At 30.9% G+C, this 108900-nt stretch overlaps 3 protein-coding genes across 3 annotated transcripts; all 3 read left to right on the top strand.

The window, feature by feature from the left end:
* Positions 1–13338: 13338 nt before the first annotated feature.
* LOC135951620 (uncharacterized) lies at positions 13339–71573 on the top strand. Its single transcript, XM_065501302.1, has 10 exons — positions 13339–13466; positions 62200–63864; positions 63927–64205; positions 67669–67842; positions 67917–68076; positions 68148–68289; positions 68355–68510; positions 68572–68733; positions 69163–69986; positions 70052–71573. The coding sequence occupies exon 2, from the start codon at positions 62424–62426 to the stop codon at positions 62853–62855; it is 432 nt and encodes a 143-aa protein (XP_065357374.1). The 5' UTR covers positions 13339–13466; positions 62200–62423; the 3' UTR covers positions 62856–63864; positions 63927–64205; positions 67669–67842; positions 67917–68076; positions 68148–68289; positions 68355–68510; positions 68572–68733; positions 69163–69986; positions 70052–71573.
* LOC135949864 (uncharacterized) lies at positions 63270–70448 on the top strand. The gene is made up of 9 exons (XM_065499311.1): positions 63270–63864; positions 63927–64205; positions 67669–67842; positions 67917–68076; positions 68148–68289; positions 68355–68510; positions 68572–68733; positions 69163–69986; positions 70052–70448. Exons 1-9 carry the CDS (start codon positions 63270–63272, stop codon positions 70446–70448), a joined length of 2889 nt encoding a protein of 962 aa, XP_065355383.1.
* An 11198-nt stretch (positions 71574–82771) lies between the features above and the next one.
* On the top strand, positions 82772–104983 carry LOC135949863 (uncharacterized). The gene is made up of 15 exons (XM_065499309.1): positions 82772–82866; positions 91063–91247; positions 91307–91764; positions 91833–91925; positions 91970–94075; positions 94206–94408; positions 94948–96212; positions 97847–98042; positions 98112–98246; positions 98921–99121; positions 99207–99619; positions 99695–99900; positions 99961–100124; positions 100188–100329; positions 103922–104983. Exons 1-15 carry the CDS (start codon positions 82839–82841, stop codon positions 103971–103973), a joined length of 5847 nt encoding a protein of 1948 aa, XP_065355381.1. The 5' UTR covers positions 82772–82838; the 3' UTR covers positions 103974–104983.
* The last annotated feature ends 3917 nt before the right edge of the window (positions 104984–108900 follow it).

Raw genomic sequence — 108900 nt, 5'->3', positions numbered from 1 at the left:
CTGTCTGAAGTGTCTTAGTCTTAAGCAGAGATAAAGAACCCTGAAATATACTACATAGCCTCCATGATAGCCTTCATTTTATCTGCATACATATGTACAAATTCATTATTAGTATCATAAAGTGTTCTTATACATAAAACCAGTTGAAAGCACCTGTTTCCAACGAAATAATCCGATGTCTAGAACCTAACAATGACTTCCTCTCCATTGTGAAGTATAAACACCCGAAATTCGGGAAATTGTAATTATGTCTTACAACAACGATGAGTTCATAGCTCATAGAAAAGGAGCTCGATCTGTGATCATATGAGTGATCACCAGGGAAACCGAAAATATGCTCTAAAAAAAGCGTTTTAAGCGCTTTAAATATGCAGTAAAAACTTTAAAATATGCTCTTTAAATTTAAAAAAATATGCTCTTAAAAAAACAAACTTAATTGTTAACCAAAAAAAATTTACTTAAATTTTCAAATAAAAATCGTTGTCTATTGGATCTGAAAACATTTTTATACATAGAAAATGTTCTTTCGACATCAACTAATGTTACAGGAGCAAATTTAAAAGACAATATTTCTTTAACACTTACAACGGTTAAGTTTGAATTAGAACTAAAATTTGATATTTAGATGGCGCTATTATTAAAATAGTGCTTATTTTTTATTAAAACAAGTAAGAGAGCTATATTCGGCAGTGCCGAATCTTATATACCATTTACCAAATTATACTTCAAAATAAAAAATTTAAATATTTTTAGGTGAACAACATTTTTTTCAGTTCTTTCAATTTTTGGAAAAAAAAATTTCGAATTGTTTTTTAAATTTTTTTTTTTAAATTTTAATTTTTTTTTAAATTTTAAAAAAAAAAATTTTGTTTTTTAAATTTAAAATGGTGAAAAGCCATATATTTTTCAATTTTGAATTTTAAAGAAAGGAGGTAAAAACCTGTAATATAACAGCGAAAAATAAGTAAGACCAAACTTGTTTTTGAAAAACTCAAAATATGCTATTAAACAGTAAAATATGCTCTAAAAACGCAAAAATATGACATAAATATGCTCTTAAAACAAATATATGCAAAAATATGAATTTAAGGCTAAAATATGCAAAAATATGCACTAACAAATCGATGCCAAAATTCTTAAATAGTTCTGAAACGTGTAAATATCTTATCCATGTGCTCATTCGACTCACCAGAAAAAACATGCATTTGCATATTTTGGTTTCCCTGGTGATCACATTAGACCAAAAACCGATCTATGATCACTCATATTTCAGACCAAAAACTAAATATTTTTATAAAAACTAAAATCACAAATAACTTCGTATTCAAGTTTATTCAAAAAAAGGAGCTCGATCTGTGATCACTCATATTTCAGACCAAAAACAATTTTTTTTATATAAAAACTCAAAATATCACTCATATTTTAGACCAAAATCCAATTATTTATATAAAAACTCAAAATATCTGAAATAACTAATAACTTGGTAAATAAGCATTTAATCGAGAATAAAAGAACGATCTGTTATCACTCATACTTCAGACCAAAAACTTGGCAAATAAGTGTTTAATCAAGAAAATGAGCTGGATCTGTGATCACTCATATTTCAGACCAAAACCCATTTTTTTATATAAAAACTCAAAATATCTAAAATCATTAATATAACTTGGTAAATAAACGTTTAATTGAGAAAAAGAGCTTGGTGTGATCATCTATATTTCGCGTTTGAATATGTTGTTAAAGCTCAAAATATCTAAAATAACTAATAACTTGGTAAATAATCGTTTAATCGAAAAAAGGAGCTTCATCTGTGATCAGTTATTTTTCTGACCAAAAACCAATTATTTAATTGAGAAAAGGAGCTGGATGTGTCATCACTTATATGTATATCTGAGGAAAAAATCGATTTATTTTTTATAAAAAACTCAAAATATCTAAAATCATTAATAATTTGGTAAACAAGCGTTTAATTGAGAAAAAGAGCTCAGTATGTGATCAGTATGTGATCAACTATATAAAAACCTTTGTGGGTTAGTATTTAACCCTCCGTTACTCGCAACTGGTGTAGTTCATATAGGCAAAATTTTATTTCTGTAAATTTTGTTAAACAGTTTTAAGCTTTTTTTTGATAAAAATATATTTTACTGCAATTTTATTGCTATTATTCTTTTAAATACTTTGGATTTAATATTGTTTTTATATTTTCGAAATAAAAAGTGAAGAGATTATTTTAAAACGCGCCTTTCTTTTATTGATATCAATTTGATACATTGAGAGCCAGTTTTTGACTTCGTATTTAAATATGAATTATATTTAAATTCTATTTAAATGCGAAAATGAGTTTCTCAGTGCTTTTTTAAATGATACTTAAGTGGCCGACGTTGGTCATTTAAATTCTATTTAAGTTTCATAAACTACCATATGTTTTTGACAGCTGACTTTTGTTGTTTGGTTTTTTTTCACTCTATTGTAGTAAAAAAAAAAACAAACAACAGCGTCTTGCTAAAAAAAGCGTCTTGCAAAAACTACAATTCCGATGCGGGGCAATTGGAGCTTCTTTTGTGCATTTTCCTACCAATCATTTTATTGTTTAATAAACTTTTATTTCTTATTGGGCAAAATGTATCAATTTTTGTTTTGGTTGAACAGCTGTTTTAAGCAAAACTATCGATAAATTTTTGATATTTAGTAGTGCTACCATACTTTTATCTTATTTAAATAAGACAAATTATGTAGCACTGAAAAACTCAAACTGTATTTAAATACAACTTAATTTTAAGTTAAAATTAACTAAATACGTATTTAAATAACAAGTCAAAAACTGGGCATGAGACTAGTCTCGATTGAAAATGATTGCGACTAACGGAGGGTTAAGTGTCTAATGATCACTAGGCAGGCGCGGATCCAGGTCAACCATTTGGGGAGGGAAAAATTAAAATTTGTTCTACATTTTCCTTTTTATTCCTTTTTTTATATGAAAACTTTTCAGTTTTTTGGGGGGGGAATTTTCAATTTCACCACCTCTGGATCCGCGCCTGTCACTTGGAGACGGTGGTATACCATGTAGGCTAACTACCTATCCGTATCAAACATTGTCCTGTAAAATGTATTCGATTTTTTAGTGCATATATTTGCATATTTTATCAATAATGCATATTTTTCTTAAAAATCCATATCTTTTTTATTAAACATTTCTCAATATGATTCCCCGTTAGTTTCATTCGGAATGCAGTCGGAGAATCAATATTTTTAGCACAGTGTCATTCATAACAATACTCTGCAATTCTTATAAAATGTTGTTTTAAAAATTCTACATAAAGTCTATTTAAAAAATTTTAGCATCATTTTTATACATGCAAAGTTTTAAAATCAATTTTGAGAAAATTTCTATTAGAACTTTTAGTTTGTATAATTTACTACTTTAGGCTCTGGGTTGTAATTCTCATAATAAAACATTTTAGTCCTAAATTTTTCTTATTTTTTTTTTAAATTCATAATAAATTTTTAAGTAAACATTTTTTAAAAAATAATAAAAATATTATTAAAAAAATTTATAAAAAAAAAAATATATGAAACCTCAGGAAATTATTAAAAAAAGCATTCACTCTTAAAAAATTAAAAAAAAAAACAAATAAAAAAAGCATAATTATACAATGAGCAGCTTGAGAAATATTTAAGAAAACAAAAAACAAGAAATAAATAACACAAAAGGGTTTATTTAATTGAATTTGGGGGAAATGAACAAATAAAACGTTGAACAACAAAAAAGATCTTAATGAAAATAAAGTTCAAAAATGTCGCTAAGACATTTTTTTTTTATATTTTTAAAGCATTTAATTAATTAACGACTCAACTTTTCTAAATAAAATTTTATTTCTTTTGTTGATGTTCTGCATATTTAACAAGAAAATACCAAAAAAAACAATATTCTTCGCTTACAATAAATTTATTAAAAAATACAATAATATTTAATATTAAATATAAAAAAAATAAAAAAAAAGATATCAAAATTTATGATAAAAAAAGATTATAATAAAAGGAAAAAACAAAAGGCCTTATTTGCTAAAATTCTTAAAAAAAAACACAAAATATTTCTTAAGAAATTTTTTTAAATTTAAAAAAAAAGTTTCCTAAGAAATTTTTTTAAAGAGGTTTTTATAATATGAGGCTTAAAAAAGTTAACTAAAACCAATTTTATTTATGTATAAATTAATAACTATTAAAATATTATTATTATTAATTAATTAATAACTTTAACTATTATTTGTTAATTGGTTTTAATTATATGTTGGCTGTACAACTATTTGTTAATTTTTCTAAACTATAAAATTAGATATTTTTTAAACAATTTTTTCTTAAAACTAAACAAAAAAAAAACAAACAATTGTTCTTTAGTCAAAATATTTCATAAAAAAAACCTTATATATAATTAAAACTAATAATAATAATAAAAAACTTTAAGACGATGATATACATTAAATAATAATAATAAATAAATAAATTTAAATATTTAAAATAAAATAAAATGAAATGTATACTATTAACAAAAAGAAAACAAAGAAAAACTAAATATTTAATAAACCAAAGTAATGTAAAAGAATTGTTTTAATAATGACAACAAGAACAAGAAAAATAATAATAAAAATTAAATGAAATTTAATAAACATTTTATGATAACACCAACAAATCAAAATAATTGCCATTTACTTATGATGTTTTATTTGTCTATTGAAAACTTCTTCGATTTGCAACGATTCATATTTCTAAAAGTTTTAAAGTTTCCATCCTCACAGTGGGACAGACTTGCTCTGGATTTAAATTTGCTTGGGGATTTAAATTAGGGCATATTAGACATGCAAAATGTTTAAACCAAGGCGTATTAACAAGGTGAGTGCATAAAATCAGCTGTTTGTTAATTCGCTGTGGTTTTATGTACACTATATGTCAAACTTTGTTTATGTTTACATTTGTTATTGTAAATAACATAGTATATTTTAATTCGCCTTGATTTTGACATTTACCGTACATTTTAACAAAAACAAATTGCCTATTGTTTTTGCATTGTTGTATTTGTTGCCGGGACGCACTCACCTTGTTAATACGCCTTGGTTTAAACGATTGTGAATTTTTTGTGGTTCGTCAAAATCAACGATTTTTATATATTCTTAAAGCTATCTAATCGATATATGGGTAATTCCACGAGAATGACTACCGCGTCTGAAAACCCAAAAACCCTTGAAACTTTTTTTCAAGATGATTTGAATGGATGAAAATAATAAAATGTTACTACGTGAAAGTATTTAGATCATATTACAACATTTTAAAGACAAAAATAATAGTTTAAACTGATTATATTTAATTTTTTAATGTTTTAGGTATGTTTTAGGCTAAAATTGCGGCGAAAACTAGGCTGTCAATTCGCTTGTAGTATGAAATGAATTTGACTCTGATTGTTTTTTTGCTATTGTCTAATTGTTTATTGAAACCGAATGTATATTTTCTATTCACTTTTTTAGTTTTTGTATACATATACTTACAGAATATATTGTTACGTTTTAACCTTTTCAAAACGTAAGTTTATTTCCTTTAAATAAACCGGATACTTTTGATTGCAAATAAAAGCCGTTTAGTAGTTTGAAAATGGTAACAACTCTTTATTTATACAAATGTACAACAACAACAGAATTAAATAGTCACTCAATGTTTTTTATATACGTTTGTAAATTCCCAGAAATACAGACACAATTTATAATGTACACGAATTTACTTGAAAAACACAACACACTTTAAGGCACTCAGTTGAAGTTTATTCGAAAAGCGTCTCTGATAAACTTACTCACGACTGCAACATCTGCCACTATTTATAACACTGCATTACCATCTAGAAAGCTCCATTTCTACAATGTTCTTTAACTGAATATTCGAATTCGAATATACGGTCGCAGCAAACAGCGTTGCCAACTTACGATCAATGGTCAACTGAAAGCTTTTATTCAATGTTAATAATGCCCACAGATATGTTACAGTTTGCTATTACAGCACTGTTATTTGAAAGCATTATGCTACTTTTAAATCAGCCCTTAAAATCGTTATATTTGAATTCAAGTACAATTTCGTAACAATATATTGTTTTGTTATAAGAGAAAAATCTGTCACGTACGATATTAAATTTTATTTATTATAAAATCATCCAAATATTGTTTTTGTTTAAATATGATTGTAAAGGAAAAATATTTCGTTTAGTGTAAGAAATTAAAAGAAAACATAACATTTTTTGGACAACAATATTTCGAAAGAACTTTTTATTATTTTAAAATATTGTACCCTCTGAATGGAATATAAAGACCAAATTATTTTTCAGATACTCTTATTTTTGCAAAATCTATTCCACTCTATAGGCGTACAAATGTGCGGGAGTTTTTAAAATGTTTAGCTTTTATTTTGAAACATTTGCACACAGAAAACAGATTCGTGTTCACAACCGAATTTGGCGCCAATCGAATTTTGTCGGTTGCATGTACTATCGTTCTATTCGGTTGGAATTACTGAATATATTAGTATATACAATATTCTTTTGCTGAATTAATGGTACTCACAACTGTTTTAAAAAATTAATTCGGTGAAGAGCACCAATATTGGAAGTTGGAGTAATTAACTACAATTTTTGTTTTTTTAATAATATTCTATTCAACAAGATACATATATTTTTTTCATTTTATTTAGCAAGAAAAATGATACATAACAAAATAGAAAGATCAAATACATATGTATGTCTTGAATCTTAAATTAGTCCTGCATGTACACTTAGGTGGTGGGAGAAAAAATGTTAGCTTGACTAGAAAAACTGGAGATATATGTTTCATCATATCAGGCAGCACATCATATATATGTTAAGCTTATCAAGGATTCTTGTATTTATCTAACAGTTATTACAAATATGTTCATTCTAATAGTGGATGAGAACCAGAATTGCTACTGAGACACCTACATATAAATACACATATTTAAAAATATCTTTAGTGCAAATATTTTTGAATGGATGTTACTTACATATTCTTACAAGTGACGCCATCAAATGTCCAATTGTCCAAAGCACTACTACCGTTTAATGTCCATTACCCAACATCTTTTCTGTAGATTGTTTATGTTCTTTGAAATATTTTTTATTATTTTGAATTTATTTTTTTGAAAAATATCAAAAAATCTAAACCTTCTATTGATTGTGAACACCGAATTGAAATTATTTTCTATTTGAATAACCAATTATCAATTACTATATCCGAAAACCTTAAGTGAAAGGTAGTAAAGACACAAACCGCATCAATTAATAACTTTTACGGTTGTTGGAACCTCAGTTCGATTGTTATTGAGGTTTTATTATTCTAACCATTAGAAATCGTTTAAGTATATAGAATTTTAATAATTACAATCGAATTTCTGTCATGCTTATTACTTATTTATAATTACAACTGATTTCCGATCGATCTTTTTTCTGTGTGTGTGCAATATTAATTTATTCAAAGTATTGGTCATTGTTAGCTATAACCTTTTCCCATCTTTCTGGCAAAATCTGAATTCCGAGTGAAGCATATCCCAGAGAGACCGTGTTCTGCATCGATTGAAATAAACAGCAGTCGGACGGGGCACGGTCTAGATTATAAAGCGGGTGAGTCAAAACTTCCCAACCACTTCATTCTAAATACTTTTTAACAGATATTGTACCATATCTTGTCGCATATTCTGGGCGTTTTTCGGCCAATGCTCGCATCAAACAAATTAGTTGCGTTCGGTACAGGTGCCCTTTTGGATAGGACATTTTGGCTCCCACTATATACAGATAATTACATTAGCGACATGGATATTTCGCTTTGCTGTCAATTCGGCTGGGCCTCACTTACGATCTCTTACGATCCATCGTAATGAATCCATTTTTCACCGCAAGTAAGGATTCGGTGCAAGGATGATTTTCTTTTATAGAGTACAAGCATCATTTCGGACATTCAAATTCGTCTTTCAAGGTCTCTCGGCTTCAATTCGTATGGTACCCAATTAATCTGCTTTTGTATGAATTCTTTGAACACTGCTCCTATCGACAGCATCTGCCAGTTGACTCCTGTCAAAATTTGAACCAGCTACGTCATTTAGTTTGTGTTTGACAGTCATTGATAGCAGACTGCCGCATAACCTGAGTAGAAAATGGAAAAAAGTGAATTTCGTGTGCGTTATTTTTTGCGGAAAAAAACTATCACTGAAAGGATAAGTTTGATAAATACTAAGGGAACATCTCCACCATCAATTTCAATGGTAAAAAAAGTGATTTACTGAATTTCGTTGTGGCCGTACAAAAACGGAAGATGCCGAAAATTCTGGATGCAAAGTTGAGGTCTCTCCAGCCGAAACAATTGAAAAAATCTCGATATGGTGTTGGCCGTTAGGAGATTGAAAGTGCGAGAGGTTGTGGAAGCCATGGGCATCTCATATGGCTTAGTTTTCCACAATTTTTAATTATCACTTGGGTATGAGAAATCTTTTCGCAAGATGGGAGTTTGTGCACAAAAGGGTGCAGGTTCTATGGTACAGTTCCATGAATTAGCCTACGAAATGATCCCTGTTCCCAACTATTCTCCAGATTTAGCCTGAGTGACTATTTCTTGTTTTCAAAACTGAAGATATTGCGGCGGAAAGAGATTTGACTGCAACGATGAAATCATCTCACAAACAAATAGCCATATTGATGACCTCGCCAAATATGATTTTTTGGAAGGGATACAAAAATTTAAGAAACGTTGGACAAAATAAAATGATTTTTCATCCAAAAACCTTTATGTTCATTTGGTTCGGAAACCATATTTTTCGAGAAAGATGGGGGAATGGTCATAGCTAACAATGGCCAATACTTTGAATTAAGTTTATATTGTAAACATCTAAAAAAATCCCGCATTTTTAAGTCACATATTTTAAGTTTCTCCAGAAACCCCATTTAGGGCTAACTTTTCAGACCCACCAAATTATCTAGGTTATCTGCAAAAATGAATATCCATTGTCTTTAGTTTTAAAGAATTTTAATTTAATTGAAATTGTGTATTTGATGAAATTGTTTGAGAAAGGTTAATTTTCTTTTAAAATCCCCTTTATAAACCATAATACATTAAAATACAATACATAAATTATTCCGATGAAAAATAATAAAGCTAATAAATTTGAAAGTTTTCCTGTAGATTTCTAATGCAAATTTTGTCTCAACTCTAGAAAGGGAAATGGCTTATCATCGTTTATTAATATCCACAGACACAATTCAAATAAATACGATACAAAACTTTCCTTTATTCAATTTAAAGTTTGTGCAACTCTGACCCCCAACGAGCACACAATTTAACATTCGAACTTTGTTGAGAAACAACAACAAAATTATTCATCCATCCATCTCTTTTGCATACCAAATAATGGCAGTTCAGAGACTCATAGATGCGATTGCCAGCACAATAAATTTTATTTTCTTACGTCCTCTGCTTCTTTTTCAGCTGCTTCAACAAATTGTTTTCAATGTACTCGGTACTTGAAATACTTTTATTTTTTTTGAACAATAATGAAAAAAGCTTAATTTAGCTTTTACTCTCTCTTTCTCTCTCACTCTTATGGATACTTGAATAAAAATCATGCACAAAGAAAGTTTTGTTGCTTTTGACTTTTCGTTGTGTTGCTTCCATGGCCGTTCATTGAAAATTGAAAAAAAGAGTATTGAATTCAATTGAATCACAAACACGTTGTAGCTGAATTTAGAGTAAACAAATGGGGGAATAAATTTAAACAAACAAAGAAATAGATTTGTTTTTGAGCAAAAAAAAAAAAAAATCAGCCATTTAGCCATAAACTACGTGGCTAGAAGGAAGCATTTCTTGGCTCTTCTATTTGGCATACATTTGTACGAGTACGAGACGAGTATGCTGGAAAAACCACTTATACATCTACGGGAGCGGAATGTTTCTATGAGTGATTTTAAGGGTTGCCAAGTCATTTAAAATAAATACAATCATTAATTTCTAAGCGTGTGTACTTGAAATCAAGGTTGGCTCCTATTACCCTAAGTAAACTAAAGCCAGTCCCTACCCTGGAAGAACTTGCAATTTGTTTATGAGCTTGATTATTTACATATTTTTTTTATTGGCTGTATGACTTAAAAATGCGGTAATTTTTCAAATTTTTAGTTTTTATTTTGAAACATTTGTACAATATAAATTTATTCACAGTATTGGCCATTGTTAGCTTTGACCTTTTCCCATCTTTCTGATATGGATTCCGAGCATCATAATCGTTTGAGGCCAAGAACGTATCAAGCCAATATCGGATACTCTGTTCCAAAGTGAAACGTATCCCAGAAAAGCGTTCTACATATATCAAAACAAATAGTAGTCAGCAGGGGCACGATCTGGACTACAAAGCGGGTGAGGCAAAACATTCCAACCACTTCATTATAAATACTTTTTAAGAAGTATTGCAACATGTGGCGGAGCGTTGTTATGATGCAATGCTACGGTTTCATGTCTGTCCGAATATTCTGGGCGATTTTCCATCAATGCTCGCTTCAAACGAATCAGTTGCGTTCGGTACTGGTTCCCTGTAATGGTGTGGTCAGATTTCAGCACCTCACAATAGATAGTACCCTTTTGCTGCCACCAAAGATAAGCGCCATGGATTTGTTGGCTTTGGTATCGATTCGACTGGTTGGCCGGGCTTCGCAAGGAATGGTTCGGTGAATATATGATTTTCTTTTATAGCGTTCAAGAATCATTTCGGACATGCAAAATCGTCTTCAATTCATATGGTACAATATTTCCCTGCTTTTGGATGACTCCTGCTGCTCGCAAACATTTTGGTATTGCTGCTTGATTATCTCCCAATGATTTTGCTAGTTCTTACTGAGTTTTGCAACAATCTTAATAGAGTAATGCCTCCAATGGTCTTCTTTTGAACCGCACAAACCAGAAACGGAAAGAAAATCGTGAAAAGGCTATTAGAATAGAATTTTCCTGAACTCCTCACGAACCCATTTAATGATTTTTCTATTAAACTTGACTCTAAAATATCAGGGAATCGGAATCTCTGGATATAGGAACATGTTTATCTATTGTAGCTACAATGCGTCAAGTTTTTCTTATGGATCTCGGATGTACCAACTTCAAAAGTTCCACGCTCCTAATATTTCTTCCGCCTCTTGCTAGGAGCTTGAATTACTCAAGTGACTAGTGTAGTGAACTTAAGGGAGAAGATTCACTCATCAAACAGTCTAGGAACTAGCTCAGATTCTATCAAATACGCACAAAATAATGCTTAATGAGCAGACGAAATTCACTTTTTTCCATATTCTCCTCAAGTCACGAGATAGCCTGTGATGGCTGTCCGACAAAAACTAAATGACGCAGCTTGTTAAAATTTTGACGGGAGTCAAATGACAGATGCTTGTTGACCTTTCAGTTGAGAGCCGGGATATTCAAAATGTCGCGGACTTCTTGAAAGCTTTTTAGTAAGGAGTCAACAAAACCTTTAAGAAGCGAGAATTCCGGGATATCCAGAAAAGGTTCCCTAATCTCAGCTACTATTGTATCAATAGAACAGTGAAACACAAGCCACGATGATGCTTTAGTGAATTAATTATCCTCAACAAGAGCCTTCTCCTGTAGTTGATTTAATTTTCGATCGGATATACATATGTAGGTAGATAGTAAACAAGATCAGATGGAGTGTAAAAAAAATCGAAAGAATTTATTACCGACAGAAAAAGCAATATGTTTCAATACAACTGCACTATTCCAGACTTTATTTATAGTGTCGGACATATCTGGAGGCTCCACTTTAGTTTCTTCAAAACGTTGAATGAAATGACACCATCTTTCCGATGAGAAGACTAGAAAATCTGCCATAGAGAGTACCCTATGGAATCCATACTGGAGTCCCCATACTACCATAAACAAGATGGTAGTTTACCATACCTTCCATAAACTTTAGAAAGTGCAGACGGAACTTTCAAATTTTGTAGATTGGGAAATATAATAAACATTAAAATGTTTGCATGTTTCGGAAATTTTGAATCAACGTTCGAAGGATTCTTAAGAAATAAATTACTCTTCAAGGGAATTGAGCTCAAATCTTCCAACAAAATATCAACAAAGTAGTAACAGGCTGTAATTAGATAGATCCTAGATCTGGTATTTTGTCTTTAAAATTTCAATTCCTTTTGGGCGATTCCCTGCATTCTCAGCAGGAGTTCATAAACATTTATTAAACAGCAAGCCTTAATAAATGGGAACTAGAAAAACCAACAAGGAAAAGCGGCAAAATGTATAGCAACAGTGTGTTTGATTAAAAGTCAAAAGAGAGTTGGCCAATTGGCGAACAAAAGAGAGCATTGTTTTGAGAGTAAATGTTAATTGTGTTTGTGGAGGAGAGGAAAACCGCCAAAAATTTTGTTTAAGGGAAAAGTAAAACAAACAAAGACACAAATGAAAACTGGGAAAAGTGAATGGATACATGGATGGATGCAAAACGACATCCATAGACGACGACTGTTTGTTGGTTGGTACAAAATAATAAAATAAATTTGGCCGTGTTGTTGTAACATCGTGTGTCTTGAGTTGTTTGTAGTTGTTGTTAGTAACTTCGTGTCATACGGCAAGCAACATATGGATAGAGTAGATGGATGGATGAATGGATGGTTGGCTGGTTGAGTGTTTAGTTGGATAGAGTGGATGTTGGTGGATAGTAAAGGAAAAAACTTTGTATTATTGGAAAGTTTGTTATTTTGTTTTTACTTCTTTCGTTCATGTTCAAGCTCTTGGAGTTGTTGGTGACGATGGTGGTGGTGGTGATGGCGGTGGAGTACAAAAATATTTTGTCTTTGTGTCTTTTACAATTTTTGAGAGTTTAAACGTAGAGTTTTTACTTTTACACAATATAAAAGTATCTAAACGAATGAACTGCACGAACCAACAACGGCCGACTGAACGAATGAACGAAAATAACAAACGTTTTGTGAGTGTTTCTGGTATAGTTTTTTTTGGTTTCCCTCTGAATTTCATTTTATTTTCTCGTGTACGCGTACGGAATGGATGGATGCTGTTGTAAGACAAGATTTTTAGTTTGCTGCTGAACGTTTTTTAAAGAAGATAAACGAACGAATGTATTGCAAAAATATTATTAATAATAATAATAATCATAGCAGAAATATTATTATTATTCAAACAAATTATCAAATCAAATATCAAAAATATATTTAACAAACGGTGAAATTTTTACATTAGAAAATCTAAAATAAAAAGTTATAAAATTATTAAGGAAAAATTAAAAAAAAAAATAACCAAATAACAAAATTAATTAAACGCCATAAAGAAATAAAGTAAAAGTTAAATGTAAAAGAAAAATTGAAAAATTGAAAAATAAAATGCAAATTTCTAAGTGAATTCAATAAAATGAAGGTAAATAATCTGCAAATTTGTGTGAAAAAATGTATAACTATTTTGTTTTTATTCCTCAAAAAAAAGTATTTAAAACCAAAATCAAATTAAAAAAGACACCAAATAAGAAGTGTTAAAAGATTATCACCTTATTTATGGTTGGCTATAAAAAACAAGGAATGAACAAATTAAAATTACCAGGAAAAATGGAGAAAGAAGAGCAGAAAAATGTGTAATTCTAGTAACACAAATCTAAGTGTGTTAAAAATTGATTTTGTTTCAAAAGCCTCATAAAAAAGGCTGATTTGAGACCTAAAAACTCATTCAAATACTTTTAATGATGGCTTTTTTATATATTTTTTTTGTTTCTTTTACTATGCTTTTATTAATTTTTTCTTTGGTTTTTTTTTTGTTTTTTGCTACTTGCCAGCCAACCATCCAGCCAGGCAGTCAGTCAGTCAGTCAGCCTGTGCTGTGCTGTGCTTAGCTTTACTTTGCTTGGTTGGCTCTGTGTATTTTTAATGCTGACACTTCATTAAACGTAACCCAGTGGGTGAGAGAAGATGAAGATTTGTATTGAGTTGGTGGTATACACGAGTGTAAATATCACAGTGTAGTGTGTGTGGGTTCGTTTACAGTTTTACCCAAGCAGCCAGCCAGCCATCCATCCATCCATACTTCTATCCATCCATCCATCCATCCTTTCTATTCTATTTTATTTATCTGTGTAACTCTGAGTGTGCTTATTGTTCTTGTTATTCTTGTTGTAGTTGTTGTTTGCTTAAAATTATCCAAAGTATGATGGCTGGGTTATAGATGATTGCATGGTTGATTGGATGGCTGGCTGGCTGGTTGTTGGACATGACATATCCTAGACTAAAGTGTAGCTGAGTGATTGTGGTATGATGGTGTGGTGTGCTTTGGATGGATGGATTATTTGTTTGTTTGTTTTTAAAGAAACTTTTTGGTTTCTTTCTGCCCTCTTCTTCCAGTCTTGTTATTCTGCATAGGGAGACATCGTCGTCGATGGCAGAAAACAAACTATTTTGTGTTAAATTAAGCTAAAAATAGTTTGTTTAAGAAAGAATTTGATCTAAATACAATTTGTCATATTAATGTATTTGTAATACAAAGTATTGCTACTTATTTCCATTACAAGCATGTAAATCGTTTCTACCATACACATGAGTAAGTGAGTAAAGACACTCGGCGAAAAATGTTGGTTGGACATGAACATTTTTAAGAATTTGTTTTCTGAGAGTTTAATTCAAATTGTTTTAAGTGGCTCGAGATCCAAAAAAAATGCTAACGGCTTTTTGACGTCCTCTTAATGATCAGTTATACTAATAAAAATTAATGCAGGGGTTCTCATGTAGCTATTCTGTATTGTTGGAGTTCATAGGGTTCAGAAAAACTTATAGTTTTTCTAGATCATTTAGTTTTAGTGTTATCTCACTAGTACTCTAAAGGATTAAACTTCAAAACATCATAAAATTGTTCTTTAACAACTAATTTCAAAATTGTTTAGTTTGTTTGACAGGTATTAAACAGAGAAAAAATTGTAAAAATCGTTTGAAAAATAGCTGAGTCAATGTAGTTTAAAATGAGAATGATCCCCAACCAAAGCAAATTATTGTCAGCTAAATTAAAAAAGTATTTGTATGAAAAACCCCAAAAAGTCGAAGAACAAGTTATCACAAAAATTAGCATAACTCATTCATTTTTAAATTGATATTTATTTACTTGAGTGTTTGCGAAAGCTATTTCAGTTTTTGAAACTTAAACAACCGTAACTTTTCTCTAACATTTCGTTCTGTTTTTCCATGAAGCCATGTTTACTAATATGTAAAGGCTCTTTCATTAAGCATTTCTCATCTTTAAATTTTAATAAAATAAAGTTTTTTTTTTCGTTTGAAAAGCTATTAGTGCCATTATGAATACAATATAACATCGTGCAATTGGCCGCCGCGGCTTCGATGGGTGCCGCCCATTCCATTTTATCCAATTTTGATTGATTCTGGATGATAAATCAGCCTGAATTTCACCTATGGCATGAGTTATGTATGTTGGGTTTGAGAGCCGATGCGCTTTGGAACTTATTTGTATAGACCTGCACCTTAACAAAACCCCACAAGAAATAGTCTAACGGGGTAAAATCCCACGATCTTGGTGGCCAGTTCAAATCACCTTCATGTGGGATGACCTTGCCCTCAAATCGATCTTGTAGAATGTCCAATGTGGCATGAGTTGTGTGGCACGTAACGCTGTCCTCTTGAAACCGCATTTCGTTTCAATTGAGGACAAAATAAGTTGGTATTCAACGACCTATAGCGCTCGCCATTGACGGTGATGACCTGGCCAACTTCGTTCCTTAAGAATAACGCCGCCAGCCCAAAATCCACACCAAACAGTAATATGTGGATGGATATCGTCCCTGTCTGCATAGACCTTTGACTTTAAATAACCCCGTAAAAGAAATCCATTGATGTTAAATCACACGATCTAGACAATTTTCACGATTTACAAATGCATCAAAAAATGTGTTTCATTGCTTGGGATGATTTAGCGAGAATATCCAAACATCTTGGCTCCTACTCATGCAAAGCATTGTGCTGGAACTAGGAAAATAGGTTATGGGAGGAAGAAAAGAATAAGTATTTGTGGACATTCGATTTGAACTTTCCTACATTGAAAACGACAGGAAAGACGGCTAAGGAATAAATTTTCCTGGTTCACAAAGGGATGTATTCTTGATGAAAAACGTTTATTACGTAAAAATGTGGGGGTATCACACACGAGTTCCCTAATTGCATCAGAACACATTCCATTACAGTATCGTCGGTGCTCCAGTGAATCAATAGAGTTGGATATTCTACTATCACCTACGACCTCTCCTATACGCGGTCGGGAAGATCCAAATTAGACTTTGAATACATAGGAGTTGCATTCCATTTTCGGTCGGATATAAGTAATGTAAATAGTGAGGAGTCAAAAAAGGAATCAATGAATTAAATTAGCAAGGTTCCCCACCACTACACCAAATACATAGGGGGCGTTGTTTATAGGCAACAAGAGATGGCAGCACCATTATCCTAGACCAGCTATAGCAGACCAATCATCTATTTAGTTGGAAAAACCACCGAGTAACGAAACTGACACAAGGCAAAAATAACAATAGGCTGGATCTTATGGCAACATCCTACATGCATCCTTGGACCCGCTGCAGCAGACCAATCACCTATTTAGCAGGAACAACAACTGTTTAACGAAACTGATACAAAAGTAACAACAGTCTGGTTCTAATGGCAACATCGTACATGAAGACGCACGATACTCCAATAACAAGGAGTGCAATCTCACATGGGAAATATGCGAAAAACAACTGCAAACAAATCGTATAAGATGGAGATGCTTTGTGGAAGCCAAATGCTCCCAAGAGGGTTAATTTAGAAAAAAAAACTTCAAAATTGAGTCTTGCGAGCAAAGCAACCCATTCAGGTCCCGATATTTTGCCTCATTGCCCCAATCTCCTACAGGCTTGTTCTATAACTGAATGAATATGAATGGAATATGTTGCTGTCATCTTAAAAATAATAGATAGGGTTGGAAGCTTGACGTAGAAGGTCAAACTTCAACTTGTATGATAAGATCTATAACAGATCGTATAGTGCGATCTCTGAGAAAGTTCGATATAAATTGAGAGATGTTGTTACCGACACCAAAAGTAATAAGTTTTGATAAAATAACACCATGCGACTCTCAACCGAACGCCTTGGAAATATCTAGAGCCACCAGTTTATTTTCGCCAAAATGGTGAATGGAACGACACCATTTTTCCGATAGGACGGCTAGCAAGTCTTCCGTAAAGCTTTATCTACGAAAGCCAAGTAAATTGTTGGAGTCCAAATATTTTAACAGATCGTAGTTTACCATACTTTCAATAATTTTGGAAAGTGTAGAACAAATTGCTATTGGGCGATAATTTTCAGCGTTATTAGTCTATCCCTTTTTGGGAATTGACGTTACATTAGCAACCTTCCAACATACAGGAAATACGCCGTTAAGATATGAAGTGCTGAAAAGGTTAGCTGATGGATGAGCAAATTCCACAGAGCACTGGGAGGATATAGAAATAGTTTATATCCTCCTATCCTACCTTCTTTTAAATAGGGCGAAATTAAAATGAAACTCAGGAAATAAAAATAACATTTCATGAAGAAAATCATTCTGTATTTTGTTGTTTTACATAAAATACTGAACATTTTTTGAAAGTATCAAATCTGTCGCGAGACTTTTACGTTTTTTTTAAATAGAACCAACAAAATTACAATCGTATAAACTTTTCCATAACTGATTCCGGCCCAACCTTGAGTACTTGTACACTTTGAATCATTGCTATAAATCAATAAGGGTCCTCATGTAAACGCTTAAAAGCCTCGCAAACTGTGCAATCTGTGCATTTTTACACTCTCGCAAATGAAATGTCAAAAAATGTATGGAAATTCGTTTGCACAACTCCGATAAGTTTGCGCGACAATTTAGACTCGCAAACCTGAATTTATTGTGCATTTGATGAATCAGCTGCTTTTGTTCACTTTTATTTATAAGAAATAAAAATCAAATAAAATATAAAAATTTTGTGCATTTGAAAATTGTGTAACTTTGGAACAGAATGATTGTATTAAATGACATTGTGTATGAAAACATTAACCAACAGCTAGAACATAAACAAAATCCTCCAAACTATTTATACCACCGTTTGTTCCAAAGATTTAACTTTCATTCAACATTTTAAAATTAAAATTTATACAATTTGAAAAAAAAAAATATTAAAGCTTTTGTTGAATTTATGTATTTTTATTTGACAAATATAAATTTTCTGTATAAACTTGCACAAAATTGAAAAGGTGGGTTCATGAAACATGTCGCGCAAATTTGCCCATTTGCACAAATGGGAAACTTAAGCGTTTAAAAGAGTACCCTTAATGTAAAAATTCCAATGGATTTTGTAGAAATAACAATAAAGCTCACTTTTAATCATTTACACGTTTTATCTTTTGGTCAATTATTGAAAAACGTTATAGCCTTCTCTCGGAAAGCTCTTTAATACATACACCCCCCCTATCGTGAAAAACATGTGAAATTTATGTTCCCATGAAATATCCATTTCCCTCGAAGGGAAAATTGCTATCGTGGTATTCTCCTAAACTTTTCATTCACAATAGTTGATTTTGTTAGTAACAGCTGTTTATTGTTTACAAAATTCCATCTAAAAATTTCACAACATGGGGAATTTTTTCACGTGAACAAAGTTTATGAACGAAAAATGGGAAAAAGGAACATATTTCATGTCGAATATTGATTCGCGATAGGGGTGATAATAAATTCTTCGACCATCCAAAACGATTTGCTTTTGTTTTCCAAATAGATAGACATGGTTGTACATCATCAGTGTTTGGGTGAATTCCAAAATGTATGTATGCAATGCAACCTTAAAAAGTCGAACGATTCTTATCGCAACAGTGTAAACTTTGATAATGTTTCATATCGCAAAATGTATGAAAAAGTAAAAACAGGCAGTATGATAAGTTTTTTTTAAATTTTAACCATTATTTTTCATTCCGTTGCATTATTGTAGATCCACGTTTCATCCATTTTTGCTATCCAACTTTAAGACCACATTGGCTTTTGTTGAGACAACACCAAAGCAAGCATTGAATCATGTATACGTTTCTGGTCGATTGTTAAAGAACGTCCAAGTCATCTTGTAATAATAAAATACTTCAACAATTCTTTTTGTCATCTTTCAGGACCTAATTATTTGCAGATTTTTGTCATATAAATGAGCCATTGTAACGACTTGGATGTTTTTCATATTTATGATGCTTGTGTGCCCATATTTAAATTCAGACTACCTATAATTAATAGTTAACTATAGACTACCTATAAATAATAGTTAACTATAATAGGGCATAATATTTAATTATTGTCTTCGTGCAGGACAAACAATTCTAAAAAATAGTTTTTCTTAAAACTAGCAACATTTTTATGATGGTAATTTTTGTTTGCCAATAAATGAAATCTCATGAATTTTGTTGTAAAAACTAGTAAAGGTTGCCTCTATTGAATAAACCAACAACATTGGTACTATTAAAACTTTTTTTATGCTGAGCCATTAAAAAAAACTTTTTGCAATAAACATATTGAAAAAAAAAACTTTGTTTTAGTTTTACTCAATGCTAGCTAACTTTGCAACAATAATATTCAAATATTAGGGAATGCAAAAAAGAAATCTACATTACAAAATGTTGAAGATACATTGTAAGGATATACAGAGACTACTAGCCAACAGACCCCTCACTAGAATTGTTTCTGTTAGTTGTTGGAACTTGAGAATAAAATAATAGTAAAAATGTTATTTTAATCAAAATACTTAAGTTTTTGATTTCAAAGGAAACTATATGAAGTTTTCTATAGATTGAATTTTTATACAATAACTGGCAAGCTGTTACAAATATAAGCCTAAAAAATTCTTTCGTTAGATCTCTATAATGTTGAACAGTAAATGGTATCTAGCAGTTATTCATTATTCATAGGTGTATTTGATGTAGTTTAGACTTCAGACTTAAAACCCTGATTGATTCAATGTTTGAAATTACATACATACTTTAGGCAAATGTATTCATATTTCAAAATACATAAACATTTAGACTCTGTTGTATTCAGTAGAATCCTTTAATTATTTAAAATACACATACAAACTTGCAAGTAAACTGAATGCTGTTACAAATATTAACTTGTTTTTTTTTACTTTGATTTACACAAATGCAACTTACAAACGGAAATACACATGAACATAAACTTTTGTACATTCATTAGGGTGGTATCATTTGCATGGAACCAATATAAGTAAAATATTGTGTTAAGACTAGCTGACCCAGGTTCGCTTTGTCGCTCAATGAGAAGGAATAAAAAGTACTATTAAGTCTCCCTATGTGTATTTTCACTCTTTCATGTCTCAAGTTTCATGTTTATTGGTTCATTGCAATGTGGATTCGAGTAATGAAAATGTACCATAAATACCATGAATTTCATATTTCATGTTTAAATAGTTGTATTTCTACTACTTTTTAAAAAAGTAGTACAGGCAAATCCCTGTATAACGAACGATATGTTGTCAGGCCCATTCGTTAAATCGAAAAATTCGTTATTACCAAGGATTAATTAAGCCCTCATTGAATGGGATTTCGGTTAAAAAATGTATCCTACAATTAAAAATGTCCATTATTTCAATGAAGATAATTTACGACAACACTTTTTTACGAAAAGAGCGGCGTTTATTTGCCTTTCAATGAAAATATTAAATCATCTTTGTTCCACATTCATTAGCGTTAACCAAAATTGTTAGTCTGTCCTTCGATAACATTCTTCCTGGAGCACTAGTTTATCTAGCGTGCACAAACAAGTTTTCTGGTATCATTTTACAATATATCGCTTTGAGAATAACACCAGGAGTTAGATTGCGCTCAACTATAATTGCTGATTCTTTAAAAAACCTTGATAGTTTGTTATAATTTTCAATGTTAAAAATTGTATCGTTCGTTTGTTTTTGTTTTTTTCTCTATCAACATTCGTTATATCGAGCACAAAATGGTTGAAACGTTCGTTATATAAGGTAGTTAATGTCAAAAATATGGTTGTACGTTATATCGGATTTTCGTTAAAGTGATATTCGTTATACCGGGATTTGCCTGTATATCTATTACTATTTTAAAATTGAAGTATTTCTACTACTTGTTTTAAAATATTAGAATTTCTACTCCTTTTTTAAAATAGTAGTATTTTTACTACTTCTTTAAAGTATTAGTGTTTCTACTAATTTTTTTTAAAATAGTATTTCCACTCCTTTTTTAAAATATTATTATTTTTGCAACTTTTTTTTAAAAACAGTAGTGTTTCTACTTCTTTTCTAAAATAGTAGTGTTTCTACTTCTTTTCTAAAATAGTAGTATTTCTACTACTTTTTTAAAATAGTAGTGTTTCTACTACTTTTTTAAAACAGTAGTATTTCTACTACTATTTTTTAAAAATAGGAGTTTTTCTACTAGTTTTTTAAAATAGTAGTGTTTCTACTACTTTTCTTAAACAAAATAGTATTTCTACTAATTTTATAAAAAAGTAGTATTTCTACTACCTTTTTAAAAATAGTAGTATTTCTACTACTTTTTAAAAAAAGGAGTATTTCTACTACTATTTAAAAATGGAGTATTTCTACTCATTTATTAAAAAAGTAGTATTTTAACTACTAAAAATTGTCACTTTTGGTCACTTTTATATAAAAACAATGCTTATTTTATTTCCGATATTTCGCTACTTCATTGAATAGCATCTCTGGGGAAAAATTGTTTTCATATAAAAGTTATAATATTGAAAAAATTGAAGTACTACTAGAAATACTGAAAAAAAGTAGTATTTCTACTACTTTTTTTAAAAGGGTTTGAATTTCAAAAAAGTACCAAAAACCTGTCTGCCTTTTTATACCCTTCGCCATGAGTGGAAAGGGTATATATAAGTTTGTCATTCCGTTTGCAATTTCTACATTTTTCATTTGCGACCCCACAAAATATATATATTCTGGATCGTTATAGATAGCGAAGTAGATATATCCATGTCCGTCTGTATGTTGAAATCAACTTTCCGTAGCCCCTAAATATCTTACATACATGATTCATACATCGGGAATTCCTCCGGCTTGGTTGCTATTTAAAATCGACAAAATCGGCCCACAAATGTCTAAGATACTCAAGTATTAGGACAAATACTTGAATTTGTTTCATCAACTGAATTTTAAATGCGTTAGAAACAAAATAAAAGAACCTCTAAGGGTATGCAATTTATTATTTATGTTTGTAGTTTCTCAAAAATGTTTGGAAAAATCGGTAAAACATATATGGACAAATATATGTGGAAATACGTTGACCCACCTCAGCGAACATCCGCTGTTAATAACATGATATGACCAAAACTAATGGAACTAAAAATAAAAATAAAATAAAAATGTGAGAAAATATGTTTATTTAAAAAAAAAATTGTTGGTCAAGTTGTAGAAAAATTTTATGAGTTCGTGGTGAATATGTATGAATTGATACAGTCGAATAAAACACACTTGTGTGTTAAAACAGTCCTCATGCATACATATTTCTGGAAATATTTGAAAAAATAATTGACAATTACATGGAATTTAGCAAACAATTTTTGTCTTAATTACCTGGCCACCACTGTATAAGGAAAAAACCGGGAAAATCACGACTTTTGGCCTATTTTTGATCTATATCTGGATTACTTATTCATTAATATAGACAATATAAATATCTAGTGATAGATATTTTAAAGTCCATTGCAACGACCTACAATGGGTCAAAATCGGAAAAAAATATTTTTTAACCCGAATTTTTTTTATCATCAAATTTTTTTTTTTGTTATAAATTATTTTTCCAAAAAAATTTGTTTTTAAAATTAAAAAATTTTAAAAAAAAATTTGGAAAAAGCTTTTTTATAAAAAAATGAAAAAACTATTTTGAAAAAAAAAAAAATAAAAAAATTTTGTTTACCTAAAAATATTTAAAAGAAAATTATTTTTAAGTATAATTTGGTGAAGAGAGCTATATTCGGCACAGCCGAATCTTACTTTTTTATTTTAATATGCCTCTTAATATGTAGTTAAATATTCATTTACAATTTTGTTCGCCTCTTAATAAAGCAATAGTGTATAATTTTTTTGCCATTTCGAAATAATTGAGTTTAAAATTTTTGTGTTAGTAGACATATAGAATAAAAGTAATATTTAAATTGATCTTTTGACCCACTTTGAGGAAGTTGAATTTCACCAAATTTTGACCACATAAAATGGTGTATAACTTATATACTATTGTTTTATTGAGGGGACGATATAAGGTTAACAAATTCTCCTTCTAAACCTTCGAATTTTCAAAAATCCCTTCTTAGTAGATCTACATAGGGAGAAGGGAATCCATAATTTCAGATAACTACCTATTGGCCTTTGGTCTGGGCGATGTTGAATCAGTCAGTCACTCAGTTACGTTACTCTTTTATGTAGACAGATAGCTTTTCTGTTTTAGAATTTTCTGATTTTTATCATATTTGTTTTTAAGAAAAAAATTGATGCAATCTATGATATCATATGAATATGAGGAAGTTCTCTCCAAAAACAACAATAACAACTGATTTGATGTTTAATGTTGAGACAAAATCGTTGCACATAAAAATTAAGGTTATACCTGATAAATATTTCTGTTGATAAGAATACGAAGACTATCATTGCAAAAATATGAGTGACCTCTAAAAAATCGATGTTTCAATGTTTTTTTTTTACCAAATAATACTGATATTTCATTGTGATTAGAGTTGTCAAATATTCGAAATATTCAAAAAACCGGTTTTCGAATAATTCGAAAAAGCGTAATTTTTTGTAAATTTAAGAATTGTGGTGTTAATTAAGCTTAAATTATTTTTTTTATTCAAAATTTATTTGATTAAATTAATGAACAGTAATTAATTTAATCAAATTAATATTAATTTAGTAAAGATCACAATATTAAAATCGATAAAATTGGTCCTCAAATGGAAAAACTGTGATAACCTCAATATGGATATCCAATGATTGATATTTCAAAGTCCATTGCAACGATGTATATAAGGCTATAGTAAGTTGTACCTACAATGAAGCAAAATCTGGAAAAATATTTTTAACCCGATTTTTTTACCAAAAAATTTTTTGTCATAATTTTTTTCCAATAAATTAAAAAAAAAATTTTTTTAAATTAAAAAAGTAAAAAAAATGGAAAAAACTTTTTTAAAATAAATTAAAAAACAATTCCGAAAAAAAATTTAACAAAACAATTTTGAAAAAAAAAATTATTTTTAAGTATAATTTGGCACATCCGAATAAAGCTCTCTTACTTGTTTTTACCACATTGGATACGCTCCGCATACAATACAGAAATTGACGGATTCTAACGTAAAAATGTTGGTAATTGTCTCACATTTTGGCCTATAACTTGTTTTCTACTAAACCCCTTGAGCTGATTTTTAATACCAAACAGCTTAGGACAATAATAAATATTTATGTAAAAATCTTATTAATTTTGATTGTGTATTTTGGACATGAGAGTGTTTTACACACACAGAAACAAGACTTGGAATTTCATAATAATCATAATAATATTTATATTTTATTGGGTTTTAAATGTACATTTATCAAACTTGTAGATTAGTTTAAAGAGGTACCTTAATGTACATACATATGTATGTATACGTATTTTGCATGTTTATATTGATTTGTTTAGTTGTCTCTATACTATGTATAAAAATGTTTGTATGTAAATTATAGTAGCATTTTGTATTTATGTATGTGAAAAGTAATCAAAGCGTATGTAATTTGCAGTATTTTGTAAATTTTTTATACAATATACATATGTATGTGTGAAGATATATATGTAGTTGTTTGTCATTTTGTTTTTGGAACGCTGTTGTTAATTTCTGAAATGACAACAGAACTAAAACAAAAATAAAACACCAAAAATAACAAAAAAGAAATGTGCATAAAATATTGAACAAGAACTGCAAAAAAATCTCTATATTTAGACAGGTTAAAATGAAACAGAAATGCTGTTGGTATAATATAAATAAATAACATACATGCATTTTTACACACATAGATATTTACTTACAACCGATTCAACAATCAACCTCATTTCAAAATACATAAACATCCATACATATTTTTACATACGAGTAAAATATAGAAATTTTGTTGGTACTCAGCAGAATCATCAGAATCAACAGCATCACAACGCCTGTAAATATAACGTATGAGTGTTCTACTAAGTCGATGATGATGATGATGATGATGATGCTGTTGTGATGTTACTCCTGCTATTTCTACTTAACAATTGGGGTACTCGTTTCCTCCCAGTAACTCAAGTGTACAAAAAAAAATAAGTCTGAACAAGAAATAAAATTAAAAAATAAAACCAAGCAAAAAACCAAAATATTTATATACAAATAAAATTATTAATTTTCACAAAGTAAAAAAACTTAACAGCTCATAAAGCTAAAAAGTTAGAATAAAGGCTGCTGTATGGCTAAAAGGCTGTTTGTCAGACTGTTTGTACAGCCAGCTTCCCTGACTGCCTGCCGTTTTGCCAGTAAAGGCGACATGACATCGCAGTCTAACAGCAATGGCTGGCTGGTTCGATGGCTGTTAAGTAAAATTAAATGAACAAAAAATGACAAAACTGCAAAAAAAAAGAAAGAAACGAACTCAAACAGCAGAGGAAACCAGGAGTTTGTTAAAAAAAAGTCTATAAGCAGATTGCTGCTGATTACTTATCGTCGTCATCTTCAATGTTGTTGCTGCTATTGCTGTTGTTGGTGTGTCGTATACTTCTTTTTTTTTATTTAAGTTTTCCTTCTTGTATTTGTAGGTTTTTCTTGCTGCTGTTGTTGTTGTTTTTGTCGTTTGTCATACTTTTTTATGTGTGTTTGTTTGTTTGTTTTCATTCTTGTAGATGTGACGCTTGCTTTAAAACGTGAGTTACAAACACCAATATACACTTGAGCAGCAACACAAAAAGAAAAAGTTCTTAATTTTTCCTAAAACTTTCCCAAGAGGCATTCAACCATAATATTTTAAATAAACCCACAAAATGTCTCATCCTTCAGAACGGAAACGTAAAATAACAAAAAAAACAAACAAAAAAACCAAAGAAAAATAAAAACATTTACACTCATTCACACACCCACACATATGCGCCAACTGATAAACAACAAATAAATAAAAAGCAGCATTAATAGAATTTACAAACACACACACTCATACAAACACCTATTCAACATTAAGGTTGTCTTAACAATATGTCAATGTTTCCAATTTAAGAGAAAATTTACTTCAAAAAATAATTAACTACTGCCTCGCTATCATGGTGAAGCAAAGTCGGGAAATCTGTGATTGAAAAAAATAGATTAGGACCTAAGTAGTAGGCCCTAATTGGGTCCTAATTAGGGCCTATTTCAAAAAAGAATAACAGCTGTTCATAAAGAGTGTTCATCTTAGCAAAATGTCGGCTTAATGCTTCAACTGTATCCTTAATGGGATTTAAACCTCCACTAATATTTGAATCAAACAGAGATATTATAATTAAATGTATTAAAGTATTTTTAATTAATTTTAAATTTCCCGTTTTTCCCGGGAACAAATTTAAATTTCCCGGGAATCCCCGACAATAATTTTACGGGAATTCCCGGACCCCAAACCCTAGTCCTAATCTAATTTTTTTTCATAAATGTTGTAGGTCTCAATAAATGTGAAAAAAATATAAACAAGTTCTAAAGCCCTACTTGAAGAAATTTTTGGGAATATTTTTCGATGGCCTACAATGGAAAACGAGTGTATGATGACGAATAGTTATTTCAGAACAAATATGTATATATGATGTTAAACTCTTTAATATTTGAGTATTTTATTGATTGCTTTGATTTACTCAAAATCAACAATTTGTTGCTTGACTGGTTTTTGAAATAAACGATTCAATTATTGTAAGACAATTATTAATGTTCAAGTCATTTTCTGAGGGCGATAATATGAGGACTAGGGACATATATTGCCCGATTTTATCCATACATTACAGTATAATTTCAGACTTCTTAGAAATAATTTGTGCAAAATTTTATCAGGATTGCAGCATAATCAACATATTTATGACCGCTCAAACAGTATTCCGGGTGGTCGTTTGTATGGGGCCGATGTGAAATCATGAGCCGAAATTGACCATTTTCAATACCAATTCAGCCAACTAGCTGCTTTTGTTTGGACCATATCGTCTTTTCAACAGATAGACAAACGGATGGACATAACGAGATCGTTTTAGAATCTTATGAGCACCCAGAATATATATGCTAATGTGGTTCTGTACGTATTACAAATTTATATAAAAAAAATGTTCATGAAAAATCATTTATCTATTTATAAAATTGTTTTGAAATGTTATCAAATCCACTGAAGATACTCCATTGTTTGTTTTTAACATATTTGTAGAGCATTCCATTGCTATATTTATGTTGCTTCCTAGTGAAAATTGCGTTTTTATCAAATTAGTTCAAATTAATATTAATCATACGTAACGATTAATATTAATTTGAACTAATTTGATAAAAACGCAATTTTCACTAGGAAGCAACATAAATATAGCAATGGAATGCTCTACAAATATGTTAAAAACAAACAATGGAGTATCTTCAGTGGATTTGATAACATTTCAAAACAATTTTATAAATAGATAAATGATTTTTTCAACAAATTTGAAAAACAAATACAGTAGTTTTGACTTACTTAAAATACGATTTTGAATAAAAAATTGTGTTGTAAACTTCTTAATAGTTTTAAAATTAGCTAAAATACAAAATTTGTCGTTATTTTTAAAGGGAAACATCACAAAACTTCATGTAAATTATTTGCCGTTAGCTGCTTTTTTGGGCAGTAAACTTAAATGCACTTACCAGCATCAATGAGCAGGTAAGTTAACTGATGTTAACTGCACTTTTAACTTACCTGCACAAAATATCGTGCAAAGTTGGTTGTGCAGGTAAGTCAAAATTACTGTACAAATGTTCTCAAAGAACTTAAACAAACAATTATATTGTTTATGGTAGACGAAGATGAATTTATTTTTAAAGACCATGGATCGATATGGAGTGTTCTAAATATTATTATTTTCTAAGAATTATGGTTAAGTGCTGCGCACCAAACAGTGAATGTATTTGTTTTTCGAAAACCACATGTGGGATCTCAGAACATCAAATCGATCAAGATGAAAATGTGCTTCAATGCTTATCATGATTTTGAAATATCCTGCTTTTACCTATCATTTAGGGTAACCATTGTTTACAGAATTAACTATGTGACTAGTTATTTTAACATCTAATTGTCCTAAGCAGAAGCTAATTTAGGAGTTAATTGATTTCCACAAAGAGTGTGAAAAAGCTGGTTTAAAATAGTCAAACCAAGATAATTCACATGGTATTTACTTGACTAGTTATATAACTATATATTTAAATATGTAAGGAAATTAATTGATCTCCAATAGTTAGTGTAAAAGGCAGCTCCTAGTCCTTAACCCAACCAGATATTAGCTACTAAGATACAGTATAAAAGTCCGTTCTTAAAAGTTAACTCATTCTTATGGAAACCCTCTTATATAAAATATATAAACATTTTGTCTACTAAGGCTAAATCAACTACAATTGACCAACACTAGGTTACTTGGAGTATGTAACATAACACGTCTGTAAAGTATAATACAACATTAATTTGAAAGCTAATTTTAAGGGACAGTAATATGAAAAATGACTTGGCTAGATAGAATTATAATGAAACTGCAGCTTGATCTTCGAAGGGACAATAAAAAGATAACACACCCAGCAATATGTTGTTTTAAATTCAGAAGAAACATTACAAATATTTTTAAGTGTTTCTTAATTTTTTTTTTTAAATCATTCATAAGTTTTTAAAATTCTTTTGAAAATTTTATACAAATCCACTGATGATATTCCTTAATTTGTTCTTAACATATTTGTAGAATATTTCATTGCTCTATTTATATTGGTTCATGGTGAAAATTTCGTTTTTATCAAATTAGTCCAAATTAATATTAATCATACGTACCCATGAATAATTTTACAAATTTATTAATTTCTTTAAAACTCTTTTTAGATTTATAAATATTTAATAATGGTCAGGAATAACTCATTTGGGTTATTTTACAATTTAAAATAAGATTGGAATTTAACTATTTACTAACAGAGCTGGGATTACAAGACAAATAGTCAACTATTATATCATACTAAAATATAATAACACAATTAAACTTTCGAAATAACTACAGCTTCATTTATAAAATGAAATCAAATTATAAAACTCCCAGCAATATAAATGTTATTCTAAATTCTTTGAAAACATTTTTTAGGTGTGTTTTAAATTTTTGGAAATAATTTGAAAATAAAGGGTTAATTTATTTTTGAAATCTATTGAATATACTCCTTAGTTTGCTCTTAACATTTCTCTAGAATATTTTATTTGTTCTTAGCATATTTGTAGAACATTTCATTGCTCTATTTATATTGATTCCTAGTAAAAATTGCATTTTTATCAAATTAGTCTAAATTAATATCAATCATACGTAGCCATGAACAATTTTACAAATTTATAATTATACCCTTCACCATGAGTGGCAAGGGTATATATAAGTTTGTCATTCCGTTTGTAATTTCAACATTTTTCATTTGCGACCCCACAAAGTATATATGTTCTGAATCGTTATAGATAGGAGTCGATATAGCCATGTCCGTCTGTCTGTTCAAATCAACTTTCTGAAGCCCCCAAATAACTTACATACACGAATGATACATCAATATCTATTTAAAATCGAGAAAATCGGTCCACAAATGGCTGCGATATAAGGAAAAAACCAGGACAACCTCGATTTTTTACCTATTTTTGACCCATATCTGGATTACTAAATCATTAATATAGACAATATGGATATCTAATGATAGATATTTCAAAGATTTGTGCAACGACGTATATAAGACCATAGTAAGTTGGACCTACAATGGATCAAAATTTTTTTTTTTCACCAAATTTTTTTTTCACTAAATATTAAAAAAAAAATTAAAAACTAAAAAAAATTTTTTTTTAAAGTTAAAAAAAAATTTATAAAATTTAAAAAAAAACTTTAAAAAACAATTTCGAAAAAACAAATGGAAAAAAAATTTTAATTCTGTTTACCTAAAAATATTTAAAATTTTTATTTTAAAGTATAATTTGGTGAAGGGTATATAAGATTCGGCACAGCCGAATATAGCTCTCTTACTTGTTTTCTTTACAACTGCTTTTAGACTTATAAATATTTAATATAGTTCAATAATGACTACAGTCTTTTGAGTGATTTACAATTTATAATTATATTGTAATTTAAGTAGTATAATTTCATACTAAAATATAATAATACAATTAAACTTTCCAAATATTTACAGCTTCGTTTACCAAGCGCCAATAAATGTTGCGCTAAGTTCTTTGATAATAGTTTTTAGGATTTTTTTTTAATTTTTTGAAAAATTGAAATTATTTTTTAAAAAAAAATTAAAGAAATCTACTCAAAATACTCCTGAATTAGATCTTAACATATTTATAGAACATTTCATTGCTCTATTTATTTTGGTTCCTGGTGAAAATTACGTCTTTATCAAATTAGTCCGAATTAATATTAATCATACGTAGCCATGAACAATTTTACAAATTTATAATTTTCTTTAAAACTGTTTACTGTTTTGAGGTTTAAATTTTTTTAATTAATTTAAAAACTAATAGAGCTGGTAGTGCAATAAAAAAGACTAAATAATTAGTTTATTGTTTTTAAACAGGACCACCCTAATCTACATACATCTTTTTAAAACAACAGCAGCTCAACCACAAAACACATATAATACCAAAAAAGATGTCTAAACACATGCATATTTACCAACAAAATTAAAACAAAAACGATTAAAAATTTTGTAGTACGTACGTATGTATTTTTGTTTGTCTTCTAGGAACATTTATTTATAAGTGTGTGTATGTAAGGATGTATGTATCTATGTGTGTAATTATTTATTTATGTATGAGAGCGTGCGTGTGAGTTAAGTATATTTTTGGTTGTTGTTGTTTATTTTGTAAAACAAAAATATAAACAAAACTAAATGATTTTTTTCTTTCGTTTAACTAATACAAACAAACTTTACTTACTACACACATACATAGACAGGCACTCTTGAAAAATCACATTTTCTGTTTAAGCTCAAATTTTTACTTAATTAGTTCTAATTTGCTTGTGGTAGTTTTATTTGTTAAACTTTAAACTGTCTTCAGTCAGTCATTCCGTCAGTCACTTAGTCAGTCGTTAGTTCATTCATTTACTTACTTATTTACCCGCTAATTGACAAATATCAATAAAAGTCAAATTACTTAAATTGTTAATAAAAATGTCGTTAGAAAAAAACTTAAATAAATAAGAGCTAAACGAGAAAGTATGATAATGTGAGTATAATTGTAACACAGTGGGGCGTTAAATTGTTGAAAAAAATGGCATCTACTGCTTTATGTTATAATCTGTTTTAAACATATTGTACTTGTTTCAAAATTGATGCTCAGTCGTCCAACACATATAAAATATAGAATCATATTCATGAGAATAAAATTCATACATTAACATTTAACATCGAGGGCAGGTCAATAAGTCGGCGACTTTTTGAATTTCCCGCCTCCTGTCAAAATTTAAATAAGCTGAGTCATATAGTTTGTCGCTACACCCGAAACAATTAAAGAAAATTCACGATATGGTGTTGGCCGATCGCAGATTGAAATGGTTCAGTGGTTTCAATTTTGCATGATCACTTGGGTATTTTTACCCAAGATGGGTGCCGTGTTTGCTCACAATCGGGCAAATATCCATGAATTAGTCTTTTAATTGCTCCCTCATCCGACCTATTCTCCGGATTCAGCCCGAAGTGACTATTTCTTGTTTCCAAACTTGAAGAAATGGCTATTCGGAAAGAATTTGACTCCAACCATGAAATCATCTCCCAAACAAAACCTCGATAAATCTTAATTTTTGGAAAGGATACAAAAATTTGAGAAACGTTGGACTAAGTATATAGAGCTCAAAAAAGACTATGTTGAGTTTCTAACAAAATTAATATTCACTAAAATTAAAAATTTATTAACGAGAAACATTCGATGGTGATTGCATTTTCGAAAGTCGTGGTCAAGTGGTACACAATGCATATGAATGTGTATTTAAAATATACAAAATATTTATTAATTAATAAGAAACTGCACAATTATTAAGTATGCAGGTATATCAACCCCTTTTTTTATCAATTAAGTAGAAGGCATTTTAATGTAATTACCTTTATAAATTACATTCCTTAAATTGTTAAGAATGCAAAAAATTCCTAGTTGCTTATGCATGCATATATGCAAGTGTATCACGGATGGTCTATAAACAGATAATGAGAAAAAAAAAACAAGTAAGAAAGTATGGTCGGTCAAGCCCGACCATATAATACCCTACACTAAGTAAAAGAGCAAAAACATTTTTCTTTTAAAATTTCAATAATTTCTATTTTTGAGTGATTTTCTAAAGTGGGCCTTCTTATATGGGGACTATGACCAATTATGGACCGATCACCACGAAATAGTAGTTGTTAGTAATTAAAATAAAAAACAACATAATAATATTATAACTGCTTTTATTTAAAATAAAAAACATAATTTTGGTTTTAGAAATCAACAATTCAAAATAACGTAAGACACATGGCTTGAAGTGTGCTTAGAAAAAATTAATTTTTTTTATAAAATATATTTCGAGTGTCATTGTAATTCAGATTTGAAAATTGTGTTTTAATATCTCAAGTACATAGTTTTCATTTTATATTGTAATTTGCTTCTGTGATGAAAAGTGATGTTACTTTATTTTGCATTTTAGGTGACGATATATTTTTGGTCTTTATGAAATTGTAATACGATCTAGCTATGTCTGTCGGTCATATAAGGATGCATTACACTCTTGATCAATCCTTCAAAAGGTGCGAGGAGAGATGGTTGTCAATTAATCCGACAAGACCATCCTGCTGCTATGTACAAGATGCAATTGTCTGAGACATAACAAGTCAAGAAATTACAAATGGAATGACAAGCTTAGGGCTATAATGGACTTTGAAATATCTATCATTAGATATCCATATTGTCTATATTAATGACTTAGTTATCCGGATATAGATTAAAAATAGGCCAATTCGATTTTGTTTTTTTTTAAATTTTTTTCAAATTTTTTTTTTAATTTATTAGTGAAAAAAATGTATAACAAAAAAATAAAAAATTCGGGTTAAAACATATTTTTCCCGATTTTGACCTATTGTAGGTTCAAATTACTATAGCCATATATACATCGTTGAAATAGACTTTGAAATATCTATCATTAGATATCCATATTGTCTATATTAATGACTTAGTAATCCGGATATAGATTAAAAATAGGCCAAAAATCGAGGTTGTTCCGGTTTTTTCCATTTGTGGGACGATTTTTTCGATTTTGAATAGCAACCGAGCCAGAAGAATTCCCGATATATTGATGAATCAATAATGTTTGTAAGTTATTTGGGGTCTACAGAAAGTTGATTTCAACATACAACTTCGCTATCTATAACGATACAGAATATATATATTTTGTGGGGTCGCAAATGAAAAATGTAGAACTTACAAACGGAATGACAAAATTATATATACCCTGCCACTCATGGTGAAGGGTATACAAACCAATATGTTCATGCGGATGATTCATAAATAATTATTTATATATCACATTCAAAGCGAGCTATTACTAAACTACAGCTCAGTAATATAGACAGTATGTAGTAGTCATTATAAAGCCCACCACTAATCAGTAATAACATGACATTACCAAGTATCTGCTGCATATGAAAGTTATTAATTTTTATTTAGTTTGTCAATCTATCCATTTCTAGACCAACCGTAGATATGCTTGCTCGCACTCAAATCGTTTCAGCCCCCCAATGAGTTTTTCGCTGTCAACAATGTATTTTAATTTAAATCTAGGTGTTGTTTCATCCAACAAAGGAGCAATAATTTTTTTTAGCTCTTCTAGGCTCGTTACACTTTGCCTTTGGCTTTGCCACTGCAACGACAAGAAAACAAAACGAACGAACGAACGAAAAAAAACAACAAATAGCAGAGGAAAAAGAATGAAAAACGCTAAAGGACATAATTTATACATGCTGGTTGTCATTCGAAGATGTGGTTGATTACATACAAATACAAAACAACATGCAGTCAAACATATATAAATATGAACGTGCATACCTACCTATATTTAAAGGGTGATTCAGTAGATTGTATGGAGAGAAAGATATTTCCTGCTACAGGCTGAAACTTCCCCTGGAAGGTATAAATTTATTGTTGCTGGCGTGTCATAATATTCAGTATTATAATGTAAATGGACAGTGTGTGACACCATAAAGTGGCTAGTGTCCATGATGACACACCAAACATATACATAGTGTCATAAAATTAGAAAAGCTGCTATTCGATATTCTGCAGAGTATTAACTTAAGCGAAGTCGAAATTCAATGAAATGTACTCCATACCCTCAAAATGTTATGAATTATTGTAATGCACATTTTTTAAGTCATGGAAATATAACCATATACGGACACCAGTACGTGATAAAATATCAGAAAAAAAGACCCGTGTCTTCCAGTTTTGCCCACAGTCATGAACTTTTTTTATGGGCCCCCAAAGATTTGGGGCCTCGGTGTAATTTTTGCAAAAATGTGATCATTTTCTCAGGCCTATATCTTGCAAACAGTACGGAATTTTGATTTACTCACTGCGGCAAAGTTGTAGCCCTTGTCATAAAGAACAAAAATTGTGAAAAACTTCATCATCAAGATCAAAATCGCAAAAAACTTTAAAAAATTCGAAATAAATTTAGAAATAATTTTTTAAAGCTGCCTAAAAGTATGCTTTAGTTTATATTAATTTAATACTTTATGGCCGAAAACACTTAATGGCTTTAGTTTTTTCTTACTTAACTTATATTGATCTACCTAAACGGTGTTAAAAATCATTCCTAGGAAGTTCATATGTTCTAGAAAGTTGTTTATTAAGATCTTAGGTACATTTTTATGGTTGATTGTTTCCTTGAATTTTGAACGGTTTGCTACCTATGGACCTGAACTGGGGAAAAAAGGTAAAAAAAATCGATTTTTTTTAAGTTTTCAGCGATTTTAATCTTGAAGATGAAGTTTTTTTGATTTTATATATTCACAATTTTTATTCTTTATGACAAGGGCTACAACTCTCCCTTAGAGAGTAGATCAAAATTCGGAACTGTTTGCAAGATATGAGCTTGAGAAAATTATCACTTTTTTGCAAAAAATAAACCGAAAAACTAGGACAACCTCAACGTTTGGCCTATTTTTTGTATCTATATCTGGATTACTAAGTATATAAGGCTATATATAGTAAGTCGTCAAAATTTTTTTTTCACTAATAAATTTAAATTTTTTAAATTAAAAAAAATTTAAAAAAAAATTAAAAAAGAATTTGGAAAAAAAATTAATTTTGTTACCTAAAAATATTTAAAATTTTTATTTTAAAGTATAATTTGGTGATGGGTATATATGATTCGGCACAGCCGAATGTAGCTCTCTTACTTGTTAAGTATAATAAACCATTCATCAGGAGCTAAGGTCAAAGTTCACCATATATTTTTCTTCGCACCTGCCTAAAAGTTCACCCTTTAAATGTAGATGTATGCCCGTAAGTACGTGTAAATACATGAATAAATGCATGTTTGTTTGTATGAGAGTATGATGTCAGTGAGCATAAAGCAAAGTACTCATCCTAGTATGATGATGATGATGAGTATTTTATGGAATTGCATTGCTTTGAGTTTCATTGCTGATCATGTATTATTGCAGCAGCTTCTGCTTCAGTCGCTGTTGTTTGGATTAATATTGTCCCATCAAGTGTTCCGTGTGTCGTTTGATGCTGGAGTACATAATGAAATGATTATCAGTGCAGATTGTTTCACTTTCCCTTAGCATTAAAAAAAGATGAAATGAAAACAAAAAAAAACACAAAAAACCAACATAATAAATATTAAAAAGTTAAAATAAAATCTTTAAATTCTTTGTGGAAATTTAACAAATTGTAAGATGAGCCTTGCATTACAACTGCAGTAAGTCAGCATTGTAAGGACCAGCAAACAGAGAGTCGAGTAAACACTGCTCGATACATGCTGTTCTGCACTTAAATATTAAATGCAAGTGCTGTTGTAAACGAATATTTATACAATAAAATACTTACTTGCAAACATACATACATTTGTACATACATTCATACATTATAAATATAGTATTTTTTTAAACATTATCACATTTATGCATGTAGACAACGTATTTAAACATTATTTACGAAAATGTTGAGGGGAAAAGCTGCTGCTGTAGCAACAGCAACAACAACGATAAAAATAATAAAATATTGCCTTCAACTCTTTCCTCGGAATTGCATTCATACACACGTACCCTCACACTTTTTCTCTGAACAATAAATAGAACACTTTTGTATGGCTCAGAACGTACGTACGTATGTAAGTACGAGTGTTTATCATCATGGACAATATGCTGCTGCTACAATTGCTACAAAAATAAAATATTTTAAGTTTCAGTTTTTTCGTTTTTATTTCTGTTTTTTTTCTTATTTTATATTTTGATGTATTTGACTGTTTTTTGGTTAGTTTTATGTTTTTTTTTTCATCTTATTTTTATAAAATGCCTTTTAGCTAAATGAGAGTGCACACTATTCTGCGTCATGTCTTGAAAGAGTTTATTCTTTAGGTGTCGGTTTCAGTATTTTAAACACTGTTTTACTATCCCAAATTTTAAGTTGATTCTCTTTTAATCCATAAATGTCATCTTTTAACTTTGAAGACATAAAATGGTACTTTTCTTTTTTTATAGCCTTCACAATATTCAATCGTTACTGTTGAAAACAGATTTCTAAAGTTTAGGAATATGTACATACATTAGGGTGGTCCAAAAACTAAAGTTATACTGTATATGCTACCAATTTAAATTGACTTGGCTTCAGTTTTTGAAGGATATTTTATATATGTATGTGCGATATCATGTTAAACTTTTGAAATCGATGTCTTCCGGGATGAACCAAGGTTAAACCTATTAGACAGTAATTCAGACACAATTTTTTAACAAGATCGGTCAAGAAGTAGGTGGCCAAAATTTGACATTTTGGCCAAAAAGGTGTTTTTTCTTCGGAAAATAGAGACTCTAACTTACTATTTATTGTTCTTAGCAAAAACTTTCGAAAAAAATTAAAAAAAAAATTTTTGGAAATTTATTTTTCCAAAATCAAAAACTTTTTTGACTTTTTTTCAAAATGGGCCCTTTTTTCTCAAATGAAAGCTTAGGTTTTTTCCTTTAAGAGCTTTTTGGTCGCTGAGTGGGGTGCGAGTGCAAAATCAATCAAAATAAATATTTTGTTGATCAAAACATAAAATTTTTTATTTTTTTTTGACAAAATCAAAAATTTTTTTTTTTTTTTCAAAATTGGCCTTATTATGTACATATGTATATCAAAATACTAAGTGTTTTGTAACTCAAGACATACATGAGCACATGAACAAAAAATAAAAAAAGGACCGATCTTGTTGAAAAATTGTGCCTGAATTACTATCCAATAGGACTAAACTTGGTGCAAATTTCATCCCGATCGGAAGACATCGATTTCAAAAATTGGTTCACTTGACATGAAATATCCCCCATATTTCTATTATTACGAGTTGACCGCCCGGCTTCGCCCGGTAGCATTTACTAATGTTAGTTCTTCAAGATTCTCCAACCCACATAAACCTGCCAGTTCTTATTTATTTGCAAATACAATATCTAAATTTGTACTGCATACATTAGGGAGCTTTTTTATTACAGTTTTACCCGGAATTTTTGAATTTTTTTTCTTTTATAAAAAAAAATCAGCCAAATCGCTCCATCCGTTCTCACGTGATGCCATTACATACATGGACCATTTCATTTTTATATATGGGGGATTTCATGTCAAGTGAACCAACTTTTGAAATCGATGTCTTCCGATCGGGATGAAATTTGCACCAAGGTTAGCTCTATTGGATAGTAACTCAGACACAATTTTTCAACAACATCGGTCGAGAACTCTCTGAGTTATAGGGGGTAAAATTTTGACAATTTGGTCAAACAGGGGTTTTTTCTTATCCATGTAACTTATTACCTATTGTTCTTAGCAAAATGTGTTCCAAATAGTATAGATAGCTATTTCTTCGATCTTTCGAAAAAAAATATTTTAAAAAAAAAATAAAAAATTTTTAATATTTTTTTTCCGAAATCAAAAACTTTTTTGACTTTTTTTTAAAATACGCTATTTTTTTTTATTTTTTTTTTTTTCTTAAAATAAAGTTTAGATATTTTCCTTGAACACCTACTTGGTCGCTTAGTGGGATGCGAGTGGGATATCTATCAAAATAAATATTTTGTAACTCAAAACATAAAATTTTTGACTTTTTTTGCAAAATCAAAAACTTTGTTGACTTTTTTTTTTCAAAATGGACCCTTTTTTAATCTTTTTTTTAGGTCAAACAAAAGCTTAGATATTATCCTTGAAGACCCTTTTGGTCGCTTAGTGGGATGCGAGTGGGATATCTATCAAAATAAATATTTTTTAACTCAAGACTTACAATTTTTGACTTTTTTTTTTGCAAATACGATTTTTTTTCCAAATGGGCCCTTTTTTTAAAATTTTTTTTGTAGTCAGAAGAAAGCTTAGGTCCATTCCTTTAAGATATTTTTAGTCCCTTAGTGGGATGCGAGTAGGATGTCTATCAAAATAAATATTTTGTAACGCAAGACATACAATTTTTTAATTTTTTTTTGCAAAATCAAAATTTTTTTCCAATATGGGCCCTTTTTTAATTTTTTTTTTTTGCTCAAAAGAAAGCCTAGGTCCATTCCTTTAAGATATTTTTAGTCCCTTAGTGGGATGCGAGTGGGATATCTATCAAAATAAATATTTTGTAACGCAAGACATACAATTTTTTAATTTTTTTTTGCAAAATCGAAATTTTTTTCCAATATGAGACTTTTTTTTTTAAATTTTTTTTGCTCAAAAGAAAGCTTAGGTCTTTTCCTTTAAGACCTATTTTGTCACTTAGGAAGATGTGAGTAGGATATCTATTAAAATAAAAATGTTGTAACTCAAGACATTCAATTATTGACTTTTTTTTGGCAAATTCGAATTTTTTTTCAAAATGGGCCCTTTTTTAAAAATTTTTTTTTAGTCAAAAGAAAGCTTAGGTCCATTCCTTTAAGATATTTTAGGTCCCTTAGTGGGATACGAGTGGGATATCTATCAAAATAAATATTTTGTAACTCAAGATATACAATTTTTGATTTTTTGGCAAAATCAAAAACTTTTTTGACTTTTTTTTAAAATGGGCCCTTTTTGTAATTTTTTTTTTTTGCTATAAAGAAAGCTTAGGCCTATTCCTTTAAGATGGTTTTGATCGCTTAGTGGGATGCGAGTGGGATATATATCAAAATAAATGTTTTGTAACTCAAGACATACAATTTTTGTGTTAAAACATTTATTTTGATAGATATCCCACTCGCATCCCACTAAGGGACTAAAAATATCTTAAAGGAATGGACCTAGGCTTTCTTTTGAGCAAAAAAAAAAATTAAAAAAGGGCCCATATTGGAAAAAAATTTTGATTTTGCAAAAAAAAATTAAAAAATTGTATGTCTTGCGTTACAAAATATTTATTTTGATAGACATCCTACTCGCATCCCACTAAGGGACTAAAAATATCTTAAAGGAATGGACCTAAGCTTTCTTCTGACTACAAAAAAAATTTTAAAAAAAGGGCCCATTTGGAAAAAAAATCGTATTTGCAAAAAAAAAAAGTCAAAAATTGTAAGTCTTGAGTTAAAAAATATTTATTTTGATAGATATCCCACTCGCATCCCACTAAGCGACCAAAAGGGTCTTCAAGGATAATATCTAAGCTTTTGTTTGACCTAAAAAAAAGATTAAAAAAGGGTCCATTTTGAAAAAAAAAAGTCAACAAAGTTTTTGATTTTGCAAAAAAAGTCAAAAATTTTATGTTTTGAGTTACAAAATATTTATTTTGATAGATATCCCACTCGCATCCCACTAAGCGACCAAGTAGGTGTTCAAGGAAAATATCTAAACTTTATTTTAAGAAAAAAAAAAAAATAAAAAAAATAGCGTATTTTAAAAAAAAGTCAAAAAAGTTTTTGATTTCGGAAAAAAAATATTAAAAATTTTTTATTTTTTTTTTTTAATATTTTTTTTCGAAAGATCGAAGAAATAGCTATCTATACTATTTGGAACACATTTTGCTAAGAACAATAGGTAATAAGTTACATGGATAAGAAAAAACCCCTGTTTGACCAAATTGTCAAAATTTTACCCCCTATAACTCAGAGAGTTCTCGACCGATGTTGTTGAAAAATTGTGTCTGAGTTACTATCCAATAGAGCTAACCTTGGTGCAAATTTCATCCCGATCGGAAGACATCGATTTCAAAAGTTGGTTCACTTGACATGAAATCCCCCATATATATAGATAGAAGATAGAATGATAGAAGATGAATTATTTTTTAAGGTGTTTAAATTTTTTTCTATTCCACGCAAAGAAAAATATTAACGTTTGTGTAGCATGTGAAAGGCCTTTGAAACCCGCTTTCAATCCAGATAATATACAAAAAAAATAAGTTTTATAAATTGTTACATGTCCGTCTGTATGTTGAAATTAACATTCCGTAGCCCCCAAACAACTTACATACATGATTCATATAACAATATATCGGCTACAGGCCCATTCGGTTGCTATTTAAAATCTAGAATATCTTCCCTCAAATGGCTGATATATAAAGAAAAAACTAGGACAACCTCGATTTACCTATTGTTGAGCTATATCTGCATTACTAAGTCATTAATCGGTTAACCGATTAATTTTGGTCGGTTAAATATTCGAATAATTTAAATTTGACGATTTTCAAATAACAAATAAACCGATTAATTTGCGTCGATTAACCGATTAACCGAAATTTCTTTGCACTTTATATAAACACACACATTTTATTTCTTAACTCGTGTACATTCCTTTCTAGCAATAGTTTTTTAAGTATAGTACGAAAACTGAAACTAAGGAATCTGGAAATGATCTTTTTTCTAGAATATTTCTATGATGAACTTTGTCCTAATGAGTCGGATAACGACATGGTAGCAGACGAAACTAAAGACATTACTGACATTATCAGAACTTAACGAAACTATTAACGTATTCAAAATCTAAAAAATCCAAAAAAGACTCCAATAGTATGTTGATAATCCTCCATCATATGTTTAGAAAAAAACTAGAAAAAGAACTGAGAAATTGGATATTCTTTATTATGCCTTTTTTTAGATTTCTCCAACATCTCCAACTACAGTCAGTGAGAGAGTTTTGTCAAGTCTAGTTTTATTAAAACTAAAAAATTCTTCTTATTCTTTTTTTAAAAGATTATTCCAGAAGATTCCCTAATTTTTGTTAATTGTTTTGTTGAATTGTTATGTTTGTTTTTTAAGTACTTTTTCTTTTTTATTAACAAAATACTTATATTAGAACACAAAATTCGTGTTTTTCCTTTCAATATAAAATTAAAATACAAATTATTCGGTTAATCGGTTAAAATTAACCAATTATTAACCGATTAAATCTGAACCCCGATTAATTATTTGTTCGATTAATCGATTATGCCAGAAACCCAATTAATTGAATACTCTGATACCCACCATCAAAAAATATGGTGGTATATTGATTTTATCATTCACTTTGTAACATATCACATTAGTATATGGGGCATTTCATGTCAAGTGAACCAACTTTTGAAATCGATGTCTTCCGATCTTCTTCGCAGCAAGGTTAGTTCTATTGGATAGTAACTTAGACACAATTTTTCAACAAGATCGGTCGAGAACTCTCTGAATTAGAGGGGGCTAAATTTGACATTTTGGCCAAGCAGGTGTTTTTTTCTTATCCATGTATCTTATTATCTATTGTTCTTAGCAAAATGTGTCCCAAATAGCTAAGATAGCTCTTTCTTCAATCTTTCAAACAAAAATATTTAAAACAAAAAATTAATAATTTTCGAAATCAAAAATTTTTTTTTTAAAAGGGCCCTTTTTTCTTAAAATAAAGCTTACATATTTTCCTTGAAGACCTATTTGGTTGCTTAGTGGGATATCTATCAAAATAAAAATGTTTGACTTTGTTTTTTTTGCAAAATCGAACTTTTTTTTTCAATATTTGAGCAAAAAAAAAAAAAATTTGGAAAAAAAGTTCGATTTTGCAAAAAAAAGTCAAAAATTGTATGTCTTGAGTTTATTTTGATACGTCTTAAAGGAATATACCCAAGCTTTTTTTTGAGCTAAAAAAAGGGTCCATTTTAAAAAAAAAGCAACAAAGTTTTTGATTTTGCAAAAAATTTATGTTTTGAGTTACAAAATATTTATTTTGGTAGATATCCCACTCGCATCCCACTAAGCGACCAAATAGGTCTTCAAGGAAAATATCTAAGCTTTATTTTAAGAAAAAAGGGCCCATTTTAAAAATAAAGTTTTTGATTTCGGAAAAAAAATATAAATTTTTTTTTTTTTTTAATAAGTTTTTGATTTCGGAAAAAATTTCATTCCGATCGAAAGACATCGATTTCAAAAGTTGGTTCACTTGACATGAAATGCCCCATATACATTCTGGGTCCTGATAAGGTTCTAAGACGATCTAATCTTTTGTAAACCTTCTAGAAGCCCTACAAGAGAAAATGAGTGCGGAAGGGCTTGACAAGCAATGACAATGCGTTTAGAAAGTATATGAGTATGGAATGGAACTTGGAATCCTTGTGTTTGGTAAATAAGACCGTAGGTATTTTGCTAATTTGCTAAGCATTTGTTCATGCACTTACTCACATACATATCAGCACATATTTAAGGAACCCACTCCTTAAGATCACTGCTCTGCACTCCTTGTATATATAGAATTTCATATATTTATTCATATGCCTGGAAGCAATAGCATTTGTGAAAACAAAGAAGAAGAAATCTACTCGTAACACTGCTGCTATACGAAATATTTTTATAGAACGCTTAGGAAAGCTAGTCCAAGTATGCTGCATGAAAATAGTATGATAAGGTGTGTGAGCGCGCGAGTGTGTGTGTTTGAATTTATGGAAAATGGAGAGTGAGTAACTGAGTGTGGAAGCTTAGTTGGTTGGTTGTTTGTTTGTTTGTTTGGATGACTGTTTGTTGGGTACGTCGTCGTCCGTGGCAAACAAACAGTTTGATATGGAAAACAATTCGAACGAACGAACCAACGTACCTGTTATTTACAGGCAAGGTGTGTACAAGTAGTGCGAGAATAGTGTAAATGAGTGTTTGTTTGTATTCATGAGATTCCTTTTTGTTTCTGGTGCTGTTGTTGTTGTTTTTTGTTATTTAGTACCTTTTTTGTCGTTGCTGTGTATTTTTTGTATACATAAAGTATAATAGTATTATTTGTTGTCGTTTGCTAGTTATTCTACGTTTTCTGCATTTTATTGTTGTTGCTGTTTGGGGAAAAAGTGCTGAACTGAACTGCAGAACAGAGCAGGGCAGAGTCGAGTTGGGCTGGGTTGAGTTCAGCTGAGCTAATGCATATTATGTGCATTTGCCACAAACAGGGATACCAAACACTATAATGTTGTATACAAAAAATAAAAAAAAACACAGAAAAAGTGCACAATTACAGCAGCAGCAACAACAATAATAAGAGGAAAAATGTTACAAAAAGCCAACATAATTTGCGTGAACTTTGTGGATTTCTAATTAACTCATTTATTGTGCGTGCCTTTGTTTGAACTCATTCTGTGAGATGCTTTCAAAAGCATTATCTTCATGCCGAAACCATAACCGGGCTGCATTAAGTATAAACATAAATATTTGAAGAAATGTTGCTTTTCCCTATTTTTTTTCTATCCTGCTCAAACCAAAGTTCATAAATGTTTCATTCAATAAAGGGGTAAACTATGGAACAGTAAAGAATAGGAAATAATTAAAATTTAATTGCTTTTTTTTTTTTGCTCAACAGCTGCCACCACAATCAAAAGTTGGCTCTTTCAGATGTGTAATAAATCTTGACAAAGATTTTAATCATACTGGGATACGAACGTGTGTTAGTGTACTGCCAGAAAATTAAGTACTTTAATTTAACAGATAAAATTAGTATGTAGTACCAATTGGCCAATGTACAAACATTTTATGGAAATAGTATATACTCTGCTACATACCAACACATGTCCCAGCAGACACAATTAGTATGTTATACAAAATATGAGGGAATGTTAGCGGTTCTCAGATTCTAAAGATTAGGTTCTATATTCAATATAATCTGATTAAAATGTAGTTTAAAAACTATGGCCCATAATCATAGTCAAACACTAAAGTCGGTTCTTTTTAAAAACAACTTTAATATAAAAACCATCTTTTAATTATTTTGCAACTATAGTCAAAATTAAAGTATGTTTTAAATTGAACCGACTTTAACTGGGTTCCACCTCAAATATAGAAAATGTTTTCATACAATATACAACAAAATATAGACAAGTGGCACCGCTGAACAGCTGACATAGAAATTAAAAAAAAAGGTAAACAATAAAAGTAAACGTGGAATCTACAAACAAAAAACAGTTTGTGGTGGAAAAATGGAATAAATAAGATTAATATCATATTTAAGATATTTTGGTACTAATTTTATTGACAACTGTTCAATAATTGCAAAATTTCTGCCAATGTCTTGTAACATAAACATTTTTGACTTTTTGTCGAACTTTTTTACTTGGTGAAGAACAGCTGATGCTGTTGTTAAATGAGTTAAAAACAGCTTCAGCTAGTTTTATATTTACAGTCGACTTTAACGTCAAAAGTATATTTTATCTTGTCTATGGTAGACCTAAAGTCCACTCTTAAGTAAAGACGACTTTATTTCTCTTAAAATATACTTTATTTCTGACTATGATTATGGGCCTATATCTTCTTCTAATATATAAAAATCTCGTGTCACAATGTTAGTGTTTGAACTCCTCCGAAACGGCTCAACCGATTTTTATGAAATTTTGTATGTATGTTTGGTAGGTATGAGAATAGGTCGTAAAGTATATTTCATACCGCTAGGTCATTAGGGTGACCCTATCCAGAATTTATTTTTACCATTTTTTGGCCAAAAGCTTTTTTTTCGCATTTTATTTATTTGGCATTAAAAAATACATATATAAAAATATATATATATTTTCATCAACCGACCCTCACCCACCCGTTTTTTAGCCGAGATTTTAGTATTTTGTATGAGCAATATCCAAATATCAATATTTAACTATTTTTCTGAAATTTTGTATATATTTTTGGTAGGTACGAGAATATTATATATCATACCGCTATGACATTAGGATGCCCTATCCACCCATTTTTTAAAATATTTTTCGCCAAAAAATTTTGTTTGTATTTCTCTTCATTTGGCATCAAAAATACCTATAACTTCACTTAGAATACATTCGCTATTTTTTATTTAACAACCAAAATATTCACTAGAAATAATTTGTATGGCAGAACAACGTTTGCCGGATCAGCTAGTATTTATATATTATTACTTGGCAACATGTTGCTGAAACATTTTGTATATTTACATTTTTCCTAAAATTCTTGTATAATTTTAAAGAGTATTAACTGCTTTACTTGTAGATTTTTCTTAGCAACATGTTGTTGCAACATTTTTAAGTTTTTACCTTTTTGTAGCTTAAATTTAGTTTCATTTTTATTTAATTGTTTTGCAGGTTTAAAAATTATTTTTTTTCATAGCAACATGTTGCAGCAACATTTTGATTTTTTATATTGTTTGAATTTATTTACTTAATTTTGATTGTGTTCACTTAAAAGTGTAGACATTTAAAAGATTTCTTTTGTTGCAGCAACATTTAAGTTTTTTCTAGAATTTTTATAATACATATTTGATTAATATTTGTAGCTATTTCACTTTGCTGTGTTTAAAAGTACTAAAAAATATTTTATTTCTTAGCTTCATATGATACCCAATTTCCTTGCTTTTGGATGAATCCTGCTGCTCGCAAACTTTTTGAAATTGCTGCTTGAGTGATTTTTCAAGCTCTTGTTGCGTTTCATAACAATCTTCATGGAGTAATGACTCCAATTCTTGGTCTTCAAACTTTTTTGGCTGGTCTGGGTGTGTCAAAATCACCACTTCTTTAGGTCATACACATAATACTATGGCGTTCTTTAGAAAGGTCTTTAAAATATCTATCATTAGATATCCATATTGTGTATATCACTGACTAAGTAATCCAATATCAGTTACCTTGTTTTTCGAAAAATGGAGTTACCTAGTTTTCCCAAAAAAAACTTTTTTTTCCATTTATTTTCATATTTTACGGAATTAGGGCAACTTTAGTAATCATTTGTGATTAATTTACCCGTTTTTTTTACGAAAAAATGGAGTTACCTAGTTTTTTCAAAAATAATTTTTACTTTCAATCTTATATACAAAATAAAAAATGAGCCGAATGTTTTTCTGTTTTTTAAGAAACTATGAAGATAACTTTTAAATGAGAAACTATATCAAAATTTTGATCAAAATGTCAGAGTGATAGTAAATGAAACGCTATTTCTATTTTTGGGATTATCTCAATTTTCACAAAAAGTGGAGTTTTTACATACGACCAAAGAAATATTAATCGCAATAAGCTGAAAATTTAAAAATCAGCAATTCCTTACACAATCCTGCAAGTATCATTAAATATTAAATATTGGTACTCAATTAAGAGTCTAATTTCCGTAGATTTTAAATCCAAAAATTGCATAACATTCAGTTAAATTTTATATTTTTGAGGTAAAACTGCTAAAAAAAATTTTTTTGTAAAAATATTTTCAAAAATGTTTAGCATATTTTCGTTCTTTAATTATACATATGCATAAAGAATATGTTTTGCACATGGAGCCCTTTTAAAAAATTTAATTTTGCTACTCTGTTTAATTTGTTTTGTCAAATATTTAAGAAAGTATTAGGAAATTATGAGGTTTTTATATGGCCTTAAGCCAAAAATCTATCTGTAATTGTGCTTCATATTCATATTGCTTGCTAGGTTACCATTACCATTCCATGTAAACATAAGTAGTAATAACTTACTAAATAGCAAGTACTACATGGTACTACATCTACTACAGCTACAACTACATATTGCTTACTTAGTTATTATTCGTTTAAGAACATTATGAATTTTAAAAGAGCTTTTAAATCAAACCAACCAACACACAAGCAATCGTATCTTTCTCTAATTTTTTTCTATAGGGTGATGCATTTAATGGTTTTTTTTTAAATCTATATATATAAAAATGAAATGGTCCATGTATGTAATGTCATCACGTGAGAACGGCTGGAGCGATTTGACTGATTTTTTTTTATTCGATTCGAAATTATCAGGAGATGGTTTGTAAAGAAAAAAAATTCAAAAATTCCGGGTAAAACTCGGAAATTCTTTTTTTTTCTGAGTCCAGTCAACTGTAATAAAAAAGCTCCCTAAAGTATGCAGTATATTTGCAAATAAGAATATTTTATTTGCAAATAAATAAGAACAGGGTGGTGTGCGTGGGTTGGAGAAACTTGAAGAACTAACATTAGTAAATGCTACCGGGCGAAGCCTGTAGCATTTAAAATGACCCCAAAGAACAATCTCTTATATTTACTTCTTGAAGATAATTTCACTCAAATGTTGGCTGCGACTACGCTGTAAGTGGTTCATTCGGAAAGTCCTATCTTCGATCACAATTTTCAGTATGTCTATCGGTATCTCATGGATTACACGAGAAATTCTGGCTTCCAAGCTAGACCAGCTTGATTGTGTGTGATATCAAACCTCAGGATAGTTTTCGATTATTTCGTCAATAAGACTTGGAAGACAACATTACTCCAATTAAATTTTATTTAATATTAAAAGAACCTTTAAATGGATCACCCGATATACATACATATGTATAACTATGTATGTATAAAAGTATATGTAAGCATTAGTTGGTGTGTATGTAACATAAAAAAAAAATTACAAGTAGCATTATAATTCGAATGTCGAATATGACAATAAATTAAAAGGTAAAAGCTCTCAAAGATAATGCATTGACAGGTTATTGGCAAAAAAATAAAAAAAAAAATTAAACACAAAAAAAACGTAATACTAACGTTATTGGCAATGAAACTGTCTGATTAAATTAAAATCGTAGGTGGAAAAAAAATCTATAAAATAATCTACTACAATGTATGTAACATTTCAATAATGTAAATTAAGGTAAAGCAGAATTCTATCAATTCAAAGTTTTAAGTTTAAGTCCTCGTTCTTGAAGCAAGTTTCTGATTAAATAACCTCTTTTATAAACTTCTTTCAATGATTATTTAATAAACGGTAAACAATCAAGTTGACTTGAACTTACTGTTTGCATTTGTTGTCGTAACTCCCTGTGTCTGGGGTGTCGAAAATCCGGGCAATTATTTTTTTGAAAAAGGAAATATTTGGGAAAAGATGTATTTTTTGTGAAAAAGCTATTTTTGATGACATTTTTCAAGACCGAATGATTTATCTCCTAAATATTTGCATTAAACAATCATTCTTAATTTTTAGCGCTTTCTAGCGATCATTGTCATTTATTGACCATTTATCGGTTTAGCAAACAATGATGTCAAAATTATAGTAGTATATCACGTTTTGAAAAGACTACACTACTAGGGTTCCTAATTTCCCAGACTTTTTCCTTTCCCGGGATGAAATTATAAAATCTTTTCATTCCCGGGAAATACCACTTTTTTAAAAATAAAGACAGTAGTAGAAATACTACTTTATTAAAAAGTAGTAGAAATGCTACTTTATTAAAAAGTAGTAGAAACACTATTTTTTTAAAAAGTAGTAGAAATACTACTTTTTTGGAAAAAAGTAGTAGAAATACCACTTTTTTGGAAAAAAGTAGTAGAAATAGTAAGTAGTAGTAGTAGAAATATTTATTTCTATTACTTTTTTTCCATTTTTAAAAAGTAGTATTTCCACTAAATTCTCTTCTTTTTTTTTAAAAGTAGTAGAAATACTACTTTTTTAAAAAGTAGTTGAAATGCATAAAAAAAGTTGTAGAAATACTTTTTGGAAAAAAAGTAGTACAAATACTATTTTTTTTTGTGGAAAAAAGTAGTAGAAATACTAAGTACTAGTAGTAGAAATATGTATTTATATTACTTTTTATAAAAGTATTTTTTTTCATTTTTAAAAAGTAGTATTTCTACTATATTCACCAAAAAAGTAGTATTTCTACTACTTTTTCCAAAAAAGTAGTATTTCAATTGCTTTTTTAAAGAAGTAGTATTTCTAATACTTTTGTTAAAAAAGAAATATTTTTACTACTTTTTAGAAAAAGTAATATTTCTACTTATAGTCCAGTTTGGAAAAAAAGTATACTATCAGATAAAGATTGAAAATATTTTTTGGTAAAATATTTTTTAATTTTATTATTGAAACAAATTTTATGGAAAAACATTTGTTTTGGTATAAAAACACGTGTTAAAAAACATTTTTCCGATTTTGATATTTTTCCCATTTATGACTTAGTAATACAGATATATATAAAAACAAGTAAGAAAGTATGGTCGGTCAAGCCCGACCATATAATACCCTACACTAAGTAAAAACATTTTTCTTTTAAAATTTCAATAATTTATATTTTTGAGTGATTTTCGGAAGTGGGCCTTATATGGGAGCTATGACCAATTATGGACCGATCACCATGAAATTAGGTCATGTGATTTATGTCTATATGAAAGTTTACTATGTTGAATTTTGTGAGTATACCAACATTTTTAAGCGATTTATGCACGTTAAAGTGATTTTCGGATGCGGGTCTATATGGGAGCTAAGACTAATTATGGACCGTTCGTAACAAAATATGGTGACATGAATTTTGTATATATTTGGAGCGGAATTTGTGGAGATATATATATAAATTAAACATTTATGACCGATAAAGTCCAATTTCGGAAGGACATTTATATGGGGGCTAGGTGAAATAATGGACCGATTTCAGCCAGTTATAATAGGCTTGGTCCTAGGGTCGAAAAAATAATATGTACCAAATTTGATCGAAATATCTTCAAAATTGCAACCTGTACTCTGCGCACAAGGTTTACATGGACAGCCAGCCAGCCGACCAGCCAGCCAGTCAGACGGACGGACATCGTTTAATCGACTCAGAAAGCGATTCTAAGTTGATCGGTATACTTTAAGGTGGCTGTTAGACTAATATTTTTGGGCGTTACTACCACTATATTGGTGTAGGGTATAAATAGGTCAAAAATCGAGGTAGAAGACGGACATGGATTCAGCAACTCGTGGTGCCCCGATAGACTAGTCGATAGTGAGGGTTGTGGGTTCGATTTCCGCCAGAGACTCCGGATGTGTTTACAGACAATCAAAAAGCTTCGTTTGTTTTTGTTAAAAAAAATAATGGAGAAATCACATTGTTCAACTTATTTTTACTTCTCGCTATTACTAATATATTTATTAATCAATATGTATTATTTACCACTGCCCGTGGAATGACTGGAAAGCAGCAATATTGTATTAAGTATTAAAATTCAAATGATTTCCCCTCCCTCATCTCTTAGAATAATTGAGATGTCATATAGGGTTTTTATCCCGGGAATTCCCGGTACAAATTTAACGGGAATTTTGCCAATTTTTCACTACCCGATTCCCGGGATTTTTAGTCGTGAATCCCGAGAATTAAAAACTGACGAAAATAAATAGAAAACAAGTTAGAACTCTGTTTTTTTTTCACCAAAAAAAAGTGAAAAGTTGTTTACAGTTTTTTGCTTATATCTTGGCAATAATAAACCGTTTATTATTATTATTTATTTGGGCTTTTTCGTATGAAAATTTAAAAAGAGAATTCATTATTTATAGAATTTATTTCATATTGAATCATTCTAATTTCTTTAAATTTCTTCTTCAAATCCATAACAAAATAGCTTCAAAAATTTATAAGAAAATTTTTTCATTTAATTTTGTAAATGATTTGATTTAACAAAAATTTAATCATTCAAATTTGAATAAATTCTGTTATTAATTATCTTTAAAATTAATTCAGTTTAAACAAAGGCTTTGGAATGAATCTAAAAAACTAAATATTAGGAACGGATTTATGAACGAAAGCCTGACATTTTTTAATTACGGATTAAGATTTTAGTGAATTAAGCTCAAATTTTATTAATTATTTAGAAGCTCTGATATTTAATAATTATAACACTAAGTTTTTATATGAAATTTGGCTATGATATTCCCAATTTACAGTATCATTATATATTTCGGGAATAGCCGGGTATACCGGAATGTAGAAAAAAATGTCCCGATTCCCGGGAATCAAAAAAGGTCGGGAAATTAAAAACCCTAATGTCATGTTATATTTAAGTGTGAAATTTAATATAATTCTTATGGAACACCTGTATCAATCGATTGTAATAAATTTGTGAAATTTAAAATTTCGTTTCTACTATAACAATATTTAACCCTCGTATATAAATCTGCTGGTCAATAACTTTTATGCGTTTATTGTATTTAAATAGTAACCAAATTGCATCCCTGTCAGACTTTGCAATAAGATGAATTTAATATCTTAATCGATTTGGAATTTGCAGAAGCATCAAAAATACACTGTATTGGATATGCAATGAATATGACGATCTACTTTGCTATAATAGTTTTTGAATTGAATTAATACTATCCAAAAGTATCCAAAAAGAACATGCATTTATTGCATTCTGGCCAATCCCAAGGTAAAACAGTCATATCTTTCAATAACTCAACAAATTCTTACAATTTTGTGCATTTTTACCTAAAAGTAGACAAATGTTTTTTATATAAATCTTCCTTCTCTTGTAGATTTCACTGTACCCATGTAATTTTATGTTTTTTTAAAAAAAAAGAAAAGAAATCCGACAGCCATTCAATTGAAAAATAAAGTCCAATTTTATTGGGGATTTAGCACTCGAAATATAAACACTCACACAGCCAGACAAATGCACATGTACAAGTAACTATGTATGTGTAAATGTATGTGAGTATCTATCTGTGTAAGTAAATGCACTGGGTTTCGTATATAAAATAAATATAAATAAATGATTGCAAATAAAAATTATTACTTCAGCTTTTAAATATTTGTCATGCGGATTAAGTTCTACACGGAGGAGAGAAAAATCAAAAGGACGAGTTGAAATGGCTGATACTCGCAAATGAAGCAAAATAAGCAAATTCAGTATTATTATTTGTTAATTCTGACAATAATTGTTTTGCTCAGTTGACGGTTTTGCTACAATATAGCTACTGCTTCTACTATTTCTATTTTCCACAATTATAAAATTTGTTGCACAGACAGACATTCACAAATGTGTACAGAGATTGAAACATTTTATGGTTAAACGAATGATACTTGTGTGATTGTGTCCGTCTCTGAAACACTTGGAACCCAGCTCGTTTATAAGTCCTTGTACTTTGTGTATTTGTGGCTGTCTTTCTCTGTGTGTCCTGTTTCAATTCAAGCCACCTTAACAGCCAACGTACCACTCACTCACTGGCAACTACGGTCTTTATTCATTTGCTATCGCAGAAAGGGGTTTTCCTTTTAGTTGTTGTCCCAAAAAACAAACTGAAAAAATCCTTACTCCAACAGCTACCAACTATAAAATAGATTGGTATTGTTTGAAAAATTTGTCTGTATGTGTCACTTGTTTGTGTCTGTGTGTGTCGATGTGGGAATGAATGATTGTATGTTTGTATTTGTGGTGTATGGATATGTAGGTGTAAGAGTGTGTGTGTGTGAGTGTTTTTATGAAGTGTATGATGCTCCGATTTTGTTCCCATTTGTACACACAAACATACATTTATAGACTGAATAATGCAAGTCTTAGCATATTTTTATTGTTGTTATTTTGTATATATGAAGGATATCCCATAAGATATTTGAAATCCTCTCAGATATGTGGAACATAAAACCCCTTGGACTTCTAGTACCAGAAGGCTCCGTTCTTTCTCCTACTCTATATCTAATTTTTCTAAACAACCTTCTACGTCAAACGTATCTATTCTTTTGCAGATGACATTCAGTTATAGACCAAGACTGTCGGAGACTGGGGCAAAAAAATATCTGAATGGAGTCGTGCGAATAAGGTAGCTTTCAACGCTCGCAAGACTCGATATTGCATATGTAGACTATGTTGCTTCATCCTTATTTATGAATGGTGTAAAAATTGTGGAATCGGATGCTCTTGATGTTCTGAGCATGGAAAAACAATGTGATGTCCCCTGGTCTAAACATATTTACCAAGAATCATTCAAGTGTCTCGGTTTTCTGAAACGGTGTAGGAATTACTTCACTCCATCTGATCTCTACACCCCACCTATATCTGACCGAATATGGAAAACAACTCCGGTAGCTATTTCAAAGTTCGGTGCTTCAAAGTTATTTTGGAGCTTCTCGTCTGCATATAGGAGAGGGCGAATTAGGGTATCCAACTCTATTGATTCGCTGGAGCATCAACGCAATGTGGGCTGTTTCACTGTTCTATGTGCACTATAATGGAATGTGTTCTGATGAAATTAGGGAACTTGTTCCTGATACCCACAGATTTTTACGTAATACACGTTCTTTTTATCCAGAACACATCCCTTTGTGGTCGACTGGCCAGTGAACCGCACAATATACTTTAGCCGTACTATCTGTATGTGAAAGAAACTTACGGCTGAAGTCTTCCCTATCATTTTCAAAGTCGGAAAGTTCAAATTGAATGTCCTATTTTCCTAGTTCCAACATAATTCTTTGCATGGACCTGAGTGCTGGTCCAAGAAGAAAAAACAAAAAGAAATCAAATTTTTTATGGAAATATTGCTTTAACAAATTGTTTAAATTTAAATTTTTTTTGAATATGGTGTTGAGAATATTGAAAAAATTTGATCTTCTAGTTCAGTTCTAGTCCAGTTCTAGTTCAGTTCTAGTTCAGTTCTAGTTCAGTTCTAGTTCAGTTCTAGTTCAGTTCTAGTTCAGTTCTAGTTCAGTTCTAGTTCAGTTCTAGTTCAGTTCTAGTTCAGTTCTAGTTCAGTTCTAGTTCAGTTCTAGTTCAGTTCTAGTTCAGTTCTAGTTCAGTTCTAGTTCAGTTCTAGTTCAGTTCAGTTCTAGTTCAGTTCTAGTTCAGTTCTAGTTCAGTTCTAGTTCAGTTCTAGTTCAGTTCTAGTTCAGTTCTAGTTCAGTTCTAGTTCAGTTCTAGTTCAGTTCTAGTTCAGTTCTAGTTCAGTTCTAGTTCAGTTCTAGTTCAGTTCTAGTTCAGTTCTAGTTCAGTTCTAGTTCAGTTCTAGTTCAGTTCTAGTTCAGTTCTAGTTCAGTTCTAGTTCAGTTCTAGTTCAGTTCTAGTTCAGTTCTAGTTCAGTTCTAGTTCAGTTCTAGTTCAGTTCTAGTTCAGTTCTAGTTCAGTTCTAGTTCAGTTCTAGTTCAGTTCTAGTTCAGTTCTAGTTCAGTTCTACTTTTTTAATTGGAAAAGAAGTGCCACTGAAGCATACCGATTTCCAACGAAAGCTTATGGTGAATGTGTTCCATCGGATTCAAGATTCGACAGATGGTTTGTTCTACTCAGAAGTCGTGATTTTGATACGGAAGACAAAGATCGTCCAGGTCAGCAACAAAGTTTGAAGGCAAGGAATAGTTGAGATTACTCCATGAAGTTTGTAGTCAAACTCAACAGAAGCTTGCAAAATCATTGGGAGCTACTCTTGCAGCAATTTCAAGGCGATATAAAATTACGTCCAAATCTATATTAAAGTTTGGAACCATTGTATGGGTTATAGGGAGGAATCAAAATATTTGAGAATTCGTTACTTCTAAACATTCATTCCAATAAAGACCCAAATCGCATGAGCCCATGATCTCCAATGACACGCTAATTAAAATCCTGCATGGTTGAACTATATCAAACTACTACTCGGTCCTGCATTTTTGCAAGATCTGTGAAAACATATTTGGATGCAAAACGTATTACGGAATCTTGTGTACTAGAAAAACTAATTTTTAAAGTATTTTAAAACGTATCCTCGTATCTGTGTATTTTTACCCCGTTATGGGATATTTTTGTAAATTGAAGGAGATGACAAATTAAACAAATTGTTGTTATTTAAACAATGGAGAAAATGGTTATTTGAATGTAGTATGCCTGTATAAGTGTTGGTTTGGCTGTGATTGTATTTAACAGTGTAGCGTATGTGTGAATGAAAATACGTTATATGTATAGAGATGTGTGTGTGTGTGTGTATGTGGGTTGGTAGGAATTGTCCTAAAGTAAGTTTGTAGTGGTGTTACAGATTCGTGCCAGAATAAAAGAGTAAAAAAAATAAAATAGAAAATTGAAAAAATATAAAAATATATTGTGTTGTTGTGTGTATTTTTATGTTGTAGGAATTATTTATTTATGTTATTGTTGTTGTTGCAGTAGATGTTGTTGATGTTGCTGATGTTGTTGTTAACATTCACAATATTTTAAACAATATTGTTTATGCACTTTACATACAGTGTCTGAATGGAAGGGAAACTGAAAACGGAAGTACAATGATGTCTAGGAAATATAGATAACAACCAGTATGCCAGTCAGTGTACCAGTGAGTTGTTATTGTTTTTATTTTTTACACAAACTCACAAACACAAACACACATGTAAATGCATGTGTGTGAGAGTTCACATGTACTATATGTGTGTCAGTCAGTTAGTCAGTCAGCCAGCCAGCCAGTCATTCATTCATCGCTGTTGGATGATGCAGAGAGTGATGAGTTGTAATTTTCTAGGACAGTAGATAAAAATCGAATATGTAGTTGTTTGTTTGGTTGTTTGTTTGCGTGTCCGTCTGACTGCCTATTTCTATGTGTGTGTGTGTTTGTTTGTATGTATGTGTTCAACGATTTGATTGTTTGTCTTCTCTCATTCATGTAAGTAGTAAAAAACCAATTTATTATTCAAACTGAATTTTTAATTGAGTATGAGGTTGAACATGTGTAGTATAATGATAAAAAAGCACTACTCTACTCTAGTCTATGCTACTACACTCATAGCAAAATGTCTGTAATAGATAAAAACAAAAACAATAGAGCTTAATAGTTAAAAAGATTTTTTTTTTTTTGAAAATTACTTTGACCTATTTGTCGCCCTTTTTGTTTTTTTTTATTAACAAGAAGTGACATCATACAGATGTTAGATATAGAAAATAAAACAGACAAAGACTGTCTTTAGGAAGTACTTAGTTTAGTGATGTTGTTAAGATGAAACGTTTTGCGTTTTTTTTTTCAACATGAATCAATAATATTCGATTGATGAAAGCAAAGTCACGTAGCAGAGTTCTGATTTCAATGGTCATTCAGTGTTTTTTGTTAAACAACATTCTTGGTTTTTGAAGTATTCCGTTTGTAATAATCGGAATTTTGTTTTTCTTTACGATTGTAGTATAGTATACTGCAATAAACTATTTTATCCTAAAGCTAATTAATGTTGATAAACTTTTGTTAGTAAGAGAACAAAAAAAAAGAATGTAGTTAGGAATTGTTTTCCAACAAAAAAGAAAGAACTGTAGAAAGATAGATAGATAGAGTTTCTAATACTACGTTCAGTTTGAAATGTTTAACACGGAAGTTTGCAAACAGCACTTAGAAATTCGGTATGACTGTTGACTATAATTTAATGTGTTTTTTTTTTATTTTGTCCAACAGCTGTTGCAAGTTCATAAATACTTAGAAAATCATAGACTATTCAAATGAAGAAGAACATTAATTGCATGTTTCAATGAATTTCTTATTTTATTTTGAAAACAACAAAAATATTTAAAATTTATTTGTTGTTTTCAATATTGTAAACTAAGAAAGAAAATTTTCATTTGCATTTACTGAAACAGACAATAAACTTGGATAATATTTGACTTTTTTCGCCAATAATATATAAAACAATTACGAATGTTCAAGTTATTTTCTCAGGGGGATCTTGTATGGAGACTAGGGAGAAATGTTGCCCGATTTTCGCCATACTTAACAAATAATTTCAGAGCACTTAGAACTAATTTCTGCAAAATTTTATTAGGATTGCCGCATAATCAACATATTTTTGTCAGCTCAAATAGTATTTCGGGGGGATATTTGTGTGGGGGCAAGATGAAATCATGGAGTGATATTGCTCATTTTCAATACCAAACAAACCATTGATGGCGTATCTTTTGAACCCGGTTTTTGTTTTTAATAACTTATATAACATTTTGAAGGGTACATATCTGTGATTTATTCGCACTTACTTATTGAATATTATAATGTAAACAACAAAGTTTTTTTTCCTTGAAAATGTCGAATTTTGTACCAACAAAGCGTCATATGCGGGAAGTTTTGCTTTACTTCTTTAATTTCAAAACAAGTAAGAAAGTATGGTCGGTCAGGCCCGACCATATAATACCCTACACTAAGTAAAAGAGCAAAACAATTTTTCTTTTAAAATTTCAATAATTTATATTTTTGAGTGGTTTTCGGAAGTGGGGTTATATGGGGGCTATGACCAATTATGGACCGATCACCATGAAATTAGGTCGCGAGATTTATGTCTATATTAAAGTTAACTACGTTGAATTTTGTGTGTTTACCAAAATTTTTAAGCGATTTATGCACGTTAAAGTGATTTTCGGAAGCGGGTCTATATGGGAGCTATGACTAATTATGGACCGATCGTAACAAAATTTGGTGACATGAATTCTGTGTATATAAACCTTATTTGGAGCGGAATTTGTGGAGATACATATATAAATTAAACATTTATGACCGATAAAGTCCAATTTCGGGAGGACATTTGTATGGGGGCTAGGTGAAATAATGGACCGATTTCAGCCAGTTTCAATAGGCTTGGTCCTTGAGCCGAAAAAATAATATGTATCAAATTTCATCGAAATATCTTCAAAATTGCGACCTGTACTCTGCGCACAAGGTTTACATGGACAGCCAGCCAACCAGACGGACGGACGGACATCGCTTAATCGACTCAGAAAGTGATTCTAAGTCGATCGGTATACTTTAAGGTGGGTGTTAGACTAATATTTTTGGGCGTTACAAACATCTGCACAAACGCATAATACCCTCCCCACTATGGTGGTGTAGGGTATAAAAAGTGCCCAGAAGCACACCGAAGTTTATGGCATTTCATCGGTTTTCAACGGGCGAGAGATGGTTTGTGCGGTTAAGATGTTTGTGGTGATTTTGACACGGAAGACAACGATCACTCAGGCCAGTCAAAAAAGTTTCAAAACCAAGAATTGTAGACATTACTTCATGGAGATTGTTGTAAAACTCAACAAGAGCTTGCAAAGATTCATCCAAAAGCAGGGAAATTGGGTTCTATATGAATTGAAGCTGAGAGACCTTGAAATACGGTTTTGTATGTCTGAAATACACCGAATCATTGCATGCGATGAATAATGGATCCATTACGAAACCCGAAGAATAAGAGATCGTATATGAAGCCCGGCCAACAAGCCGAATCGACACCAAAGCCAATTATTCATGGCGCTAAGGTAATGCTCTGTATTTGGTAGTACCAAATCCATTTATTATGAGCTGCTAAAATCTGACGAGACCATCATAGTGAACCTGTACCCAATGCTACACAGAGAAAACAGATTCGTGATAGCAAACGAATTTGTTGCCAATCGAATGATTCGGTTGCACACATAGCATTTTTCAGTTCTAACAACAGAAAGTCAGTTGATAAAGAAGAATTTCAGTTGAGGCAACCAAACTTTAGTTACGCATTCCAAAATATTGTAGCCACAACTATAATATACGGTCACTAAGATAGAATCATTCGATTAGCAACAAATTCGGTTGCTATCACGAATCTGTTTTCTCTGTGTACTGATGCATTGGCCGAAAAACGACCAGAATATGCGGCCAGATATGAAACCGTATCTGGTCACATGTTGCAATACCTGTTAAAAGGTATTTTGAATGAAGTGGTTGAGAAGTTTTGCCTCACTCGCTTTATAGTTCAGACCGTGACCCGTCCGACTACTGTTTGTCTCGTTCGATGCAAAATGCTCTCTCTTTACTTTGGAACAGAGTATCCAATGATATTGCCTTGATTCGTTCTTGGCCTCAAAAGATTAGGAGTTGTTTTGGCTCGTCATTGCCATAAAGGTGGGGAAATGTAATGGTTTACAACGGCCAATACATTTAATAATTTTATATTGTACAAACGTTTCAATCTAGAAGTTAAAACATTAAAAAAATCTGCATTTTTAAGTCATACTCCCAATCATAAAGGCTTTCTTATGACCTTCCCAATTTAACCTCTAAATCCCACAGCTGGGATTCCAAAATGGACAACAATTGTTAGTAAACAAGTAAGAGAGCTATATTCCGAATCATATCCTTTAAAATACAATTTTTTAAAAAACATTTTTTTTTAATTTTTTAGCGAAATTTTTTTTTTTTAATTTAAAAAAAAATATTTTTTTATTTTTTTTTTTTTATTTATTTATTTATTGGTTTCCTATACAGCAAGACAAGTCTTATAATTATAGTACAGGAATTTGTATGTGGATTTGGATGTTATAAAAAAAAGAAAAACTTAACATTAACATTAAGTGGAGTGAGAACAATTTAAATTTTAAAATAATTAATTAAATAAAAACAATTAGTTACAAAAAAAAGTATACAAAAATTTCCTAAAATGCATCGCGTTGCTGTTTATTTGTTGGACATGTGGAAGAGTATTCCAAAGACGAGTAGCATTTATAAGGAACTGCCATTCGGACACTAGCTTACGATGATGGGGTATGATAATATTCTTTCCCCTGGGTGACCTTCCAAATCGTAGAAGACGGAAAAGATATTCAGGTTGTTCAGTGTATATGATTTTATGCAAAAATATGAGAACTCTTATTTTAAGTAAGTTATCAAAGGATACACCAAAAAGTAATTTTGAGAAAGAGGAAACATGGTCACGTTGTCTCAATCCGTAAACATATCTGGTTATGTTATTATACAGGACGTTGAGTTTTGTTTTGCTCACTGAATCACAGTTCGCAAATAGTTCACACCCATATATAAGTCCTGGAATCAGGTATGTCTATGCAATTAGAATTCTTATTCTTAACGGTGTATAGAATTGAGTTATCCAAAGTGTTCTTAGCTTTAAATACGTTTGGGAAACGAGTGGTTGGATGTGGTTAGACCAGGAGAGATTATTATTAAATACTAGTCCAAGGTTTTTAGCTGATTGAACAATCGCAATTTTTTCGTTATTGATTCATATGTCATTTTCAATGTTTGGCTTCAATGTTTTATTATGGATTAGCAGGCATTTTGATTTTTGTGGATTTAAACAAAGCCCATTTTTCATAGCCCAGGGAAAAAAAAAATTGGGGTAAAACATATTTTTCCCGATTTTGACCCATTGAAGGTTTACTTATATACACCGTTGCAAAGCCCTTAGAAATACCTATTACTGGATATTATATTGTCTATATTAATGACTTAGTAAAGTCCTATTTCGAGAGGACAATTGTATGGGGGTTAGGTGAAATAATATACCGATTTCAGCCAGTTACAATAGCCAAATTTGGATGAAATATCTTCAAAATTGTGACCTGTACTTTGAGCACAAGGTTCATATTGACAACCAGCCATCCAGACGGACGTACGGACATAGTTTTATCGACTCAGAAAGTGATTCTGAAAATTCAACATTACTAGAATTCAAGACTAGATTCAATATTAAATTCCCAAAAACGATTGACTATAAACATTTACTTAAATTATATTATACGTACTTTTTCCAAAGACGCCTTAAATCTTTAATTGTACTGTCGTGCTTGATATTTAAAAACAATTGGTATCTATTTACCAACATATTCTAAAATATATGTAGATTTAAAGTTTCAAAACCATTCGATTTATAAAATGACTTCCTAATATGTATGTTGCTTAAAAATTTCAAAGTTCCATCCAAATATTTTTATGAGTTTGTTGTATTTTTCTGTGAGTTTAGCATTTTTTAGTTTTATATTGCATAGATTAAATAAATAAATTTCAATATTGCTAAATTGAAAATCCTTTTAATAAATTTATGAAAAGGGAAGATTACGTACAAGTAACAAAACTTAAATCTATTTAAACTGATTAGTATCAGTAGCAAAAATTGTTATTACTTGGTAAAGTATTTAAGAGATTAAAGAAAATAATAATAACAACAGACAGACAGAAGAAATAAGAAATAATATCGTAATGGCTTACAATTTGGCTGAGAAGGCATTACCTTCCAAAAAAAAATAATAGATAGGATGATTGATGCACAGTGGAAAATGTTATACAAATATTTAAGTATATTCATAATCTGTTTTTAAATATGTCTAAGCATTATTTGCTTTATAAACCTTTGATAAATTTAAAAATTGATTATTACTAAGGCCTTTAGTATTTATGGTTAGAGTTTTTACTTCAAATTCCTATAAAAAAATATTTTTTTTAAATAAATTATCTTTCGCATATAAATATTTTGTTGAAATTAGACACAGAATGACAAACTCATTTAAACTACCACACATGGAGAAACTTAAACATTTCAAATTGCAAATATCACCCACTGTGCGTCATTGAAGAAAGTCACGAGAAAAAAAAATACGAATAAAAAAGGGCGAAAATAATACAAATCATAACCATAAACTATGTGATAAAAAATTCTAAAACTAAACAAATTACAATGGTTTAGGTCAAGGGTAAATTTGCTTACAACACAACAATTTAAATATGTATTTAGTACTTAACATTAAATACGAAATGAATATTTTATTATAAATAACTTTAATTTTTTAAACTCATTACAGATCGTTTAATTATGGCCATAAAAATGACTAGTGTCATCAGCGTATGATGAATTTCTCATTTGCCCTACAGAGGAATTTATCATCCAATATTTCAGATTGTGTTAACAAAAACACTTCTCTCTTTCTCTGTCTGTCTCTGTACTCTCTTCTAACACCAACTGCCAACAATAAGAACAATACACCAAACAACACGCACAGAATTCTATACAAACGTCAAATAAACAATGAAATTGTATGCCACATGCCAATATAAATGTGGTGACAACAAACAGCTCAACTGTAATTACAATTGTCGTTTAGGCCATGATAATATGGCCACTGGTAGTGGTGACTACCCTGACAATACAACGAATTCACCATCACCATCATCCCTTTACAGTAGTTGTCCCCAATTGAATCAGTATCGTAGTTTGCCCCGAAATCTTTTCAGTGCTCTGAGACGTCAGCAACAACAACAACAGCAGCAGCAACAACATCTACAGCAGCAACAATATCAGCAGCAGTGCCAACACCAACACCAGCAACATTTCCAGCACAATTGTGGCCACTATACCCCCAGAACGAATTCGGAACAGGAACTAAGAAGATCAGCTTTAATCAAAAGCACAAATAGTAAAAATAAGAATATAATTTTATGCAGCAAATGTGCAGTGTGACGAAGGTATAATCTTAGTTGTGAACATCCTCCACAGATTCCCAGCAGAGCATCCAAACCAGCAGCTACCAACGATTTCCCTACAAACATACAAAAATCTCTAAGCGAACAATCTGCTTTGGAATTGACGTTGCCCGCACCCCCGGGATTTCGGGACATTTCAATAGCCACACCTGCCGCTCTCACAACACAAAGAGTTTTGTGTGAAAACTGTCGTTACAACGATCAACCGGTTGTTTGGTGGGTCTCGTGTCCACGTCTGGCCTACCAACAGGGCTCCACACAAAGTCTCAAGGAATACACCTCAAAGACTTCACCCTTTGTGACGGTGGTGCCAGAACGAACCAGCAACGAATTGGTTACACCTCACAGCACACTGGATTCGCACAGATCGACTACATCATCATCATCAAACATGTTAAAGAAACCCCTGGTGAAATCAAGTGTCCAAGCAACAGCAATTACATCAACTGCCGCAACCACAGCTACAGCTACAACACAGGCAGCCATAGCAGCAAATCAAGCATACAAATGTAACACGTCTGTGACAAATGCAACTCCATCGCCGCCACCACCACCCCTAATGAGAGCACATCATCATCGCTCTATAACAGCATTGCCAGCAATTGATTTGTACGATAATTATGGTGCCTCAACACATGTTCCTTCTAACAACTTTAATACAATGTCATGCCGACGACATGCCAAACAACAGCAGCAGCAATTGCAACAACCCATACAGCATCAACATCATTCACACCAGCCGCCTCAATCACACTCCCAACAGCATGCTCATCAGCATCAGCATCAACACCAACAACAGCAACAACAGCAGCAATATACGTGTTGTAGTTCCTACAATATAGACCATCATAAAATGCAAATGCCTTCTTCATGTCTGTGTGGTAAACTCTACCATCAACAGGTGCGACCTCAAGAAACTCTGGCGCCACCTCCACCAGCAACCCTGCATACAGGCAATCGTGGCTGTAATCATGGATTTTATTATGGTTAGATATTTGATTGTTAGTTATTTCAATTGTCAATAATGGATAATAACATTTATTTCTAGCTCCCGATTCTTGTGTACACCAGTATGAGGAACAGGACTCTGGATTTCCTGGCTTACGGGATCAAGAATTCTATCTATTGCATCGTAATATACCAGCTTTAAGACGTACTGGCGTTGACACTATTGGCATACGGCAGCATTTCTATCCTGATGGCGGTTGGGGCTGGATAATTTGTGGCATGTCTTTTTTGGTGCATATTCTAACAACCGGCCTGCAATTGTCATACGGTTTGACGTTGTTTTATGCCGTTCAGCATATACAGAATGCTAATGGAAATGGTAAGAGAAATGATTAGATTCAAATAAATTAATGTGCCAGATGTACTTAGTTCTTTCTGGATTTCATTATTTAACGTAACCATGCGGTATAAACTATTTCATAGTCGCAGTGCGCTTGCTGTGAAGTGAGCTTGGATTGGCAGGCAAATTTGAGCGGTTTGAACATCATTCATATTCATGTAATAGCTTTGATCTGTGTTTTTTTATTACTGGTTTCTATTCCTACAACTATTGACTACATTATGTGGAGCTTGACAATTTTTTGCGAGACTTAGCGAGCGAAGAGTATGTTTTTTTTGGTATGAAACTTCTGAGTTTGGGTATTACAAATTCTGACCGCTACTTTTTTGGCTGAATGTTGAATTCTTGTCCAATTGAAAAAAAAGAAATATTTTTTGTTTTCAAGAATATGCCGCTCGCGGTTATGATAAATAATGAGCAACTCCTGAAGGAATGCAAGCAAAACTCTTGATTAAACATTTTTTACATGATAGAATCCAGGGATTTATCAGGTCGCTAACTTAACCTTTCTGTGTGACTTCTTTTTGATATGTAACACATTCTTGGATACATAATTACCTTTTTATGGTATGGAATTCCTTAGTTCTAGTGATGATATATTGCATTGATCACATGCTGACACATGGTAACTGACAAAACAATATCAATATGATTAAAGTTGTATCTACTATCGATAATTGACTAGCTTCTTCAAACTCTGTAATGATCCGTCTTTTATATTCTCCTTCTTTTCTCCAACATTAATATTATACTCATCATTCTGTAATATAAAAAGTCGTTAAGCGCTTCCTATCCACATAGTTACTTTGTTTGGAAAGTTTGCACCATGACTCTGGCGCATAAATCAGTTTGAATTTGACCGGTTATGTTGGCTTTGAGGTCCGCTGTGGTTTGTTGCTTATTCGCTAAGACCTATGAATTAAGAAAACCTCACAAGAAAAAGTCTAACGGGGTCAATTCTCATGATCTTTGTGGCCAGTTCACATCAGAATGACCAATGTGGCATGTGGGAAAGTAGCGCTGTCCTGTTGAAACCAGATGTCATTGGTAACCATATCATCAAATTCAGATCAAAATAAGTTTGTAATCAGCAAACTATAAAGCTCGTTCGTTGACGTCCAGACCAAAATCCACACCCAACAGTGACTTTTTCGAGATGAATTGGACGCTCTTGGATCTTATGTGAATTGGTAAGGTCCAAAAAATTGGTAAGGGTCAGTTTTCAACTGTTGAAGTGTCTTCGCTGAATGTCCACTGGAACAGTTGGAAACAGACCGCTGTCAACTGTCATACTTCGGAAGTCCCTATTGGAAGACCTTTTATATACTAAGCATATATTGATATCTTGAGTGTATATAGTGTGGTCTTTTCGTATTCTAAGACTTTCCTTTCGCTTCGTAACTGCCCGAAGTTTTTTTTACTCTTTATTTCAAATTGACCCACAAATTCCCTTAGATTTGTTGAAACAACTCAAATCACACTTTAAAGTATTCATGTTCTGCCTTATGAAAACAATATATGGCAAGATTTCTCTCATCTGCGAAAGAATATATATGATTGGATGTTCGAAATATAAGTTTGTTCAGGAGGATAGGAACTAAAACAGTAAAAATAACGGGTTTTTCTGATACTCCAAATTTAATCTTGAACTCGATGGGATCTCATCGAGTAATAATTTGAATTGTGGGATCTCTAAAAATAAGTTGAGACAATATTGTAGCAGGCTGTACTGCTTTAAAAGTGTTGAAAATAACCAGAGCCACACAATTTTTTGAAGATCTCGAAAAGCGATGAGTGTACTAGAACAATGATAGAATGAAATAAGGTTTTTATACCCTACACCACCATAGTGGGGAGGGTATAATACGTTTATGCAGATGTTTGTAACGCCCAAAAATATTAGTCTAACACCCACCGATCGACTTAGAATCACTTTCTGAGTCGATTAAAAGACGTCCGTCCGTCAGGCTGGTTGGCTGGCTGTCCATGTAAACCTTGTGCGGAGAGTACAGGTCGCAATTTTGAAGATATTTCGATCAAATTTGGTACATATTATTTTTTCGGCCAAGCCTATTATATTTTATTTATATTTCACCTAGCCCCCATACAAATGTCCTTCCGAAATGGGTCTTTATCGGTCATAAATGTTTAATTTATAAATGTATATCCACAAATTCCGCTCCAAATAAATTTTATATATACAAAATTCATGTCACCAAATTTGTTACGATCCGTCCATAATTAGTCATAGCTCCCATATAGACCCGCTTCCGAAAATCACTTTAACGTGCATAAATCGCTTAAAAATGTTGGTATTCACACAAAATTCAACATAGTTAACTTTCATATAGACATAAATCACAAGACCTAATTTCATGATGATCGGTCCATAATTGGTCATAGCTCCCATATAAGGCCCACTTCCGAAAATCACTCACAAATATAAATTATTCAAATTTAAAAAAAAAAAATGTTTTTGCTCTTTTACTTAGTGTAGGGTATTATATTGTCGGGCTTAGTTCTCTCGAAATTTCTTTCTCGAATTTATCCAATAATGTGGAATGAACTAATTCGGAAAATGTGTAATATTAAAATGCGGAGAGGGATTCTTAAGAGGATAGAAGTAATAGAACTGGTGAAATATGAAAAAAAAAAATAAATAAAATCGAGGATACAGTGGATGGAGGATGCCCTTTAAAACATGACGTGTGTTCTGGTTGTTTTATTTAGTCAGGACAGAAAACACAGTAACAATAGAATGATTGTGGCCATATTTTTCAGTTATATGTTTAGGAATGGGTGTCACGAATTTATGGGTATATCGATTTTTACATAGTAAAATTTTATAGCGATATTCGCTATATTTATCGAAATATTACTAAGTTAATTTTATCGTATGTGAAATTTAATTCACTAAATCGTTTATTTTATCGGATTTGAAATTTGGTATTTATGATACCAGCCAAAGTAAAGAAATTTAATAATAATAACGCTCTCCTGTAAAATTTGGTTTTTGTAACATACAATAATTTCGCGCAAAGGGGTCGATATTATGGATATCAACCGAACTAAAGATGCTTTGTCAGTTTCCAAAATGTCAGTACAGATGACAACTGTCAGCTATCGTTTTCTGCTGCGAAACTGGCAGCCAGAAAGTTGATTCGATTTTATTTAAAAAGAGACCTATGAGATTTGATCGGCAATTAAATTCCTTTTCTTTTCTATGGGTTGTTGGCATAGTAATTTAATTGTTTTAGTTTTGAGGTTTTGAGAGTACTTTATAAAGCTGTTGAAAAGTACTTTAAGTCCAGTTAAATTTCTAGTTGTTGAAATTGTACCTATTTTATAAAAAATTAAAAGCTTTTCATTGTTAGACCTGTATTGAATAATAATATTTAGAAATGATTTTATACTTAAAATATTTCTCTATAATTCCTTGCAGAATGGTTGGGAGCGCTGAGTTGGTCGATATCAATGTTAATTTCACCATTTGTGGAGACTATCTGTCGTCGGAAATCTACTAGACTTATGGCTGTGGTAGGCGGTTTAATTCTATCCTTAGGAATACTATTTACATCATTTGCCACCGAGGTGGATCAGGTTATATTCAGTTATGGTAAGTTTTTTTTGTGGCCTTAAATATAAAATTATATTAAACAATTAATAACAAAATATTTAAAAAATTTCCAGGTTTTGTGTTTGGAATAGGAGTGGCAATGGTACGTGAAACTTCTACCATAATGCTGGGTAATTACTTTAAGAAAAGAAGACTTTTTGTGGAAATGGTGGCCATGTCGGGTGAGGGTGTGGGTATAGCTTTATTTTCGGTACTATTAAAAGAAGGAGTGGGGTAAGTAATTGAGGACATAAATATACTTTATAAGATATTTATATTGAATTTCTTGTATATCTTTTTAAAAGAAAAATGGGCTGGCGTTGTGGTTTACAAATAGTGGCGGCCTTAACTTCTATAAGCTTTTTTGTGGGTCTTTTATATAGACCCGCCTCCCTGTATCATCCCCAAAGAAGAGCCATACAACATTTAAAGAATCAAAGGAAAAAGGTAGAATTTAAAAGGTTTTTAAACAATGTTTTTGATATTATAAATATTTTTTTTTAATGTTGTAGCTACGAGACCATAAAAACAATAATCCTCCCGTGGAGCCTAATATTTTAAAGAAATTATTACAAGACATATCAAATTTGAAGTCGGGCACGGTGAAAATATTATTATTGACCTCAGCGGTGGCCGCCTTAGGCATATATACACCCATGTTTACCATGGTAAGAAGGGAGTTACTTTTATTTCAATGTTTTAGTTATGTTTATTTTAATTTTATTTTAGTCTTTAAATGCTGCCAAAGAGGGATCCGATGTTCAAGAATTGGTGCTATTACAAACTATGCTGGGCATGTCTACCACATTGGGAGTGGTCTTGGCGGGGGTCTTAATAAGGCGGCCGTTTGTTGTACATAATTTTGTATTGTCTACACCCATAATATCACAGGTAAGTTTGGGGAATTACTACTAAGCTGTCCGTCACATCATTTTCGTTCTGTTTATCAAAAAACAATAACTAATTTGTGGATCGCTGTTACTATTTATATAAACAGTGCCATCTTCTAGCAGTTTCATGAATTTTCTAGAATGTTCTATTTATTTAGCAGCTTTAATAGCAAGCAAGCAGCCGTTACAGATCTTTAAATTCAAAGCGATAATACAATTTCGTAACAATACAAACAAAAAATTTATGAATTCGCTTCAATTTATCTGAATTTGCCTTTGCAGTCGCTTGTATAAATTCGTCTTTTACTTGATTTATTTCTGCTGATTTTTTTATGAATTCGCTTCAATTTATCTGAATTTGCCTCTGTAGTCACATGTATAAATTCGTCTTTTACTTGATTTATTTATGCTGACTTTTTCTTTATTACAGGTTTTCCTGGCCACTGTGGCCCTTTCGATACTCTTCATGTCATTTGTGATGGGCTACAAAGGCCTCTGCATTCTATCGGGTATTTATGGTGTGGGTTTTGGTGGCTTTCGTTTTTCTTTGAAAATGTTGGCCCTGGAAAGAGTCAAAGTGAAATTCTCGAAAACCTGGTCTTTCGTAAGAGGAATTGAAGCCATACCAGTGCTGATAAGTGTACCTTTAACCATATTCCTCAACGACTACTCTCTAAAGTACGGACGAGCTGGTTACTATATATGTTCAGCTGCTGCTGCTATAGCCGCCATTATAATATTCTTCATAGGTTACTCAACATACCCACACAATCCTTCACAAAGGTCGAATATGAATGGTGCGGCGGCGCCGACTACACCGCGCTTGCGTTCCATGTCCACGCAATATATTAGGCATCAGCCAGCATTTACGGTGGACTATACGAAAAGCAATGGCTGTGATTATCCGGCCCCTGATCTAATAAATCGTAGCTGTATTAGTTTAAATCAATTGGGTGCTAGTTCTTCCTGCATGTGCGAACCAATGAGGCCTATGTGTAATTGCCATCACCATCCTACACCCTCTCAGCAGAGACGGCATTTTATGGGCGATGTTAGTAGAACGCCAGGTGCTGGAGCTTTACAAACAGCTGACATGCAGGCCCATGATCATCGTTATCCCTATATATATGACAATGGTACGGGCAACTATTTGCGACGTAGTCTTTCCTTTATGCAAAATGCCAACTGTTGTGGTTCCAATCAATTTCAGTTGCAATGTCAAGCCAATGTACAATGGTCTAATAGAGATTTAAGGTAAATATTTGCATAATAATAATAAAAATATACTGAAACTAAATAAGAATAAATTTTTCTTCCAGAATTGATAATGCCCAGCCTTTGCTGTGCACTTGTAGTCCTAACAGCTACTTTCAAAATTGCAAAAGTCAAAGTGTACCCGAGGGCCTTTCGACCATGGCGCAACAGTGCAAATGTAAACCCCAGCCATCACGCGAGTACATCTATGTGCCCCGCCAATTAGCAGCCCAGCAACAGCAGCCGCAAACTCAACACTGTTCCTGTCAAAATTTGGATAAATCTCTGGCCACAGCCACCACCACTACCACCACAATATCAGCCTCCAATCAATCGCGAAACATTTTTAAAGACACTGGACCAGCACATTCTACTGCTACAATACCTAAATGTAAACTCAAACGTTCACAATCCCTGTCGAGACCTATTACTTACGTTGAACAAATGACCACATCAGTGTAGTTTAGTTTTGTGTGAAAATTGTCCTTTCGAATCGAATACCACTTAACACTATCACTACCAAACTACTTAGTAGATCTATTTAGAAGAATTACCACTTTTACATTTTCTAGTCCTTTATTTTTTACTTGAAACTTTTCATATTTAGCATAGAAAAAATTAAAACAAAAAACTCAATCAAAACCAACTGAAAGAATTTGTTTACACCTTTAATCTCCACATACACCTACCTACACAAACAATACCTAAACACTTTAGAAAGCACCTTTCACCTTTCTAACAACCACCCACCCTATCTCTATGACTCTCTCTATATCACTATCACTAACACCATATTTTTGGATTAAAAAAAAATTTAAAACATTTTACACTTAAACTTTTTAAATCGTAAATCTCGAAATTTTTTAACTTCTACACTTAGAAAAACCAAACCACAACAACAAATTGAAGCAATCTCTTTTCCCCAGTTACACATACAACACCTTCCCCCCCACATTTTCCGCCTTAGGCAATGGAATGTTTAAACAACAAATCTTAATAATTAATAAAACAAATAAATAAATAAATTTATTAATAATTAAAACGACATAAGTCCAGGTTTTTAAATCCACCGATTATATGAAAAAAACACATAAATTAAAACAAACAAAAAATCAATGATAGAAGTTTTTAGTATAAATAAACAAAATGTAAAGAAACAAACAAATTATTAACAAATCTCAAACGTTTTTAAACAATTTTGCATACAAATTATAGATTGATTAGAAAATAAAGAAGAGAACTACTGTGTGTCTTCATGTAGGAGATTTATTATGGAAAACTAAATACAAAAAAAAACTTAAAATTGAATTTTTCTCAATGTTCAAAATCAAATTTACTACATAAATATTAAACAAAAAAACAGATAAATCAAACAACAATTTAATAAAATTTAAATTTATTTCTTTTGTTTTTAATTAAGCAGGAATGATGTACTTACTAGTTTGTCAGAATGATGGGAATAGGTGATACTTTGAATAAATTTATATTGTACAAATGTTTCAAAATAAAATCTAAAAATTGGAAAAAGTATCACATTTTTAAGTAATAGTTATACCCAACAATAAAATATTTATTCAAAATTAAAAATATCAGCAATTTATTCCATAAAATCATTCCTAACAAAATTATTTATTTAGTTTATTTGGCCATACTGTGTCTATAGCAGACAGACAGGCAGATAGATCGTCTGAGAATTGTATAAGCACCCAGAAGACCAAAGGGAAATTCTCAAAACGATAAATTAAGCAACCGATAAATACTAAACGGTATTTTTCAATCACTGTAGACAGTGGTCGGTACTCAGAGCCATCAGGGGACGAACACAAATATAAAATTGCAGCCATTAAATTCTCTGATAATAAATGAGAGCAAGTGCAAAACATGTTCTTATAAAAGTGGTTAGGTGTGACGATTTTACGTAATTTTGACGATTTTTTTGAGTAAATTTAGTGATTTGACGTTTGACGATTTCTTTGAAATTGAAAATCAATTTGTTGTAGATACAAATAACTTAACTTAAATAGCATATATACCATTCGATAGTTTCTTCTTTCTAAATTCGCTGAGAAACTAAAAATCAGTTGATATTCAACTAAACTTCTGGCTTATAAGCAGGGGCAAATCACCGCATTCGTGAGCTATCGTATCGAAAAATAATTTCGATATCGAATTTCTTGCTCGATATCGAATACCATAATCGCAAATAACAAAATTACGATGCATTTTACTTAATATCGAATGCGGTAATTCGACTCAGAGCTTCGAATTAATTCAGTGTGAGCTTTAGCTTCTTTCAAAGGCTTTTATTTAAATATAATTCTTTAATCGGTAAATTAATTCATAATGTAATTAACTTGTAAAAAAATTCATAAAATTTGTGTTAATTCAAATCTAATGAAATCTAATTGAAGAAAAATGTAATCATTCAAAACATGTTTAAAGCAATTTTGTAATAAATTTAAATTAAGGAACATTTTAATGATTCCATAAGAAATTTATTCTCATAGGAATGAATTTAATAAATTTGAAGGACAAATGAATTAAGTCTATGAATTAATTCATAATGAATTCATTACCGGAATGGTTAAGAGATACAGTTTAATGTGACTTCGGAAATGGAATTAAGAATTAATTCTATCGAGTCTTTGCTTATAAGTGCAAGTTCTTTCGATTTTAACAGCACTGTCTTATAATCCAGATTTTTAATTCTCTTTATGCCGACCACTCTTGTGTACTGTGCAGTTGTAACATTCTGCCAAAACCACAAAATTCTCGAATTTGAATTCATACATTTTCGGCATATATAACGAGTTCTATATGATTTAGCAGTCCTCTTTAGTAACATAAGCCATTCGCAAACATATTCGCCGCAATATCACACCAAACAGAGTATTTGGTTTCTATTTCCAATTTTTTTCCACATTTTGTTCAATAGCAAGACATCATTAATATAAGTTTACTTTTGATTGTTGACAGATATGGACAAAAAGTTGCATTTTTCTAGAATGTCACTCATCTGCTGCTACGGATACTTAACCAGGTTTGGCTCTGCACAAGTAGTCTTGCAAGCGGGTTGGGATGGTTTTGCAGACTTTCTTGAACTCTTCCTTTAACAATATTTCTTATATCCATGGTGCTTCCGTCATGGCTAGAGATGCCAAACGGGGAATCCCGTATGTATTTTTTTTAATTTTAAATCCCGGGATTTTCATAAATAAATAGGGGAAATTGTAATTTTTGTGTGCCTTTTTCATGCATTTTGACATTCTACATGCCCGAATATCGCAAAGTGATGTTCAGCAAAGTCCTGCTACAACATCTATATATATATAAAAATGGAATGGTCCATGTATGTAATGGCATCACGTGAGAACGGCTGGAGCGATTTGGCTGATTTTTTTTTTATTCGATTCGAAATTTTGAGGAGATGTTAAAGAAAAAAATCTAAAAATTCCGGGTAAAACTCGGAAACTTTTTTTTTACTCCAGTCAACTGTAATAAAAAAGCTCCCTAAAGTATGCAGTACAAATTTAGATATTTTATTTGCAAATAAATAGGAATAGGAGTATGTGGGTTGGAGAAACTTGAAAAACTAATATTAGTAAATAGCTACCGGGCGAAGCCGGGGCGGCCAACTAGTAGTTAATAAAGGAAAGCGGTGTTTTTGGTTTTCTTGAGTGGGGCTCTGGATAATCAATCCTTCACCTTTTTTTTTGTAAGTTATCTAACAAAACTCAATTTAAATCCTCTTCAAACGGAATTGATTTTATCTCAAATGAGGAGCTCGAACAAAATGAAAATATTTCGATTGCTCAAAGGCTAAAAGATATTATTAATAAATGTAAAAAAGCCAAATGAGAATAACGAAACCAAGTTATAATGTAGATTTGCAACTAGCAAAAGAAATAGATCATTTTATTTCTGAAGGAACAAGAGCATTTGCAGATGTGTTATAAGTATTTGCAAACGGTTTTGCCAAAGTGAAAGATTTAATGTGAAAGATGTTTTTCGGCAGCAGCATATGCCGGAAACAAAATTCGTTCCAGAATGGCAGATGAAACCATAAATGCTTTTTAGTGTCTAATAAAAATTAATTGCCAAAGAAAAAATTTACTTTCAATTGTAAAGACATAATTATGTACGTTTCTTTCTTATAATTTTCGGGATTTTAGATTTCTTTACCAAATCCCGAACCCCGGGATTTTCAAAAATCAATCCCGATTAGCATTTCTAGTCATGGCCCTAAGATTTTTGTAATAGTCCCTCTGTATAAAATGAGTTAGCCATTCCCCATAATTGTATTCCAGACGTCCAAATTGGTTTTAAAATGGTCTTATACAGGATAACTTTATATTTAAGGTTTAAACTGATTAACCAAAGAAAGCTAGAGACTTTTAGCTTAATGTGAAGTCTCTTGGTTTGGATCTAGATGAATATAGAGAATTTAAAAACGCGACATAATTTCATGGCGATCCATAATTAAACATAGCTCCCATATAGGTCTAATAACGAGCATAAAAATCTTAAAATATTGCTATCCAAAAATAATAAGTTTCATATAGAAAGAAATCACGAGACCTAATTTCATGGTGAGCTGTTCATAACTGGTCATAGCTCACATACAAAGCCAATTTTCGAAAATCACTCACGAAAATAAATTATTAAAATTTTAAAAGAACAATTTTTTAGCTTGACCCACTATACTTCCTTTCTTATTTATTTATTGCGTGATTAGATAGTTAGACATAAATATTTAAAACAAGTAAGAGTGCTATATTCGGCTGTGCTGAATCTTATATAACCTTCACCAAATTATACTTAAAAATTTTAAATATTTTTAGGTAAACAAATTTCGCTGATTTTAAATAGCAAACTTCTCGAAAGCATGTCTGACAGAATTATTAAAAATTTGGATCCCGGAGATATCTGGGGTCTTCAGAAAATTGATTTCAACAGACAGACGGACAGACAGACAGTCGGACATGGCTTAATCGGACCCGCTTTCTATAAGGATCCAGAATATATATACTTTATATGGTCGGAAATGAAAAATGTAGAAATTACAAACGGAATGACAAACTTATATACACCCTTCTCATGAAGGTGAAGGGTATAATTACTAGTATGTACATCATATTTAAAACTGTTAAATTAGTAATGAATCTACACATTTAAATCAAAGTTAATAGTATTTATAATAATTCAGAAATTTTTGTTGTATTACATTGAGCCTTAAAATTAAAACAAAATTGTATTTATAATTTTCAAATAAATTATATTACAAATATAATTTGCTCATCATTCACTCTCATCTATAAACCTTTAACTAAAAGAACAACTTTACAAAATATTAAATAAAAAAACTTTAATATAATATTTATGTGTTCAAAATAAAAATTAAAACAAAAACCCACAAATTTATTAGCCATATCACCTTAAACGCCTCACCTGTCCCTTTTTTCCAAAATCCAAAAAAAAAAACAAACAAAATATTAAATAATCATCACCCAAACTTTTTATAAAAAAAACAATTTCATGTGAAAATCAATTTATAGAAAATTTTTTCTTGAGAAAAATTATAATAAATAAATAAAATTCCTAACATAGTTAATTGAATTGATAAAATTTAAAAAAAATAATAAAAAAACAAAAAAAAAAGTAATTAAATTAAATGAAATGAAATAAATTCAAAATAAAAAAAAACGCTTTAAACTTTTATAGTAATTATTAGATTTTAATGTTAAAAACTTTAATAAAACAAATTTAAACATTTCACAAAAACAAAATTGAGTTTTTATTTTGATAGTAACTAGGTGAAAGTTTGACATTTAGACAAGGTCCTAACAACAAAAAACGCTACATTGAAATGACTTCTAAGGAGTAATTGATTATAATCTGGAATTCTCATTTAAGAATGCTTCACGCAAAGGTAGTTACATATATTTTTAAATTTTACGATTATCCTTTCGTTATAGCTTTTACGAAGTATGAATTGCTGTCGGTTTTTTAGCGTAACTGGTAGTTGTTCAATCACACAAATTAATCTGAAGACTAGGCTCACACAAACTTAATTTGAGATGAGTATGAGAGAATCACTGCATTTAAATATCAAATAATGGCGACAAATAACAAAATAATTATTCTCCCATTCTTCACTGAACATTTCTCTCATTCGAAGTATGAATGCATAACCGAGACCATAAAATATAAGAAGAAGTTCGAGCCTAGTCGAAAAGGTCTATATGACAAGTGGAAAATAAATGGTAAGAAATTGTATACCATCTGGAAATTGAGTTTACTTTTCAAACGTATAAAAATATTTAATTATTATATTTAAATGTATTAGGAAGTCATTCGGATTTTATAACCAAAATTAAATCGAAATTAAAAGAATCATTCACTTAAACGTCACTAGAAATATTTTTGCATTAGTTACATATATTAAAATTATGTTTATATTTGTTAAATATCATTATAAAATTAATAGCAAAAAATAGTAAATTTGTTAAATTTTTTATATTTCCAGCTGATTATATTGTTACAGTAGCACAACAATTATTTGATTGTGTTAAACCATATTATGTTTCCGTATTTAGGTTATATAAAAACCATGATAGCTAATATAATCATATTATGGTTGTAACACAACCATTTTATGATTGCAGTACAATCAGAATATGATTATTTTTAAATCTATTAGATGACATGATCGTATTATGGAGTATTTGTGATCATGTCATCATTATAAATATAACAATATTTTTCTACTTAGAATTTTCACAAACATCGTTCAAAATCAATCATATTGACAATTATATAGCGACAATCATGTCGAAACCATGTTATTATTGAAATAAAATATATTTAAAAACAAGTAAGAGAGCTTCACAAAATTATACTTTAAAATAAATTTAACAATTTTTATTTTTTTTAATTTTAAAATTTAATTTTCATTTTAATTTTCTTAATTTATTAGTAAAAAAAAATTTATGATAAAAATTTTTTTTGACCCATTGTAGGCGTTATATGCGTCGTTGGTCTTTAAAATATTTATCATTAGATATAATTTATTGAATATATTAGTGTTGTCCTGATTACTTCCTTATATCTCAGCCATTTGTGGTCCGATTTTCTCGATTTTAAATACCAACCAAATTATCGTAAGCGACAAAACACAAATTTTACAGGAGAAGGTTTTTTTTTTTGATTATTTTGAAATTTATACATAAAATTAAAAATGTTATGATGCGATATAATATAATTTCGTTAAAGCTATTTGTCTATTTTTCAAAAATATTTATAACTTTTGACAATTAAAAATTCATGGAATACTTTATTGAAAAATATGACAAAAAATGTTTTTTATTGAATTTTTGCATAGATAAACATTTTTCGAATTGAAATTAAGTTTTTATTTATAAATAGTTTTCAAAGAAATTTCACAGTTATGTAGATTTTTCTATTTAAAATGGAAAAATAAAAACGAATTTTGAAATTTATTATCAGCAATCCCGCAATTCCCAGAAAAGTGTTGAAAAATTCCAAAAATGGGAATTTTTAGTTGTTTGGCTATAATATCCCTAACAGGGTCGGGGTTATCGGAACCCTTTACAAAGTAATTGAGCAACCTAAAATCTGTTACTATATTTTGATATCGAATATGGGATTTGAGAATTTTTGCCCTAAAGTTTTATTTTACATAAAAATTAGGTGTTTTTTGAAAGAACCTGGTCCCCTCGGTAACATCAATTTTGAAATTTATTTTCCTTTAGAATATTTTATGAAAACTTAGCTTTCAGAAAGTAGAAATTCCATATACATCCTCTTAGAAATTTTTAGCGATAACTTAAAAAGAAAAAAAGTTATTTTTTCCCAAAAAATTAGCGAAAAATCGGCTTTTTAAAATTCAAATGTATAAGCTATAAGAGATAATTGATAGCTACGATAATGTTTTTTGTAGTGCTCGATGAGAAGATTCTATATGTGTAATTTTTTTGAAATCTGAACTCAAACCAAGAAATAATATCGTTTTAAATATGTGACATACCCGAGGTGTCCTACTTTGAGGGCCCTTGGGGTCCATGTTCAAAACTTAAACTCGACAACAATTCTTCTTTGCGCATGTGAAATATCATTCAAACCAATCTAACCATATAGAAGTTACAGATTTATTTCCCTCTTTTTTTCTATACCACTGTGTGTCGCTTACGATAAAATTAGTTTACTGTAAAATATAAACATTGACTTACGATAAAATCGTACCCCCTGTATTTTTGAACTTATTAACAATTTTGATATCCTGAGAACGCTAAAACATCTGTCGGTCCATAAAATTTTAATTTCTGCAATAAAAAAATTTTAAAAATGTCGCTTATGATAATTTGGCGCTAAGGGCTTTATATATTGATATATGAATCAAGTGTATAAGTTATTTGTGGCCTACGGAAAGTTGATTTCAACATACAGACGAACAGATGGACTCGGCTATATCAATTTCGAAATATACTTTGTGGGGCCGTAAATGAAAAATGTAGAAATTACAAACGGAATAACAAACTTATATATATCCTTGCCACTCATGGTGAAGAGTATAAATATATTATTAAGATCAATACTTTCCATTGTTAAAAAACTTTTAAAGTCCCAAATTTCTTATCTTATTAAATATTTTAAATATGTTGCTGGTATTCGTTGATATTCGAGTTACAGTAATTTTATTTTTGGAAACTTTCTTACGAATGTGAGCAATGTGCTTAGTCCTTCGATGAAACTCTGGATTCTAAGCTAATCTAATTGCAGTGTTATTATCCACTTGCATCACCGGAACTTCTTGTTATCCAATTATTTTCGAATGTAGTATTTTTCACCATATAATTTCAGAAACTATCTCATCAACTTCTGTGGTAGATGTCACAACTATGGGTTGTCTTAGACTCATCTATGAAATTACAGCACCAGTGTATTTGATTACAATTCTAGTTGTTGATCTACGGTTCTTTAAATATCTTGTTATTGTCTGTCTTGTATGTAATAGCATAATCTTTTGTATCAGCTGTTTTCGCCATACTCTTTTAACTCCTACAATATCCTTTTTTGAAGGATTATATAAAGATAAGTAAAGCTAGGTTTAGCACCGATCATTAAGTAAAATACTGTTTATACACGCAGAGAAAAAATATAGTTGGGCATGGTTACTGTAACCATTTAAATAGAGTTACAAGTTTGTTAACAATATTATAGTCACAGTAACTATTTACATGATTGTGGTAACCATAATATGGTTAATATATGATTCACATGATTGTATCAACCATATATATGATTACAGTAAACAAGTATTGTTTGTGACAACCATATTTATGATGAATAATCTTATCATATGTTGTTCTCAGATTACGATATCCATAAGCCGAGAGCAACATAATATGGTAAGTCCTTCATCATATGAATGGTTGTCACAAACATATACTTGTTTACGAAATGGAATTTCTTCGACATGATTTAGTCTAGAGTTGTAAATTATTCGACATATTCTAAAAACCGGTTTTCGGTTTTCGGTTTTTTCTATCAAAAACCGGTTCGAATAACCGGTTTTTGGCCTTTTTTGTCAATTGGCTTGTAATTTCTACATTTTTCATTTGCGACCCCACTAAGTATATATATTCTGGATCGTTATAGATAGCAAAGTCGATATTGCTATGTCTGTCTGTCCGCCACTATGTTGAAATCAACATTCCGTGGCCCCCAAATAACTTACATACGTGATTCATACATCAATATATCGGGAATTCTTTCGGCTCGATTGCTATTTAAAATCCAGAAAATCAGTCCACAAATGGCTGAGATATAAGAAAAAATCAGGACAACCTCGATTTTTGAACTATTTTTGACCCACATCTGGATTACTAAATCATTAATATAGACAATAGATATCTAATGATAGATATTTCAAAGACCTGTGCAACGACATATACATACATATGTATAAGGCCATAGTAAGTTGGACCCTACAAGGGTCAAAATCGGAAAAAAAAATTTTGGATTTTTTTGTCCGAAATTATTTTTCCCCAAAAAAGATTTTTTAAAAATAAAAAATTAAAAAAAAAATTGGATAAAACTTTTTTTAAAATAAATAAAAAACTATTTTTAAGTATAATTTGGTGAAGGGTATATAAGATTCGGTATAGCCGAATATAGCTCTCTTACTTGTTGTATTAAAATTATTAAAAAGAATCGCATAAAATCTTAAAATGAATTTCAAAAAAATATTCGAATTTGTCGAATAATTCGAGACAAAAAAACCGGTTTGTCGAATAACTCGAAAACCGTCCTTCTGTAAATCCCGGTTTAAAAAAACCGGAAAATTGGAAAAAACCCGGATTTTCCAATAATTCGAAAACCGGTTTGACAACTCTAATTTAGTCAAATCAACTTCTATTAATCATAGTAAAAACATGGTACAAAATGTCAAATTTCACTATTTCATACAATATTTTATTGCAGTGTACTTTTTGATAGCTGTCAAAAGTAATAAACAAAAACTTTGTTTTTCTTCTTCTACCTCTGGCAGAGAGAATAAACAATATTTACGTTTACACCAGAGAATGAATGCTAAAATAAAGAAGAAACTTGAATGACAACAACATTTTGGCGAACACAACACAACAAAACAGAGCCATATTTCAAGGACATGCGCGTTATAAAAGGATCCAAAAAACACACACAGGGAAGAAAAACATAAAGAAACTACAGAAAATTACTACAGTTCTACTCTCACCAGGAAATAACGGACAAACAAGAAGAGTTACGCGTCATACAAATTTTAAATTGAAGAACTAAACAACAAAACATATGGTGGTTTTTGTATTTTTCAAAACTTTTAACGGTGATTAGGAGAAATACATAATTAAGAAGAAAAAAAACATTTCAATTAATTTTAAATGGGATTTGTTTAAATTAATTAAAAATTGTGACCCAATTTATGGGTATTTACGTCACTGCAATGTTAATTTTTTTTTGTTGTTAAGGTTTTTGTTTTTACTTTGATTTCATTTCATTGCTCTTCTTTTTGTTTATGGAAGCTGTAAGGGGGGAGCAGATTTTTCAAGTGTTCAAAGAGTGAGTGAGTGTAAAAGAGTGAGTGTTTCTTTGTCTGCTAATATTTTTATTTTATTTAGATGTTTTGCTTTTGTTTTTTATTTTGTTTGTATATTTGGCTGGCTGGCTGACTTTGAAGTTTTGTGGATACATTTGAATGCAGGATGCGTGTGGAAATTAGAAAGGATTTTTCCATCTTCAAAGTGTGTTGTTACGGTTTCAGTTTCAGCATCATTGTTATCTAGTTCACATCTTAGAAAAGTGTTTGTTTGTTTGTTGTTTCATTTCCTCTTACTCTTACTCACAAACTCACTCACTAAAAACACACTCACCAGTATCTACTAATACTCAAACATAGAATTTCAACATTTATGGACCAAAGAAACAAACGAATTGACACACTCTCCTTTGTACCTACCAACCAGCCAAACACTCACTAACTCACTCACTTGTATTTAGTGTATATTGATTTGATAAAAAAAAGAAAGACAAATTTTCAATAAATTTTCATGATTCTGGCGAAAACGAACAACAAACTATAGTTTAAATAATTTGCAACTAAAGAAAAAACGAATATTAATTTACTTTATTTAATTTATTTGAACACAACAATAATTTAAAGCAATTTTACAACAAATTTAATTAATTAATCAATTAAAATAGTGCATATAATTAGAATATGAAAATTTGAAAAATAAAATAAAAGTTTATGTAAAATATTGAAAAAAGTGTAGAAATAAATGTATTGGAATTTTTTGGTTGTGTTCTTGCATAAGTTCTTGTTGGAAGCAGCAATTATAAAAAACAAAAGGTTTGATTATGTGCTTTTTATGGTTTAAAGAAAAAAAGTAACAAAAATTCCTTTGTACATACAAAATAATAAAAATTTCAAACGCATACATACCAAAAAATAGCAAAACGAAAACGGATCCTTTAATTACGGGTATTTTATGAAACATTTAACAAACAAAAGTAACAAAACAACAGAAAACTTAAATAAAATTAAAAAAAAACTAAAAGAAAAATTTAATAATAATTATACAGTAGTAAATAATTTAAGAAAAGAAAAAAAAAGCTTTAAATAAAAACGACAGCAACAACGCTCAATCAACGTACAAGTGAAGATGCTTTAAACCTACAAAACATGAAAATGAGAAAAAGGAACAAAGAAATGTATAAGGCTGCTAACATATTTTAACATTAAGGATAATAAGTCGGATTTATGTAGTACTTCATACGCAACAAAGTACCCCAGCAGACAGACAGAAAGACAGACAAAACGACAGCTACAGCAGCTCTACTATCTTTTGATTCATCTACTACTTGCACTACAGCAATCTTCAAACAAATGAAAATTACAAAAGCACACAAATTGAAATAAATACAAAGCAGCAGCAGCATCAACATCAACAGCCTCCATAATGGACAAATGTAATTTTCTACACATCCTGCTTTTAACTCCGCTCTAGCCTAACCAACAAAGCCACACACATAGACAGACAAACAACATCTTCCAATTTCTCTGACTTTCGCTAAAAAAAAAATAAAATAATGAAAAAAATTGTTAACGAATTTAAGACATTTAGTGCTAAATACAAAGAAACACAGAAAAGAAAACCAAATTAAACTTGAACAAAATAAAATCAAATCTTTAGCTGAATGTTAGAAATTCATCATTTAACAACATTTTCAACATCTCGAAAAACTACCAAAGAAACAAAACCACTTTAAAGCTGCTGGCTGGCTGACCCTACGATGAGTGTGGCGATGCGTATGAATAATGGTGAGTGCTTTTGTGTTTGAGTTCCTTTTATGGCCCACAGTGGTCAATTATGCGTGCCAATGTACACATATCGTACAGACAGACACACATTAGATATAAATTATTTTATGAATTAAATTAATAATCAACACAGGAAAGTTGTTAAAATTAAATTATTTATTAAATTACATGGTTTGTTCTTACATATTGTGCATATGATTACAGTGGGCTACATAACTAGAAAATTTAATACAATATTAGATAAATTTTTTTTTTTAAACAAATTTAAGAATAATTTTTACTTTTCCAATAATTACTTAAGTCTAATGGAAAATATAAAGGAAATTTTATTGTGCCGATATGACAAACTTTCTTTATATATAAGTTTTTCATTCCGTTTGTTATTTCTATATTTTTCATTTGCGACCCCACAAAGTCTATATATTCTTCATCGTTATAGACAGCGGAGTCGATATAGCTATGTCAACTTTCCGTAGTCTTCAAATAACTAACATACATGATTCATACAACAATATCGAGCCCTTGGCGCCAAATTATCGTAAGCAACATTTTCAAAACTTTTTTTTTATTGCAAAAATTAAAATATTATGGACCGACTGATGTTTTAGCGTTCTCAGAATATCAAAATTGTTAATAACTTAAAAATTATAGGGGGTAAGATTTTATCGTAAGTCAATGTTTACATTTTACAGTAAACGAATTTTATCGTAAGCGACACATAGTGGTATAAAAAAAAGAGGGAAATAAATCTGTAACTTCTAAATGGTTAGATTGGTTTTAATAAAATTTCACATGCGCAAAGAAGAAGTGCTGTTGAGTTTAAGTTCTGAATGTGGACCTCATGTGCCTACCAGGGGCGCGACCAAGGGCCCTCAAAGTAGGACACCTCGGGCATGTTACATTTTTAAAACGATCCTATTTCTTCGTTTGTGTTCCGATTTCAAAAAAATTACACATATAAAATCTTTTCATCGAGCGCTACAAAAGACCATAGTCATAGCTATCAATTACCTCTTATAGCTTAGGAGATATTCGCATTTGAAAATATAATTTTCAATAGTTTTACCCAGCCTATTCCAGTTTTTTGATAACAGCGTATCCAAATATTTTCCGATTTTCTCCAGTTTTCCTTCATTAGACTAACAACATATGTATGTGTCAAATAGAAAAAGAAGTGTTTAAAAATAATGCCTAAATCCAAAGTTATATGCATTTTAATTTAAAAAATTTTAAAAAGCCGATTTTTCGCAAATTTTTTGGGAAAAAAGAACTTTTTTTCTTTTTAAGTTATCGCAAAAAAATTCTAAGAGGATGTCTAAGGAATTTATACTTTCTGAAAGCTAAGTTTTAATAAAATATTTTAATTGAAAAAAAATTAAAAATTTTTCTTACCGAGGGGCCAAAAATTCTCAAATCCCATATTCGATATCAAAATATAGTAACCGATTTTAGATGGCCGAATATGCTTTTAATTATTTTGTAAAGGGTTCCGATAACTCAGACCGTGGTATGGATATTATAGCCAAAAAACTAAAAATTTCCATTTTTGAGATTTTTCAACAATTTTTTGGGAATTGCCGGATTGCTGATAATAAATTTCAAAATTCGTTTTTATTTTTCCATTTTAAATAGCAAATTTTACATAACTGTGAAATTTCATTAAAAACTATTCATAAATAACAATTTTATTTCAATTCGAAAAATTTGTATCTAAACATTTGTAAACATTTTTTGTCATATTTTTCAATAAAGTATTCCATGAATTTTTAATTGTCAGAAGTTATAAATATTTTTGAAAAATAGACAAATAACATTTTTAATTTTATGTATAAATTTCAAAATAATCGAAAAAACCTTCTCCTGTAAAATTTGTGTTTTGTCGCTTATGATAATTTGGCGCTAAGGGCTCGATATATTCGCTATAGACCCGGTTCGGTTGCTATTTAAAATCAAGAAAATCGACCCAAAAATGGCTGAGATATTTGACTTATTTCTGATCAATATCTGGATTATAAAGTCATTAATATAGACAATATGGATATCTGATGATAGATATTTCAAAGACCTTTGCATCGGCATATGTAAGTCTATAGTAAGTTGGATGGGTCAGAATTGGGAAAACAAATTTTTAACCCGAATTTTTTTTTCACCTAAAAAATTTGTCATAAATGTTTTATTCACTAATAATTAAAAAGAAAATTAAAAACAAAAAATAATTTTTTTTCGTACAATTTTTTCATTAATAAATTGCGTGATTTTTAAAATTTGTAGCTTTTATTTTGAAACATTTGTACAATATAAATTTATTTAAAGTATTGGCCATTGTTAGCTATGACTTTTTCCCATCTTTCTGGCAACATATGGATTCCGAGCCGGAAGAACTACTCATATTTTGAGGAAAGTCTTTATGGGATACTCTGGTCCCAAGTGAAATGTATTCCAGAGAGATCGAGAACTCTGAACATCGATCAAAACAAATAGTAGTCGGACGGGACAAGGTCTGTACTATAAGGCGGGTGAGGCGTAACTTCCCAACCACTACATTATAAATACTTTCTAACAGGTATTGCAACATCTGGCCGCATATTCTGGGATCGTTTCAAAAGAATCAAACGAATGCATTCGGTACAGGTTCCTAGCTCATATCAGCGCCATTGTTATTTAGCTTTGGTGTTGATTCGGCTGGTTGGCCGGTTTTCAAGTACGATCTCTTACTAATGACTCGGTGCAAAATGATATTCTTTTATAGCGTTCAGGCATCATTTCGGGCATGTAAAATCGTGTTTCAAGCTCTCTCGGCTTCAATTCGTATGTTACATAATTTCCCTGCTTTTGGATGAATCCTCCAGCTCGCAAACGTTTTAAAATTTGCTGCTTGAGTAGTTCCCAATGATTTTACAAGCTCTTGTTGAGTTTTACAACAATTTGCACCAATTCTTGGTCTTTAACCCTCCGACGGTTGAGGAGAGTTAAATGTCCACAGGGACCTTTTGGGAATTTTATATGAAAACGCATTTTTTAAACATTTTTTTTTGTTTTGATTTATTATTTACTAATTATACATGTGTAATGAATGTTAGAATGTCTTTTATATATAACATTATTAATTTTTTATGAAAAAAGCCTAAAAAACTATTGTTGAAATTTCAGTACTAGTACCTTTTCACACGTTCCCCTACTAAACACATTTAAATCTCAATAGAAATTAAACTATTGGTCGGATACATGTATATGGGTATACTTCCCATGGATCATCAAGGAGTAATTTCAGTTTGAAAATGAAAAACCATCTCTCGCATTTTGAAACCGATGAAACACATTCACATAAACAATCGGTATGCTTCAGCGGCACTTTTTTGAAATTAAAGATGTAAAGTAAAACTTCCCGCATATGGCGATTTGTTGGCACAAAATTCGACATTTTCGAAGCAAAAGAACTTTTTTGTTTACACTATAATGTTCAATAACTAATGGTGTTTTATTTTCTAGCATAAATTATGCCTTTATTCTGCCTTTTACCCTTCTTTGTGTTCTTTTCTGAAAAAATGTAGATTGGTAAGCGTATGAGTTGTTCTTTTCAAATAATATTGCATTATGCTACATGTTTCACCCTCAATTTTATCAAAGGGTTAGAAATGCAGCACTTGTTAAATAGCTTTTCTTGTTCGTTTGTGTTAATGAAATAGCGTTCAAAAGATAGATTTTTAAGTCATACACCTAATATATTAAACAAGTAAAAGACTTATATTCGGCTGTGCCGAATCTTATATACATTTATAGCGTTTTCTTTTCTGGCATAAATGATGCCTTTATTCAGCCTTTTACCATTTTCTGTGCTCTTTTCTAAAACAAATGTAGTTGGGTAAGGGTATAACGTGTTCTTTTTTTGCCCTAAAACCCCGAAGATATGCTACACGTTTTTGCAGCACTTTTTAAAAGCAAAATGTATAGTTTTACAACATTTACAAGATAAAGAAAAGAAAATTGCGATCTATTGTGATCGTTCAAAATGTAAAACATTATGAGGGTATGGGTAACTTTTAATAAATGTTACAAAATATGTTGGCAACATTTTGTGTCAGAAAAGAAAACGCCATTTTGGTGAAAAAAGAAACTTGGCTTAAAAAATATTTTTCCCGAATCCGGAAAATATTTAATGATACACAATTTGAAAGTTTTTTAATCGATGTTGAAAAGGCTGCCAGGAATTCTTTTAGACTTGACTTACGGAAATATTATTGCTAATTCAGTCAGGCTCTTTTGGAAATATGAGTGATGAATAAGCGAACGGTTTCATAAAGATCTAAAAATGATTTGATCGGAAATGTAAAAAATGTATGACCAGCCTATGGTAGTAGTAGACTATTGTTGGGACACTGAAAAGATTTATAAAAAAAGTAATTAACACAGTTAATTTTTAATTTTTTGTTGCAATTTTTAGTATTTTCTTTATGAACATTTGATGTCTTCGATTTTTTTCCGAAGTATACAAACCCATATCTATGTGTTTCACATCATGAACAAAAACCTTGTAAACTAGTTTTATTAACTCGGTGAACTACTATTATGAAATGCCGTTTATGTCATAAGAATTTTTTTTAGTAACATTCTCAAAAATTTTGATTTTCCTCCTAGGCTGGCACCATTTGGTGTCCCCGTGATGTCAGGGTCCCCGTGATACCCCCACATATTCCAATCCTACTTCACTTAGTCCAATGGATTTGTGGACCAAACACGTTGAAGGAGCATAATTTCTTGGCCTTGACCTCGATGCAGAAACCCAAGATTTGAAAATTGTATGCAATTGTATACTGTTTTAACAACAACAACGGGATATTTGTGTTGAACTACAAAACTTAATTCATTTGTGAAATTTTATATCTTTTTTATATTTTAAAATCCTGACCCACTGTTCCCTGAAACGTTAACTTTCAAGCTGTTGTATTTGTTGTTTTTGTCATTTTATGTTAATGTTTTTTTTATTCGCATACGGCTGTAAGCGAACCGACGTACGTACATGAGTGTGCGTGTGTGTGTCGATGAGGATGTGCTCGTATGAGAGTATGAGTGTGGTTTTGTTGTGCATGAATGTATAAAATAAAAAACGGAAACCCATTTGTAGTGTTTTGTTTCCTTTTCAGTGTTGTATGTATGTGTGTGTTTTTTCATCTTCTCTTGCTGCAGCAGCAAAAACAGCATCTCTTAGTTGGAATTATTTTTGTGCTTGTTCTTTTTGGTTTTTATTTTTATTTTTGTTTTTTTTTTTTAGTTTTTGTGGCTCTGGTTCTTGTTCTTCTTTCGTTTATAAATTTATAATTTTAGCATAAATACATGAACGAGTAGATTGCATACTCACACACACACACTCACATGCATACATACATTTAATAGTGGCACGGAATTTTAAGTAATTGTAAATAATTGCACAGTACTGACACACTTTGTTATCCTGCTACGTTCTTTTCTAGCCATCTCTGTTACTGCGCTACTCCCCTACCTCTAGTCGTAGTCATTTGAGAATTTCATGTGAATGGGTTTGTTCATTTTTATTGGACTAAGCAGGATATGAACATGGAAATGGGATATTTATTAAGTTGGCATTTTACAAAAGCAAGGGATGTGTTGGGTTCTGCTAGTTTTTATACACACAAAAACTATTTGCTGCTACTACTACATGCAGGCATTTTAATTTCAATATTAAATGGTTTAAAAAAAAAAAATAGTTACTATTTTTGTAAGCAGGAGCAGCAGCACCCAAAACACACTTACATAATTTCAAAAGCAAATAACACAAATATAATACAACAAACAAGCATCCCATCCAGGGATGGAAAATTAAATTTGTGTTCGCTCTATCAAAAAATTAATCAAATAGTACTTTTTAAAAGCTTTTATTTAACTTTAGGTCAAAATGTCTAACAGAGTTTTAAACTAGTAATCGTTGTCCGAATAGGCTGAAATTTGGTATTCATGCAGGCGCCTGATGACGAAAATTCCAAACTATGCATAGTTTTTTCGAACATAGCTATGTTCGAAAAATTTTCAAATAATCTCTAGATCATCTCCTGATGCACAAAAATGTTGGTTTTTTATGCGGCCAATTTCTGAAATTTTCCATTTTCGAATTTAGAAAATTAAAAAAAAAATTCTGAATGTTCATGAATTTTTAATTATTTTCCATAAAATATGTTGGAAAATTCGAATTTAAATTCGAAATATTCAAGAAACACTAAAAAGAAGAAAACAAATTAAAAAACAAAAACACCATTTTTTAAAAAAAAGCTTTTATTTAAATGCTCTGAATGAATGAATAAATAAATGACAGGTTTCAATGTGCCACGAATAATAAATATCGCCTAGAGAGCCCAAAAAAGTTTGAAAAAAAAGAATTGGAGGCATTACTGCATGACGATTGTTGTTAAACTCAACAAAAGCTTTTAAAATCTTTTGCAGCAGGATTCATCCAAAAGCAGGGAAATTTGGTACCATACGAATTGAGGTCGTGAGACCTTGACTGCTATATGCGATACAAAATGGATCCATTACAATAACCAGAAGCGTAAGAGATTGTATGTCAATCCATGGCGCCAAATATCCATGGCGCTAAGGTAATTCTCTGTATTTGGTGTGAGCAAAAGGGTAATATCTATTATGAGCTGCTGAAATCTGGCCAGAGGAACTTGTAACAAATGCAATTGATTTGTTTGAATATACGGCCAGACATAAAAACAGTAATATTCCACCATGACGACGCTCGGTCACATGTTGCAATACCTGTTAAAAAGTATTTAGAATAAAGTGGTTGCGAAGTTTTGCCTCTCTCGCTTAATAGTTGAGACCGTGACCCGTTCGACTACTGTTTGTTTCGATCCATGCAGAACGCTCTCTCTGGGATACGCTTCACTTTGTAATAGAGTATTCGATATTGGCTTGATTCGTTCCTGGCCTCAAAAGATGGGCAGTTCATTTTCTTGAAATCCATATGTTGCCAGAAAGATGGGAAAAGGTCATAGCTAACAATGGCCAATACTTTGAATAAATTTATATTGTACAAGGGTTTTAAAATAAAAGCTAAAAAACAGAATACTTTATCTGTAGCATAACATCTTTCTGGGTCAATAGCATTGTGTAAATTTGTCGTGTTACATAAATACGGAAAATTATTTGAAAGGATAAAAATGAGTCGTTGGCGTACTAAGGTACTTTTGAATATAAACAAGAGATCTATATTCGGCTGTGCCGAATCTTATATACCCTTCACCAACTTATACTTAAAAATATTTTTTTTTAAATATTTTTATTTAAACAAAATCAACATTTTTTTTTAATGTTTTAAATTTTTTAAAAAATTTTTTTTTCCAAATTGTTTTTTCAAAATTTTTTTTTTAAAATTTTTTTTTTAAATTTCTTTAATTAATTTTTTTGGAAAAAGATTTTATTACAAAAAAAAAATTTTTGATGAAATAAAAATTCGGGTTAAAAAATTATTTTTTTCCGATTTTGACCCATTGTATGTCCAACTTACTATGGTCTTATATATGTCGTTGCAAAGGTCTTTGAAATATCTATCATTAGATATCCATATTGTCTATATTAATGACTTAGTAATCCAGATATAGGTCAAAAATTGGTCAAAAATCGAGGTTGTCCTAGTTTTTTCCTTATATCTCAGCCATTTGTGGACCGATTTTCTCGATTTTAAATAGCGACCGAGCCGGAAGAATTTCGGAGATATTGATGTATGAATCGTGTATGTAAGTTATTTGGGGACTTCGGAAAGTTGATTTCAACACACAGACGGACATGGCTATATCGATTCCGCTATCTATAACGATCCAGAATATGTACTTTATGGGGTCGCAAATGAAAAATGTGGAAATTACAAACGGAATGACAAATTTATATATACCCTTGCCACTCATGGTGAAGGGTATAAAAAGTATCAAAGAAAGTACGATCTTATCAACTTTTCCATCCCTGATGCCATCACATTGGCGCATAAATATACATAACAATATTTATATTGGTAGAATTCTTAATGTGTGCTTAATGGGATTTGAGCGTCATTTTAACTCCAGCAGGAATATTTAAGCAACACACAATACTTTCTAGGTCGAATTTATTTACTTCTATAACGTAAACTATGATTTAATTTAAATGCATACCATTCACATAATAATGTGTTTTTCTATACAGGTCTTCACCATGCAGTTTCAATGGGCACTATAGATTCACACGCTAAACCCACATATCCCAATCAAACAGATAGAAATTATGATTCCGAAGACGAAAATACGCATCGTAGAAGACTAAGACACACTTCATCGACCGAACTCTATCCAAAACCTTCACAGTACTCCAAAGGAGACATAAGAGAGCAGGTATTTTTATATTTCAAATAATATTTCAACTATTTCCTAGTCATTTCTTTTGCTTTTAGTATTGTTTAACTGATCGCCAAGTAAACACCATAGAACGTTCTAGACGAGAGAAGTTTTTTGGTTGCCTATCCAGACGCAGTGCTCCTCAATCGCTGTTGGGTGGTTGTGTTGGCAGACGTATACCGTCAGATGAAAATCTGGCTCCATACACACCATTCTATAAGTATTCACGTTTTAATCAACAATATCCACCAGCTGCTGCCGCTGCTGACAGTATGGACTTGGATAGTTCCTATTTCCGCAGACAACCAGCCTCAATTTTAAGCACATCCAAAATGGTTGATGCCTCCACCGATAATCGTCAAACTTCATGGATGGAACAACAACAGCAGCAACATCACCATCAGCAACAACAGCAGCAGCAACATCAACAACAACAGCAGCAACAAAATCAACAACATCACCAGCAACATGTCTACAACAACTATGATACAATTAGCTATATCAACGATAAAGGGTATTTAGAATTTTAGTAATTAAACTAGGATTTCTTGTATTAATCCAGAATTTACCAAAACATTGCAGCTCTTATCACTGCCCTTCTCATATAGGAGTAAATACAGGCTTGCAACAACATGCTGGTGCACCCACAACACCCAGGTCAGTCTATTTTACTTGCTGCTTAGAAAAAGTCAATTTTACTCTTTAATTAATATTTCTAGCAGAACTAAACATGTGAGTTTCGCCCGCTCTCATACTCTGACATCTTTTGATGATTTCAATGTGGGCTTTCGTTCTTCGGGGCGCATGAAAACGGCCCAGTCGCAGGAGCGTTTAATTGGAGGAAAGAAACCTGTAGGTCCAACTGCATCCTATTATGATACCATACCTATGTGTGGACCTCCTATCACTGCCATAATGGGCTCCACCTCCACCATACATATGCTGCCTCAGGCTACAGTTCCTGTTCACCAGATTGGACACACGCACCAGCATCACATGGGACACATACAGCCCACCTATGTCCCCACTTATGTCACCGAACAGCATGTTCAAACACAACAGCCGACCACTTTGATGGCTGCCATACCTTTGATAGAGGACATTTCAGCGCTGAATATGAGTTCAGTAGTACAAGGCGGCCTGTCTGCTCTACCGCCACCCAGTCCCGAGGTTATAGTGGTAGAGAAGAAATTTCGCAACGCCATGAAGACACAAGCCACACAAACCGATGTTCGTAAAAATGAGTTTGAGGAAAACTTGGCTTTGAGTCCCAGGACTATACATCGGGTGAAGGTGGTATCGCAAGGTGCCCAAACAAATGGCATGCAAAATGGCAAACCCTTGGCCAAAAGTTTATCTCAGATACCTTACGATAGTCGCCAGATTGATGACACCATGGATGCTAATATGGCCGACCATGAAGCTTTACATCGCACACAATCCGAAGAACCGCCGAAATCTCCCTTGGAGAGTAATTTTACTTATTACCAACCACCTCCTCCATTGGAATATGATACCAACCATGAGCTGTACTATCAGCAGCCCAAGAGGGAGCATATGATCCTGCCAAAGGAAGATTCATTTTCCTACGAAAGTAATAGTTTGCCGCGCCGAACCTGTGGTTTTCGTTTGGACACCGACTTTCATAGTTTGCCGCGGCGTGACATGCACAATGTTCAGGATGTTTGCAAGCATATAACAGAATGTTCCGAACTAATGGCTGATGGCTCCTCCGATTTTACATCTGATCTTTTGCCGCCACCTCAAGAATATTGTCTGAACGATGATGATGATTCTTTGGATACTACACAAACATTTCCCAAAGAATATACCGACACTAATCGCCGCAAATCCATGTTAGTAACCATGGAGCCTCAAAACGATACTCCCTTTCGGCGCGATGACATACGTCGTCAATCCATGCCGGTTTATGTTAAAACTGAGAAACTCATAGATTTAGACTATGCCACCGCCAAAGGATCACGTAGGTTCTCACGCAAATCATTCAGAGACGATATGTCAGACGAAAAGGAAATCATAATCGACTTTAAGCCGTATGTGAAATCTGATTTTCATATTAAACCTTTTCGTCAGAGGTTGACAAAGACAATCGGCAAGCCGGAGGAGCAAGAAGAGTATTACGCACCACGGGAACCTTTAGATTCTGTATCAGCGGAAAGTGATCACAGCGAAGATCTACATAGAGACCCGGTTTATGAAAATATACAGACGTGCATGTGCAATATACCTGATGTTCAAGAAGCAGAGTGCAGCGAACAAGAAGAAAAAGAGGGTAGAGGGTCGGGTATTTCAGCACCGCCAAGCCCCTTAAGAGAAGAGCCTATAGGTCATGCCTCTACCTATCCGTCATCTGATTCATTAGCCAATGATGTCACCCGAGATCATTCAGATGGTCATTGGAATGAATCTGAGGTGACTGTGTTAACGGCAGAGCAACGATCAGAGGCATCATATAATTCAAATCTTCTACTGACACCCTCTACCAAACGCAAACATCTACTGTTGCAACATCAGCAAAGAAGTTCGGTGGATACAGATGCTTTGGATCTCGAAGAACAGTTCACCGATCAAAGTCCCACATTTAGTCAGGGTTCATTGAGTATGAAGTCGCGTTCCCCAGTAACACCACAAAGTGAAAAAGAACCCAAATTGTATGCCACCCCACAAATGAAACTGATTTCACCCTCCATTGAGATAACACCCTCGTTTGGCAAGAGCTCTACATTAACAAGAGCTGCTGCGAAAACCATGGTAGCTTCACCCCGAAAGAGCATTATAACAATTCCTCAGAAAGAGCAAAGAAGGTATGGTATTCAAAATTTCGATAAAAAAAATTAAAGTTTGAACCTTTACTCTTGTGAATTTGATAATATTGTTGTTTCCTCCCCTGCATTAAAAACATTTTGTTAACTTTGATTTAATTGTTGCTTTAAGATTATCCGAAATCTCTTTGGGCTTGTCCTCCATGACAGACATACCGAAAAGTGTTACGGGCAATGCCGATAATTCTGAATGTAGTACCAACACGAATACAGAGGAATATGCCACATGTACCGATACATCTAGGCGAACGCAAGGTATGAGGACAACCCTAACCACAACCACTACAAGCTCATCATCAACTACACAAGTACCAGGTTTGAATACAAGACAATCATTATTAAACTATCTAAACGTACATGTCAAATTCAAACTCCAAATAGAGCACGATTATTCAAAAGCTCGCAAATGATAATTCTAGTAGTTGTAACCGATTTAGATAAATGTTGTTTGTGTTTATATTATTAAAAAGAACTTGCTATAGTCGTCCATATATTTGATTAAATCAAATGATTTGATTTAATGCCAAACCCTAGTATGAACATTTTTCTTTTTCTTTATTGTGATCGCAATGAATTCTTAATTTCTAATTTGTTGTGTTTTATGTTGGTTTAACAATTAGGATGCATCGTGAATGTCTTATTTGATTTTTGTTTGTTTTTTTTTGTTTTGTCTGTTTTGGCCATAATAGATGGTAATTGATGTTGTTGCTTGATGTAAGATGATGCTTTGAGTGTGCCAGCGAGCAGCTTAGCTTGGAATGTCTCTATGTTTATAAGCATTAGATAAATGTTTGTTATTATGCTGACATTACTCAAACTAATTACGTTCTGAATTACTTTTTCTTTAAATTCAGCTTCCACCCAAAGCTCCCAAATGGACAAAAGCCATGGCGAATCTTCATTTGAAAGCGCCTCATCTTTGTATTCTTCCAAAGCAGAAATATTAACCGAAGATATGTTGCTAACTGAGGACACGCGCAGCGAATCGAAATCCAGAATGGAATTGAGTCTTAATTTACCTTTAACACCAATCGATGTTCCTAAGAAATCACCCACCCATTCTGTAAGCAGTACTTCCTCAGGCAGCTATAATGTAGGAGGTGAAGGTAAAACCCCGGAGACGGAAAAAATATCTCCTTCCACCAAGAAAACAAGCTCTTCTCCTTTGGCCCAAAGGGCAGAGCAGGTGCGCATTAAAATGGAATCTGTATCGGATGATGAGCGCAGTGAGATGCGCTACTCTTCCTCGGGCTACTATGAAAGTCCACATGATGATGAATATCAGAAAATTAAATCACGCAGACATCGGCAAGAGGAGGATCGCAAACGTAGAAAAAACTCCATGAAAATCGACATAGAAAAAGAAAATATGCGCGCTTTAACTAGTCCCATCAAAAGGGAACAATTGAAAAAATCACCGGAAAGACAAAAGGTCTCCAGTGCTTTGGCCGAATCGACTAGCCCCATAAAACTTAAACGTTTCCGTCCTAAAATACGTCGTCAACTAAGGCGTTCTTCACGCGACGAAAGTATACCCAAACAACGTAAACCAAATGCTGCTAGCCTTTCGCCCCAAGGCAACATGGAGAAACTGCTGGATGTTAGTATGTCTGCGGTGATATCACCTAAGACACCGCCTGCTCCGCACAAGCCAGAAGTGGAAAGTATAGTGCCGGCCAAAACTAAAGACATGACTGGCATGAAAATTGCCTCATCGTTGGCGCCCACTTATGTGAAATCAGCCTCGGAAACCTGTCAATTAAAAGCCAAATCAATTGAGTCCCTCAATCGCTCTGTATCGCCTGGTTCCGATTCCGTTTTTTACAGTGAAGCTGATGGCAATCATCATGCTGAACCGCACAGTGGCCACTGTTCGCACTGCGGCAAAGAGGTGGAGGAGCCAAGTGTAGTTTGTGGCGATTCGGTAGAATCATTACCTTACATAGACAACGAACCGGATATTGTTAAGCCACCGTCCGATTTTGCCGATTCGCCTGTAACTAGCAAAACACCGCAGCGTCTGTACAAGAAAATGGATAAACGCTTTAGGTCCGAAGAACGTTATCACACTGAAAGGGGCAGGCATTACAAGAGCCGAAAAGATAATATAAGAGCTAAGGTAAGATTTGAACATTTAATTGCATTTCTAAAATTCTTTAAAATTCCTTAGAGCACTTGAAGATTTTGTTGGAATTTGACTTCAATGCAAGAGTTATGTTTTAAACTGAAAAATTTTTGGAAAAATTTTAAACAAAAATAAGTAAGAGAGCTATATTTGGCTGTGCCGAATCTTACCATTCACTAAATTATATGTATTTTAAAATATAAATTTTAAATATTTTTAGTTAAACAAAATTTAAAAAAAAATGTTCAAAATTTTTTTCCAATTTTTTTTTTAATTTTTAAATTTTTTTTTTTAAATTTATTAGTAAAAAAAAATTTGTTTGTAAAAAAAAAATTTGGTGAAAAAATATTTTTCCCGATTTTGACCCATTGTAGGTCCAAATTACTATAGCCTTATTTATATACATTGTTGCAATGGACTTTGAACTATCTATCATTATATATCCATATTGCCTATATTAATGAGTTAGTAATCCAGATATAGATCAAAAATAGGCCAGAAATCTATGTTGGACCGATTTTCACGATATTAAATAGCAACCGATCCGGAAAAAATCCCGATATATTGATGTATCAATCATATTTGTAAGTTATTTTGGGGCTACGGAAAGTTGATTTCAACATACAGTCGGACAAGGCTATATCGACTTCGCTATCTATAACGATCCAGAATATATATAATTTGTGGGGTCGCAAATGAAAAATGTTGAAATTACAAAAGGAATAACAAACTTATATATACCCTTGCCACTATTGGTGAACGGTATAAAAATGTGACTTGAAATTATGTTTCCTTTACCACTGGGTAATGCTCTTGATAGAAAGTACAATACAACTTTAATTCAATTGCTTGACACAAGGCTGGGATTACACTTGTTATTGGGTTTTGCATAAAATTTAATTTTTTTTATATTTGATCTTCAAATTTTATTAAAGGCTGAATATAATATTGTTACGTTTTAACCTTTTCAAAACGTTGGTTTATTTCCTTTAAATAAACCGGATACTTTTGATTGCAAATAAAAGCCGTTTAGTAGTTTGAAAATTGTAACAACTCTTTATTTATTTAAAATGTACAACAACAGAAGTAAATAGTCACTCAATGTTTTTTATACACGTTTATAAATTCGCAGAAATACAGACACACTTTATAATGTACACGAATTCACTTGAAAAATACAGCACACTTTAAGGCACTCAGTTGATGTTTATTCGAAAAGCGTCTCTGATAAACTAACTAACGACTGCAACCTCTGCCACTATTTATAACACTGCACTCTAGATTGCTCTTTAACTGTCAAAGCTCGTATATTCTAGAGCTTTCTAATACATACGCCATCTGTGGTGTACGATCTACAATGTTCTTTAACTGAATATTCGAATTCGAATATACGGTCGCAGCAAACAGCGCGCTGCAGCGTTGCCATACTTACGATCAATGGTCAACTGAAAGCTTTTATTCAATGTTAATAATGCCCACAGATATGTTACAGTTTGAGAGGCACTGCTATTTGAAAGCATTATGCAACTTTTAAATCAGCCGTTAAAATCGTTATATTTGAATTCAAGTACAATTTCGTAACAATATAATACATAAACAATAAATATCTTTCAATATTCTTTATATAGAGCGAGGAACGTAATCAAGAGTGTAATAAGAAGAACACGCCAAATTTGCGTCCTGCCGGATCAAGTCCTTGCATACTGCCAGAAATAACGAATGAAACTAAACAACAAACCATCTACATAGGACACTATGAGTGTGCTCGATACACCCGTTTAACCGATTCCGATATATGGGCCCAACTGGATCATCAATCATTAGGTAAGCTTACAGATTTGCTTCAAGAAATAGTAAATTATTTAAATACCTTATTTTCTTAATATTTGGCAGAAAGAAATCGCGGCAGACGTTCTTCCACTGAATCGGAAAAAAGCTTTTACTCCAAATATCAAGTTATACTACATCGTTTGGTGCAGAGACGTTGTACTTTGGAAATGTATCATCGTCAAAAAAGCGATACTTTTGGTAAATCTTAATAATTTGAATTAAATTTTGGTATTCCAAACACACAAACACGAATAATTACCAATAACAACCAAATAAGCAGCGAGAGAAATAGTTTAGTTACCCAGTATTTTGGCGCGTGTTTCTAATTTTGGAACATTATGTTAATGAAACACTGACTGAGCAAGCACACAAACAGTATTTCGTGTGTGTGACCGCCAGCGATAGCAAGAGATACGAATTAAAGCGAACGTTTATAAACTTTTCTATATACAAATTGTTGTTGCATGAGCGAAATTTATTTCTGCGATTGAGAGAATTCGTTTCAAAACAAGAGGTCTTTTGTACAATTTTAGTACAAACGAAATGTAGTCATCGCCATTCTTACGCATGGGGCACAGGCGGCAGACACATTGAAACAGTTTTAAAAATATCATATACAAAAAAACACGCAAAAAACATAAGAATTATTTTGGTTGGCAAAAAAAAAAAAACACAAAAACAAATAAACTAAAAAAATAAAAAACGCGTGTGAAAGACATCAAATAAACTAAATAGAAATTTACATGATTACCGCACTATTACAACAACCTCAGGCATTAAAGTAACTAGAGCGAACGATCAAATTGTATTTATTTATTTTTTATATTGAAATCAACAAAATGTTGGGTGCGTAATTGAAGAAATTGAAATAGTTTTTTGGGGAGCCAAATTATCGATTGATCGAACTTCAAATGAAAATCTTGACCTACGTTTTATTTTTATTCTAGAATTGATCACCTCAAATTCGGCGCAAAATTCGCTGAGGCGAAGACTAGAGGAAATTTTAAAGTTAATGTTACTAGTATGGGCCAGAGAAGGTCATGTACTATCGAAACTAACACAGGGAGAATATGGTATTCAAAATAAAAAACACACAAACACCATAAATTAAAGATTTAAAAAAAACCCAAATAATAATTCAAAATTTGTATGTTTCAGGAGTTGACAAAACAGTTGTGGTTAAGAGTGATTCGGGAGAGTTTGGCTTTCGCATACATGGCTCCAAGCCGGTAGTTGTGGCTGCCATAGAACCAGATACCCCAGCAGAAAGTTCTGGTCTAGAAGTGGGTGATATCATAATATCGGTAAATGGTGTTAAGGTTCTTGATAAACATCACACAGAAGTGGTGAAAATAGCCCATGATGGTTGTGAAAAATTGGAGTTGGAAGTGGCACGCACTCTAGGCGTTCTAATGAACGAACAACAAGAACCACCGATACAAGTCATTTACAGCGGCTATTTGTGGCGCCAGAGTGGTCAGGCCAAAGGTTCGCCGAATACCAAAAAGTGGGTACAAAGATGGTTTGTTTTGCGTTCAGACAATTGTCTATATTACTACAAGACTGAAGAGGTAAACAACGTTAAATATTCTTTCTAATAAATACATTATATAGTTTAATATCCTTTTTGTTTATTCCTTGTTTAGGATACTCAACCTGTGGGTGCCATGATTATGGCCAAACATATTGTTGAATCATGTCCGCCAAAAATCGGCAAACCTTATGCATTTAAAGTAGATTCAGGAGAGGGTATACCCATGTATGTGGCCGCTGATAATGAGGAAATGGCCAATCGCTGGATAAATATTTTAAAGAAAGCCGCCAATCAAGACAATGCCTGGCTGGATAAAAGGCAAGATATTCATATTATTGAAGAAAAAAAAATAATTTTTAATGTCTTTTTTACTCGTAGTGCCCGCAATCTTTATAAACAACCCAGCAGCATTACACGTCCCGATTGTTTTGGTTATCTAATGAAATTGGGCTCCAAATGGTGTGGTTGGTCTAAACGTTATTGTGTTTTAAAAGATGCCTGCTTGTACTTCTTTCAAGATGCCAATTCAAAATCGGCTTTGGGTGAGTTTTTTTTGGGTTTTAATGTTGCAGTAAAAGTATGTTAAAGTATTTTTCTTTTTCTAGGCATGGTGTGTTTACATGGCTATAAAGTCTCTTCAATGTCGGCGGCTGCTTCGGGTAAAAAGAACTCTTTTGAAATTGTACCACCTGAACCCAAATTAAGACATTATTATTTTTACACCGAATCCGAAATGGAAAAGAAGAGGTGAGTTTTAAGTTATTTATTAAAAAAAATAGTCGCAGAATCAGCCCACTCATATACTTAGAAATCAGTATTAAAATTTGTATATATGTATGTATATGGCTAGCAATTTAAAACATCCAAATAAGAATTTTCAGTGGAATTCAAGTGTAAAAGATATTGAACCAGTCATACATTAACATTTCAAGTGTAGAAATACACTTGTACCATACTTTAATTCTATGGCATTCTACACCATTTCCAATTGTATTTCAAAAATTTCTAATTGTATTTCAGAAATTTCTAATTATATTTCAGAAAATTCCAATTGAAGTTCAGAAATTTCCAATTATATTTCAGAATTTTCCATTTATATTTCAGAATTTTCCAATTATATTTCAGAAATTTCCATTTATATTTCAGAAATTTCTAATTGTATTTCAGAAATTTCCAATTGTATTTCAGAATTTTCCAATTGTATTTCAGAAATTTTCATTTGAATTTCAGAATTTTTAATTTATACTTAAAAAGTTTCTAATTGTATTTCAGAAATTTCCATTTGTATTTCAGAAAATTCTAATAGCAATACAAAAGAAAATTTCTGAAATACAAATAGAAATTTCTGAAATACAATTGGAAAATTCTGAAATACAATTAGAAACTTTTTAAGTATAAATTAAAAATTCTGAAATACAAATGGAAATTTCTGAAATACAATTGGAAAATTCTGAAATACAATTGGAAATTTCTGAAATACAATTAGAAATTTCTGAAATATAAATGGAAATTTCTGAAATATAATTGGAAAATTCTGAAATATAAATGGAAAATTCTGAAATACAATTGGAAATGGTGTAGATGAAAAGGAATCTTGAATTCAAGTCAAACATTACACTTTTAATACAGTTGAGTTCAAGTCTGCGATTCAAGTAGGAATAATACTTGAATTCAAGCTTTAAAAAAATGTTTTATATTTGATTAAAATACAAATCAATTTAAAAAAAATCATTCATTATTGAAGTCTTATTAATTTCGATTTCCTCTGGGAGTCTAAAAAATTTAGCATTTTCGTTTTTGTCAAATTGGCGCTGGATTCTGAAGAAATAAATAAAACAATTTGTTATGCACTCGAATTGCCTTGCCTATTAACAGCTAATTGATTTGATAGAAGAACTTTTTAATTTATTTTTAATTGTTTCTTACGTTTTTATAGTTTTATTTTAATAGACTTTTTTTAACAAATTTGATGAATTTTTTGGAATTTTTAAAAAGGAAAAATTAACAAAATGTTGAAATATTTAAAAAAAAAATATTTTACTTCAAAAATAATTGAAAAAAGGTGTGAAATTCAAATTGAATTTCCAACACTTGATATTAATTTTTTGTTTGAGTACTGTTTTTGAGATGTGTTAAATATTGGAAAAAAAAATAATTTATTTAAATTTCGAATTTTTCGAACATAACAAATTAATTTGAAAATTAAACAAAAATCCATTTTTGGAAATTATGTTCGAATATTTCGAATAAAAAAATGTTAATAAAATTGTATTTTTTGTAATATAAAATTATTTCTAAAAGTGTTAAAATTATAAATTTATTTAAAAATAAAATATAAATATTGATTTTAAATTTGCCATATTATGTTTCGAATATTTCTTACTTTAAAAAATACCTTAAAAAGTATATTAAAGGTAAACTAATATTTAAATAAACTTTGAAATACTTAAATTATGTTAAAATTTTTCGAACATACACAAATTACATTAAAAATACACATTTTAAAATTTTGAAATTATGTTCGAATATTTCGAATATTTAAGTTCGAAAATTTAGATTATTCAAAAATTATCTTAAAATCAGTATAAATATATTTTCGAAATTTGATAAATGTATTTTTCAAATAGACGAAAATAAGCTCAAAAAGTTTTTAAATGTCTATGAAATATAAAACACCAAAACAATGTTCGAATTTACTACAAATAGCTAATATTTTATTACGAATTTATAATTTTTGAATTTTCAAAAAATTCGAACAAAAGAATTCACACATTGCAAAAGTACATAAATACGTAAATTTCGTCTCACTCCGAACATGTAAAGAAATACGAATTTGTTGTCCATATTCTATTTCTCAATAATGATGAGTTAAATAAATGGTATTTAAAATACCATGATGATGCATTCCAATTTGCCAATTTTCCAAGTTACATTTACAAAGTATTCTTTGAATTTTTACATAGTAAAACTTGAACTCAAGCCAGACTAAATTTAATTCTAATTAACAAAATAAAAATAGTAACAAAAAAAAAACATATGGAAAAATCGTACGTTCGCGACCGGTACTTAAGCCAATTAAACAAAAACCAATAGAGGTATTTTATTCTGTAAATACGGGATAGAGACCTACCATTTTAAAATAAATGAATTGCTTTTAAATATTCCGTTCCATTACGCAGATTTATACATTTCACTACTGTCAGCCAAAGTTGACTTCTATTTTGCGTACGTACGTTCGTTACCACTATCATTTATAACTAATTTATCTTTTGCACTTTACTTAGAGCTACTAAAATTCTATCGAATCGCATAAAAAATGATAGGAAAAGTTTTGTTTTGTGACCACAGGAAATGCTCAAATATAAGAAATTAATTTGAAAATTACTAAAAATTTAAATTTTTTAAAATTTAGCAATTGTGTTCGAATATTTCGAACATTAAAACATTTGTTTAAATAGTCTATAAATTCTAAATATTACCTAAAATTAAGGGCCTCATTTTAAAAACGAAACGACAAATGTTAAAATAAAATTCTATAGAAAATATTCAAGTTTCAAGCCCTTTTCCCAATATTCTTCATACAAATTGCTTACGCTTCCAAATGTTTCGTTTTATAAAATGAGGAACTAAGTTTTAAATATAGGAATTATGTCATAATTTTCAAACAATGAGGGTATTCACACGGTCTGCTATTAGTCATATTGTCATAATGTCCTAATATATTATAATAGTTGTTGTTGTGTTTTAAACAAAAAAAAAATATTATTTTATGGAAAAACAATAAACATAGTTCAAATAGTCTTATTAGTTTAGAACTTTTTTGTTTAAAACACAACAAAAATTTATTTAAACTATCATAATATATTAAGACATTATGACAATATGACTAAATAGTACACCGTGTGAATACCCCAAATATCTATTAAGAAATATTTTTTATATTTCGAATATAAGTTGGAATTTTGGAAAATTCAAAAACTATATTTAAAAGTTTGTATATAACAAATTAATTTGAAAATTACTAAAAATTCTTCTTTCTAAAATTTGGAAATTGTGTTCGAATATTTCGAACATTAAAAAATTAGCCCAAAAATTCTATAAATGCCAAATTAACTTTAAAATAAAATTTCACATCTCGAAATTATCTTCGAATTTTCGAAAAATAGTTAAAATTGCATAGTTTTTTATATTCGATATAAAAGTTCGAAAGTTCGAATTTTTTGCACATTCAAAAATTATTATAAAAATTGTTAAATTTTTAATCTAGTTTTAAAATTAATAAAATTTAAAGGTTTCTACATGTAAATTAAAATAATAATAATCTTTTTTCTTCTTACAGATGGATTTCCGCTCTTGAATACTCGATAGATCGTTGGATCAAATCTGGGTAACTAAGGTTGAAAACTATGCCCAAATCAATTCACAGCTCTAAAAAGAAGCGACGTAGTTTTAGTTATTTTATGGAATAGTTTATAAACAAGTCACCAAGGTATTGCATAGAACCACGTCCTAATCTTCCTACTACACTTGCAAACCATGAAAACTAGAAGCACCCATGAAGGGCATCACAAAAAGAGAACTTGATGGATGTTAATGAATGATTTTACCTATATATACACTAACAATAAGTAGAGATCAATACAATACAATAAAAAATAAAACTTTTATTTAAAATGCCAAATATTTTCATGCCAAAAAGTGGAACCAGTATGTCTAATAAAACAAACAACCAAAATAAAAAATAATAATTAAGATTTATAGAAAACAAATATTTGAAGTTCAAAACCTAAAATAAAACAAACAAGTTCTACATTTAGCACCAAAAATAAAACAAATCTTCAAAAACAAAAACTTAAAGTGAAAATAATGCAAATAAAAATTAAAAATCAACAAAATTTCATAAATCATTTGGAAAACCAGCAACAAACACAAAACCAAAAATAATAAAACAAACAATATTTAGAGAATATTCAAAAGTAAATATGAAAAATTTAGATAAAAATTAAAAATGAACAAAAACAAAAAAAAAAAAAGATTATGAAACTATTATTAAATTATGAAAAAGAAAAAAACAAAAAACAAATGTATATGTGTATTTAATATTAAAAGAAAATAAGTATCGGTATATACAATACAAAAACACATATGTCCATTCAGTTATGGGTGTATCTGCAAGTATATATGTTTACAACAACATAAACAATTTAAACTTTATTATTTATTTATAAAACAAACAAAAACAAATTAAAACTGATTTTTTATTTATTTAAAACAAGGATGAGATTTTGAAACTTCTCATGCTAACGATTTAAAAAGAAAACTTTGCAGAATTTAAGTTTTTTTGATACAAATAAACAAAAGTTTTTTAAGTATTTAGTTTGTTAATTTATATAGTTATACATACATAAATATACATACAGATACGAATACATTATATACATACATAAATACATACATATTTATTATTATAATAATTATTATTATTGTCGTTTGTAAATGTTCAAAAATTTATTTAGTTTTATTTCTTATTTTGTTAATGTTTTTTATTGACTCATTTGTTTATTTATTATATACATACAAATTTTATTAGAAACTGAGTAAAAGAATAATAAAAATAATAATTTATTTTTGTTTATAATAAACAGAAGTTACAAACAAACTATAAACACTGTATATTTTTATCTTAAACTTTAAACAAATACTTTTAATTAGTGGAAAAAGTCACGGCCCTTGACAATAAATAGTCAGGTAAGAAATATATGCATACATATGGGCAATTCCACGAGAATGACAACCACGATTGAAAAAAACAAAAACCCTTGAAACTTTTTTTCAAGATGATTTCAATAGCAGAAAACACTAAAATGTTACTATGTGAAAGTATTTAGATCTTAATATCAACATTTTAAGGGCAAAAACAATAGTTTAAACTGACTACATCGCACAAATGTCACGTACGATGACATGGAATTGCCCATATGTATGTACACCATTTCCAAATTGTATTTTGATCAGTTCTATATCAACATTTTCGTAATTATATTTTATAAACTTGTAATTGTTTTGCAAATTTCTGTTACACAATTGGTAATTTCTGAAATACATTTAGAAACTTCTGAAATGAAATTAAAAATAGTGTAGTTTCAACAAACTTTTGAGAGATCGCATAAAAAACTGTACTTTATATGAAGTAATTGGGTGTATGACTTAAAAATGAAGGAATTACAATAGATGACATATCTTTTGAACGCGGTTTTAATTTTTGATAACTTATACATATTGTTACGTTTTAACCTTTTCAAAACGTTAATTTATTTCCTTTAAATAAACCGGATACTTTTGATTGCAAATAAAAGCCGTTTAGTAGTTTGAAAATTGTAACAACTCTTTATTTATTTAAAACTAGTTGACCGCCCCGGCTTCGCCCGGTAGCATTTACTATTGTTAGTTCGTCAAGTTTCTCCAACCCTGCCTGTTCTTATTTATTTGCAAATAAAATATCTAAATTTGTACTGCATACTTTAGGGGCTTTTTTATTACAGTTGACTGGACTCAAAAAATATGGTTTTAGCCGTAATTTTTTAATTTTTTTTCTTTACAAACCATCTTCTGAAAATTTCGAATCGAATAAAAAAAAAATCAGCCAAATCGCTACAGCCGTTCTCACGTGATGACATTACATACATGGACCATTTCATTTTTATATATATAGATGTACAACAACAGAATTAAATGTCACTCAATGTTTTTTATACACGTTTATAAATTCGCAGATATACAGACACACTTAATAATGTACACGAATTCACTTGAAAAACACAACACACTTTAAAGCACTCAGTTGATGTTTATTCGAAAAGCGTCTCTGATAAACTCACTAACGACTGCAACCTCTGCCACTATTTGTAACACTTCGATCTGCACTCTAGATTGTTCTTTAACTTTCAAAGCTCGTATTTTCGAAGCCTGGAGCATACGGCATCTCTGGTGATTTTTCTACAATGTTCTTTAACTATCAAAGCTAACAAACATTCAGCGTTGCCATACTTACGATCAATGATCAACTCAAAGCTTTTATTTAATGTTAATAATACCCACAGATATGTTACAGTTTGAGAGGCACTGCTTTCAAATAGCATTATGAAACTTTAAATCAGCCGTTAAAATCGTCACATTTGAATTCAAGTACAATTTCGTAACAATATGTCATTTTGAAGGGTATATGTCACTTAGTTATTGAACATTATAGTGTAAACAACTTTTTTTTGTTCTATAATGTCGAATTTTGTACCAACAGAGCGTCATATGCGGGAAGTTTTGCTTTACTTCTGTGTTCCATCGGTTTCAAAGTGCGATAGATGGTTTGTTCGGTTCAGAAGTGGTGATTTTGACACGGAATACAAAGATAGGCCAAACAAGTTTGAAGACCAAGAATTGGTGGCATTACTACATGAAGATTGTTGTAAAACTCAACATGATATTGCAAAATCATTGGGAGCTACTCAAGCAGCAATTTCAAAACGTTTTCGAGCAGCAGGATGCATCCAAAAGCAGGGAAATTTGGTAACATACTGTTACGTTTTTACCTAACAGGATACTTTTGATTACTAATAATAGCAGTTTAGTAATTTAAACAAGTAAGAGTGCTATATTCGGCTATGCCGAATCTTATATACCCTTCACCTTTGTTGTGGATGCATTATTATTTTTTATAATTAGTATATATGTATGTACATTGCCCACTTTCAGCGTACAGCATCCTAAATTTATCAAGAACACAAAAAACAACAACAACAACAACGCCAAACGAAACAGAACACCAAAAGAAAAAACAAAATACGCAAGGCAATGAAACCAACACACATCCAAACATACGTTTAATTGTATAAAAAACAACAACAACGCCAAAAGAAACAAAACACAAAAGAAAAACAAAATACGCAAAGCATGCACATTCAAACATACGATTTGTTGATTTTTTGTCAAAAAATCCAACACACAACCAAACATACGTTTAATTGTATAAAAAACAACAACAACGCCAAAAGAAACAAAACACAAAAAAAAACAAAATACGCAAAGCTTGCACATCCACACAACCAAACAAACGGTTAGTTGTATAAAAAACAACAACAACGCCAAAAGAAACGCACATCCAACCATACGTGTTTTTTGATGAAATTTTCAGAGGTTGTCTCGGATTTTTGCTCATATCTCCGTTATTTATGGACGGATTTTGCTGATTTTAAATAGCAAAATTCTCGAAAGTATGTCTGACCGAATTGTTGAAGATTTGGATCCCGGAGATATCTGGGGCCTTCAGAAAATTGATTTCAACAGACAGACAGACAGACGGACAGACAGACAGACAGACAGACAGACAGACAGACAGACGGACATGGCTTAATCGACTCCGCTATCTATAAGGATCCAGAATATATATACTTTATAGGGTCGGAAATGAAAAATGTAGAAATTACAAACGGAATGACAAACTTATATATACCCTTCTCACGAAGCTGAAGGGTATAAAAAGTAACAACTCTTTATTTATTCATTCAAATTTACACAACAACAGTTTAAATAGTCACTAAGTGATTTCATACAAATACATGTTTAAAATTCACAGAAATACACACACTTAAAGTACACTTTATATTGCACAAGATAGTTGATGTTAACTCTAACATCAACTGCCTACGATAAACTGATTTAACGTCTAAAACCTCTGCCACTATTTATACACAGCGCCATCTTCCATCCAGTAACTTCATGAGCTTTTACCAGCTTCAATGTTAAAGTTAGCAGCTTAAACATTTAGTTTTTCCATACTTACAAACAATGCTAATAACCGCGTGCTATCACCATTGTTGATAAGTAGAAGCTTCTACTCGCAGAGAAAAAATATAATTGGGCATGGTTACTGTAATCATTTAAATAGTGTTACAAGATTTTTAACATTATTATAGTCACAGTTACCATTTACATGATTGTGGTAACCATAATATGGTTAATTTGCAATTCACGTGATTGTATCAACCATATATATGGTTACAGTAAACAAGTATATGTTTGTGGCAACCATATTTATGATGAATAATTTTATCATAATATGTTGTTCTCAGATTATGATAAGCCTTAATAGCACCGAGAGCACCATAATATGATAAGTCCTTCATCATATGAATGGTTGTCACAAACATATACTTGTTTACTGTAACCATATATATGGTTGATACAATCATGTGAATTGCAAATTAACCATATTATTGTTACCACAACCATGTAAATGGTTACTGTGACTATAATATAGTTAAA

Source organism: Calliphora vicina, chromosome 2 (genome assembly GCF_958450345.1).
Source record: "Calliphora vicina chromosome 2, idCalVici1.1, whole genome shotgun sequence".
Taxonomy (NCBI): Eukaryota; Metazoa; Arthropoda; class Insecta; order Diptera; family Calliphoridae; genus Calliphora; species Calliphora vicina.
This window is presented reverse-complemented; position numbering and strand designations above follow the sequence as displayed.

What these genes read in the sequence shown, in the direction of transcription:
- LOC135951620 (XM_065501302.1), top strand. Translation starts at nt 62,424, where the DNA reads ATGAAATTGTATGCCACATGCCAATATAAATGTGGTGACAACAAACAG.
- LOC135949863 (XM_065499309.1), top strand. Translation starts at nt 82,839, where the DNA reads ATGAGTGTGGCGATGCGTATGAATAATG. An exon ending in TCAAAAAAGCGATACTTTTG is followed by an intron (nt 98,247 to 98,920) that starts GTAAATCTTAAT and finishes AAATTGAAATAG; the next exon opens with TTTTTTGGGGAGCCAAATTA. An exon ending in ACTAACACAGGGAGAATATG is followed by an intron (nt 99,122 to 99,206) that starts GTATTCAAAATA and finishes TGTATGTTTCAG; the next exon opens with GAGTTGACAAAACAGTTGTG.
- LOC135949864 (XM_065499311.1), top strand. Translation starts at nt 63,270, where the DNA reads ATGTTAAAGAAACCCCTGGTGAAATCAAGTGTCCAAGCAACAGCAATT. An exon ending in CTACACCCATAATATCACAG is followed by an intron (nt 68,734 to 69,162) that starts GTAAGTTTGGGG and finishes TCTTTATTACAG; the next exon opens with GTTTTCCTGGCCACTGTGGC. An exon ending in TGGTCTAATAGAGATTTAAG is followed by an intron (nt 69,987 to 70,051) that starts GTAAATATTTGC and finishes TTTTTCTTCCAG; the next exon opens with AATTGATAATGCCCAGCCTT.